This window comes from Cryptomeria japonica, chromosome 11 (assembly GCF_030272615.1).
Source record: "Cryptomeria japonica chromosome 11, Sugi_1.0, whole genome shotgun sequence".
NCBI classification, from domain to species: domain Eukaryota; kingdom Viridiplantae; phylum Streptophyta; class Pinopsida; order Cupressales; family Cupressaceae; genus Cryptomeria; species Cryptomeria japonica.
The window spans coordinates 589,667,764-589,811,942 of record NC_081415.1 but is presented as its reverse complement, the minus strand read 5'-3'; the positions used below and the strand labels follow the sequence as shown (position 1 = coordinate 589,811,942).

The 144,179-nt window shown below is 36.7% G+C and overlaps 1 protein-coding gene across 2 annotated transcripts; it reads right to left on the bottom strand.

Moving 5' to 3' along the window:
• Window positions 1-29,677: 29,677 nt before the first annotated feature.
• Window positions 29,678-109,865, bottom strand: LOC131040026 (1-acyl-sn-glycerol-3-phosphate acyltransferase LPAT1, chloroplastic). 2 transcript variants are annotated; one of them, XM_057972899.2, is made up of 6 exons: window positions 109,464-109,865; window positions 109,179-109,379; window positions 62,482-62,888; window positions 62,180-62,281; window positions 61,702-62,016; window positions 29,678-30,065 (listed from the first exon to the last, which is right to left on the bottom strand). In XM_057972899.2, exons 1-5 carry the CDS (start codon window positions 109,627-109,629, stop codon window positions 61,789-61,791), a joined length of 1,104 nt encoding a protein of 367 aa, XP_057828882.2. In that variant the 5' UTR covers window positions 109,630-109,865; the 3' UTR covers window positions 29,678-30,065; window positions 61,702-61,788. The 2 variants fall into 2 exon arrangements, with proteins under 2 accessions (XP_057828882.2, XP_057828883.1); XM_057972900.2 differs by having other exon boundaries at window positions 109,179-109,350; window positions 109,464-109,596.
• Between the last annotated feature and the right edge of the window lie 34,314 nt (window positions 109,866-144,179).

Genomic DNA, 144,179 nt, shown 5'->3' with positions numbered 1-144,179 from the left:
TTTGTATTTATTTCTATTAAGGAAGATGATCCGGTACCAATGAATTCTACAAGCTACATTGTTGAGAAGAAAGATTTGGTTGCTAAGATTGACGAGAAAGATGAATGGGTAATAGACAACGGATGTTCACATCATATGACAGGTGATAAAAAATTGTGAATATGGAGAGGTATGATGGTGTTATAGTGAGATTTGGAGATGATAAAGCTTGTGTGATTTGTGGTAGAGGTTCTATATCTTTTAATGGTAAGCATAACATTGATGATGTCTTTATGTTGAAGGTTTAAAGCATAATCTTTTGAGTGTTGGGCAGATGGTTGGCAAGGGATATGATTCGCAATTCAAGAATGGTAAATTTAATATTCTAAATGCCTCTAGTATAGAGATTGTGTCAGGGACTAAGACTAAAGGTAATATCTTTCACTTGAATGCTGGTGAGAAAATTTGTTTGATTTCTTAGATAGATGAAAGTTGTTTGTGGCATAGGAGGATGTGTCTTGTTAATTTTGACTGCATGATAAGGATAAGTTCTACTCAAGTTGTTACAGACTTGCCTAAAATTATGAAAGCATCTAATCTGGTATGTAAAGAATGTCAGTTGGCAATAACTTCATTTAAGAGTAAGCTATATACATATAATGAATTATTAGATCTTGTGCATACTGACTTATGTGGTCCTACAAGAGTGAGAATCATGCAAGGTGACAGGAACTTCATGTTGTTGATTGATGACTACTCTAGACTGATGTGGGTTACCTTTCTAAGGGAGAAATCAAAAGCATTGGATAAATTCAAGATATCCAAAGCTAAGGTGGAGAATGAGACATGATTGAAGCTGAAGTGTTTGAGATCTAACAGAGGAGGAGAATTCACATTTGGTGATTTTGACACATTTTGTGAAAAGAGTGGAATTAGAAGACAGTTATCTTCTCCTAGAACCCCTCAGCAGAATGGAGTTGTTGAAAGAAAGAACATAACTATTTTGGATGCTGCTAGAACTATGTTGATTGAAGGAAGTGTTGTGAAAAACTTTTGGAAAGAAGTTGTTAGCACTATTGTTTACACATTCAATTGGGTGCATATAAAAGGTGATTCCTGTAAGACTCCTTGTGAGCTATGGTTTGGTCATGTTCCTACAACTAGATAATTCAGAGTTTTTTGAAGTAAATGTTATATCAAAAGAGATGAGGATATAGGAAATTTTGATGCAAGATGTGATGAAGGAATCTTGTTGGATTATTCTACTAAGATCAAGGCCTACCAGTGTTACAATAAGAGATTGAAGAAGATAGTGGAAAGTGCAAATGTAAAGATCGATGAATGTCATGGAAAGCATATCAGAGCATGCAGATATGAGTTTGATGATCAAGATGTTATTGTAAAGCTTGTGCAGACTGAGATCCTAAAGCAAAATGATCCGATCAAGACAGTTAATCTAGATATTGTTGTTTTCAGTGAAGAAGTTCAAGAGCCTGAGAATCATAACAATCTGAAGACTTTGAGCTATGTGAGATTGAATCATTCAGAAAAATAGATTATTGGTGATAAGAATAAGGGTGTGATGACTAGGAGAAGACTTGTTGCTGAAGAGATATGCTTGCTTTCCAAGATTGAAACTAAAGATGGTGTGGAAGCATGTAAGGATGAGAATTGGATAAAATCTATAGAAGAAGAGTTGAATCAGATTGAGAAGAATAACACATGGGAGCTTGTTCTGAGACCTAAGGAAAAGAATGTGATTGGTACTAAATGGGTGTTCTGGAAAAAACTGAATGAAGCAAGTGAAGTGGTGAGAAACAAAACAAGATTGGTATGTAAAGGATGCTCTCAAATGGAAGGTATTGATTATGAGGAGACTTTTTCTCTTGTAGCTATAATTGAAACTATTAGATTGTTGCTTGCATATGCTACTTACAAGAATTTTAAGATTTACCAGATGGATGTCAAGTCAACCTTTTTGAATTGAGATTTGGAAGAGGAAGTCTACATTGAGCATGTGGATGGATTTTCATTATCATATGAAAGAGACATGGTATGCAAATTGAAAAAAGCATTGTATGAACTGAAGCAAGTCCCTAGAACCTAGTATGGTAGACTAGATAAGTATTTGATGAAGTTGGGATTTTATAAAGGTACTACTGACAGTAACTTATACTTTAAGGTTGATAAAGATAACATTTTGATTGTTGAAGTGTTTGCTGATGATATCATTTTTGGAGGTGATGATGATTTGAGTATGAAGTTTGTTGATGATATGGAAAAGGAGTTTGAGATGTCTATGATAGGTAAGATGCAATTCTTCTTAGGATTGCAGTTACTCATACTGGTAAAGGTATTTTCATTTCTCAATCTAAGTATGTGAAAGAATTATTGAAAATTTTTGGGTTAGATGATTCTAAACCTATTGGAACTCCTATGGTGACTGGATGCAAGTTGTCTAAGAATGATGAATCTCATAAAGTTAATCAGACTTTGTATCGATCTATGGTTGGTAAATTGATGTACTTAACTCATTCTGGACCAGATATTATGCATGTTATTTGTCTTTGTGCTATATTTCAAGCTGATCCTAAAGAGACTCATGTTACTACCATGAAGAGGATTTTTCAAATACTTGAAGGGGACTTTTAACAATGAGTTATGATATCCGAAGAATGATGATCTCATGTTATGTGCCTATACAAATGTTGATTGGGTAGGTGATGTATATGACCAGAGTAGCACTACCGGTGGAGCTTTCTTTTGGGGGAAGAAATTGATTTCATGGGCAAGTAAGAAACAAGATGCTATATATCTATCTATTAATGAATTTGAATACATTGTTGTTGCTAGAAACTATACTCAGGTAGTTTGGATGAAGCAGATGTTGAAGGATATCATAGTTGTGTATGATGAGCCTACTGATATTTATTGTGACAATCCAATTGCTATTAATATTTCCAAGAATCTGGTATTGCATTCTAAAGCAAAGCATATATCAATTAAGTATCACTTTTTGAGGGAGAAGGTCAGTGATGAAGTAAAACTGGAGTATGTATCTACAAAGGATCAGATTGCAAATATTTTAACTAAGCCTTTGCCTACAGATACATTTATCTATTTGAGAGACAAGTTAGGGGTCTTTGCCCCTCCTGATGAGAACTAGGTGCATGGAGATGCATCAATTCGGTGGACTTCATAGGCTTATCTTCTTATTCGGGTTGATGAGTTGGTGCTACTACTCACCCGAAGTAGTCAGTGTATGGTTGAGATGTTCATTTGTGATTTTATCCTAAGAGGGAGAGATTACTTGGTTTTGGGAGAGTAGCATGATCTATATTTTGTCTTTGGCATTGTTGTGAAAGGGGGAGAGAAGCATGTGAAAACTTGCCTTATCTTTGGAGCTTTATGGGCATGAACTTAGGGGGAGTTTATTGATGGTGATTTATTCCTTTGCATTTATTGTTTTTCACATCCATAAGATGTCATCAATGCCAAAGGGGGAGATTGTTGGGCATTGTTGCTGCTAGGATATGTTGTTGTCATTGATGTCAACATATTCCTATGTTTTGGTGTTGCGGAGAATTGTTTTGGTGATCTGATGTATGCAATAAGTTGATTTGGTTGGTTTATCTATTTGGGATGTTGAATCAACTAGAGATACTTCATTATTTATTGATTTCATGATGCTATGTGATGATTTGATTGAGTTGAGGATTCTCGTATGGAGATTGGTTTTCAATGTTGCATTCTTCTGGTGTTTGATCTATTGTGCTCTGGTATGATTATATCTTGTGTTGTGGATTTGGGAGAGTTTTTTGGATGTTCGTGTGTATCTTCATTTCATATGGTTCATGATTTGACGCTTTGCAAGCTATCTTTCATGTTCGAGTTGTTGTTGATAAGTGTTTTTGAGTGTTAGCGTATTGATCAATGAAGATTTGAATAAGTGGTGTTGGTGCAGCTATTGCAGATGGTTATGATGTGCTTGTTGGTTTTCCTAATCGTGTCCTATTTGTTTTGGTGGTCCACATTGATCCTTGTGTTGTTTATTGAAGACCTTTTGGGTCCGTTGATAGTCTTCGTGTTATGTGGTATTCTTGGTGGTGTAACATGTTGCGGTTAATCTTGGTGAGATTTCTAGTGGTGTTGTGTGTTGTGAGAATTTATTTAGGTCCATTCTATGTTGTCTATGGCATTGTATTGGTTCGGTGGTTAATTTATGTATCGTGTAATGTAATTTTCTAATTAGGTGTTGAGGGTATTGGTCGACCTTGTAGTCAAGGTTGATGATTTTTATAAATAGGTGTTGTATTTGTGGTTCGGTGATGGATGGGTGTTAAGTCTGTATTATCAGATAGTGTTGTATGTGTGAATAAGTGAATTCATCTTTCGGTGTGGTGTATTGAGTAGGATTGTTGCAAAGCAGACAAATGTGCGTAGTCAAAACTGTCATCAGGCATTAGCAAATGTTAGCTTTGCAGTTTATTTCAACTGGATTTTAGTCCGAATATTTTTGTAAGGTACTAGTCAACCTTCCCTGAGGGTTGTAGCCTTCTGGTTCATTGTAATTTGAGTAGTGAGCTCTAAGTAGTGTTCCTGAATGCATGTGCATTCCCCATTGTAATATTTTCAAATACTACTGCAAAGTATCATCTTATTGTGGGTAGGTTCCCACCATGGTTTTTTCCTTAACTGAGTTTTCCACGTCAAAAATATTGGTGTTATGTGTGTTGGTATTATTGTGTCTATCTTTGTTCTTGTTTTAGTTGATCAGATCTGAGATTGTGCTTAAACTATTTAATCTGGTGAAAACTTATTCACCCCCCCTCTCAATTTTCCTTCCTTGTTTTTGCCAACACTTGGAACTATATTTCAGTCACTTGAAGACTTTGATTGGTACTTGTTGGAAACTATTCCTAATCTACCTCTACATTGGACCCAAGAATGACTAATTTGGCTTCCAATAAGAGGTATTTTAATGATATAATATTTCATAGATGCAATGCTTAATGTCAAGGAATTTGTTAATGCAAGATAAAGAAATTATAAAGAATCCATTTTCAGTTGTGCACTTTATTAAATTTGATTTCATTTTATTGAATGAGATTGTTATAAATGGTGAACTAGTTGATTAAATGCACTTTGATTCTATCTTATTTGCAACCATTATGTTCTATATATGTTCTTCATTGTAAATGAAATTTGAAATCAAACAATTAACAAACCATTTCACATTTATTCCAAACTTGCAAACACATGTTTCAAAAAAAAAACCAAGGGTGGTCATTATAATGGTATTAGAGCAAATTTTTCCTACTAGCTTGTGTGTTGTGATTCAAAATTGGGACTTGATGAATATTGTTGATAAGTCTATTTTTTAGTTGATGCAAGGACTCTCCAAACTTATAAATGACCCAGACATCATGAAAATAAGTTGTTAGAACCAATACCGACCAAAAAAAAGTTGTTAAAACCAAAGATAAATGAGGGACATTGTGCTTTGACACATGACTTTGTAACAAAGGTTCATGATGACTCTTTGATCATGCATGCAACTACCATGGTTGAGGTTTTGCATGAAGAAAAGAACAAAACAACAACCTTGGTTTTGAGTTTAGATATTACCAGTGATGATGGTCCAGATGGATATCGATCGGATGACATAAGTGCTAGTGAGTTTAGGGGTGACTCTTTCACAGATTCTAGCACTCACGAGGAGTTGGGTAATTAGATTTCTTTTGAACAAGGTGATCAACTCCTTGATACTTAGGATTCAAGTCTGTTAGCTCCTAAATATGACGAGGCTCCTATATTGGATGAATTTCCTTTTAATGAAGATCTTGAAATAAAATATGTTTTCTCTTTGCATGGAGCTAACTTTGAGTAGAAGTTTAGGGACTTTGAAAAAAATTATCCACAGCATACTACTGAAAATGATAATGAGGGATCACATGACATTTGGGACAACTATGAAATCATTAATAGTTTTTATTTTGGTATTCATCACATCAATAGTTCACTTTCTTTGCAAAATTAGTTTATGTTATCCATTGATAACCCATTGTTTGAGATGGGTGTTGAGAAGATAATTGACAATCCTCTTTTTGAGTTGGATGTTGGAACAACTCTTGGTTATAGCACTGCACTTGGTGAAGTTAGCAAAGTATGGGATCTAGAAGAAGATTCAAAACTTGAGTGAGAGTGTGATTTCCAATTTGGTGTTCATTTTGGTTCACATTATGAGGATGAAAAATACCCTCCTACAAGACCACCAGATATGAAAAGTGAAAATGAAAAAGTAAAAAAAGACTACATTTGGAGTAATATAAAATCCAAAGGCATCATCATTCCTAACTACATGAGGCTTGTAAAGGTAACTTGAGTAGGCAAAGTAATTATTTCAGTTGAGAATCATTTTCTTGTTAATATTCACTTTGAGTTGCTTCATTCTTTCATGAGGTTTGGTCTTCAATTTTGGAGTTGGCCATCAAGTCCATTTCATACATTGTTTCAGTTGATCAATAGTAATACATACCTTACAAATTTAGTTGGTGTTGTAGATTTTTATGGGATGAATTGATTCACGGAGACTTCTACACTTCAAATTTTGAAAGGTTTCCAAAAAAATTTCTTAAGCTTGCTAGAATTGTCTAAACAACAGCAAGGAGAGGTAGTTTCTAGCTTGTTTCTTATGTAGATTTGGAGAAATAAGGGCATATATGGCATCTACATACTTGACACTCCATCCTCTAGATTAATTGATTTTATATACTATACTAATCTTTAATTGGGATTGGTTTTGAAGACAATAATTGCTCCTTGCACTTCAGTTGTAGATTCTTTTATGGATGGGCTACAAGAAATGAACAAAGAAGTCACAAAATTCCATGATCTGTATTCTGATTTGGATGGTACTTGGATTTATGTTGTGCACCTTTCTAGGAATGTTGGAAAGCATTCTTGGTTGGGTATTCATGCTTTGGATTCTCAACAAGGATCGATGGATTTAATTGGGGATGGTTGGAGTTGTTTTTAAAGGGATAATGATCTAAATTTCAAAATTGATATTACTAATCTATTCCTTACCAACCATTTTGTGATTTCATTTGTTCATTTACAAATGGATTGGACAGAGATTTTCTATAAAATATTGGAGCATTGATAGTATGGTCACTCTTTGGAGTATTCCTTGGCAAATAATAGATTAGTTTTTTAGTTTGGAGCTTGTTGTTTGTTTGCAGATTAGTCTGTTCATTTTATGGTTTTCTCTCATTCAAGGGAGTTGGCATAATTTCTTTTATCAAGGAAATAATGGTTCTTAGTTGGAGATTTCTTAGAGGTGCTTTCCAACCACTTTCAATTTCTTTTTTTAGCATTGCAACACTCAACTTTCATTCTTATTCTTGGAGATTCCATAAGTGTGGCTATTGTCCTCCATGTAGAACACTTAAATCATATTGCACTTCACTAATTACAGTCATGTACATTAGTAGTTATTGTTTATTTCAAACCCACCAAACTCAAGGAGTTATGAAGGGTCTAGTGTTGTAAGCTTTGACAATTTACCTTCAAATTTGGTTTAGGAAAATAAACTTTTCAATGCTATGGTTCATCTTTTAGAGGTCCTTGGAGTTGAAATAATGAGCGTTGCCGGTACTATCTACTTTTCGATCAGCTTATACATGAGATTAATTCATGATATGCAAATGTGTTGGGTGTCTTCTTTAAATCCATAGATGAGTTCTTTATGGTTGAAGTTGGTTGGTAGAGATGACTTGATCATAGGAGATGAATTTTTAGCGACTTTCATACTCGTGACTCCTATGTATTCAATGAGATTTTAAATTATCTAATGTTGTCCTATTTTTCTCATTGTTTATGATGACCTCGGTCTTTGGGCAAATAGATTTTCAGTTCTTGCATGCTCCATGTAGCCAGTTGAGGGAGATCATCAGAGTATAGTTCAATTATTTTCCACTTCTAGTTGGGAAAGTAATTGTCAATGTAGTTGTTTCATGGTGTTTGTATGAATGCCTCCATATGATGATTGGTTGGTCATAGTGTGTTGGCTTAGAGGGAGTACTTGGGTTTCTTCCCTTGACACTTGAATATTGTGTTAGTGATTTGATTTCAGATGACAGCCACAAAGATACTATAAAGTAAGTTGATTTCAGGGTTAGTTATGCAAACACCTTCCTTACTAGTCCCTTGATAGTGATAGATCTGTTTCTTGTTTGGGACTTAATGAGGAGATATACAGAGGATTATAGCTTTGGGATGAGAAGATATTTCTTTGAGTATCCCAAGATCATGCTAGTTATTATGATTGCAATTATGGATCTTACTAGGTTACCACAATAGGAGATGTTTCATATTGTGACTAGAGTGGTGCAACATCAACATGGTAGTTCCTTTCTGAGATTGATTTAGAGCCTTGAGATCACTTGTGTTTGTAGTTCAACAATTGAAAATGATGAAGCCAATGTTGGCTTACATGGGTTTACTCATAGGGTGGTCCAAGTTCGTTCTTTTAGAGAGCAGGAGTTGGTGCAGTATTTGATTGCTCTACTTACTGGTGCTTATCAAGAGGTCTCTTGTAATGGCATTCAGTAGGATAGTGCTTTGGTTGGTGCTACAGATCTCTTGGTTTACTTGGGTCCCTTGAATCATTTATGGTTATAGGTTGGTTTAGTTTGGTGATTGTGGAATTACTTTAGCATTGCTTGATGACAAGCAATCTTTGGGTAGGTGTCAATAGGATTAAAGGGGGTTTTTTATGTTGCCAATGTGTTCAGACAAATTAATGGAGATGAACGACAATTTCTAGAGTGATTTTGGACTTGTCTAAGACTTACTATTTTTAGTAAGTCACTATTTATAGTAGTGGCCATCTTAAGCACTTACTATTTATAGTGAGTCTCATTATATCTCAATTTGGGCCAATTTGGTGTTTGGACACACTATTTTTAGTAGATGCTATTTTTAATAAGTGTCTTTTTTTAATTGTTAAGCCAATCTCTGCTTCTTCAACAATGTAAAATTTCATATTTGGATGTTGGGTGAAGTTTTATTATGTTAAAAAAATTATATTTTAATTTTAATCACCCAAATCTCTTATATTGTCACTTTATGACTTAAGTGACTTGTACCCATTGGCCTAGTTGCACAATATTGTTTTAAAAGGGGGTCCTTTTATGTCTCAATGGGACGCCATGAATTAATAAATTTATCTTTTTCAATGGTTAAATCTTAGCCTCCAAAAGTGGATGCCTAGGAAGGGAGGTATATGAAATTAAAATAAATTAAAAAGTCTCATGAATTGGTGTGGGGTTTCTTGGAGGGAAAATAAATTTCAAATTTGTTACCCTAATTTCCTTCCCTCTCCTATATAATCACCTCTTGGGCTCTAATTTGGGGATCTTTCTTTAGACAACATAGCAAGATGTTGTTGGATTGCTTCCGAGGTTTATTTTATGCTAGTTGAAAACAAAAAACCTCATCTTTTCTTGTTGGTTTCGGTAGTGAGAGATCCACCCTAACCAAAAGGAGTGATTCTACTTCAAGGATCACATTGTTATTCATAGAATTCCTAATTTCTATAATTTTGGTGAAGTTAGATTGAAGATATTAACAATATTTTGATGTGGGTATTATGGTTTTGGTGTGTGGTGTGTCTTTTGAAGTGTTGTTCATGATTGGTAGAGTTTTTTGTGATTTTGTTGAGTGTTAGTGTGCTTTTTCAAATATATTCATATTTTTGCTCATAACTTTGAGGGGATGAAAGTTCAATTTGTGTTTTAAATTTAGAATATATGGAGGTCTAAAAATATACTATTTGTGGTTTCTAGTGTGGGTGAAGAAGTAACAGGAGTTTGGAGGTATTTGGTGGTGATTAGAGAGAGTTTGGAGGTGTTATGAAGCTAGTTGCCCAAGGAAAAGTGTAGCAAATTGCTACAACAGAGAATATTGTAGGTTATCTAGTTGTTGACATTCATAACAAGAGTATTTCTTGTTGCTATTCATTTCTAAGTGGTTTCATAGACCTAGTTGTAAGTTTAGTGGGTGATATTGGCATCATAGCAGCCACCTAGAACTGCATTTCAATCACTTGAAGACGTTGCTTAGTCCTTGTTGGTAACTGTTCCAAATTTGCCTCTATATCACACCCAATATTGACTAATTTGGCTTCCAATAAGAGGTATTTTAATGATGTAATGTTTCATAGATACAATAATTAATATCAAGGAGTTTATTAATGCAAGCTAAAATAAATTTCAAAGAATCCATTTTTAGGTCTACACTTTATTAAATTTTATTTCAGTTTATCTTGAGATTGATAAAAGTGGTGAACTAGTTGATTAAATGTACTTTGCTTCTATCTTATTTGCAACCATTATGTTTTATGTATGTTCTTCATTGTGAATGAAATTTGAAAGCACATAATCAACAAATCATTTCACAGTGGTTCCAAACTTGCAAACACATATTTCAAAAAAAAAATCAGGGGTGGTCATTACACCCCCTCAACTTCTCTCACCTCTATCTCTCTCCCCAGATCTCTCATCTCAAGAAAGTGATAAGCCCAAGTGAGAGAGAGAGGGAGAGAGAGAGGGAAAGAAAGGGAGACACTTGAGAGAGAGAGAGAGAGAGAGAGAAGAGGAGGAAGGGTTGGAAAGATAGGGAGGGAAAGAGAGTGGGAGAGAGAGGGGGGGCATTGATGGAAAGACAAGGAGAGAACAAATAGAGAGGGGGGGTTGAGGGAAAGAGAGAGAGAGAGACCAAAGAGATAATGTTGATACGAACATGTTGATTACTAAAATTTGACTAAGTTTGAAATTTATATGATATTATGAAAACTATGATCTACATTATAACTCATAGGGATCTTAAACCACTCTCAAACATCTTGCCAATATATACATAAAATATAACATAAAGTATAAGCCATATTTTTATATGTCATTTTCTTTTATATAATTTAAATGTTATATTTTATCTATATATTGTCCTGATGAAGAGAGAGAGAGAGAGAGAGAGAGAGAGAGAGAGAGAGAGAGAGAGAGAGAGAGAGAGAGAGAGAGAGAGAGAGAGAGAGAGAGAGAGAGAGAGAGAGATGTGGATAAATTTTTACTGCAATACATTTGGTGTGCACCATATTTGGTGCTTGCCAAAGTTTTTTAAAAATGTATTTTTTAAACTTAGCTTAAAAAATGCATTTTATGAATTTGGTGCATTCCGAATTTGGCATGCGTCAAAGTATCCACCTTGGGAAACACCAATTCTTAGGCTTGGATTTGCCTTGGGCATCCAATCCAAAGGCCTGGACAACCTTCTTAGGTCTAAGACATGTTTTTTTTTAAACACGCATAAATTTCTCATATTTTTGTTCATGCTCTCCATCAAGTTTGCACATGTTTTAATGAAAACAAAAATAAAAACCATGACAACGTTAATTAATCTCTCTCTTAGCTATCCAACCATATAATTTTTTCACATTTTGATTATATTAAGCTTTTCATCTCTAATTTATTTTTTTAGTGTGTTTTTTTTTTTTTCAAAACCAACATGTCATATTTTGGGCATATATTTTTACTCGTTTATCGAATTTTGAAAAAAAACTACCATTTTAGAAATTATACTCCATTCTACACAACTATTTTTTAAAAAAAAGATTTTCAATTAGTTTTCACAAATTTTAGTGGGGAGCATGCTCAAAAAAAATTCATAATGTGTCCACTTCAAAAATTAGTAAAAGATCATATATTTATTAAACAATTAGCTGAAAAATCTGGCACAAACTATATGGTGTTAGCTAATTTCTCACCAAAGCAATTTTAGAAATTCCAAAACAAAGTTGACATTTTAGGGGGAACACACCAAGTGCTATGTTGTGTTTCTCTAGAAAAAAACAAGATTGTTTTGTGTGCTCCCCCTTTTTGAAACTCTTAGTCTCTACCATTTTCATAAAAAATAACAATTTAGAAAGTAGACTCAGAGCACAACAACTCTTGTTCTTGTTGCATCTTCACATTTTGAGTGTAATTGTCTTCATTTTCTCATTGAATTTGAGACTTGGTTGATTTCAGAAGAAAAAAAAGTGACAATGTAAGACCCTTTTTTGGTCCCCCATCTTGGTGCATGTACCCCACTCTCTATGCATATCTCTATATCTCTCCCTCTTCCTCTTCCTCTCTATAAATTGAGATATCTCTCCTCTCCCCCCTCTCCCTCTCCCATTGTCTGTCTATCTCTCTGTCTAAATCTCCCCCCATCTTCCTATGTTCATATTAGAATAGTTAAATAAGTTTATAAATGTGTTTGCATTATAAAATGCACATTTATTGGAATACCAAAAAATGGTAAAAAGGCATGGGGATCCCATGATTCGGGAGCCACGTGCTCTATTTTTTTTATAAATTGTCTTCTTGATTCTAGGCATTTCATTCAAAGAAGAGCCTTCGTGACTTGAATCCTTAATCAAGAGATCCTTAGCCCTTGCATGCAAAGAAGAGGAAGGATCCACCCTCCCTAGGGCTTCACAAAATGACAAATTTGGGGTAGCTCCTCACCCGCCCAACAAATTAAAAAACCCAACCCCACAACACAATAAATCTGCAAATCTCAACCCTGCATCCATTAAGGCAAAACACCCTTACTTAGGGTCCAACAAACAAAACAACTCTCCTTATTGCCCAGGAAGAGCTCAGGAAAATTCATGCAGCCAAATAATTATAGTGCCAAGAAGAATCCACACACATGGCAAAATAGTAAAATAGATTAAAAATTTGAAAAATATATGTGCACTAGGTATTGATGTTCTTATTTTTTTTTTAAAAGTTAATTTAGATGAATACAAAAAATGTTATGCGTTATCAAACTAATCAATGTTTGAATTATAGTTAATCTCACTTCATAAAGGTATTAAAAAAATTATGAAAAATATCTATACACTAGATATTAGTGCTACAAATCTATGTTTAAAAATTTATAATTTTATTCTTTGCACAAATAAAATTATGCTTTATAAAAATAACATCATTTTTAAAGAAAGTGTTAACTATAAAAAATAAATTATTAAAATCACATTTTTTTAAAGTAGATTTATAATCTTTAAACAAAGCTCAAATATCACTAGTTCACATCATCTTCAAATTCTTAATACTTTGGTTGCTATAAGTGTGAGAACATAAAAATTTGGTGAAAAATGTTTATCTCAATTTCTCACTTTGACCAAAAAGTGGGATCACACATCACTAATAAAAAGGATGATACCAAGTAGGTGGTTTTTTTAAAATTCTACTACTCTTTGAAATGTACTATTGTGTAACAAGCTATACATCAATTTTTAAGCCTAGAACGATTTATTTTGAACAATTTGGATAGCTTGGGCATTCAAGAAGAAAATAGTGGAAAGAGAAATCTTGTATGATGTGGATGTAAAGAGTTAATAAGAATATTGGTAGATGCATAAAACTATGTGATAGATGCACAAAGATTATGTATAAATATCACAACTAATAGAATATAGAATACAAAATATCAAATAAGTGGATATGAAGGATAAGGCATTCATAGCTCAACACTTATTAGCAAGCATGTATTATTTTGTAGTAGCTCAACATCAAGAATATCGACAGCCTTTGTAGCCATTGAAATAGTATATAATCTAATGCAGTCATGATAGAGATGTTATCACACAACCCCATCATCCAGCCAACAAAACAACAAACGCACAAAAATGATTCTTTAAATTCATTTAAATGTCCACAATCACAACAAGCTTCTATTTATTAGTAACATGAGTACAATTATTTAATTAATATGAGCAACATGGACCTTTAACCACATGAGCATTTTAGTCTATGGGCAATATGGACAACAATTATTTAATTAATATGGGCAACATGGGCCTTCAACTTTTCTACAAACTAATTCTTCATGCACATCCTTTTTGACACTTTTCCTTTTGGCAAACCAAATGATTCGTGAATTTAGAAACTTGCCAAAATAGGAAGAAACCAAACTTGGCTTTCAACGATTTTATGTTTCAGTAAAAATGAACTTTGGACAAACTCAACTCACTTTTTGACAAACAGAGGAGTTCGCGAACTTAAGAATTTTTTGAAATAGAAGACTCAAAGAGTTTTGGAAGTGCCATCGACGAACCAAGACATTGTTGAACCAAGCCATCAATGAACTTAGCCATCAATGAACCAAGTAGTTCGCAAACCTATGAAACCATTGAAACTCCATAACTCAGTTGATACTAAGCCAATTTTCATTAAATTTAAACCTCTTATACCCTTTAAGATATTTTTTAAAAAAGGCATCTTCACTTTGGCCAAATTAATCCTAGAAATGCCTCTTAAAGAAAACACACAAAAACCAACTTAAACACAACAAAATTGAACCAGTAAAGAAAATTCAACCTAATTTATTTTTTTTGTTGATATTGATTGCTCATGCACCTAGATACATGTCGAGTAAGAATTTTGTGAGCTTGAGTTGTAGTACTACTCTTTTAAGTTATTAAAAACCTATAGCAAACCACAATATTGATTTATGTGCATCAAGAGTCTTCTTCCTTCATCTTTTCCAACATCTAGCTAGGACACAAAATGTCCACCAAGCTTGTTCTTTCTTCCTCTTCCCTCTTGTGGGCCCATGTCCATTATAATCCAACCTCCTCTAAATGTTGCTTCACTCAACACTCATCATCTTACCACTTCTCATTCCTCTTCTCTTCTTTATAGAATTTAAGCCACCCAAGTTTGACCACCTTCATCATTCTCCTCAATACTCGTCATATCATATCATATACCTCCCTAGCATCTTCCATTGTAATATGTTCTTTCTTCTTGTCCTCCAAAAGATATTTCATATCTTTATCCTTATTCCACTCTACATCTACTGTCACAAATGCAACCTCTTTCTATTCTTCTTCTATGCCTTCCCAAAGACATCTCCATAATGACCTCACTCACCACACTCTCCACATCTTCGCATAGACATGTTGCTACAATTTCACCTCTTGCTACAACCTTTACTCTTCTACTACATGCACAAGTTCATCAACAACCCAACCTATGTCCTCTTTTTCCCTCTTCTCCATTGCTGCTTTAGTCTCTCTCAAACCTCTCAGCATCTTCATCATATCAATAATTCCGACTTTGTACATCCTTTCTCTTCAAGGATCAAAATTCTCAAAAGTGTTCCAACAACCAACTTCAAACTCTTCCTCTTTTCATCTTTACACACACACAACCAATCTCTCAATCTACAACCTTTGCAACCTACACTCAAACTTCCAACAGTTACGGGCCCTCTTTCATACCTACAATAAACTCACAATCAACTCTCTTTCAACGGCTTGTCCCTCTCAACTCTCAATTGTTCAGAACTCTTTGCGCACCTGCAACAATTCTTGAGTCCTTCAGACAACTCTACCACTTCAAACTCTACCCATAGACCCTAGTGTCAAGCGACCTCATACACTCAAGAATTCTAACTCTTAGATACCATTTGACACAATTATGACAAGAGTTATTATTACACAGCCCCATCATGCAGCCAACACAAGAATAAACTCGCAAAAATGATCTATTAAATTCATTCAAATATCCACGACCACAACAAACTTCTATTTATCAACAAAGAGTACAATGATTTAACTAATATGGACAACATAGGCCCTCAACCACATGAGCATTACAAGCTCTTACAATAACATGGCAAACATGCCCATTAGAGCAAGCTCTTCTTACAGCAACGCAGACTCTCATTGCAATATGGGCGTTACAGCCCTCACAGCGAACTCACACTAGTTCAGCCAGAACTCATCTTCACTACGATTCCTTTTCTTCAAATTTTTGAACCCCTCAACAAATAAAATCAACCCCATTTATACTTTACATCGTAGAAACTAAACAGTTGTTAATCTCTTCAGTTAGAAAACTGAACAAAGCTAGCTATGGAAGTTGAAGGGTCCACCAAGAATCGACAGTAAAATGAACTATAATAAGCACAGCTATATTTTGTATTTTCTTCATCGCTTGCACTTCCCACGGGCTCTACTTATCTCTTCTCATGTCACCATATCATACAAATAGTCACTAAATCGCCATTTAATATTGACGACGGAGAATTTTAACAGCCTATAGTTATTTCAGTTGTTCCCTGAAATGTTTTATCCTCCATGCACAAGGAATTACGAGCACCATCGATATTTCATATTCTTCTTTGTTTGGCAAAATTGATTTTGCACGAACCTTTTCTATGTCGAGACAAGTTTGCGAACTAGTGAAAGTGTTGATATAGTCTTCTTTTGGCAAAAATGACTTGACAAACTCGCTCTTTCACAAACTACTTCTTCTTACACATCTTTTTTACGCTTTGTCTTTGGCCAAACAAAAAAGTTCATGAACTGAGAAACTTGTTGAAATAGGAAGAGACCAAATGACTTAATGAAAATGATCTTAGGTGAACTTGGCTTTCAGTGAATTTGTGTTTCAACAGAAATGAACTTCAGCAAACACGCTTTTTGGTGAATCGACGAGTTTGTGAACTTAACAATTTGTCAAAATAGGAGAAGCCAAGAGTTTCGAAAGTGCTATCGGAGAACCAAGGTCCCGATGAACCAAGTGGTTTGCAAACTGTCAAAACTCCATAATTTCGTTGATACTAGATCAATTTTCACCAAATTTAAATCTCGGATACCCATTAAGCCTTTTGATAGGGAGGCATCTTCACTTTGGTCAAATTAATCCCAAAAATGCCTCCTAAAGCAAACACACTAAAACCCAATTAAACACACCAAAATTGAACTTACAATTTTTTTTGGTTGATGTTGATTGCTTGTGCAGCTGCTCTTGCATCATGCTCCAAGAGATACCTTACCTCATTCTACAATCACATGAATAGAATATAGAATATCAATATCACATGGAATAGGATATAGAATATCAAATAAGTGACAATAAAGGATAAGGTCTTCCTAACTCTCCACTTATTACTAGAAATTCATCATTTTGTAGTAGCTTAGCTACAAGAATATCACTTGCCATTGTAGTCATTGAAATAATGTATTCCAAGGAGTTTCCTTGCTTAAGTATACAACCACATGAAATGTATTTAAAGCATCCTTCATGTTGGGCGAGACCTTGATGGTTTAAGGAACAAGGAGTTGCTTGCCTTTGAGACGAGAAATTCTTGCTTCTTTTCTTCATCCCATTCATAATATATATCTATTGTTAACTTTTTTGTAATGGTGTCCAACGTTTTAAAAAATTTACAAAATTCTTAGTGCAAGTCAAGTTTCATCAATATCATTCTAACAATTGCCACTCGTCAAATAAGATCTGCAAGGAAACCCTTAGCTTATTGCCCCTCCATTTAGAATTAGATATGTGACATATTGAGGAATTGCGCTATTTCAAATTCTAGTAAGATTATAAAATCAACAAGGAAAGTGATCAAAATCATGTTAGTTGTGGAGATGACCCCACAACGCAGCGGTTAGCTGTGAGTCTCCTTCATGGGAGGTGTTGGGTTCAAGTCTACTCGACTTGTTCTTAGCTCCAGGAAAAAGAGAAAAAATACTGCTTCAATTGTGACTTATCAAAAAAAAAAGTCGTGTTAGTTGTGTTTAGGTTGATCTTAAAGGTGGCTAATGCTAAATACAACATGAAGACTTTACACAATGGTGGGTGGAGAATTATCATGTATGTATGAAACTATCTATAAATTTCATGAAAATAGAGACAAATAGGTGAACAAAAGAAGTGACACTAATTCAATCCAAATCTTCTAGTCTATGTTTCACAATATCATATGTTTACCAAAAAAAAATGTTGGTATCCTCCAAAAACATATTTAAATAATGAATTTTGGTGCCTTTGAATTGGTTTTATCCCTTGTGTAAACCCATTGAAATTGGAACACGTCTCTTTACATAATAGATAGATCTACATTTCTAGAAAGTGTATTCCATTGCATTGGATATAAGAGAAATAAGTTGTGGTGAAAATATACAAAATAAAATTGAAATGTTGTTTGATGGACCTCTCTCAACCAAACAACTTTGTTTCATTTTTTTATTGTTAAAAAATAATAAATAGAATCAATAAAAATATTTTTGAAATAGAAAATATTAGCTCTTGATGCAAAATGAGGATAAATCCCTTCATAGATAATAATTTTATGTTTTATTTAGCTACTAAAACTCTTAACAAAGATTTTTTTGTTACTCTATAGGAATGACTTTTACCTAACTATGAAAATCTCATTTAATATGGAGATCAATAAGACCTATTATAGGCATTTTGATATATGAAATCGTAACAAACTCTAGGTGATGTTAGTAGCACTTTGGTGCTTATGGTTCATTCCTAAGAAAAAGAGTTTTAAGGTGTTCAAAGTAAATTGGATGTGTCCTTCCATGATTTTGACAAAGATAAACACATAGTTGTTGATAATGATGCTGATCCTCTTGAGTGACCTTTCTCAACCAATAATGTCCAATGAAAATAAATGTTTTACTTGATGTCTCCACAACAATAAATTTATAGAGCATCACTACTATATAGGGTAACAGGGTAACAAGTTGACCAAACTATATGTAACAACATAACTTGATGTCTCCACAAAAATAAATTTATAAGGCATCACTACCATATAGGGTAACAAGGTAACACTTTGAACAAACTATATGCAACATATGTTGTTATTGTAAAAACCCACTCCTAAAGACAACTATTTTTGGTACATTTGATACATTATGGATTAGCCATTTGTCTCATTTATAAAGAGAAAAGAGAACAATGAATTAATTTTAAAATAATGAAAAATGAATTGAATGTCATTAACAACATATATTTCACAATAAATGTATTCAAGAATAGTATCTCCTATAAGAATGATTAGCTCAACCTAGTTTTCTCTAATACCATGTTAGAAATTAGAATCTTATTATACTAATGATTACAAATAAAATTAGAATTATATAACATAGATTTAACACATTACATAACATATACATGTGAAACTCCTTTTGAATAAAAATCTCCATAATGAATCATCCTATTGCAAAACAAATCCAAAATTGTGTATAGAATTATAGTCAAGCTAAGAATATCACTTCTTCGCACTTTCATATAGTCCATTATACCTCTTGCGCTTAGTGATAAAATTATACATATTTTCAATAATCTCTTTGAATACAAGAGAAGGTGTGACAAAACAATTGAAGGGATATTTGATAAACCTATTGAAAACTACCATTTATAAATAACTCATAGTCCAATATTTTACTATTTATTAATTTTTAAATGACATATGCTTTATAAGACATCTAATAATCATAAATTTTTACAACTTTATATTAAAACAATATATAAATGTTATAAGGGTATGATCTTTATTAGTACTTGCCATCACTTTTTGTTAACTTCTTATTATTCAATCGTTTCATGAATCTACTATCTAAATGCAATTTTTTAGTTTGCAATATTTTGTACTTTATTATAATACTTTGTTTAGGAAGGATTAACTTTAATATAAATATTTTCAAACTATATATATATATATAGAGAGAGAGAGAGAGAGAGAGGTGAAACTGAGATCAACTTCTATACCACCTTCCCTAAATACATAACAATCAAAAGTGGGCCAAAAGATATGGAAAGGTCCTAATACAAAGACCCTTTATTTCTTCCCCTCAACTATACCCTCCTGCCAGCCTATATATATATATATATATATATATATATATATATATATATATATATATATATATATATATATAGAGAGAGAGAGAGAGAGAGAGAGAGAGAGAGAGAGAGAGAGAGAGAGAGAGAGAGAGAGAGAGAGAGAGAGAGAGAGAGAGAGAGAGAGAGAGAGAGAGAGAGAGAGAGAGAGAGAGAGTTATCTCATGCAATTTAAAAATATAAAAAATTGATAATAAAATAATATTATTAATATAATAATTAAAATAATATAATATTTAGAATACCAATATTTTAGTTATTATAATATTAAAATTATTTATTTTAGTTAGAATAAGATTATCCTCATGTAATTCAATAATATAAAAATTTGATGATAAAATGATTATTAAAATAATAAAAATAATATAATACATAAAATGACAATTTTTTTGTTATTATTATATTAAAATACTAATATTACTAATAATGTCATAGTATGAATAATTCAATAGCAACAATTATATAATACCAATGTTTTTCATAATATATTAATAATAAACAACATAATAATAAATATATATAAATTTATACTATAATTATAATATATTAATGATATAATAATAATAATTTAAAATAATATTGAAAGGTAATTATGTCTATGAGGGGTGCGCTTCTTCTCAAGCCCGTGGATAGTCTTTCTTGGTTGCTAAAGGGGTTTTTGCTGCTTCAATCTAGTTTGTGTGCCTTGTGCCATGTTGTAGGTGGTGTGCGGTGATTTGGGGTTTGAGGGAATCTCATCCCTCTTCATATTCTCTTATCTGGTGCTTTTGCCTTGAGTCCATTGAAAATAGAGGAATATCCTCTTCTTAGGTGATCTTCGAAGATTTGTAAATGGGTGATCCATCTCATTCGTTGCATGCATGTGTGAAGGAGCACAAAGGTAAACCCCAATCGGGGGAAGGAGTTTCTTCTTTGAAAGAGCCTTTTCAAATGAAAAAGGTGAATGATTGTTTGGAGAGGTCCCAAGATCGCCATGTTTTGGTTATTCAACCAGAGCAAGTTTCGAAGGATGTTGAATATTGGAGTAATCATGCTCTCATATGCAAATTCATGGGTCTTCGCCTCTCTTTACGTATTTTAGAATCTTGGGCGCATCGAGTCTGGAATATCAAAGGAGATATGGAGTTACTTCTAGCAGCCAATAACTATTTTCTAGTAATGTTTTACAACTTGTCATATAAGAATAGGGCTTTTAAGGGTGGCCCTTATTTCTTCAATTAGGTGGGGCTCTGTATCAAACCTTGGCATATCAGCTTCAACTCTACTGAGGAGCTCCCCTCTCGAATGTCTGTGTGGGTTCAACTGTTGAGGCTTCCGTTGGAATTTGGAGGGAAGATATTCTTCACTCAATCTCGTTGCTTCTTGGAAAACCTATGGACTCGGCTACACAAAATCAGGACCAAAAGGTAATTTCATATGTTCTCATTTGTGTAGAAGTTGATTTAAATAAACCTTTACTAGACTCTATCGAAATCTGTTTGGGAACATCTTCTTGGATCCAACAACTGGACTATGAGACCCTGGCATTTAGGTGCAGAATATGTCATGAATATGGTCATTTACAGCAAAGATGTCCTAGAAATAAGTCTTATTCCTTGGAAGCTTCTGATCCTCCTCACTATGTTCTTGGGGAGGATAAGGGGAAGACCTCCATGCCTGGTGGTCCTATAGATAAGGAAGGATTCATTCTTGTTCAGCTTCGAAATAAAGGCAAAGGAAAGAAGAGAACCTGGTTGGACACGCAGAATGATGTCACTCTAAACAGGTTTGAAATTCTAGATGCTTTGGTCCAAGAGGAAGGAATTCCAATTGAAATGTCTTCGGGTGCCCTAGTTCAGCATGAGACACAGGATGCGACCTCAATAAAAGGGGGTTGGGCTTTATCTTTGGGGGACCAATGGGATGGACAGATGGTTTCGGACCTGCCCTTTCAAGTTCAGGATAGCAATGATCTCAGTGGGTCACAAGTTCCAGAGCGTGCAGTTGTCATGGCTTCTACTCCCCCTTCCCCTAAGGTGGCCTCAGATTCTGTGAAGAGTAATAAATCCTCGCCTGCTTTAGGCTTGCAGTATAACCCCCTTAAAAAGGGTTCTTTAAACAAACCTTTACGGAGTGGCCGAAAAACAAACCAGGAAAAGGTTAAGCTTATTGGTGATACTTTGGTTGAGTCGGGATTTGTGAGGCCCATTGATTCTCACTTCTCTCAACCTCATAAATGATAGTGATCTCATGGAATGTAAAGGGGTTGAATAACATCCCTAGACAAAAGGTTGTTCACAGATTAATTGAATCTTGAAGTCTATTAATTTTGTTTTTAATTCAAAAAACCAAGCTTTCAATGCATGGTTTGGCCAATTGTGCTTTGTGTGTCTGGCCACAAGGCAATTGGAAAGGAGTGGGTGATCATGGCATTTCAAGGGGGGCTACTTTCTTCTGGAACTCGAGGAACGTCTCCCCCTTGTGGTGCATTTCTAGCAAGTCATCCATTTCTTTTGTTGCTTCTAGCTTTGAGTCGGGAGAAAGGTGCCTTTTTTCTAATATTTATGCTCCTTTGGATCTTTTGGGTAAGACATATCTTTGGACCCATATCAATTTTGTTTGTTCCCAAGATCCTTTTCTCTCTTGGATTTTGGCTGGATATTTTAATGTTGTTACTAGTTTTGATGAAAAGCGAGGGGGATTACTCAGGCTTGATCCTTCTTCAAGTTTGCTCAGGGATAAAATTGGTTTTTTGAATCTCATTGATGTGAATCCAACTAATGGTGTCTTTACATGAAATAATAGGAGTGGTGTTGAGGCTATTTCAAAAAGGCTTGATAGATTTTTGGTATTCTGCTATTGGGTGAATGACAGGTTATCCACCAGTTCAGAAATTCTTGATTGGAGGGGCTATGATCACTAACCTATCAAGTTTTTTGCCACCTCTTTTAGAGTCCAAAAAAAATCATTCCTTCAAATTCCAATTGATGTGGTTGTGTGATCAATCTTTAAAGGATCTTATGGTTGACTGACGGTATGAAGGGATGCCTTCCCATGGGCGGGCTATGTATACTTTTGGGAAGAGATTACAACATGTGAAATATAGGCTGAAGAGTGAAATAAACAATGTTTGGGAAATTGCATGCGCAGAAGATGTTAGCTTAGCCCAAGCTGGATGATGTCACATGTCAGATTAGGGATCAAGGGATGACTACTAAACTTAGTAAAGTTGAGGTCCTAGCTCTTAAGGACTTAGAAGAGTGGGAGTTGTGTGAGGAGATTTTTTGGAAGAAGTATCGAGTTGATCGGATCCAGGAAGGTGATAGAAACATAGTTTTTTTCCATAACTATGTTAAGGCTTGGAGGTTTGGTAATTTTATTTCTTCTCTCCTATCTTTTGAAGGGACCCATCTCTCCTCTTATTAAGAAATTTCAAGGGAAGCTATCAAGTATTTTTCAAAATTGTTTACCAAAGAGGATCCTGAAGCTATGGTGGAAGAGAGGGCCATCTTGAACTGTATTCCACCTTTGGTCTCTGTTGAAATGAATGATGCCCTCTTACACCCCATTTTGTTACCTAAACTAGAGGAAGTTGTGTTTCATATGAAAAAAGGTAAGGCTCCTGGCCCTGATGGGTTTCCTATTGAGTTTTTTCAGAAATTTTGGGAGATTATAAAATATGATCTTCTAGATGTGGTTCGGGAATCTCATAGGAATAAGAAAATGCTTAAGTCTATGAATTCTACCTTCTTGGTTCCCCTTCCTAAGAAGGAGGGGGTTAATAGTTTGGATCAGTTTAGGCCTATAGCACTATGTAATGTGGTCTACAAGATAATCACTAAATTGATTGCTAAAAGACTCAAACCTTTCCTTTGTACTTTGATCTCTAAGGAGCAAGGTGGTTTCATTGATGGAAGAGATTCTGGATGGTGTTGTGATAGCAATGGAGACTATTCACTCAATGGAAAACTCTAAGGAGAAAGAGATGTTTATTAAACTTGACATGGCCAAAGCCTATGATAGGATGAGCTGGGATTTCTTACAAAAAATTATTTTGGCCTTTGGTTTTGGGGAAGAGTGGGAGAATTGGGTTCTTAGTTGTGTGACTTCTACCTCCTTCTCAGTTCTTATTAATGGGGAGACTTCGGATTTGTTCAGTGCTTCTCGTGGACTTCGGTAAGGGGACCCTTTATCCCCCTATTTATACATTATCATGGCTGAGGGTCTTGACGGATTGATTACATCTTAGGTGATATAGGGTCTTATTCAAGGATGGAGTTGGAGCGATGATCTACCTCCCTATTCTCATCTTCAGTTTGTGGACAACACAGGTTTGAAGGGTAGGGCCAGAGTCAATGAGGCAGTGAATTTTAGGAGAGCCTTGGACTTCTACTTGAAAGCCTCGGGTCATAAAATAAATGAGGATAAATCTTCCATATATTTCTTTAATACTCCTCGGCTTATTCAAAATAGGATGCCAAGATCCTCAGATTTCATATTAGTTCTCTTCCTTTAATGTACCTCAGGATTCCTTTGGACTTGGGGTATCAGCGTAGAGATTTTTGGCAGGGAATTTTGGACAAATTTCGAAGAAAGGTTAGTCATTGGACTTACAGGTGGTTATCATCTATTGGGAGAGTGACTCTTTTGAAGACGATGGCGCAGGCTCTTCCCATAGATAGATGTTTTGTGCAGACTCCCCCTTCCAACTTTGTGAGAGAGTTTGATGATCTTTCTCGTCAATTTCTTTGGTCTGCCAATTTTCTTTCTTCTAAGTGGAGTTTAGTTGAATGGGAGTCTGTCTGTAGACCGAAGCATGTTGGGGGCCTTGGTCTTCGGTCTATGGCTCTGGTTAGCAAGGCCTTAGTGGCTAAGTTGTATTGGAGGTTGTGTACCAGTCAAGATCAGGACTGGGCCAAGATTTTAACCCACAAGTATCTCCCTGGTGTTGTTTGCCAAGAGGTGCCATGTCTTGGTTTGTTGGGTAGGGGAACTTGTATCTGGGACACTCTTAAAAAGGGTGCTCAACTTATTAAAGATGGTCTTTTTTGGATTTGTAATAGAAGTTCTAAAGCTCTTTTTTGGCAGGACTCTTGGGATGGTCACCTTCCTATTCTTTCTAGTTATCTGCAGCTTCAATCTCTTTGCAACATTTTCACTGATGTTGGATGGATTAAGGTGGAGAATTTTAAAAGGGTTAGGCATACAGGTCAGGTGGAGGTGACTTGCTAGAAGGATCCCCTTGAGTGGCCCTTGGGTGGTTCTGATGAGGACCGTACTGTGTTGGCTAAAATCTTGGAGGGTAGGTTATGTAGCTCCCTCAAAGAGAGAGATATTTTGGCTTGGGTCCCAACCCAAAAGGAAAATTTACTATTGATGAAGGTTATGCCAAGTTAGACAGGCAATTGCATGGTCTGACAGATGTACCCTAGTGGAAGAAGGTACGGAACGACTCTTCTTGGCTTAAATGTATTTTTTTCCTATGGTTGGTGGCTCAGAGGAAATGTCTCACATGGGAGAATCTTCGTAAGAGAGGTTTCCAGGGACCCTCTATCTGTTCTTTGTATGCACAGTGAGGAGTGTTGCTCCCACTTGTTTTTTCTATTCCCTTTCTCTAGAGAAATTTGGCACAGGTGGTGGGAGGTTTGGCAACATGCCTCTATTCATGCTACCTCCTATTGATTTTTGGGAGAGTTTGGGAAGACCTTCAGCGAAGACATATTTTCTTCAAGTAGCTTGGGCTATTGGGCCTACCCTTATTATTTGGAACCTATGGTTGGAAAGGAACCGTAGGGTCTTTTGTGATTCATAACTATGGAGCTTCCAGTTGTGGTAGAAGATAGTCAACATGCTCCAGGAGACTCTCTCTGCAAAGTGTGATATGCCTGAAAATGTTGATCCTAGTGATTATGCTATTGTAAGGAATCTGCAACTGGGGAACATTCAAGTGGGTTGTGCTACTCGCAAAAGATCCCGACATGCTAAGCAACAGATCAGTAGAGAAGGAAAGTGGATACCTCCTCTTATGGGGATCTTAAAAATTAACACAGATGGCTCTTCTCGTGGGAATCCAGGGCATGCAGGTATTGGAGGTATTGGTAGAGGTGATGATGGTTGTGCTACTTTTTTCTTCTCTATTTATAAAAGAAAACACTCTAACAATTTGATGGAGGCTCTTGCTATTAAGACTGTTGTTGAGAGAGGTTTCTCTTTAGGATGGAGGAGGATTATCTGTGAGTCCGATTCTCATATTGTTGTGGATATGTTGAACAAACAGAGCTTGGAGGACATTAGTTGGCAATTAGCTTCTATGGTTGGACAGATTTTGTTTCCTTTTGTCATATAACCAGAGAGTGGAATAGAGTGGTTGACTGCTTGGCGAAGTGGGCCTCCAAGAATGTTGAGGGGTTGGGATATTGGAGGGAAGGATGGTTTACCTTCTTATTATCTTGAGATCTTAGATAGGTTAGTGTTGGAGGATAGGAATATGTAGTAGCTTTGTTGGTGTTGTTTTTTGGGTGCTCAGTTGTCTTCTTTTCTTGGTGGGCATGAGACCTCTACTTTGTATCATTGCTTTGATTGAATAAATCTACCCTTTTTTCAAAAAAAAATATAATATAATATAATAATTAAAATACAATAATATAAAAATACTAATGTTTACCTATATTACATCAACCCTAACCTAAGCTTAAATCTAACCATATTTCTAATTGAACTTGCCATAACCATAAACTAAAGAATTAACCTAAACCTAACTTAACACCAACTATAACCATAACCCTAACTTAATCATAATCCTCTCTCTAATTGAACTCTAAACTTAATTATAATAATATATTAAATAAATTTAATCTAAATCGTTTAAAACTTTATATATAATATTATATTACATTTAGAATTATAACATTTAAATTATTATTTATTTAAGTTAGGTTAGGGTAATTTAATACTCTATACTTAAATAGAATAGAATTAGATAATATTACAATATATCTTAATATTTCTAATCCAACCTTACTTTCCACAATCAAAATTAAAATCAAATTTCAATACACATAATTAATGCCCAAAGACATTCTAAAATGGCAATGGAGTGATGGCATTAGCGTGTTAATGTTAACTTTTACATTTTAACTTAAATTTGACAACCATTCACATGTCAAAATATTAATATTAATGGGATTCACCTCGCAGCGTGATGGGTGTCACGAGCCCTGTTGATAGGGTAGTCCCGTGTTTGAATCTCGTCCTTGACAGCTTTCGGTGGTTGCAAGTTCTCTCGTGTTTCAATGGTGGTGTGTGGTCTTTCAATCAGCAGTTGTTGATGGTGGTGTTTATACCAACTGTTTGGTGTTGACTCAATGTGTGCTATTCGAATGGTTCGATGGTGTTTATACCCTGGTTAGTTGGTGGCAGGTTGTGTTTGACTCGCACATGGTCGGTGGTGACGCTCGGGAGCTTACACGTTGGAAGGTGATGGCCTGATGAACAAGGTAGAGAAAAGTAGAACACGTGGAGTGATAAGGAGAAAAATGGAGAGACAAGGTGAGGTTGAAGTGATAAGGAGAGGAAAAATTGGAGAGATAAGGAAGCTAGCAGAGTAATAAGGTGCACTTTCAGAGATAAGTCAAAGATGATAGGATTGATGCTTAGAGTTGTGCATACCTCAGATATGTATTCGAGGATGAGGCCCCCCAATTTGTGGTCTCACCTGGCAATTGGACCAAGCTAAAAATCCATGTCACCGATCAATAAAAAAATATATATATTGATATTAATTATAAACATAATATTTTCAAAATAAACACCACATAAAACAAAATATACCATCATCAAAATTATAACTTGTAGATAGGCATATAGATATAAAATTAAAATTAAAATACTTTTAAAATAACTACTATTTCATAATTGTCATATATATTAAATATTCTTTTTTAAATTATGAGTGGAGAATAATTGATTCAATTAAAAAATATATTTTATAATCTTTTACTTTTAATTATTTTTTCAATAATAATAAGTTTTGAATTTATATATAAAAATTAGACACCAATTATTAAATAAAAAATGATATTAGAAAAAAAGATAAACAATATAGATACACTTTAATTTAAGGCATTTGCATGTAATAAATATAATTTAAATTAAAACAAAAGAATTTTAAGGGAAATAAAATAGTTTCAATTGATTTCTGTATATCTATGCTAGTTTTAAGTTACAATTATAAATCAAATCATATTGACTATTTATATTTCTAAATTATATAACTTCAACTTTATGATTTCACTTTTATAAATATTTACTAATAATAAACTCGTAATCAACTAATCCAAACGACCATTCTTATTCTTAACATTAAAAAATAATAATAGTGACAAATATTGAAATCCTAGATATCTTATTACAATAAATACTTTTATTACAATACTAAAAAGTACTCCCTACTACATGAAACTTGTTCACGGTATGTTTTAACAAAAAACTTGTGACAACCAAACCCTGGCTCACTTGAATTGAATTCCTCCCAACAAAGTAATCATTAGAATATTGTTTCTTTCTTGTAATCTGGCCTTGATCACCTCACATACAAAAACTGAACAAAGAGAGTAAGAATCTTCTGATTCCTCTACTGTGAGCGTGTTGGGATCCATCAAAAAATAGTACTCTAGTACCATGATCCAAATTCCAAGTTGTATCGAGAGGACCAGATATCTGCAGTGTCAATATATTATAGCACTGTTAATATGTCATCACGATGTGCAGAGGCATGCAGAGTGAACTTATTATGAGACAGTTTTCAACCACTGATCCAAAGTAGAAATTAAACACTAGTCAGGACAAAATGCACTACGTAAAAGATAGGACCACAGGAAATTGAGATTTGTTAAGATCTTTCTAAAGAGATGCTCAAAACTTTCAAACTACATGGATATTCAATACAATAATTACAGATCAAGAAATGGGACAGTTGATTGACATGGTTTGACTGCCAATTGTTACAAAGATTGTCAACTACCATTTTGTCGGTATTTAGCAGCATGTCAGGAAATTAAGATTTGCATTTTATAAATTAGTTGTCATGTTAGTTGGGTGGAAGTTATTCCATAACGGGAAAATAAGGCAATTAAAGCCAATGCAAATCAATGCAAGATAATCCAAATGAATCAAAGAATTTCAAATTTATCTTTATCTGCAGCAATCATTTTATCTATGTTGGCTCTACCATTTTTAACAGGGTTGCAGATAACAAAATGTTGGACCTTTGTGTAAAATGGTACTAGAGGCGTGAAAGTGAAACTGAATAAGGGTAGTTTTCACACATATTAATTGGCATTGCATGGGTGGTTTGACTATTTGCAATGAACACTATTGATAAAATTGACATAGGCACAAATGTTGAAGTATGCAGATGAAAGGTTGGCATCCTGAACTTACCACTGCCACGGTTGGCATTAAGAGTGGTTCTTGGTGTAAGTACAAATCTTCATACAAGGTGCACAAAGCTGAAAATTGGTGCACTGAACTCACGGGTGAAAATGACGCTAAGTGTGTAGAAAGGGTCACCAAAGATAGGCACAAAGTGAAAATATTTAAGACATATTGTCATGAGGATTGACAAAAGTGAGTGGCACGCCAAATGTGGTCCAGAAATGGGGAATCCTGAGATGTGAGATTTGGCAAAAATCCTGCACTCGAGTCCCAATCATTTATGTGCTCAGCCTGTGGCATTGTGGGCTTAATCATCCCCATGTTGGCTCTCATCAAACAAAATCCTCACAAGTTAGTTTTGAATCATAAAATATGACATAAAACTACAAAATACAAGCTTGGGCAGCATCAGAAATCAGAAATAAATTATCATTAAAAAGTATTGTATTGTTGACAAGAAGTGCATTTCATGTCAATTGAGCTGGGAAAAGAAAACTAAAACCCTCCATTTATAGCAGTTTAATGCTCAAGAAAGTGCCAATTTCATTATTGTGGATATTGCAATGCAAAATATAATATACCGACATTTTAGAAAGCATCACAGCTTCCAGCTTGAGAAGCAGTGAAACATCAACATAAATTAGAGTTACATGCGAATAAAATGCCAATACAACATGGAAACTCATCCACAAAAGTCATGTGCATTGTATTTTTTAGAAGTTATCACAGCAGAGCTAATGCACATTTTTATTTAGTTTCCAGCAGTATCCGAAAAAAATACATTCCTCGCAGCTTTATTGTCTAGTCTCCATGGTAAAAAGTTTGACGAGCCATAATGACATCATGGAAGAATGTATCATCTCCAATCCGGTATAGGGTGTTTCCCTTCCATGCATTAGTTCATTTCTGTCACAAATATCAAGGTACATTCAAATCAGTCTGTACAAAAGCATGCCATATTGGTCAAGCTTCCCAAAAAAATCAATGCTAATCTGATCATCACATTTTTCAACTTTCAAATATAACCTAAATATGACCCAACATACCATGAATATGTTCTTTCTAAACAAGATATTCCTTTAAAACCATTTGGAAAGGATATAAATTATTACCAAATAACTTTTCTATAGGTGAGAGAAATATCGGAATACATGAATCCTTATACAAGAATAAAACACCTTGAATAATTTGATAAGGTTTAAGTATATTTTGCTAGAACAGGCACACTAATGTCTTATGAAAATGATTAGGACGAGATAAATGAATTTCCAAATTTCCAAAGCTTCCCCTAACTGAAGCATGAACACCATAAATTTGATCTCCAAAAAGTATATATATAGGTGCAAAAATATCCATAAAAAATTAACTATTGTTACACAGGAAGAGCCCACCTCTCTAGGTAATGGAAGTCAGACTATTTTACCCGCGGTCATGAGATTTGGATTCAACGAAGACCCAACAAGCTGAATTTTACTCGAACTCGGACTTGGCAAAAAACCTTGGTAATTATTTGAAAATATGTAATATATTAAGAAAAAAATTAATGCCATTTTAAAAAGAAAATTCTGTTTTTTGGGAAGACTCGGCTAGTTACTGCCATGATTCATAACTAAAATCTTTACCATATGGTACTCACTACACCCAATAAATAGGAGAGAATGCCAACTCAAACCATAATTGTCATTAGATTGAAAATCAATATTGGTATTGTAGTTTGGAAAATTTCAAAATCAGAATAGAAATACACTTTTTGTGTCAAATAAAGTGTGCAACTAATCTACTATATAATTACAATATTTAGACATGAAGAATTGAAATTGAAAATTGGATCAGAAGATACACTGAATTTCAAAAAAGCAAGGAACTTCAACAAAATCATTTCCAAGATGCTCTCATATGCAAAATGCTTCAAGCCTTCAAATAATTGTATTTGCTACAAAACAAATTCAGGTATTTTGTATAATGCAACCATCCTCCAGCTGATCAACAGAAGAAAAGTAAAATGGAGACAAATGATGACACAAAACCAGGAATACAGAAAATATGGAACACTGGATAGGATATAGCATGCAAACATCCATAGATGATACTATTACACGCACGCACACACAACACATATATGTATGTATGTTGCACTGAGTTTCTGAGATGGGGATGGCAGGAAATGATGTGGCATGTTTCCATGACGGTAGTGTTGTGATGTTTTCACACATCGCCCCATTCCAAATGGGCCCCCCCTACTTTTTAGGCCCACTCAATCTTTAGGTTTTGTTGTTGGGTCTTTTCGCAGCAGTCTCTTCGGTCTCCTCAATTTGCAAGTGTTTTGGGGTTAAGTTGATCGAGTTTGCAGCTCATTTGAGCAAATTTGGCTAAGTCTGGAGTTTGTTTTGTCCGTTTTAGGGTTTCATCCTTCAGACTTGGATTTGAGGCCTTTCCTTTAGGGTTTTAGAAATTGAGCATTCCTATTTTTTAGGGATTTCATTGCCTCCCGGATTGGTCTAATTTTGCCAAAAATCAAACTTACTATTTTTAGCCATTTCCATTTTTAGTAAGTGCTTTTATGGCATGTTTTGTCATAATCCTAACATTTTGAAACACTTACTATTTTGGGTAAGTCTATTTGTGGCAGGTTCTTTGCAGACAAACACTGAATACTGAGCATTCCTGAACATTGCTAAATACGGAAAGTTCGAAAAAACAGGCCAATTGATCAAAAAATGGCCAAGGATAGACGCCTATTCCAAAAGTAAAAACCATTTCAAATCCCAATATGGCATCCTAATCCAAGAATGGGCAAAAATTGACCAAGTATGGATGAAAAATCAAGCTAGAATTCCTAAGGCAGAGAAATCCATCCAAAGATGGGTGGGTGCCAAAATATGGCCATTTTCCTCCATGACAAGGTGAAATTAGTGCTCATTCATGAGAGAGGGCACCAAATTGGTGTTGTGGAGTAATTACAACACATTTTCCTCCACCTACATGAAATAGCACCCAAGTGCAAGGTAGAGCACTCAAGTTGGGGTGTGGAGGAATTTTCCTCCACACCAAGTTTTCTTGCGCCATGCCATTCTAGCACCCAAGTCAGGTGATGGGTGCCAAAACCAAGGTTCCAAGGAAAGTCAAGCCCAGTCAAAGTTCCTCCTCAAGCATGAAATTCAGCCCAAGTCAAGTGATAGGCGCTAAAATGAAGAGGTCATGGAAAAACAAGAAAATTGATTAAAAATTTCTCCGAGACATCAAATTCATGCCCAGGTCAAGGAAAGAAAGTTGAATCCCAAGGCACCATGGAAAGGTCAAAAAAGGTCAAATTCCTTCGCCATATGATTTCCATGCCAAAGCGTTGAGTGGAAGGCAGGAAGGGAAAGCAAGAAAAGAAAATTTCTCCATATAGTCATTCTAACACACAAGATTGGAGTTCCAAGCAAGGAAGAAATCACGCCCAAGGAAGAAATTGAAAGAAGGAAAATCCCCTCAGGGAAGAATTCAAAATTCTCCTCCCAAGCATGGAAATTCTCCAAAGAAAAAAGAAATTTCAAGACGAGAAGAAAAATTGGCCAAGTAAAGAGAAGTTTTCTCTAAACTGAATCCCGCAGCTAAAAATGGAAAAATTCCTAAAAAAAATAGGAAAGGTGAAAAATTGACCAAGTGTTGGAAATTTCTTCCTTCAGGACAGAATTCCACGAAAGGTGAAAATTTGACTAAGTGTTGGAAATTCCTTCCTTCAGGATAGAATTATTGGAAAAGGTGAAAATTTGGCAAAGTGTTGGAAATTTCTTCCTTCAAGACAGAATTCCAAGAAAGGTGAAAAATTGACTACTTCAGGACAGAATTTCAAGAAAGGTTAAAAATTGACTAAGTGTTGAAAATTCCTTCCTTCAAGACGAAATTCCAAGCAAGGAAGAAATCACACCCAAGGATGAATTGAAGATAAAATTTCTAAGGCAAGGAAGGAATCAAGGATGAACTGAACAAGAAATTTCTCCCTGGGAAAAATTTTGAAAAATTCATTTTCAGGCATCAAAAATCATCCGAATTTCAAAATGATGATAGATTTGGATTCGTGATATAATTTTCTCTCTCTTGGACCCTGAACCCTAATTTGAAAATTTTCCTAAAAAATAGGAAATGTGCAAAATTGATGAAAAAGCTTCCCTGGAACAAGGCAAATTCAAAATCTCAAGAAAATTCTTCCTGGATTAAATTTTATCTCTATAAATTTTCTCTCTCCAAGGGTTTCTCGCCAAGTGGCAATTGGGTCAACGCATGTTCAATTAATGGAGCCTCTTTTTGCATGTAGCCGCCACATTTATAACATTATGGCAGATTCTTTTGCATGTTGTCATCGCATGTGGAGATGATGGTGCATTTATGGCATCATGGGTGATTTCGCATGGAGGAATATTCATTACATGTTGGGCGAATTTGAAAGTAGTGGTGCATTCAATGCATAATGGACGCCATTTTTGGCAGGAATGTAATTAATTGCATGGGCATAATGAGCATTTATTGTTGATTCCCACGTTGTTGCATCATGTGTGGGGAATCTTTCAAGGAAAACCCTAATTAGGGTTTGCATGTAATCGAGGTTGGAAGCCTATATAAGGGGGTGACCCCTTCATTTGTAAAGGGAGGGAGATTTGTATGAAAATGTTGTGATATGTTTTGAGATAATAACAATGACACATTGATCTCTGATGGTGTCCACCTAAGTTATTTTTCAAAACTTGCATGGTTTCACCTTCCTCACTTAGAGTAGTAGTATAGTGCTTTGACTTCAAAGGAGAATGTAATGGTGTTTGATGAATTTTCATGGTTCATACTTTTTGCATCTTGTTGATTATAAGTTGCTGTGTAAAGTTAGCTTTAGCCACCAAATTTGTGCTAAGTTTTATTGTGAATAGTCGTTTGGATTGTGTCGTGTTGGGTATTCAAATGCACTTTCTCAATGTGAAAATCCTTCAACATCCTTAGAAGATTGGACCAGTTCTTGTGAAGTTGTAGTTAAACTTGGCGAAGCAGAGCTTGGTTTATTTGGAATTTGTCCACTAAAGCAAATTATCTATTGATATCACTACCCTTAGAAGTAGATTTAGATCCTTCTAACCCTTTCCCCTTCATTTTCAATTCATTTCAGTTTAGTTCATCCGAAGCAAAAGCATCACAGAATTGCTATATCCGATGATGAAGTTCCAGCCACAACAAAGAAGTGAAAGCACGATCCAAACGTAAGTCCCCTTGGATTACCAGCATATCACATCAAGCCAACTGAGTCACAACCATTGCAGATAGGAACCTTGGAGTCAATTGTTTGAACTTATTGTAATCTTAGCATACAATCGTACTTTGATCAAGAGAGTTAAGTGACCATTAGGCAACTTTATTATGTGTTCGACGCTGTCATAAAAAACACATCAACAGGTAGGAGAGACTTTTTTAAGAAAGGCAGCAATTAACAATAGGGAAAAAAAAATTAAATATGGAAATTTCAATTATTCACATGACGTATTCATCATAACAATAAAAGAACCATAATATGAAACATTAGAGCCGAATTCAAAACTTACATGAGTCAATATACAAATTAACAAACTTTCAGTATCTAATCATTTCAGTTTCAGATTTCATTACCAATGTAGATATATCTAATACAACAAAATGAAAAAGCCAAATGGTCAATGGGCCCTTGGTCCACTGGTGAAGTTGAATGGCTCCAAATGAGCCCACCAAGGATCAAGTCTTGCTAAGTGCGCGCAGCTCCAACATCATAAGGGATGACGCTGAGATCGTGCCCTTGCCAAATTTAGCAGAATGGATACCCCTCAGTCCTTGGCTTTTAGCCAAAGAGCTTTCAGCCTATAGGCTCGTGCCCCCATATCGGGTGGCAAAATCTACTTTGTGAAGGCCCTCACTGGGCTGGTGTGCTCAAGGGCTTCGTGCCCTTGCTGGACTGCCATGCTCGCAGGTCTGGACCAACATAAAAAAAAAACAGACCAAATGGCTATAAATACAGAATGAAAATGTAGACAATCTAAGATCTACTACCACTATGCCTCTGCCTCATCCTTGCCTATATCAAAATCAGACTCTGAACCTGATTTACTACCAATATTAGATTACCTCTGCCTCATCCTTGCCAATATTCTAAATGGATGTACAGAGGTGCTGTGATAAGCTGTCTTGGTAATCTGAAAAAAGCTCTTTGAGGATGGGTAAAATCCTCCCAAATTGTCTTATGTCTCCTTGAGTAACTATGTTGATCTTGCGCAACAGCAGTTCAAAGGTACAATTCGGTTTAAGATTCAACTTAGTTAAATCTGAACTTGCCAAATAATTAAATCTAAGCTCCTTACAACATGACTGAATTATGAGATATTATCAAGCTTTTGTCTTTTTACCATACGCCTGCTTGTTGATTCACTGTGCATTTATTATTTTGCAGTTGACACAAGTAAATGATCCATACACATTAGATCTGACAATATTTTAAAATTGCAAGCTGCTGAATTTCGTCAGTGCTTAAAAACAATTTATTTTTCTTATGGATAACGTGCAATGTTTTGATGAGCATTTTGCTATTGAAATTATCTCCAGTTGTGTGATTTGCACCAGGCCTTGAGAGAATTTTTATTCTTTGAAAGCCAATGGCTTAATGATTAATTTATCTAAGTGAAGATGAAGTTATTTTTGACTGAATTCTAGTTGATATGGGTAATTAACCTGAGTTTCTTGTAGTTGGATTCTACGCATACGCAAAAAATTTATAAACTAGATAAATTAAGAGTTTATATCATGTACATACTATAAGAGACAATAAATGTTCTTACAGAGAACCTCCAGTATTTAACACAGTTTATTAAAATCATTAATCAACTATGAAAATATTCCATACCATATGAATCATATCCATCATGAGCTATAGAACAGATAAATAGCGCAGGAATCAACTAAACCAAGAGAATAAAATAAGCCTCTTTCTCTAAAAGCATTCCTGATGAGCCATTTCCAAGGACATTTTTGTGAGACAATAAACATTTCTGCTTCTCTTTCTGTTGATCCAAACTTACTTAAAAAGAAAAGAACTACTATCTTTTTTTGCATATGCTGATAAATTTTGACCATACTTACAAGGAAACTCCATTATAGGAATGTGAACCACATTTCCATCCATGTACCCACAATTTCAGTTGACTGTGTTTATATATGATATAACTTTATCCTTATTCATTCACTTGTGTACTCTAATTTGACTGAAGAACCATTTTTTAAAAATTAACCCATTAAAGACTAAAAATTGTATGCGTGGCCCAAATATTCTATCTTGTACGTATCCCTTAAGGTCTTTCAAAGACATCGCACTATCACTAAAATAATCACATGAACTTATTGGCATAGCAACAAAAATCTTTTGGGGAAAAAATCAGCAGACCAAAAGTATAAAATGTTTTTTAAAATTTGAAATTTAGGGGAAAAAATCAAATTTAAAAAAAAAAACAGATAAAAAAATGTAGAATAACGGACAAAAACTTGTTTGTTTTTTCAAATTTGAAGGCATTTCAATGGCATAGAGATATAGAAAGCAAATAAAATTGAGAGTTTAGCCCATCAATTGTGAAATATAGATTTTCGACATTTATGTTCATATCGCTGATCACATTGCATTGCATAATGCATACTTCATAGTGCATAAATGATAACTAGATGCTAATAGTTCTTAAAATTTCAAATCCTCTTGTCAATCTGTATATGTTCTTTGTTCAATGTCCAGAAACAAGATGAGATACATTGGCAGTGAACGTTGCCAAAGTGATTCAACCAAAGTAACCAAGTTTGGGTGTGAATTAAATAAGTTGGAAGTACTTTGAAATTCTCCAAACCATTATAAATGTCCTTAAAATCAATACCGTTAAATCATTAGAGACCAAGAATAGATAGACACCAACATAAGAGATGGCTCTTAGCCTTGTAGCAAATAACAAATTGAGACTAATTGCCTGACACTTATGTTTTGCCTGGAATAGGTTATATCTTAACAAAATTCAGGCAGGCTTTAGTTATTTTTTTGGTCAGAAATAATTGACCAGTGTTAGACATACAAAGCAAAATGCTAGGGTGTTGGTTGCAAGGAAACATTGCAGCATCAATGCAACTCTTCAAATTCAATCTCCAGGATGATAGAAGTTTAGAACTACATTCTTGGAGCAACTGGAAGAGTTGCTGCTTATTGTGCAAGCAGCAAGGTTTTATTGGAGAAGAAATGATTATGTGTGTAGGGAAAGGGGACTAACGAGAAAAGAATACTAGAAATAAGATTGCTCTATTTAAAATGGTGAAGCTGCTGCAGTGTTTGATAGCCACTAAAATAAATTAGGGTACAGGGCAGAAAAAAGTATCTTATATCTTACATAAGCCAATACGAAGTTGAACTCCAGTGGAGCAAAATGGTGAACCCGAAAAATGAATTTACAAAGTGAAATTGAGAAATGAGAGCATTTTCACTGTTCACTACAATTAATGATTTTGGATGTTAGAAGAGATGAACCTTTTATAGGCCAACACCCTCTCCTCTATGACAAACACCTTTTGTAACCCAAGGAAATCTAAAAAGGTAGTTTCAAAACTTCAAGTGTGACCTATGTGTCGCAGTAACAATTTCACATAAATGAAGCTTCCTAACATAAAGTTGACAAAATAAAACATATACTAGGAAAATTTAAAACACCAAATTCATGTACTTGTCAAATACTACAGTTATAGACCTGCAGTCACCATTTCATTTATAAACCAGAAACTTCTGGTTATCCATTTCAATATCAAACTGCAAACTTATATATGAAACACTTTTTTGTTTTATGCCACTGATAATGTTAAATAAAAAAGGGGACAAAAAGAAACCATCACTGGCAAATAAAAAATGCCCTCCCATCACATCATGCGAAGTCAATGTACCGGATTGTGTGAATATTTCAAACGTAAACCATACCGTGCATGGTTAAATATAGTGCACACAAAAAAACTATTTAAGTTGGTTTTAATTGTGTGAAAATTGGGAAAAATTAGGTCAAATAATGACAATCAATGATTTTTTAGAGATATGTGATTTTAACAAGGAAAAAATCAGAATCCCTACGGATTTGTGATTAATTGCATATAATCACATTTTTTTCGCATTATTTGCTTCTTTGCTCATTGGTTTTCCTCACCAATCTGATCCATTCAAAATACAATGAACTCCAAGATTTCGACTCAATTTCAAGTTGCCTTGTAATGCTCTAGAGGAGCAAGACATTCCTGCTAGATAGACTGATGTGAAAATGGTATAATGAATACTTGTAAGAAAAAAGTGAGCATGACAATTCACCCATGTTGAAGTTATCTGATCTTCACCTTCTTCTGCCAACATGGCACACACTTGTCTTTGGGGCTTCAACTCATAAAAAATATTAAAATAAAATTTGCTTAAGGTTTGTAACACGTGCCTTATACTTTTTCATGCCTGCCCAACCTCCAGAACTACTTAGGGCACAAGTGTGTGCATGAAGTACATCAAAAGTGTACACATTTGCTGCTAAGTAATATACCAGCTGAAAAATTAACTTCATATTCTGAAAGCAAAGCACATCACAAAATATGTGCCATCAAATGGCATGGTCCCTGCAATCTTGAGCACCCCTCTAGCTGAGAGATTATAAAACTTGCAACCACAAACTGAACCATGTCTTGAAACTAAATCAGATAAATCAAAATGATATAACTGACATCACAAAACTGATTATACCTACTACTTTAAAGCTAAGGACTCACTCATCCAAAAAAAAAAATTTGTTCTTCTGAAAGTTCATACTCCAACTTAATACTTATGCTTTTCACAAAATAATCATACCATGAAACAAACTCAAATAAATGGTATACCTAACATCACAAAACTGATTATACCTACTAGTTTCAAGCTAGGGACTCAACCATCCAAAAAAGTGTTCTTTAAAAATTCATACTCCAACTCTATAATACTACTTTTCTCCATGTATAAAATTGGATAAATTTGATATATCAGAGTTAATTTTATATGGCAGCAGATTTATTGGTCTTATTATTTAAGTTATAATATTATATAGTATTTCTATAATTTAGATGCAAATGCACAAAATGCTTATTTATCAATGTTAACTGTTAATTTGAGGTATACAAATTCTGAGAATATTATTTCTTTTCTTCAATACACAATATATTTATAATATAATTATATTATCACATAATAATATAATTATATTATCTCATAATAGGGGAAGAGAAGATAACATAGTTCCAATAAACGACACCTTATTGTCATGTTGACCCCCCAATAGCCATCATAGAGAAAACACCATTAACAAATTTGTTTTGTACCAATAGCCCATCATTTTTTGTAATTTTTTGTTCATAATTGGCCCCATTTGTGCACCACTATTGGGACATTTGTCAACAAGTACTAGCGATTTTGAGTTGACAGTTACTGGAACATTTTTAGTTAGGTATCAGGCGACACTTTGAAATGTGTACTTTTTGACCTTTGTGCGCATAACTGATTCCACAGCGTGCATCGTTACTACCCAGAAGCCAGATCAATAGCTATAAGCAATTAAGTCGCATACGAAGACAACTTAAAAAAAACATCAAAATCCGATGTACCGTTTAGGATCTGTGGGTGCGCAAAGTTAGCTATGACGGCTACGGGTGCTCTTCCCCTAATAATATAATAATTATATAATATAATTATATTATCTCTCAATAATAATATTATCACAATAAATATAATATAATTATATTATATTATATTATCACAACTTTATGTTGTCGATGTCGGCCTGAAGGAATCCGACCATAGCATCAACACTCCCTCTTAGTCATTTAGGCTGATTAGGCCACTTACATATTTGTCTTCCTCGGGTTGGAAGTGATGACCGACGCTGCCAATCTTCAACACTCCCTCTCAGCTAGGGAGGATACTTCTAGCTGCACAAGACATATCACCTCATCGAGATGACCAACACAGACTATACTCATGAGCAAGCAAGAGGCTTATCACCTTATTGTGATATCACATCACCTTATTGTGACATTTGACCACAATGGCTACATACATATGTGGAAAGGAAATATATATCACCTCACGTGATATCAACCATTATGGTTCATCCATAGATATCACCTCACGTGATATCCACCATAGAGATCCCTTAAATAATATCCGCCATTATGGCTTATCCATAGATATCACTTCACATGATACCCACCATTATGGCATATCCATAGATATCACTACATGGCATGTCCACAGATTTCACGTCACATGAAATCCACCATGAATATCTCTTTATGTAATATCCACCATTATGGCTTATCCATGGATATCAGGTCACATGATATCCACCATTATGGCATATCCATAGATATTACTACTAGAGATATAAGCCATTATGACATATCCATAGATATCACGTCCCATGATATCCATCATAATGGTATGATCAATCAATATCGTAAGATCATCACCTTACGATAATGATCAGATGTACAAGTGTTCACTATTGAGAGATCGTCACCTCACAATAATGTTCACAGGGGCTCATCAAGCACTGAACCAAAATTGTCATGGAGTCACACACATGAAATCCACCATGAACCATATCAGAGGGTGTAGATAAGGGCTTTCTCCTTAAGTCTCTCTCAAAGAGAAATACAATCACAAGAGTTTACACTTTAAAACATCTTTTGAAAAGGAGAATACATTAGTGAATAGCATACCTTTCCACCATGTCTCAAACATAGTGATACTTGATCTCCACATGCTTTGACCTAGAAGTCAGCATAAAGGCCTTCCAACCTTACATAAATAGGACTCCATCTCATGAATCATAGTCCTTTGACTGATCACTAGAGAAACCATCTTGACATGGTCCACTCCCTCTAAAGTCTAAACCATGATTCTCTAGCTGCTCCCTCTGTCACGAAAGCATACTTTGCTCACAAGGTTCCAATCATGGAAGATACCTCGCCCAAGGTTGTTTCTGATGGATTTTCAGACTCCCTCTGAATGCCGATTCCTCCTCTTTAAGTTAACGATCCCAGCCACAAACTTAGTCTCATGGTGGCAAGCATCAAGTTGCAATCTCTCATGCTTCTTGGTCCATCCATATTATTGTGAAGTCGCTTCATAAGAAAATTGAATTTTTATTAACAAATCTTCTTTGAACTTTCTTCTACGTAGGATTCATTGTCTATTGTTTCAGTTTAGATCACACTAAATGTGAAACACTTCACATATCATTTCGGATCACCACACCCGCTCATGAAGACATGAAGGTCATCGTCACCAAACAGAATGTTGCTGTCACAGAGCAAATCTCTATCTTATTCAACCATGAAGATCACAACACATTTAGGTTGTCAATCTGTTCACTTCAATCATCATCGGCTGTCACTAAATCATGATATATTAATTTACCATTGGATATAGTCGATATCAATGTCTGTTCATAAAACCACCACCACAGTCTTGAGTCAAAATAATCACAAAAAATCTTGGTGATTATTTTAATTTATATCCCAACACTTGTACGTTGTCTTTATGAGAGATCATTGCATATACGTATCATCGCTTTGACAAAAATATAAATTATCAACAATGAATGCACTTGTTGTCTTTCCAATAACAAACTAAATGTTGATGTTGATTGAACCTTTAGCCTCTCAATGAGTTTGCCTTGAGGACAATCTAAGTCTCCTATGATCAAAACAAGGTTTACTGGATCAAAATCAAAATCGGCTTCTTATGCATTTATCATAACCTTATTTACAAATGGCATTCATCACTGTTAATATCAGAATGCACATCACTGCCTGTCATGAATTCTCTGCTAAAGACAAGATCCCAGTGCGATTCGGTTTTGAATTGAACAAAATATGATATGTAGGTGAAATCAAAATCACCACTCATGAATTTGTTGAAATCACTTTTCTTGGATTCGTAAATACTGTCAATAGTTGATCAGAAGTTTTGAAATGATCATCTCGCCTCTTGTAAAATCGCAGGCTCAAAGCAGACTGAAGTCACAGTGTGTTGTGTCTTGAATATAATTATTACAAGTGGAAGATGAATTGTTGAGCCTGGTGATATCAATCAGTTTCATCTTGAATCTCGCCTTTGCCTTAGATTGAAATCGCTGGATCAGAATTTCGAAATTAATATGTCAAAATGTAATCACTTTTTGTGAAGATGTATTTGCTGTCAAACATGAATCTCAATCACTAAACCCAAGCTTGAGGGTTTGCCATTATCACTTTGCCAATGTCAAAATCGATGTTGTCCAAGACAGATTTGCAATGTGAATCGTACTGAGGTAATCGCTAATAAGAAATCAGAGATCGATATCCTCTTAAGTGCAACCGATGTGATGAATTTGCCTCACTTTGAAAGTCGTTGCCACAAAGTTGATCAAAGCAAAATCACTATTAAAATAATTCACTAATAACTGTATTGAAAATCAAATAACTTAAGGCAATATTGATTTTAGATTGATCAAATGAAATGATCAATCTTAAGGCTATAGTTGCTCAAGATCAAAATCGCTGAGTATCGCCTCAACCTGATGGTGTAATGGAACGGCTTGGAAGATTCACTTGCATGCAAGCAATATCGGTTTCTTTATATAATCGCTGCTTCCTTTAAGATCATGCAGGTCGCTGTCATGTAAGTCAGATACACACCAACAAACACATCTTCCACTCCCATGTCTTTTATTTTCTCAGGGACAATGACTACACCAGTCTCTGTTACTCAGATTGCTGTATAGTAATTTGTCATAGTGCCTTTTAGGATCTTCCTTTAAGCTGTAAGGCTCTCTCCAAAGGAACCTGCTCTGATACCATGTTAATTTGAGGTATACAAATTCTGAGTATATTATTTCTTTTCTTCAATACCTTTAGAGAGGAAGATTTATTCTTCCTTTATACCTATCGGTGGTGCCCCTTCACCAAGGGTCACCACTCTTTCAAGTTGGTCTCCAATAATCATATTATTAATAATAATATAATTATTATTATATTATCATATAATATAATAATTATAAAATATATTTATAATATAATTATATTATCATATAATAATATAATTATATTATCTCATAATAATAATTTAATAATTATATAATATAATTTTAATATAATTATATTATCATATAATAATATAATAAAATTATCTCTCAATAATAATATTATCACAATAAATATAATTATATTATATTATCACAATATTATCACAACCTTTATGTTGTCGATGTCAGCTTGAAGGAATCCGACCATAGCATCAACACTCCCTCTTTGTCAATTAAGCTGATTAGGCCACTTACATATTTGTCCTCCTCAGGTTGGAAGTGATGACCGACATTGCCAATCTTCAACATTAACTAGCTTAAAACTTAAGCAAATTTTTATCACCATCATCAATATATATAAATTGCCATCCAATAATATGAATATGATAAAAAGGGAACAAATACAATCTTCAGAGAATCTAATTAAATCAATTCCATCTCATTTATTTCTAATTGTAAATATGAATATGATAAAAAGGGAACAAATACAATCTTCAGAGAATTTAATTAAATCAATTCCATCTCATTTATTTCTAATTGTAAATGTCTTTGAATAATAATAAGTTCAACACTTGTCTGAATCAATGCACTTGGATAGGCCACTCTCATTGTAGGAAGATTTCAATGGTCTTGGCCCTCATAGCTATGGAAAACTCTAGAGAACCTGTATAGAAACACAGCATGTGCCTACTCACACTAAAGCCCTGGCCAAGACAATCCCAAGTGTATTTTGTATCCTGAGTTGGACACATCCTATTTGTCCCCTTCTCCAATGCCCATCGCCCACCAATTTACCACCTTCCTTGAGTGATCTCCATGTCCCTTTTCAAGTCTCACATAAATGCTTTATATAAACCTTTAAGGGTGGTTTTCAAATCATCACACCCTTTCGCATAGTTGTCTTTAATAGTTATTTAATAAATACATTTATACCTACCCTTTCTAAAAGAGTATCTAAATACGTATTATTAAATGCCCATTTTAACCAAAGAAGCATAATATCCTTTATTCTACTATCTCCCTTTTAATTTTAAAGGGTCATTTCATGGAAAAATAGCTTTCTTTCACTTTGGGGAAAAAGTTTCACAACAAACTCAATATTTACATTTTTCGCAAAAAAGTTAACTCAGAATATGAAACTTTATAGTACTAAGCAGATTTTCTATAGCTTGTAAATGACCTCTCCAAGCCCTTTATAATAATTAGCATACAAATATAGTATTTAAATACATAAGGTATTTTACATTATTTAATGTAATTTTTTTAAATAGATCATAATATAAAAGCCAATATAAATATTTAAATATCCTCTATATTTCATTACAATTTATTAATTTGACTAGTAAATAGCCATCATATTTATGTTAAGTAGTTTTGTGAACACACTCACACCATTACAACCCACCCCTTTACTACAATTATAGTTACACGTCACATCAAAAAAGTGGGAGGTGGTCTGAAACATTAATTCAAAAAAAGGGGAAGTGGTCTGAAACATTGATTCAGAAAATTGTACACATTTTTTCCAAAAGCATTTTTTATTTTTCTAAGTTGAGAAAAACAAATGGCCACAACCCTTTCCATAACAGTTATTTACATCTCAAACTTTCAAGACTTCAAAAATTTTAAAACATATCACCAAAACCTTGTAACAACCAAAACTTTATATACTCATATGAAGTAGCCTGAAGTCCAATGCACGTGACAACATCATCATCTTCAATTTCAACTTTGATTTTCTTCTTTAGTTGAATGCCTAATACAAATCTAAAACAAGGTCAAGAGCATTTAAAGGATTTAGCAAAAGCTTGGTGGGGAAGTAGACTCGGTGGATTTGGAAATAACAATCAAACTCAAAGCTTGAATGTATTATTGAGCCTTATTAACTTCATGTATATGAGGATTAGGATACTGTTGTGACCTTTACACACATCGCCCCATTGCAAACGGGAACCCCCTCTCTCCTGTTTTCTGTGTTGTGTTAGTTTAGGGTTTTTGGCAGTCAGGGGCAAATTTTGAACTTTCAAAAGCCTAAGTCTCAATTTTGAAACGATCATGCCTAAGGTGCAATTAGGGTTTTGAATTTTGAATAGGATCAAGCATGTAAAAATGTCAAAATTGTTAGAGTGATCCTAAAATTTTGAAGTCTAGAAGTTGCAATAAGTGTGATTTGAGCGTTAACATGCCTAAGTATGTCTACGTCGGTGATATTTTTGTGCCTAAGCATCAAGAGAACCTTTAGAAGTTGTTTTTCCAATCCTGGTAGGTAAATTAAGTCAAAATTGCAAATTTTCTCGATGGATCCCAATTTTCTTGCTCAAAATCTAGTTAAAATGGTGAATGTCCTAATATACAACGATCAAATTTGACATGTTTGGATACTTAGTGATGTGAAAATCATCAAAATCTTGATGGAAAACATGAAATTAAAGTCTAAAATGAGATTTTTCTGATGAAGGACATTTTTTCTTGAGTTTTAAGGCATAAAGGGACTTTTTCCCGATTGGTCATGATTTTCCCCACTCATTTTCCAGATGAAGGGTGTTTTTCCCCAAGTATCTTGAGATTTGTCCTAATAGATCATGTTTTTCCACTGGGAGGCCCAAGATTAAACTGAGGTGCAAATTTCCCCAGGAATGAATGATGAACTTAAATGCGGACAAAATTCTTTGTCCCGATGGGGGTCGTTTTTCCCCAAAACCAATTTGTAAATAAATTCAAGGAAATGAATGCAAATGATTGTCAAAATGGGGATCGATTTTCCCCAAAATGAGATATGTGGACAAAAGTAACGAAATGAACAAGACTTGGGTATCCAGATGACCCACGTTTTTCCCCAAGGTAAGTTTTCTGAACAAAACGAAGAAAATGATGAATTTTAAGTGTCCAAATGGGGGTTGATTGTCCCCAAAGTGGATTTGGGGGACTTAGTAAATGAAATGAAGTGAGTTAATGCTTCCTGATGGGGATTGATTTTCCCCAAATGGTTATTGGTGATGAGTTATGGCGAATTTTAATGCAAAGTGTGTCAAAACAAGGAACGAATTTCCCCAGCTGCCTTAAATTTAATGCAAAGTGGATGATTTAAATGCTAAGTGTGCCTTGTTACAATTATTTAATGCCTGGCAACAATTATCTAATGATAATTTTTTTATCCCAAGGCAAATTGATTTTCCCAAAGTGGCTATAAGGGCAACTTTTTTTCCCACATTGCTTGTGTGGTGAAGTTTCAAGGTAAAAGTATGAATAAAGGGACCCAGCCAGCAATATAATATTATTATATCTTGCTGATGTGACTGATTGAAGACACCATTGGAGGCTGATTGGAGTTCCCAGCTGAGAGATTTTTGCCCAAGTGTCAATTTGACACCATTCTTGAAGAGGAATTGCAGACTTAAAGGGGTGATTTTTGGGGCATTTCTTGGTCACCTTGCTTGGTGCCATGACTGGGAATCATGATAATTTTGTTTTAAGTGTTTTCTGGCAGCCATTAACTGAGAGGTTTCGGCACCATTTTTGGCCAACATTGCTGGTCTATTGCTGGAACTTCATATTTTCAGACTTGATTTTCATTTCTAGTCATCCTCACACTTAGGCGATATTTTTTGGACACCAAATTTATAGAGTTTTGGGACACTGTGTGTAAAAGCCATTGCTGTTACAGTCTGAAACTTCATTTTTCTAAGTTGTCTTCAGACCAATTTTTCACTTCCAGCTGCATAGTCTTGCCCAAACGTAGCGATTTTTGACCTTGGAGAGGTAAAACCATTCAAATGCAAGCATACTTCATGGCTGTGACTACTTCCAGTCACTAATTCTTGTGATTTGCAAGGTGTCTTCAGACTTTTTGGAGTCAAATTTTAACCTTGGAAGGTGTATTCAGACTTTGGAATTGAAAATCAGACTTACACACCTTTTTTCCGAGTGTATTCAGACTTCTGGTATACTCTTTTGACCTCATTTCTACATTTTCTGAGTATACCAGCTTGTCTTCAGACTTTGCTTTTATGATCAGACCCTATGCAAGTCTGAAAATGGAGATTTATGAGGGTTTTAGACCCTATTTTTTATCAAATCTTATGTTGTTTCCATAATTCGTGATAAACAGTGTTAGAATTTCTCATTTTAGGTCAAAATCATTAAAAATCAGAACTTGGATAATTCTGGAAACACATTGTTGAAACCTTTAACACATTGTTTTAAGTGTTTGTCCAATTAGTTACAATGGGCATAATCTTTGAAGTTTGAACACTCAAAGGAAAGTAGTTAAAGGTTTCCTGGCACAAAAACTAGGAGGAGCTATATCTTTACTTGGATTAATACTAGAATACTCTAGTAGTTAAAACAAAACCTTTCTCCAAAAGAGATGATATTGACTTCGAGTTTCATACAGGTGCCATGTCTAAGGCAGGGATTGCTGAGAGGAAGGAACAATTAAGGATAGTGCAAAACAGTTTCTATCCAGATTCACAGTTGTCATCCCGATGGAAGAAAATTACGGATACAAACATGGAATTCCTGGATATGGAGCAAATGCGGCGAAGGATGTTCGGAGTGAAGAATCAACTTCCTTCCACACTTTCCGCCAATATCATGAAGAGTGGCATATACCAAGCGGCTGGCTTTCCTCCATCCATAATTTCCATACAATGCAGTGAGCTAATTGTGGAGTGTGCAAAGCACTACAACTCGATGACCCAAATGATCAGATCACCTAAAGGTGTCGTGCTTGCATACCTTGCTGAAGATGTGATCATGGAAGTGTTTGGATCCCCAGGAGTGCGGATATGCGAGAGAAAACCAAGGATGAATATGAAGCCAAGCTCCTGAAGAAGGCGGAAGCATGCATGACATGTGTGAATAAAGAATCGATAATCGAGCCTAGGCCTCACTATTCTAAGGTTCCCAAGAGGCTCTTATGTATGGACTTCAAAGATGAATATAGTGACCTGATATTTTTGCTCAATCGAGTGATGGGGATGCCTCAGGGTGCCTTATTTGAGGGCTGGATGTTCTACTTTATCCAAGATTGTAGAAGAGGAATAGTGGTCAATTGGTCCTTGTTGTCAAAAGTAATGCCATTGAATAACTCCACCCTCTTCATAACAAATGGGATAAAATTGCTGTAATAATTTTCATAAAATTTTCCCTATTTGAAGATTTGATAAGTTGAGCCTAACTCTCATAAGACATTTTGATAAGTTGAGCCTAGCAAACGAAATTTGTTGATGAGGAGTAAGCTTACAAAGGCTACAATACACCTCCATTTGAGATATCCACTGATCCAATTTCTCAACACAAATATCTGACATATGGCTAAATGTCAATCTCAGCTTCAACCTTAAACACACTCCATAGTGATGACTCTCCTTGCTCCAGTTCAATTTTCACTAATCGTTCTTCTTCTTCCTCAGGCTTAAGCATTACCATTTTCTCAGCCAAGGCTGCAATGAACCTCCAAAACACTCCATTTTTTTATGACAAGCTTGCTTACAAAGACTGCAATACACCTCCATTTGAGATATCCATTGATCCAATTTCTCAGCACAAATCTCTCATATGGCTATATTTCAATCTCAGCTTCAACCTTAAACACACTTCATGCTGATGACTCTCCTTGCTCTAGTTCAATTTCCACTAATCATTTTTCTTCCTCAGGCTTACGTATCCCCATTTTTTCAGACAAAGCTTGCATGAAACTCTCTATCCAGTCTAGCTTCCCCACTAAACTAGAGATCCTAGCCACATCTTCTTCAAGTCTTCTAAACCAGACTTCGCCTTCCTCCTCTCCTTCTCTTGCCATTTCTCTTCCATCCCTGCTCCAGTACCTTGCTCCAATCCCATGTTTGTAAAAAACTAAATTCTCATTGCCTCCTTACCTTGTGGATGGCATAAACTGTCCAAACCTTAATCATCCAATCAGAAACTTAAGGCTGTAATACCAATTGATCCAAAGATCATTGGATTCTTAACTGTACTGATTCACCAGCTATAGATTTTTAGATTAACTCTTCTTACAACACTCAGCAAATTATTCTTATGAAGATTAAACACCTACAGCAATATTAGACTAAGGTGGAAAAACATGGAACATATTAAGACTAGTATTGCAAAGGTTGAGAGAGGAAAAATTATTGATCAATGTGAAGAAGCATAGTTTCATTAAAATAAAAACGGTATACTTGGGATTTCAGCTGAAGATTTGAACATGTATCCAGCAAAACTCGAGGCAATTGTTGAGTGACCTACAATCGTAATTGTTGGGGAGATCAAATCTTTCCATGGCTTGGCAAGTTATTTTAGAAATTTCATCAGAAAATCCAGTGGTGTTTGTGCATTGTTAATTGAGACAATGGGAGGAGATAGAAAGAATTTAGATGGACATCAAGAGCAAATAGAAGCTTTAAGGTATTGAAGGAGATCACAAAATTACTACTGTTAGCTTTACAAGATCTTAGAAAGGTATTTCAAGTTGACTATGATGCAATTGGAAGTTCAATAGGAGCAAGTTGAGCCAAGAGGACAAACCAGTTGCTTATTTCAATGAGAAGTTGAATGATGCAAGGAAGAGATATTCAATCTATGACGAGTTTTAGGCCATGATCCAAGCATTGAACAAGTAGAAACATTACTTGTTGCCAAAAGATTTTGTGTTGAACACTGATCACTAGGCATTGTAGTATTTGAACAACCAAAGTAACTTGAATTGGAGACATATGAGCTGGATCGAATTTATACAGAGATATACTTTTGTGTTGAAGCATAGGATTGGGAAATCAAACAAGGTTGTTGATGCATTAAAATGGTGACAAAGTTTGGTTATGAAAATGAGGGTAAAGGCAATTAGATTTGAAAAGTTGAAGCATTTGTATGAAGATGATCTCAATTTTGTGGAAGCATGGAGAGCATGTAAAGAACCAATAAGTGTGGACAAAAGTAAGTGGCTTGATTATTTGATTTAGAATGGTAAGTTGTTCAAAAGTAATCAATTGTGTATGCCAAAAACTCAATGAAGGAGAATTTGATCAAAGAACAGCATAGTGGTAGTTGCAAGCCATTTTGAAATAGATAAGACAATTGCATTGGTGACTAAAAGCTATTTTTGGCTAAAAATATATTCAAGACTGCAGAACTCATCAAGTTGCAAAAGGAAAAGCCCAAATATTGGTTTATACCAGCCATTACTAGTTCCACAGAAACCTTGGGAAGACATAGGTATGGATTTTGTATTGGATTGTCTTGAACACAAAGAGAGCATGATTCTATATTTGTAGTTATGGATAGATTTTCTAAGATGGCATGCTCCATTCCATGAAAAAAGAACAATGATGTGATACATGTAGCTAATCTATTTTTAAGGAAAGTAGTGTGATTGCATGGTTTGCCAAGAAGTATCGTTTTAGATAGGTACACTAAGTTTGTTGGTTGCTTTTGGAAGACATCATGGAAGAAATGAAAACAGATTTGAGATTCAATTCAGCACACAGCCCACAAATTAATGGACAGAAAAAAGTGGTGAATAGGAGTTTGGCCAATCTGTTGAAATGTTTAGTTAAAGAGAAGACAATAAATTGGGACATGGTCGTAGCACAAGCAAAGTTTGCAAAAAACAATTCAATAAATAGAAGTACAAGGAAAATGCCATTTGTGATTGCTTATTGCAATAGTCCAAGCAACATATCAAAATTGAGAGATAAGCAATGAAGAAAAGAGGAGTACAAAAGCAGAATACTTTGCAGAACATATGAAGGAAGACCATACTAAAGTAGAGACTCATTTCGTGAAGATGAATGAAAAAAAGACAGATGAGGAAAGAAGATATAAGGAGTTTGCAATACGAGAAGAAGTGACGCTATATCTTATAAAAGAAAGATTTCCAATTGGGGCATACAATAAGCTGAAAATGAAGAAATTGGCCCTTGCGAAATAGTCAAAGACTCAAAAGGTTCAATTCAAGAAATGCATATGAGGTGGAGATTTCCAATTGGGGCATACAACAAGCTGAAAAATGAAGAATTATCAAAAAGGTTCAATTCAGGAAGCGCATATGAGGTGGAGTTATCAAGAAATTTGGGTATATCACTCGTATGCAAATCTATATCACTATCAGGAAGGAGACTTTACATATAGTGGCACAAAAATAGAATGGAAGGATCAAATACCACCACAACAAGAGGAATAGATTGGAGAAATTTTGGATAGTAGAATTGACAAAAGTACTAGGAATAGGTAATATGAGGAGTATTTGGTCAAATGGAAAGGAAGGCCTAAAGAAGATTCATCTTGGATTCCTAAGGTTGAAATAGACTGTATAGGTTTTCCTCTAGCCACCACAAAGTGAGGGAATGTGCACATTTTAGCTTTCACTCGGGAACACAAATTCTACATTGTGCCTACAACATCATATTCAGTTCCAAAATATTTGGATCACTGCAAAAGTGTAATTCACTTCTAGGCTACTGCCAAGTCTAACAAAATAACAATTTGTTCCACTGTATGATGCATAAGGCACCTTTCCGAGGAGGCAACAAAGGAACAAATTTAAATGTTCACTAGACCCAAGAGATTTTATGGTATGAACCACATTAATATTTATTGGTCCATCATTACTACATATATTCCAAAAGTTTCTCACATTTTTGGCCAAATAAAGAACAAGTTGTAATTCTGTTATGGCTGTGAATGAGTAAAAAACATATTGTTGTTTTGTTGTTTCATTAAGTTCTGTTGTGTGTTTGCTCATTTGGCTTCATGGTTGGATAATCCTTCATTAAACCCTCTGACCATTATTGCATCAAGATCAAACCAGTAATCTAGAGTATCTAGGTTTATATTGCCTTCAAAAATAGGGAGTCTAGATTGACTTGCACCTTGTACATTGTGGAACTAGCAAAAGGTTTGTAGGAGGTAGACCTCTTTAGGGGATGTTGCATGCACTCAAGAAATTAGGCAAAGAGTTTGACAATGCTTGCTATATCATGTGTGTATTGTTGTTCCATTTTTTCTTGCTATCATCATAATGCATCTTCTATAATTCTTTGGAGCATGTCTATAGTTGGTATCTCTAGAGCTGTCTACCATCTCTAGTCATTGAATAGTAAGGTATGTGTAAGGATCTTCTCCCATCACGAGTCTTGAAGATTAGCCTTTGAAGGCCAAGGATTTGGGTGTTAAGCTTCCATTGGCTTCACCTAAAGGGAAAGATTCTGACAATTCCAAACTTGTGGAATCTCCTAGGCACAATCCTATTCCAGCAGATTTCCCTCAAGACAACCTAGATCAGCATCCAAATGATTTCATTCCAGTCAACCCAAGTCATAATCGTTGTCCTAATTTGGAAGAAGATGGTTCTAATCTACAGCCTAAGTGGTGGGAAAAGCTCATCAGCAATGTTCGATATAATGAGCTTGTTGAGGGTAGATCATCCAGAGGCAAGAGCAAGAAGAGTATAGTTAACTTTACTCTTATGGCTAACATTCAAAGTGTTTATTAGCCTTAGGATTAGTCAGAGGTGAAAGGTAAACTTGAATGGGAGAAGGCTATGGAAGCTAAGCATCATAGTGTTTTGAAGAACAACACAAGTTTTGTCAAATCTTCCACCAAGGGAGAAACCCGTTGGCTTCAAATGGGTCTACAAAGTGAAATACAAAGTTGATGGAACTCTTGATAAATACAAAGCTCAAGTGTTGGCTAAGGGGTTCTTGCAGAGAGAAGGCATTGACTATGAGGAGGCCTTTGCTCCTATAACAAAGATGAGCACCATCCAGCTAGTTCTAACCATTGTAGCACGTGGCTGGACAGTCTATAAAATGGATGTAAAGAGTGTCTTCCTCAATGGTGATTTGGAGGAAGAGGTCTACATGGCACAGCCTCAAGATTTAAAGGTTGGAGGAAAAGATCACCACATATGCTGACTAGTAAAGGCTCTTTATGGCCTAAAGAAAACCCCCAGGGCGTGGTACATCAAGATTGATAAATATTTGGTTGCACAGGGGTTTCAGAGAAGCCCTTAGGATCCCAACTTGTATGTCAAGAACACTAGTAATGCCATCATTTTTTTTGCTATCTATATGGATGATATTATCATTACTGGTAGTGGGGAACATTTGCTTGAACAGATCAAACTGAATTTGTGTTAGGCTTTTGATATGACAGATTTGGGTCTTTTGCATTATTGTCTTCGTTTAGAGGTTTGGAAGACAAGTGGCAACATTTTCATTTCTCAGTCGAAGTATGCAAGGATTTCGCTGGACAAGTTCAAGATGACAGATTGCAAACCTTCATCTACACCTATGGAGAAAGGGCCGAAACTATTAGCCATCACCAATGGTGAATGAGTCAACATTCTGACAACTAGTTGGCAGTTTGATCTATCTTACAGCCACTACACCTGATCTAAGTTATGTTGTGAGCTACATCTCTCGCTTCATGACAATCCCTAAGGCAGAACATTGTATTGCAGCGAAGTGTGTACTGAGATATGTCAAAGGGACACTGTTGACGTGTTTTTTATGACAGCGTCGAACACAGAATAAAGTTGCCTAACGGTCACTTCGCTCTCTCTTGATCAAAGTGCGATTGTATGCTAAGATTGCAAGAAGTTCAAACAATCGACTCCAAGGTTCCTTCAATGCGTGGACGTGACTCAGTTGGCTGATATGTTTGCTGGTAATCCAAGGGGCTTTACGTTTGCATCATTCTTTCACTTCTTTGTTGTGGCTGGAACTCCATCATTGGATATAGCAATTCTGCGATGCTGCTGCTTCAAACGGACTAAAATGAACTGAAAGAAAAGGGAAAGGGTTCAGAAGGATCTAAATCTACTCCTAAGGGTAGTGATAACAATGAATAGTGCTCTAGTGGACAAATTTCAAATAAACCAAGCTCTGCTTCGCCAAGTTCAACTACAACTCCGCAAGAACCGGTGCAATCTTCTGAGGATATTGAAGGATTTTCAAATTGAGAAAGTGCATTTGAATACCCAAAACGGCGCAATCCAAACAACTGTCCACAACTGAACTTAGCACAAGTTTAGTGGCTCAGGCTAACTTTACACTGCAACTTACAATCAGCAAGATACAAAAAGTATGAACCATGGAAATTCATCAGACACCATTACATTCTCCATTGAAATCAAAGCACTTTACTACTTCTAATCTAAGTGAGGAAGGTGAAACCATGCAAGTTTTGAAAAAATAACTCAAGTGGACACCATCAGAGAACAATGTTTCACTATTATTTTCTCAAAAACTTATTGCAACAATTTCATACAAAGCTCCCTCTCCTTACAAATGAGGGGGGTCACCCCTTATATAGGCTTCAAGCCCTGGCTACATGCAAAACCCTAATTAGGGTTTTCCCTAAAAGATTCTCCACTCAAGATGCAACAAGGTGGGAATCTCCAATTAATAACCCATCATGCCCATATACAATTAATTCAAAAGTACCCAAAATAGCATCCATTGCGCATTAAATGCACCACCTCCTTCAAATTCGCCCAACATGCGTTGAATATTCATCCATGCAAAAATCACCCCATTATGTCTTAAATGCTCCATCATTTCCACATGCGGCGACTGCATGCAAAAGGAATCTGCCATAAATTCAACATGCAATGACCAGGTTGCCATTTGGTCAAATATTCCGGCAATGAATGCGCCACCATACTGCCATGCGTTCAATAGATCCTCGCCATGCAAATGGACTCTGCCGTCGTATATCCCCTCCTACACATCGGGAATTGTTGGAGAGGGAAAATTCGATTCAGGAAGAATTTTCTTGAAGTCTCTTCAACTTTCCTTGCTCAGAGAAGGTTTTTCATCAATTCTGCACATTTCCTATTTTTTAGGAAAATTTCCAAATTAGGGTTTCGCAGTCCAGGAGAGAGAAAATTCTCCTACGAATCCAAATCTGTAAAACTTCTGAAATTTGGATGTGATTTGATGCCCAAGCATGGATTTTTCCAATTTTTCCCTGGAGGGGAAATTTCTTGTTCAGTTCATCCCTGATTCCTTCCTTGCCTTAGAAATTTTATGTTCGATTCATCCTTGGGTGTATTTCTTCCTTGCTTGGAATTTTGTCCCGAAGGAAGGAATTTCCAATACTTAGCCAAACTTTCATCTTTCCTGGAATTCCGTCCTGAAGGAAGGAATTTCCAACACTTAGCCAAATTTTCACATTTCCAAGAATTCCGTCATGAAGGAAGGAATTTCCAACACTTAGCCAAATTTTCACCTTTTTCAGGAACTCTGTCATGAAGGAAGGAATTTCCAATACTTAGTCAAATTTTCATCTTTCCTGGAATTCTGTCCTAAAGGAAGGAATTTCCATTACTTTGTGAATTGTCCATCCCTCTTTTTCAACATCCCTATTTTTTAGGGATCCTCCTAGAATTTAGGAGCCAGGTTCGTTGGATGAAGAATTTCACCCCGATTCTGAATCTATAAAAAATTTCCATATTTGGTCGGGATTTGATGTCTAAAAATAGCATAACTGAAAATTCGCCCAAGGGGAATTCTGCTTTTATTCCTCCTTGACTCCTTGGATTCCGTGCCTTAGGCAAAATTTCAATTTTTTTTGCTTGAGTGAAATTTTTTAACTACACCAAGGATTCATGAATTTTCCCTTTGTGAATGCATTTCTGGTTTTGGCGCCTCAACCTTGACCTGGGCGCATTTTGGAGATGTCCATGGAGAGGTGGAAAATTCCACTTGTGAATGCATTTCTCATTTTGGCGCCCCAACCCTGACCTGGGCGCATTTTGGAGATGTCCATGGAGAGGTGGAAAATTCCACTTGTGAATTCATTCTAGGTTTTAGCGCCCCAGCCCTGACTTGGGCGCATTTTGGCCATGTCCATGGAGAGGTGGATTTTTGCACTTGTGAATGACTTCATGAATTCAGCGCCCTAGCCCATACCTGGGCGCATTTTGGCCATGTCCATGGAGAGCTGGATTTTTGCACGTGTGAATGACTTCATGAATTCAGCGCCCTAGCCCATACCTGGGCGCATTTTGGCCATGTCCATGGAGAGGTGGATTTTTGCACTATTTCAGGCTCTTCGTCAGGATATATATATGAAATATAACATTTAAGTATAAGTGGTATCTTCAATATGTCATTTTCCTTTCTTATACTTTATTTCATATATATTGTGAGGATGTTTGAGAGTGGTTTCAGGTCCATAGGAATCATAATGCAAATTCTAGATTTTGGAAGATCTTCCAAATTTCTAGACTTAATCAAATTTCAGGCCATTTTCGGATCAGGATGACATTGGTGGATTGATGTGAATTTCTAGACTTGGATGATTTTGCATGCTTTCCTCTTCTGGAATAAGAGTTCCAAAGTTAACCATTTTTTATCCAACTTGTCTGCCTTCTGAATTTTCCGGATTTAGAAATCGTCTTCAAGAACGTTCAGTCTTCAGCGTCTTCGGAGATATTCAGCTTTCAGTGTTTTCCTATGAAGATCCTGCCAAAAATAGATTTTCCCAAATAGTAAGTGTTTCAAAATGTCAAGGTTTGGGCAAAATAGGTCAGAAGAGCACTTACTAAAAAAAAAACTTACTAAAAATAGAACCTACTAAAAATAGTAAGTTTAATTTTTGGCAAAATTAGACCAATCCGGGACTCTGTAAATTCCCTAAAAATAGGAACTTTCTAAAAATAGAAAGTTGCTCCGTTTCAACTCAAATTTTACTGGGAGGTTCCTTGAAGGGTCCTAATTCCAGTTGTATGTTCATTTTTTCCAAAACCCTAACAGAAACCCCTAAAATCTAGGACAGAAGGCAAAAACCCTAAAATTCACAAAACGAGTCCTAGACTTAGCCAAATTTGCTCAAACAAAAAGCAGATTTAATCAATATGACCCCCAAACACTTACAAAGCAAAGAGATTGACAAGACCGCTGCGAAAAGACCACAAAAATGCAAGCCAAAAAACCAGGAGGGCCTAAAAAGAAGGGGGTTCCCATTTGCAATGGGGCGATGTGTGAAAACGTCACAACAAACACCTGACTTTAGCATTCTGTACATGAGAAGCAAAGATCCTCGGCTGATTGATTTTATAGACACAAATTGGGCAAGTTTTGTTAATGACAGGAAGTCTACTTATGGGTATCTATTCAATCTTGGTATGGGTGCAATCACATAAACCAATAAGAAGCAACAAGCAGTAGCTCTTTCCTCGACAGAAGCAAAGTATTGAGGAACTGTTAAAGCCGCATGTGAGGCAGTATGGCTACGGAGGATGCTTTCTAACATGAAAATGTCTCAAGCAGGGCCTTCACCCTTGTTTTGTGATAATCAAGGGATGCTAAAGAAGGCCAAGAATCTAGTCTTCCACGAATGAACAAAACATGTAGAGCTCCATTGCCATTTCATCCGACACATTGTTGAGGATAGAACTGTGATCTTGCAGTATGTTCCAACTAAGGATCAAATTGCAGATATTCTAACCAAGTCTTTGACCCTAAAAAAGTTTGAAAATTTAAGGGGCAACATGGTGTAGTTAGTAGAATGATCATTAAGGGAGGGTATTAAAGTAATATAGTGATATTTCTATAATGGTCATTTAGTTAGTTAAGGTAATTTCCTTTTCGTAGTTAGTTTTTGTTTTGGGAACTTTGTTCTGTAAATCTCTATTTAAGAAGTTTTATCTCCTTTGTAATCAATCAATTTACCATTACAATGCCTTTCACAAGAGTCATCATAGCTACAATTCGTTAAATCAAACTATAGTCTAGAACAAGTTTTAAATATAGACCAATTGCCCAAGTAGTATTTAACAAATGGCATGCAACCAACCAAAATATTAAATGGCATTTGCATCACCCAAAGATGTCCCTACCAGATACACAAAAGGGACATCCCCTAGTGGGGTGTTACAAACATACTTCTACATGCACTTGAACCAAGGTTTCTCATCTATCTCACCTAAAGCATCACCTAAGGCATCACACTCCCACTATATCTCACTCCAAGTTGAAGGTATCTTATTCAAGTGCATATCACCAGTTCCTTTGCCACCTCCAGCATTATCTTAGATGGTGGAGGATCATCGGACTTAAATGTTAGGAGAGCTTCAGACATAGTTCTAAGGTGATGCTAGTTGCACTGCATGGAATCATCTAACCTGGATCTCTCAGCCTGGGCCTTTCTATGGTGAACATCATCAGTACCTTCACGGTTACCAGCAAGTATGTCTCTTCTTCTGGTGATACAGATTGGATCTAATTTGCCCATTCCAAAATTCTAGTGTCTTTAACGCCATTTAATATGGTAATGAGTCCTTTCTCCTGTTCATTTGCGCTACTTATAGACTATTTTTAGTAATCTTTGTGATCTCATTGGTTCTTTCCTTTCTAAAAGGACTGAGGTTTCCATGCCATGAGTTGCCCCCCTTCTTTCATATTTGTCAGAATGCCTTTCAGATTTTGTTCAGTCTTTAGTTATATTTTAGTTTGTAGCTTCCAAGGTGACTCTTTTATCTCCATCTTGCTATTTTCACTAGACATACTTTCAAGTCCCATTGAACTATTTTGTTCACATGTGAACATTAACATAAATTTTTTCTTTCCTTACAATTACTCATTAATGAAAATGACTTGAGAAGGCTCCATGACTTTGTAATGGTAATTGTATAATATAATATTTACAATAGAGATGAAAGGCTCTATTTAAAAACAAATTACAAGACAATGTTTCTATATGAAACAATCGTGAACTGAAGCCAAAAATAGAAACTAAGTAAGATAACCATTAAAGAAACATTACATTATTTTAATACCCTCCCTTAATGGTCATCATCCTAACAAACCTACAAAAGACAATCTACAGGTCTTTTGATCACAAACACAATGAAGGCTGCCCCTTCTCTTCATAACACTCTACTGCTGCTGAGACCCTCCCTGGATATGCAGAATGTTATTGATCAAGAGAACCAGAATCTGTCCAACCTGATGTTGGGAAACAAAACTATCCCTCGCTAGAGATACCAAGAACTACTTCTCAAACTAAAACCACGATTTTGAGGAAAATTTGGCAAACCCTCCAAACAGCAACAGACACAATTTTAGCAAAAACTTTTGCAAAATGAGCACTGAGCATTGTTCGCCCTAGCAACTCCAAAACAGACTGCAAAAAATCACGATTTTTGTGGAAAAAATCGTCAAACCCTGAAAACTCCATTTTACAAATCATTGTTTTTTTGGAGAAAATGGTAAAAACCCTAAAACAGGAACATCCGTCATAGTTTTTGAGGAAAAAATTATAAACCCTTACAGATAATTTTTTTGAGGACAAAAAATTAGAAAAACCCATCAAATAATTTTTTCCTAAAAAACCAGGAGTAACAAAATCCCACGTGAACAAGCAACTTCGCGAATTACAAATGAAACGCGATTTTTGAGGAGAACAATCGATCAAAACCCAAAATAATTTTTTAAGAAAAAATTATAAATCCCAGACATAATTTTTGAGGAAAAATTATAAAAAACCCAAAAATAATTTATTTTTTTAGGACAAAAAAATAATAAAAAACCCATTATAAAAACCCACATAATTTTTTTAAGGACAAAAATTAATAAAAAAACCCACAAATAATTTTTTTAAGGACAAAAAATTATAAAATACCCAAAATGATTTTTTCCAACCCTCCATGAGAAACCCTAGCCGAACAAAAAAACCCACAATTTTTCTGAAAAACCTTTTTTCTTGGGCACAGATCACACCCAGATTTTGCAAAAAAAACATCACATCTAACAACCTGAAATCACGAAAAAAACACCCAGTCGCGGAAAAACCAAACACAAAACAATGAATGCGGGTTTTGGCGACCAAAAACGTGGCTCAAAAACCTATGAAATCCTACCATCGTAGATGAAAAACGGTGTTCAAAAGGGAAATGCGTCCAAAAAACCAGACAGCTACGCAAGCCAAAAGCAAACCAAGACTCCACGCATGGAAGACAAACGGCGCCCAACAACCAAAGAAAGGTCATGCAGTACTCCAACGGCACACAAGAACAAGGAATACCCTTGATTCTTAGTCTAGGCGCGGGGTGCAAAAAACATCTAAATCCCCTGCGGAAAAAAAAATGTGCCATCTAGCATAGACAAGAAAAATGCTGAAATCAGAACCCTACCAAAATTCCACCAAAAAATAATCTTCACAAAAACCTTCAACCCTGGAAAAAAAAAAAAAAATTGAAAATTCACACGCGATTGCGAATTACTGAACCCTTCCAAAATCTTGGGCCCCTCGTGAGGGAGTCAAACCCAAACCAGCTCCCACTCTAATACCATGCAATGGTAATTGCATAAACTGATATTTACAAAAGAGACGGAAGGCTCTATTTATAACAAATTACAAGACGAGTATAGCAGTGAGGGTTCGCCTATATGTGTGACTGACTAAGACCAAACAATTTAGTATACATCTAATCTTGGATGGGAATGTCATAGATCGGAACATGTGCATAATGATAATAGTCAGCATGATAATCAATTTTTTTGGGAAGCTGTCAGTGTATTGTCAACAAGAGGCATTCAAACACAAGGGTATATGAATATGCTTCATGGATATTGAATCGGCTCTCCATTTAATGCAGCCAACAGTTATTTAACATAATGTGCAGTGTGCACCACTATCTGCACCCATACAATCATAACCAAAATACAAGTTGGAGATTGCAATAAAGGGCTACGCAGAAAGATTTAGGTGAAAAAATCCGGTTTAGTCCGATGTGCCAATAACAAATTACCTGGAATACATGTTTATCATATAAATAGGAGCAGAAGCAAAGATAAGCCCAATGATACCAACTTCCAAGGTTTGTTGCACCAGGCCCAAGGACAGCCATCGATGATTGGGATGAAGCATCTAACATAGAGCTAGCCATCCCCCACAACAAGAAAGTTGCTGGACGCATTTGCAATGGTGGTTGCTGAAATAAGTAAAATCGTTGGCACTAATGGTTGTGGCAATCCCATACAAACCAGAGCCTACTTTCTAATGTTTATACTGCTAGGCTATAATGGCCCTTTTTATGTTTTTGTTCTAAAGTTTTGTAAATCGTATATAATAATATATTGTTGATTCTATAAGATGTTAAGATTAACTTTTCCTAATTTGTATGATGGACATACAAGCAGATAAGGATTACTACTTTTACTTTTATGATAAACTTTTTCTAATTTATACGATGCACATACAAGTGGATAGGGACTTCTATTTTCATGATATGCCTCGCAGATATATTTTCAATCTACTGAAAATCGTCTTTTAGAAAATAAGATTTGCAAACAGAAACTGTATATCATAAATGAAGGATGAGAAAAATTACACCTTGCATTTTAATATTTAGAAAACAACAGGAGATCAAAATGCAAGGGCATGTTTGAAAATCAAACCTTGTGCTCTTCAGCAACCTTTGCAATTCTTAGGCACGAATGCTGACAAACCATCCAATTCAATCATCATTACTAATCTAAATGCATTCAATGCACTCCATTGCCATGCATTACAAGTTGTTGTGCTATCACAGATCTTGCTTTGTTACTCAGTTCATCTGCATTTGTGCCTTCAATTGGTTGATTTACAATAATTTTTATAGAACCTGGTCTCAAAGTACCTTCCATTCCATTTGGCATAATTTCACCTGTCCCAATAAGAGTAATTGGAACAACAGGTACTCTAGCCTTTGCTGCCATACTAAATGCGCCTTTCTGAGACATATCAACAAGAAAGTTAGGATTTAGTTCATTCACTTTCAATGCATATTAATAACAAAACCAAATGAGAATCTTGCTTTTAACTCACAACTTTTTAAAATAAATCCATATGTGATTGATTTAACATCACTGCCAGATCACAAAGGATCTATCTCACCTTAAAAGTAGATAATTTTCCATCTTTTGGGCGAGTTCCCTCAGGAAAGAAATGAACTGAAGCTCCATGTTTTAGAACATTCAGGCACCGTTTAAGGCATTCCTGTATTGAAGATTATACAAGACTATTAGTAGCATAACACAAGTGACAAAACATCCACATCAGCATGTGATAATATTGTTATTCAAGACACGGTATTGGAGTTCATGTTTGGTAATCAAAACCTTCAATGACAATTCAACCATACAAATATTGAAATATACTTCAAAGAAAGCAGTTATGCCTGAGAAATATGAAAATACCATCTGGCTTTTATTGTCCATCCGGCGCAGAGGGATGTGACCAGTCATAAACATTGCCCATCCAATAATAGGAATGAGAAATATGCTGGTCTTGCTTATGAACTTGAAACTCCTTCCAAGCAACAACAAAACATATACATCTAAGTAGCTCTGATGATTAGAAACATACACAGCCGGCGCATCGGGTGGTGGTAAGTTTTGCAACCCTTCAATATCCACTTTATAAAGGAGTAAAAGTGAGAGACTTGCCCATGCCTTGTTAATAAGGTGATGAATCTTCCTTCTGTATTTATCAAACAAAAGAACAAAGGGATGGGCTGCTAGCATCACGACAAACAGAGGAATAGCCACAATGCAGTTTACAATGTAGAAGACTATCGCCCTCAGTTTTGGACCCAATGATGCATCTGTTTACAAATGAATCATACTATCAAATGATATACAAGAAAACAACAAAATTTTAAAATTTTAAAAATAGAAATGTCATTTCAAATATCACTAAGTAAAGCATATGATCAAATGATGCAAGGAAATCACTAGATTCTAAATTACTGGTAATTTGAGTACAACTTTAGACATTTTTAACTTCTATGTAATGGATATCGTATTAATAAATGCGGAGTTTGATGGAGAAAAGTTGAAGCAAACTATCAAAATGATATGTAAAAAAATTACAAGATTCAAAAACTGTAAATGTTATTCAATTTTCAATTCAAGATGCAAGTTATATTCAAGGTTATCTTTTCTTTCAAGTATGTGTTATTTCTTAATATAATAAATCTGATTATTGTCTGGTATGTTGCAGATGGAGAAAGAGCATTTATCAATTTCAATGTCCTTCTCACAATCACCGATTGATATATATATGTCTACAAGGAGGATCAAGCAATACCTTGACCGGTCATGTCTATTAGACATGACCGATCAAGATATTACTTGATCGCACCTTTTCAATCATAATCGCATTTACCAATCGGTGTATATATATAAAACTTAACAAGTTACCCGATACCAATCGGTGTGTATATCATAAACAAGTCAACCGATATTAATCGGTATGTATGCTGTTATAAACTAAACCCGATAACAATCGGTGTTACACAGTTAACATGTTTGACCGATACTAATCGGTGTGCATACGATTAACAATGTAAACCGACACCAATCGGTATTCTATGCTTTATGATTTACAACCGATAATTATCGGTAGTTAAGCATTGGTTAAGAATCCGATGTTGATCGGAATTTGCAAGTAAGGTTGTATATATATAAGTCGAAGAATAATCATCAAATGAAGGAATGATAACTGAAGTCTTTATTATAGTCTATCGATAAGATAGATGATTGAATGAGAGACTTCATTTATCTCTCATTCAATCATTTATCTTACCGAGGCTATCATGCATCAACAAAAACGAAGATGACCAGCAAGTCATTTCACACATTTAAAGTAGTTGGCATCCTATTAATAGAAGCAGATGAGAGAGCAGATACTGAAGTATGCTATCAAATGATATTCAAGAAAATTACAAGATTCAACATTACAGAAAATCTGAATGCCATTTCACATATTTTAAGCAATGAATTTCCTACTAATATATGCAGAATTCAGTGTTGAAAATATTGAATTATTCTATCAAACGATATACAAGAAAATTACAAGATTCTCAATTACAGGAAAAATGAAAGACATTTCACACATAAAAGCAGCAGCTTTCCTATTAATAGATGCAGAATTTGATGAAGAAAGCATTGAAGCATACTATCAAACAATATGCAAAAAAATAATAAGAAGCTTCTAGATTACAGAAAAACCAAATGCATTTTCAAATATTTTTATGTAATGTCCCCTATTGCAGATGTACTCTGTTGGGTATGTACCCTATTTTTGCCCAAATATAACAATTCCAATAATATAATTTATATTCAAAGAGTACTTTTTAACTAAATTACATAATAGCAATTGAACTTAGAAAAATAATCAATTAACATCAAACAAAATGATCATAATAATTCCTATGCATTTGGATCCATACTAGTTTGTTTTTGTTTTTTTCCAAAAGCCATATTAGGAATTTAATTGGAAAGCATGATAGGGCGCTCGAAGACTATTCTCCACAAGTAAGCTCAAGCGTGCAGAACATCCATCCAAGACAATGCGACCCCTTGGCTCAAAAGCAAACGAACTTGGGGTGGTTTACTTAATTGAGGGAACCAGTACTACTGCATCTCCCCACCACGTTTCCTTATTAACCCCAAATATGATTACTTGTAGGAAAATCAATTGAATAATTATTAATCATAAAATTCTTGATGGATTGGCAAGTTAAATAAATAATTAAATTATGTTCCTAAACAGATTCACCAATTAATAAATATTAGATTCAGCAAGTGGCATACCAATCACTTCAGAAATATAACAGTCTGCTGCAACTCACTGCATTATTAATTTCTTACTGTTATAACTCAGATTCTGTAATGTCTTATTATTTCAATCAGATTCTATCGTTGCACACACACCCCTCTTTCAGGGGACCCCCTCACCCTTGTTCTGCAATCTACTGGAAACCCTTCCAACCCCGAAAATGCCCACACAGTGATGAAGTCGCTAAGTGGAACAAAAACGAAGTTTGGCAAAATCAAGCCAGGTCAAAACAAAATTCACACAATGTCTCTCAAAATCCCGAAATTACTAAAGGGAGTGTAAGGCGTTTGAAAACTCTTGCATTTCGGATTGGGGGCCGAATTTCGTCCCTTAATCAGGTCGCGATGAAGGGTGAAGGAAGGCAAAGTCTGCATTTTGTCCAAAATACCCGAAGTTGCAAACCAAACTAAACCCTAAACTTCGCGCAAGGCAACCAGTAAGCCCGAGAATCACTAAAATAAAATGAAGAAATAGAAATCGCACCTTTCAGGGAAAATAAACAAGGAGTCTGACATCACGCAAAGTCACCAAGAATGCCGAAAATCAAAAACGTCAAGTTTGCGCGATATCATCTCTTAGCCAAAAACTATAAAGGTTCCAAATCGCACAAATTCGGCCCCCAAGCCGAAAATGATAAAGGGGAATCAAGTCGTGCCTTAAGGCTCAACAAGCCGAAAAGGAAAAAAGACGCCAAGTTCACCAAAATCGGCTCAAAAGCTAGAATCGTGAAAGGACATAAAGCTCACAAATCATCTTTTAGGCCGAAAACTCAAGAAATAAAATCTTGCATTTTAACTTTAAAAGACCGAAAACTTAAATAAGCCAAAATGCCGAAAATGATAGGAACTTGTAAAAATCGTGCGAAGTCCTCATTTTAGCCAAAAATGATGAAAAGAACAAAATCACACCTCTTTGTCCAATTGGCCGAAAGTCTACCAAAGGGGGGGAGGAGTTATTAAATTAAGTCACAAATATAATGTTCTCTTCTTTTCACCAAAATGCCCAATTTTTAGTGCAAAGGAAGAGGGAGTTTAAAGGGGTTAATCGCTCATTTTGAACAAAGAACCTGTATTTTGCAACTGAAGAGGGAAAAGTGCTAAGTCAATGAGAAATCTCGCAAAAAGGTCAATTCACCCGAAATTCGGCCAAGGAGACATTTAGCATGAAAAAAGAAACATCTCTCAAAGAGGCTTCTCAGGCCCAAAAAACTAAAAAGAGAGGTACTGCAACTTGAAAGGTCATCTCCAATTTTAATTTAGAAGTCCGAATTTGGCAAACAAAGGCATTTTAAACTTAAAACGAAATCTCTCAAATTTGCCAAAAATGTTCGAATTTGCCAAAAATGTTCGAATTTGCCAAACATAGGATTATAACTTGAAAAAGTAAACCTCTCAAAACCTCCAGTATACACGAAATTCCAAGACTTGGGTGATTAAACAGTTAAATCACGCATTTTGATCCAAGGGTACGAATTTCATAAGTGAAAGGTGGTTTTAAAATGGAAAGCCAAAATCGCTCAAAACATGTAGAAGGCCCGAATTTCATATTGGAGAAGAGGGGCACTTAAAGATAAAATTTAATATGATTGTTAAATTAATTTATTTAATTTTTCAAAATGATTATTAAAAGTGGAATTCATTGTTTGCAGGACAACATCAAGAAGAGCCAAAGCGAAAACCTAAATGCAAATTGAAGACCTGATCACGATTAAAGCTGGGAACGAGGAGCATGGGATCAAAATGACAAAGCCAGGTGCTACTAATGAAGAGCGCATTGCAGAGGATCAAAACCAAGCATGGGGAAGCGCGCCACCACCTGGACCACAAAGTTGAAGTCCATCCTCAAGACCAAAGATGAAAGAACACTCAAAATGTGCAAAGTCAGAAATGCACTGCTGGAAGTAATTCCAAAAAATCAATTTAAAAACTAAAATACTTTATTGTACAAGACTACCTATGGGCTTCGTTCAAGATATTTTAAAACAAAGGAACACAAGACAGTTATTTCCAACTACCATATTGACCCGAATTGATGTCAAATAGTGGTCAATAGTTGAGAAGGTGGTTGCGGGGATAACTGAGGATTAAATGGGCATGGGTTAAAGCTGCTAGGCTTCTAGAAGGTAGATCAGGGTCCTTGGATGCAGCCAATCCTGGCCTTTGATTCAAATTGTAAAATCTATAAAAGGCAGAGGCCTTTCTCTTGTAAAAGGTTAGATTTTCATAGTCAAACAGTTAGAACAGGTTAGAGTTTTTGTATAAGGTTAGAATTTAGTAGTTAGGAATAGAGTAGAACTGCTATAGAAATTGTTGTAATGACAGCCAAAATCAATATATGAACATTGAAGTATGGTGTTTGTTATCTTGGTTTTCTTTTGTTTGAATGGTTTCCTTCAGCAGGTTTAGATAGATCCTTTCTGGTGTGCAAGTATTTGATGGATTCGGGTTCATACCATTGGGGATATGTTGATTGTGTATCCTTGTGTATGGTTAGTCTAAGACTTTAAAATCATGCTTAGTTCAATTGCAGGTATCCGTCTGAGCTGCACCAGAATTGAGTGTTTAGGAATGCACCTGTAGTATGAAAATCTTCTAAGTCTCCCTTGAAGATTGCACCGCTCTTGTGGGGTTGTGAGTTATTCTGGCCAAGCAAGGATTGGTTATGTCGAATCCGTCTACTTGCATACCAATCTTGTTAATTTTTAGGTCTCTTAACCCTACCCTTTTGCATTTATTTTTCCTACATCATCTTAAGATGCAGACCAGCTTGTTGCAAACGTAAGTCCCCTTGTGCTCCTAGCAAAACACATCAAACAACTGAGTTATCCTGTAGTCATGAACTGACAGTTGGAACCTTGAGGTCTCCCCGTTGATCAATTAAAAATAGCATTAGGGATTTCCTTATACAAGAGAGGATAGGATACTCAGCGAGAAAATTCTATTCTGCGTTGGCTGGAGAGAGTTGTAGCAGTACGATTTTAGCCACGTCAACACTATCCATCAATGAACTTACTATTTCCAAGCTGATGATAATTATTAAACTAATATTGTAATATTGATATAACGGTCATCTTAGTCATTTAGTTAGTATTTAGAAACTTCCTTTCATGTCTTTTGTATTTGGTTAGTGTTGTCATTTTATGACACCCTCGGTCCATCAGTGAGAACCGATCAGAGATATGTTCCATGGACCAACGTTGCCCAGTTGATCAAGGAGAAAAGCAGTGAAATCATGGTTTGAAGTGTTGTCTTGTCAGAAGTTCCTTGGCCCTCTCTTTCTCTAGCCCGGAACTTCGTAACCCCGAGGTTCCAAGTTTCTTTGCCTTAGCTTCTTTCTTTCCTGCTCCGGAACTCCAAGTTTCCAAAGTTCCCTTCCTTCCCTTAGCTTTTCTTCTGTTTTGCTCCCCAAATCTCCGGAACCCCCAGGTTCTGAAGTTCCTTGCCCAACTACGAAGACACCGGTCTCCAAAGTTCCTTGCCCAACTACAGAGACCCCAGTCTCTGAAGTTCCCCAACTACAAAGACCCCGGTCTCCGAAGTTCCTTAGTCTTCTACCCCGGAACTCTGGAACCCCCAGGTTCCGAAGTTCCTTGCCCAACTACGGAGACCCTGGTCTCCAAAGTTCCTTGCCCAACTACGAAGACCCCAGTCTCTGAAGTTCCCCAACTACGGAGACCCTGGTCTCTAAAGTTCCCAAGTTCCTTAGTCTTCTACCCCGGAACTCCGGGACCCCCAAGTTCTGAAGTTCCTTAGTCTTCAATCCCCGGAACTCCGGAACCCCTAGGTTCTAAAGTTCCTTGCCCAACTACGAAGACCCAGATCCCCGAAGTTCCCCAACTACGGTGACCCTGGTCTTCAAAGTTTTCCAAACTACTTCCGACTTGCAACACTTCTGAATGGCGTGATCGACACTCAAGGCTTTAAATGCTCCGACAGTTTTGGTGACTTGTGCACTTTTTTTGTGGAGCCACATGGATGCATTTAATGTTTTTGGCAGGATTTCCATCAAGGGAGGTACGGGGCCATGCTGAGTGACTTATGTCATGTCTGACTTTGGAAGGTCAGTCAATCCACCATCTCAGGGTTTCCCTTTGAAGGTATAGCTAGGTTGCTTGCATGTACAAGCCAAGTGCATGCACTTCCCTGCACTTCCAAACTGACATGCAAGGGTCATGATCACCCTTGTGACCATTTTCTATATAATGGCTTTTATGCCTCATTGTAAAGGGTTCTCTTCCTGCTGCCTTGAGCTTTCTTATGCTCTTCTCTTCTCTTGAAGACTTGTAAATTTTTGCATTTCTGCAACTGTAAGATTGGCTTTTGGCCTTCTGATTAATTGAAAATCACCATTCTTGCCTCTTTTCAACTTATGTATGTTGTGTATGCTTTCTTACCTCCATCATAGGTGTATGTCTTGTGGTTTTTTTTCTCTTCATACATGCTGTGTTAACTGGTTTTTCTGAGTGTGACTTGTGGGAATCCTTCTCCCCTCTTGGCATTCAGTGAATTCTAACCTTCATATATGCATTGGGGTCACTCATAAACTAAAAAGTTGTGCACCTTTAGGGTGTTTCAATTAATTACTTGTGTCATTTCGGTAGGGAGAGAAACAATCACTTCTTGGTGTATCACCTCCTTTTATTTCAAGCAATTCCCTCTTCCTTTTGCCTCTGCAAGTTGTTAGGATAGGCTTAGTAGTAAGTTTTGAAGTGTTGAGTTGGTTCAACACCTGCACCTGGGATGAAAAGGAAGTCGGCCTTCTCCGGAGATTCAACCCCCTTGCGCAAGGTCCCACACTTTGAGGTTGTTTCCATGTTTCACAAGGTTACTGAGTTGATAGCTTAGCAAGGGTGCAAGCTTTTGTGATAACAATTTTTGGCATGCCCAGTGGGACTTATTCAATTCACATGCTAAGGATTTAGTGCTATTCTTAGTGTTTTGGCCTTTAGAGGCAGTCATCTCTCAAGCACTTGGCGACTCCGCTCAAGGACCAGTTCGTGCTCACACAAGGTTCATAACTCTGGGACCCCGGAACCCCAGGTTCCCAAGTCATCATAGCTCTGCTTACCCCGGAACCCCCAGGTTCCGAAGTCAGTGAAGCCATCTTACTTCCGAATCCCGGAGCCCCCAGGTTCCGAGGTGCTTAGGTCCGGAATCCCGGAACCCCCAGGTTCCAAACTCCCGAACTTCCTCACCCCGAATATCCGAGCTCCCGAGGTGCCAAAGTGGTCACACTCTGCAACTCCGAACCTCCGAGCTCCCGAGGGCAATTGCAGATTTCATGCCCAAAATTCATACAAGGGCACCTTTTGGGGGCAGTTTCTAATTCATAGAGCTTCCATCTGCAGGCTCTAGAAGGAGGAGAGGTAGACCTTCATTATAACCAATTAGGGGTGACGAGGTTGTAAACACTCCATCTCCCAGGTCTCGTTCTACTCCTCCATTTACAAGACCTTTTCTATCAAGGGCTCCCACCACTCATATCAATAGACCATTGTTTCACATGGCAAGAAATCAAGTCTTTGTTACCTTCAATGGGGGGAGTCTCCTTGTTTTGACTCAATGGAATGACATACCAGTGGCTGCGTTGAAGAGTATACCATACTTCACTGGCGAAATAGCTACTACACCCATTGAGCACATTCAAGACATTGCAAACATCTACTTCGTCCATAACGTCACTCAAGATGATGTTGCTGTCAAACTCTTGGCCACATCTTTGAAAGGCAAAGCCTTGCAGTGGTATAGAGGGTTGTTGTCTAGCTCCATCCACAATTGGGATGAATTGGGGGAAAAATTGTGCAACCATTTTGAAGACAAAAGTGATCACCTATCACTTGTGGAGCAGTTAACTACGATCAAGAAGGCACCCCACGAGTTCATGGGAGACTTCAACTTCAGATTCCATAAGACATGGAATAGGATTCCTGCTCTAGTCAAGCCATCCCCAAATCATGCCTTCTTGTATTATCTTAGAGCTCTCAACAGCGATATAGCTGTCATGATACAATGGATGGGTGGAGCCTCTCTACCGGGTGCATATGACATATCCATAAGAGCAGAAAATTGTTTGATCCAGGCTAGGAAGATAGCTCCAAGGCCTCCAATGCCTCTCTTCCCAGAAGCTCCTACTCAACAACCAACCTTGGCTCCTATTCCCATGGCACCTTCAAGTCAACCATCCACGCCATCTACGTCCTCTAATGAGCTCCATGAGGTCAAGGCTCTATTACAAAACTTTGGCAATGAATTGGTGGCACTAAAAAGACAACAAACTCAATATAACAGAACTTACCAAGCACAAGGTCAGAATTACCAACAAAACAGGCCACCCTTTCAAGGGCAAAACCAATGGAGCAATGCGAGGCCTTTGAATAGTGTGAATCCCACAACCGCAAGCAACTCAAAGGCGATAGTTCCAATGCAAAATAACCTTGCCCAAGAGCAAGATTGGTGTCAACCATGTAATCAACCACACAACCAAGGTGTATGCCAAAGTGGAGGGTTTGTCCAGACTTTAGTAGTGCAAGATGAGCCAACCACTTTTGGCCAGCAATATGACCCAAACCAGCCTAGTGTCGGTCCCTAGGCTCACTTGCAAGGGGATTCTACCTTTGTCAATTGGCAGGAGGCAGAATTCTGTGGTTTGAACCAAACAAATGGTGAATCCATGTTGCAATATGCGAGGTCAAAGAAGAGAGCCATGGAAGCTACCTCACCTTCAACATCAGTCCAAGCTCCAACACCCAATATAGCTGTCCATGATACAAACCAAAGTACCATACAAGGGAACAAGAGGCAGGAAGAGGCCCAAGTCGTCCAAAGAGCAAAAGTAGACCTTGTAGCCTCAAAGGGTCCTCTAAAATCAGCTAGTGTCCCTTTCAACATAGTTGATCAGATGAAGAAGGCCAACCTCAACGTCACTATGTGGGAGGCCCTTTCAATCCCATCTCAAAGGGATTTGCTTAAGGAGGCACTGAAGGACGTCGATCAGTCAGGTGGTGAGGCAGCAGTCAAGGGAAAGGCAATATCCACCAGTTTGGTGCAACCCAAGGAGAAAGATTCGAGCAAGATCAGCAAGCCTCCCCCTTTCTATCTCTCCTTAATCATAGGAGATAACTTGGTTCACAACTGCATGATAGATTCAGGAGCTAGTAGCTCAGTCATGCGTAAGAAGGTAGCTGATCTTCTTGGCATAGAATACGAACCTGTGACCAAAGGGGTGGTCCAATTAGATGGCACTTCTATAAAGACAGTAGGGGTGGTAAAAAATCTGAAGTTAACCTTGCATGCATGCCCTGATTGCACTGTCTTGCAAGATGTATCGATCATCGACCTCCCTGCCTTCTTTGCCATCTACCTGTCTAGAGACTTCACAGCCAAGATAGGTGGGTACCTGTCTTCTGACTGGTCCCATATGTTATTTCGAACAAGGTATGGTACCAAGGTCACCATAAGGGCAGAACCCATTGCCCAAAATCACATTGAGCCCTACACCCCTAGCCCTATAAACATGAATTGCACTTTGCATGAAGAGGGGGAGGAGTGTGTTGTCCGTGAGCCTGCTACTCTCTTGCAAGTGGTTCCTGATTGCTTGCTGGACGAATGGGCCAATGCTTTTCAGTTTGATCCATTAGCTAAGACTGAAGAGATTGGGCTTGGCACCTATTGTATCCATGAAGAGGATACTCCTAACCTCATCAAGATGCAAGGAGATTCAGAGGGGTTATGTAACATGTTTTTTGATGGTTCAAGAAACAAGAATGGTGCAGGCGCCGAGGTAATGCTTGTTTCTCCTGAGTAGGAGAAATATTTCTTCTCTTTTAGGCTTCAATTTGGTTGCACTAACAATGTCGCCAAGTATGAAGCCTTGATCCAAGGTCTCCAACTTGCACAAAGCAGAAAGATCAGATCTTTGCAAGTATTTGGAGATAGTGAGTTGGTTGTTAATCACATCTGAGCCCAAAGCATAGCAAAGAACAACCTACTCAAATCATACAAACACGGGGTTTGGGATTTGATTGAAGGATTTGAGGCCCTCAATATCCAGAGCATTCCTAGAGGTCAGAACAAGCATGCTGATAGGCTTGCAGCAGTTGGTGCTCAGTTCGACATACTAGCACATGTTGCACGAGAGAAAGAGCAACACATCAGACTTGTTGTGAGGCCTGCTGTCCCGATCAATCAAGTGAATTGGCAAGTGTTCGAAAGCGATCAACAGATCGTCAATTTCTTGCAAAATGAAGCAGAGTTTTCTGCCAAAAATCAATCTAGGCTGCAAGACCAATATGGAGACCAAATCGTGCAGCTCAACTCCAACAAGTTGCCTAAAGGTCTAGTTACCTTGGAGGGCATTTTCAACTCAGATGATCAGTTGAAGAAGAGGATGAAGTTGGCTGCAAAGAGGGGTGATTACAAGCCAGTTGTTGTTGCTGAGGGTAGGTCCTTGAACTTGGGCAAGGTGTGTTCCTCAACCGAGCAAGAGGTTTTTGTTGAGCTTTGCCAACAATATGATGACATAGTTGCTTGGACCTATGAAGACTTGAAGGGTTTTGATCCTAGCTTAGCCCAGCATACCATAGAGCTAAACCCGGATGCAAAGTCGATAAGACAGAAACAAAGGCCAATAAACCCCAAGATTGAGACATTGATGAGGAAGGAGTTGACCAAGCTAATAGAAGCCAATATCATCTTCCCTATCAAGCACTCCTCCTGGGTGGCCAACCTTGTCCCTGTAAGGAAGAAGAATGGAGAAATCAGACTATGTGTAGACTTTAGGGATCTCAGTAGAGCCTCCCTCAAGGATCACTATCCCCTTCCCTCTATGGAGCAGATTTTCCAAAAGGTCAGTGGCTCAGAAAGATTTTTATTCTTGGATGGGTATTCAGGCTACAATCAAATCTTGGTCCAGGAATCAAACCAATATAAGACTGCATTTACTACTAAGTGGGGCACCTATGCTTATTGTAAAATGCCCTTTGGGCTAACCAATTCAGGTGCCACGTTCCAAAGAGCAATGGACATGGCCTTCAAGGGTGTATTAGCAAGGTTTGTACTTATATAGCTTGATGACATAACTGTTTATTCGAAGCATGCAGCTGACCATCTTGGTCATCTTGAGCAAGTGTTCATGAAATACAGGGAGTATGGCGTATCCTTGAACCCTAGCAAGTGTGTATTTGCTACTGATCAAGGAAGATTGCTAGGACACATCGTATCCAAGGAGGGTTTGGCCATTGATCCAGAGCGAGTGGAGGCTATTCTTTCTCTTCCACTCCCCAATCACAAGAAAGGATTGCAAAGTTTCCTTGGTAGGATCAACTTTGTGAGGAGGTTCATTCCCAACCTTGCCACCATGGTAAAACCCCTCACTTCCATGTTGAAGAAAAACTTGGTTTTCAGTTGGACCAAGGAAGGAAGGGCCAGTTTCGAAGAGATCAAACAAGCAATTGCTCAGGCCCCTACCCTCGTCAATCCTAATTATGAAAGGGATTTTATCCTCTATACCTTCGGAGGAGAATCCAGCATTTCAACTGTCCTAACACAGTTGAACGATGACAAGTTGGAGCAACCTATTGCTTTCTTTAGTGAGGGGCTAAGGGACTATGAACTTAGATATAGCTATGTAGAGAAGCAAGTCCTCAATGTTGTAAGGGCATTAAAAAAGTTCAGGCACATGTTGTCCAACAACAGGATCCAGCTCTTAGTTCCGCATGCAAGTGTCAAGGATTTCCTTCTAAACAAGGATATCAGTGAGAAGAGGGTTGGGTGGATAACCAAGGTCATGGAGTATGACATCAACATCAAGATCACCAAGCTTGTAAGAGGCAGGGGCCTATGTGAACAACTTGTCTCGTCTTCTGAGACTACTTCAGAGGTCACCCTTGTGTTACAAGAGGATCAACCAACTGACAACAACACTCAATTCAGTTGGATAAGTGACATGACCACCTTCTTAATGGAAGGTAGATACCCCCAAGGTCTGGACCAGACCAAAAGAAGACATTTCAAGTTGCAGTCCATTCCCTATGTCTTAGTGAATGGCACTCTTTTTCGAAAAGACTCCAATGGAGTCTTACTAAGATGCATTGAGCAAAACCAAGTTAGCAGATTGTTAGAGGAATTTCATGATGGCTCTTCGGGGGGCCACTTCTCTGCAAAGACTACGGCTATCAAAATAATGAGGGCCGGTTATTACTAGCCATTCTTATTCAGTGACTCACATAGATGGGTGAAGAATTACAAGAAATGTGCTCTCTTCTCTGGGAAGCAAAGACTAGCTGCCCTACCCCTTCATCCCATCCAAGCAGATCAACCATTCACCCAATGGGGTTTAGACTTCATTGCAATGATAAACCCACCTTCTAGTGCTGGCCATAAGTGGATCTTGGCCGCAACAGATTACTTCACTAGGTGGATAGAGGCAGTTGCATTGAGGGATGCTACTAAGGCCTCAGTGTTAGAATTCCTTGAGGGAATTGTGACAAGATTTGGTGTCCCCTCCACCATCATATCAGACAATGCCAGGGCATTTGTTGGAACCCAAATCAGTTATTGGGCAACTAAGCATGGTGTATACTTGAAGACATCATCCAACTATTACCCTCAGGGTAATGGCTTAGTTGAATCTTCCAACAAGAACCTCATCAAGATCATTAAAAGGACAATTGAAGACAATCAGAGGGCATGGTACACTAAGTTGAGGACAGCCTTTTGGGCTGATAGGATCACACCCAAGAGGGCGATTGGCAACTCCCCTTTCATGCTAGTATATGGGAAAGAAGCAAGACTCCCAACTTCCCTAGAGTAGCTGAGCTGATGGAGCTGGAGGAGGTTAGAAGTCAGTCTATGCATACACTTAAGACTCATCAAGAGCAGGTTAAGAAGGTTTTTGACAAAAAGGCTACTAATAAGGTCTTCAAAGAGGGAGATCTACTTCTCAAGTGGGATGCAGTCAAAGCCAAAGCTGGGCGACACTCCAAATTTGATGCTATCTGGAGTGGTCCATATGCCATTACTAGCTGCAAGGAGGCCAATGCATTTCATCTCTCCAAGCTTGATGGCGAAGTTGTTCCAATTCCATTGAATGGGATTCATCTCAAGCCTTGCTTCTAAAGAGGGTGTTGATGACTATGTAAATATTAGACTAGAGGTTGTTTTGTTTTCATAAGTGCTTATGCACATGCCGCATTCTCCTTAAGAGGGTGTATGCTCTAGTTTTCAGTTTTCCTCCAAGTGATGGCACACACATGTTTGGGTCTTCCATGACTCAATGCCTAATGGATGCTTAAGGCTTCTAGACTTCATGCTTAGCAAGCAAGCATCCCGCAGAAATCGCCAAAAATGTTGTCATTTTATGACACCCTCGGTCCATCAGTGAGAACCAATCAGAGATATGTTCCATGGACTGGCGCTGCCCAGTTGATCAAGGAGAAAAGCAGTGAAATCATGGTTTGAAGTGTTGTCTTGTCGGAAGTTCCTTGGCCCTCTCTTTCTCTTTCCTGCTCCGAAACTCCAAGTTTCCAAAGTTCCCTTCCTTCTCTTAGCTTTTCTTCTGTTCTCCTCCCCAGAACTCCGGAACCCCCAGGTTCCGAAGTTCCTTGCCCAACTACGGAGACCCCGGTCTCCGAAGTTCCTTGCCCAACTATGGAGACCCCAGTCTCCGAAGTTCCCCAACTAAGGAGACCCTGATCTCCGAAGTTCCCCAAGTCCTTAGTCTTCTACCCCGGAACTCCAGAAACCCCAAGTTCCGAATTTCCTTAGTCTTCAACCCCGGAACTCCGAAACCCCCAGGTTCCGAAGTTCCTTGCCCAACTACGGAGACCCCGATCTCCGAAGTTCCTTGCCCAACTACGGAGACCCCAGTCTCCGAAGTTCCCCAAGTTCCTTAGTCTTCTACCTCAGAACTCCGAAACCCCCAGGTTCCGAAGTTCCTTGCCCAACTACGGAGACCCCGGTCCCCGAAGTTCCCCAACTACGGTGACCCCGGTCTCCGAAGTTTTCCAAACTACTTCCAACTTGCAACACTTCTGGATGGCGTGATCGACACTCAAGGCTTTAAATGCTCCAACAGTTTTGGTGACTTATGCACTTTTTTTGTGGAGCCACAGGGGTGCATTTAATGTTTTTGGCAGGATTTCCATCAAGGGAGGTACGGGGCCCCATGCTGGGTGACTTATGTCATGTCTGACTTTGGAAAGTCAGTCAATCCACCATCTCAGGGTTTCCCTTTGAAGGTATAGCTAGGTTGCTTGCATGTACAAGCCAAGTGCATGCACTTCCCTGCACTTCCAGACTGACATGCAAGGGTCATGATCACCCTTGTGACCATTTTCTATATAATGGCTTTTATGCCTCATTGTAAAGGGTTCTCTTCCTGCTGCCTTGAGCTTTCTTATGCTCTTCTCTTCTCTTGAAGACTTGTAAATTTTTGCATTTCTGCAATAGTAAGATTGGCTTTTGGCCTTATGATTAATTGAAAATCACCATTCTTGCCTCTTTTCAAGTTATGTATGTTGTGTATGCTTTCTTACCTCCATCGTAGGTGTATGTCTTGTGGTTTTTTTTCTCTTCATATATGTTGTGTTAACTGGTTTTTCTGAGTGTGACTTGTGGGAATCCTTCTCCCCTCTTGGCATTCAATGAATTCTAACCTTCATATATGCATTGGGGTCACTCATAAAACTGAAAAGTTGTGCACCTTTAGGGTGTTTTAGTTAATTACTTGTGTCATTTCGGTAGGGAGAGAAACAATCTCTTCTTGGTGCATCACCTCCTTTTATTTCAAGCAATTCCCTCTTGCTTTTGCCTCTGCAAGTTGTTAGGATAAGCTTAGTAGTAAGTTTTGAAGTGTTGAGTTGGTTCAACACCTGCACCTGGAATGAGAAGGAAGCCGGCCTTCTCCGGAGATTCAACCCCTTTGCGCAAGGTCCCACACTTCGGGGTTGTTTCCATGTTTCACAAGGTTGCTTTCATAGCTTAGCAAGGGTGCAAGCTTTTGTGATAACAGTTAGTTTTAGGAAGTTTCCTTTATGTCTTTCATGTTTCTATTCTCCATTATTTCTGTCATGGAAAGATCCTCTTGTAATCTCTATTTAAGGAGCTTTCATCTCCTTTTGTAATTATCTGTTGAAACTTAGTAGCTTCGGTAAGATAAATGGTTGAATGAGAGACTTCATTTATCTCTCATTCAATCATCTACCTTATTGATATAACTACAATATAAATGTAGACCTCATGATTAAATAAATGAACTTGCTATAATCATCTTATATGCATAATCGATCATATTACTCATACTGTGATCAAACCAGACTTATAACTATCATAGCTATCATATGATAGCATCGATTGATGCTATCATATGATAACTATAATAGTTATCATCCTAATCGCACATTAATACCGATCGGCTGGCTGACAATTATATTTGACTTAACCCGATCATTTATCAGATGACTATATTAATTGACGTGCCCCAATTATTAATCGGTTTAACATGTTAAATGACGTGACCGATAGTTATCGGTATAACACACGATAATATGGCAATCTTAAGTGAAGCGGTGCCTATGCACCGATCAAGACATGTCTTGATCGGGCATGTCAAAAGACATGACCGGTGTATGCCTTGATCGGGGAGCATAGACTATAAGCATATGTCAATGAAGTGTTGTAGATGCATCGAAATAATTAATGTTATCTTCAGCAACCTGTGGCATAAGAAGGAACAGAAAACATCAGTAAAAGAATAATAATAATATATATAACTTCAGACTTGAACATAAATTTGAATATCTTTTACATTATCGAATATCAATCAATTATCATTTCATGGTATCAAAGCAGGGAAAGATTTTTTGACTGATTTTTTTATAAAAAAATTACATTCTGCGTTGGCTGGAGAGAGTTGTAGCAATACGATTTTAGCCACATCAACACTATCCATCAATGAACTTACTAATTCGAAGCTGATGATAATTATTAAACTAATATTGTAATATTGATATAACGGTCATCTTAGTCATTTAGTTAGTATTTAGAAAAATTTCCTTTCGTGTCTTTTGTATTTGATTAGTTTTAGGAAGTTTCCTTTATGTCTTTCATGTTTCTATTCTCCATTATTTCTGTCATGGAAAGATCCTCTTGTAATCTCTATTTAAGGAGCTTTCATCTCCTTTTGTAATTATCGAATATCAATCAATTATCATTTCATGGTATCAAAGCAGGGAAAGATTTTTTGACTGAAAAAATCGTAGTTACCTGGAATTTATTTCCAAAAGTTTTTTAGTGGTGGTGTTGTTACCTGAGTTTTTTCAAAAGTTTTGACAATTTTTTAAATAAAATCATGGTTTTTCCTTGAATTTTTCATGAGAAGTTTTCAAAAGGGTTTTTTGATCGTTTTTTTCAGGAAAAAAAAATTGAGGGTTTTATTGAAGATTTTTGAAAGAGTTTCCTCGAGGGTTTTTGGTTGTCTTTCTATTCGTGGGTTCTATCTCTGCTGGAGGGTTTTTTTATTTTTGCCACAAAAAATCATGAAGGGTGTTGCTATTTTCTAGGTTTTCTGAATTTTTTATGGGTTTTTTGTGCAAGTTTTGAGAAGCTGATCTTGGTGTTTCTGGATAAAGGGAGGGATGGTTTTGTTACCCAACATCATGTTGGAAGGATTGTGATAGAAGGAATATGGTAAACTTGATCATATCCAGAAGTTCTGCAGAACTAGGGAGGGTCTCAATAGCAGGCTAATGTCGCAGAGCATTCAGAGGAGAAGGGGGCAGCCTTCTTTGCATTCGTGGTCAAATGACCTGCAGATTAAGTCAAATCTTCAGTAAGGTAGTTAGTAGGATGACCATTAAGGGAGGGTATTAAAATAATATTGATATAATGGTCATCTTAGTCATTTAGTTAATATTTAGAAACTTCCTTTCATGTCTTTTGTCTTTAGTTAGTTTTAGGAAGTTTCATTTCTGTCTTTCATGTTTCTATTCTCAATCATTTCTGTCATGGAAAGATCCTCTTGCAATCTCCATTTAAGGAGCTTCCGTCTCCTTTTGTAATTATCAAATATCAATTATCATTTCAATAATAAATCAGATTTCTGCTTTTTATTTGGCCATTTCCTAACTTTAGATCAATGCTCATTTCATTGATGCACTTCCAAATGAGGCTTCCACTTCCTTTATAGCCCTTCATATTGGGAAGGGTCATATCCCTTCACTTTAAGGAGCACCCGTTGCCTTTTCACCATTACTTGCTGCCTTTTTAAAAACCCCCCGCTGCCCTTGTTACAAATGAAAATCCACATCTAAGGGATGTGCTGACCCCTTATTTATTATTTCTGCTTTGGTCAGCCTCCTATATCCAAGTCGCTTAATATTAATGTTTTAGACCTTGGTCGGCCCTTTTTAGTTAAATATTATTTCTTGCCTGATTTTTACTTATATATGATGGAACAGGCAATTGATTCCTTTGCTGGGAGTAAGAGTTTAAAAAGGCTGCAACCTGGGTCTATGACAGGGCATGACAGTCCACCCTTCCCAAGATTGCTTGTCCTCAAGCAAATTTTTAAATTGGGATGATTAAGTTGCTTTCTCAATAGGAAAATGGCTTGATCTGTGCAACTTTCAGCCTTTTTGAGAGTCTAATTTATAATCCATTGTTCACTGCACTACTCTGATATTATCACAAGTTGCAGATTTGAACTAAGACATATACGTTTTTACCTTTAATTCGAATGTGAGTTATAACCAATAATTGGAATTTAGCAAGGTTTGTAATTTAAGAAAAGTTTTCTCTCATCTTTCTGAGAGAAGGAACAAGACCATCTTTTAATACCGCCAATTGCATTTGCAAGAACTGATTTGGTTGGTCCTATGTTTGCACATTGGATATCTTTGTGAGTCGAAGCAAGGGTGAGGTTTCCACATATTAAGATGAGGATTAGAAGCATGACACACATTTAGGCAATGTTCTTTGTCAAGAAGGTTTTGGGAGCTGTTTTTTTTTCTTTTGTTTCCAATCTTGCTCGTTTTGTGTGACTAAATTGGATTGACAAGCAGTGTGATAGTTCTTTTATTATGTTAGATTGGTCATGTTACCATGGTAGGCTAATCTCAACTAAAACTTCTCATTAATTTGGAAAATCCAAAGTTCATAACCTAAGTACAAATTTCATCACCTAGTTACATAATTCTGATTTGGTTTGGCGTTTGTACTTCCAACTCGTTTGACTTCTAAGAGAGTTTTCCTTTATTTGTTGGAAGAGGAGCTAGAGTCCAAGTGGACACCTTTCAGAATTTGATGTTAAGATCAGCCTTATTGATTGGATAGAGTTTTCCTAGACCTCAAGGTATTCGAACTTTATATCATTGAGTTTTGCAGGAGCCATCAGATACAAATTTTGGGGATATTGAAAGATATGCTTGTATATTCAACATATCAGTTTAGAGATAGATTTGACTACTTGTTTTGTAAGCATATATGTTTCATGCATCTTCACAAGATCTAAGTGATTGAGTCCAGAAGTCTGCATGTGCCTTTTTGGCAGGTCCAATGTCATGTCCCCTCCTTGATCGTTATATATATATAACCTAAATAAAGTAATTATTATTAATCAATATGATAAATACCAACAAAAGATTATTTCAAATTATTAATATTTATTTATTAAATATTAATTTCCAATTAATATTATTATTAATGTAATGAACCTTATAGTGTATTTCTATCTTATAATATTACATCTTAATGTTTTCTAGTATTGGTAGCTGTGCCCGCCCCATCCGGCCCGGTGAGAAGGAAGTAATTCTGGGCGGCTAACTCCCTGGCTATATTGGATTGATGATATTTAAAATTTAATTCATAAACACAATTTATTATAATCTAATTCTCACAATCCTCACAATAAATTCTTGAAGAATACATTATGTGCAAGTAAGGAAGACTGTGAGAGAAAAGACAGATTGAACAAAATAAATCTTGGAACAGGTCAAATAGAGCAGGTCCCACAAGACAAAATAATAATCATTAGTGCCACGATTTGATAAAATGGTAAATCTGGTCTTAGATAATTTAGTCAATATATTATTATCACCTTTAAGTGATAGTTTAATCAGTTTAAGACACCGCATTTAGTTAACAATAAAACAAATTGTTTGAATAACACATCTATTTGGAAAGTCACATACTCAAAAAGAGAAACGGCTTCCAAGGTAAACTTCATGTATTAACTAAAGCTATGATTCATTTTCGGTTGTGATTAGAAATAAGATTGAATACACTAAGGCAGAGATTATTATCATTAAGGAAGAAAATGTAATTATGAAAAGTCACAATCGGTTGTTATGAGAAGATACAAATCTTCTTGAATAGGCACAGAAAAGTTCACGGCAGATTATAAGAAGGCTCTGATTCAGATTATAGAGGGGAATATATTTTTTTTGGTTTCTTTATTCCAGTTTGGAAGAGCTGGAAGGGAAGGGAACAGCTCAGATCAGAACTGTTATTAATTTGCAGGCAGTAACATCCTTATTCTTGGTGTTAGGCATAGGGGATTTGTTTAATACGTAGGCTTAATATATGAACCCTGATAATGTCTATATGCAGAATTTAATAGTAATATTATTATAGGTTGCAATACGTATGAATCATATTTCATTTTATATATAATGGCAGACCAGATCTGATGCATGTCAGATCTGTCACCAGATCTGATGCATGTCAGATCTGTCTGCCTTACAATCACTATTATACTAACAACAAATGTTATTAGGCAGCCAACAAAGATAGGAAAAGCTCAGTGACAGGTACGTATGGAAAGGATTTCAGATTTGATGGAAAATAACAGCCAATAATCTATATATTAAATCCTATATGAACTTAATTAAATTAGTGGCATTAAAATGGTATAAAAGGTAATCAAATTCAGTTTGCACAAATTGTTGTAATACTGTAAACTCATATAGTGCTAATAATATAAGGAATATAAGTATAGTTAGATGCTCAGTAAGGGGAGGAATATTATCAAAGAAGTTTGAATTACATCATTGGCAGTCAACTACTGTTACTGCAGATCAGTAATTGGTGTCAGCATCCTATGAGAGTAGATTCCCCTTCCCTCATTAGGATTAGGAAATAAGCTAAGATAGAACTTAATGTAATGAAGGTTAAATGTGTTACAATACTAATTCATGTAATAATTTAAGGAAATATGAATCGAAGCATAAGAATGTATAATAATATATGTTAATTATTAGTAATTGGCAGCCCTCCTAGAATCCCTGACAGTAACTTAGAAAGCATTTGTAGTGATTAGGCTATTCATGGGATTCTTCATGTTGGTATATAGCATAATTCCACAGATTTACTAATGGGGGGACGTGGGGACGAGTTTCGGGGACGGGGGACCAAGGGCCTAAATTTGGGGACAGCGAGGGGGCAGTGGGGGAGTGGCAGTCAATGGTTAGTGTTGATATACAAATTGAGGTGAATTGAAATCCTCAAGGCAAAATCTGCAATATAACATCTCTATGAGTGCCCCATGAAAGGCAAATTAGTTTTCACAAAGTTAAAGGTTGCAATCGGTATGTAATGACATGTGCCATATAGCAAGTGACCCGGCGGAGGTGGCAAAGTTGGTGGTGCTGGTTGGGGGGGGGGGGGCGCGTTTCCCCCAAGTCTCGGAAACGTCCCCATATAGGGGACAGGTTTTTTTTAGGGGAGAACGTCTCCATGGACACTGGTATATAGTAATGTTTGATACTTATTGGTAGATGATTGGAGAGTGTATCTAACTTCTCTAGTGTTTGGCCATGATGGGGTTTTTGGATTCCCTGTCTGTTGACGTGTTTTTTATGACAGCGCCTCACAGAATAAAGTTACCAAGGGTCACCTTACTCTCTCTTAATCAAAGTGCAATTGTAGGCTAAGATTGCAGAAAGTTCAGACAATCGACTCCAAGGTTCCTATATGCAATGGACGTGACTCAGTGGGTTGATGTGATATACTGGTAATCCAAGGGGCCTTACGCACACTCAAAGAAGATTAGATGATATTGCAACTTCAAGGAATTTAATTCGCAAATGGTTTATCGATGGGAGCTCTTTTTAGGATTTTTTGGGTTTAAGATATGCAAAAAGTAAATGGGAAGCATTTAGAAATGCTATTCTAATCTAATCTAAATCTAAGAACAAGGAGACAAGGATTGCTCAAGTGAAACCAACCCATACTTCTCTTTGCCACTAGAAGACAACTACACAAAGGCGGTGCAATCTTCAAAGGTTGCAGTAGTTTTTCACACCAATAATGGACACCATCATAGAACAATATCCACCCAATGATTGAAGTTAAGTTCACACATATAAAAGGCTCAGACTAACCTTACAAAGTTAGTAACAATCAGCTACTAACAAAAGGTATGAGCAAGGGTTTGCACTATAAACAATATCATCAAATCCCGTTCATCTAACAACTTGAAAGCAAGTCTATTCTAAGTGAAGAGAGCAAGACCATGCACGCAACCAAAAAAAAACAAGTAATACACCATCAAATTGAACAATGTATTAAGTTACTGCTTCAACACCTTATCACAACAATCTCAAAATCAATCTCTCTTCCCTTACAAATGAGGAGGTTCACCACTTTATATAGGCTTCATGCCTTGGCTACATGCAAACCCTAATTAGGGTTTTCCCAAAAAGATTCCCCACACATGATGCAACAAGGTGGGAATCTACAATAAATACCCATGATGCCCATATACAATTAATTCCAGCTTATTACAATTTGCATCAAAATGCATTAAATGCACCATTATCTACTAAATTTGCCTAACATCCAATGAATGTTCCCTCATGCAAAATCGCCCATAATGCTTTAAATGCTCCACCATCTTCACACGCGATGGCTACATGCAAAAGGAATCTGCCATAATGCCTTAAATGTGGCAATTGCATACAAAAGATGCTCCATTAATTTTTCATGTGTTGACTCAGCTGCCACTTGGTCAAAATATTCTAGCAATAAGTACGCCACTATGTCACTCAGTCAAAAGATCCTCGTCCAAAAATGGACAACCATTATCTCATGCATTAATGGCATATGCAATGAAGTTAGCGATGACGGCCTCTAATTCTCCTACGGAGACACTTGGCACACTTTCTATCCGGAACTCCACCAAAGCAATTTCTTCTTCACTCTTGGATAGAAAACTTTCCCATTTTGTTACCATTCCTCATGTCCTCTACATAGTGTTGGAAAAGGAAGAAACATTTTCAAAGTGGGCCTTGGAAAACGATCCCACAAAGAAGAACTCATGCAATTGAGTCCTTAGGAAATTCACAGTCACTCTGCCCTCATCCAGCCTCTTTGCAAACAAGGCCTCAACTACGTTGATGATTTCCTCTTGTACCATCCTGATTGAGTCTTTCAAAGCACTCCATGTTAAATCTCTCAAAGGCATCCCTTCTAGTACAGACAGAACAAAACCATCGTGGGAAGTCATAAACTTTGTTCTCCTGGATCACCTTCCCATCAATCAGTGTCTGCTTCGGGACTTTCATCAAGGCTCTAAGTCGTGGAATGGTCTAGTCCTAATAAATGTGAATATCCTCCCATGCACCATCCGCAACATCTAGCCGGTTCAAGAGGGCAACAGGTCTAGAATGAAGGCCAACCAAGTCTTCAATGATTTTCCCGGTTGCAGTGAAAACATCCTCAATCCACTCCTTAGAATACTGGGCAATTTCCCTAACCTCTTCGGCATCATTAATGGACTCCTTAGGAAGAGAAGAGGGAAGAATAAAAGACGGATCCTCTTCCCTGAGTGGGTGTTTGAAACTTTTAATATACTCGCATAAGGCCCTATTTTCACTTTTCAGCCTTTTGCACTTTGTCTTCATCTTTTGCATCTTTTCTTTCATGGCCAGAATGACCCTTCAAAGTCTTCCATTACTTGAACCGTGGAAGCACGACCTAAATCAACTTCTCTAATTACATAGTCATCTAGCGTGATCTCATTTATATCCTTATCCGCTGCAGGCTCAGCTATAAGCAAAGTTCTAGATCCAGATTCATCTCTTGTGACATTGGAGAACTTCAGAGCAGCCTTCTTCTCTACTAGTTTATCCATTCTCTTCAAAAGTTCTTTCAACTCCTATGCTAGATCTAATTCCCTCTCTGGTTCTTTCCTTAATCTGTCTATCAGCCAACCTGGAGCAGTTGTCAACTGATCCTGAATTTCCATATGTTCTTGCTCCTGTGAAGCCTCTTCCATCTCTCCAAGAATTACTTCCACGAAACTATCTTGGCATGGCTCTTCTGGATGGGGAGGGAATTCTTGCCTTTGATCTCCTAGCTAAGTAGGCATATGCGCAGCGCTGATGCTAAGAACATCTTGTGCAAGTGCATTAGCTTGAGGCTGATTTCTTGAAGTCCCTTGTGCAAACATTTCCACTTCTCGTACACTATAAATTGGCTGGGGATTGAGCTCCTTCCACCCTTGCTCTTTTCCGTTGTGGTTCTTCCTGGTGGACTTCCTGTTGAACATCCGGCTGAATTTCCAATTGGACATTTGGCTGAGCTTCCTTCCTTTTCTTTGTCTTTTCTTTGTCCTCTTTCCTTCACTAGGCCCAGCCTTTCCTTGCTGAATTTCTCCTTCTTCAGCTTGGGCCTATGACGATCCTTGTATGGCCTCACTGTGGGAATCCAAATTTCCCATTAACTAGTAGCTCAAGCTGACATTATTTTCCTTCAGCGCTTGCACATGCCAATCAACCCATTGCCTAGTGAGCTTTTATAACTGGCCTGGCTAAAATGTCTAAGTCATCAACCTCGGGATCTGACCAATATGGCAATTGGATGGGCTGGTCCTTGATCTTCCCAAACTTCGATTGCACCATGTTTGTATCTTCTTTCACCTGATCCAAGACTTGCACTATTTCATCGATCTGATCATGTTGAGGGGTAGTCTGCAAAACATTTTCTTTCTGACCTCAAGGTCGTCCCCAGCACAAGCCCAAAAATCTTCCAGGTGAAACTTGTGCAAAAACTTTACTCCAGCAACTTTCTTGATTTTACGATATGGATCGTAGCAAGACCTAGATGTGTAGAATGGTAAATGGTAGAATGCCAATTCCTCTACTGCCTTTTTAGCTGCTACCAGGTTGGGACACAATTTTGCATAGTTGCCAAGGACAACAGGGAATTCGATGGACAGCTTTCTTTTCTTTTTTTGCATTTGATCGTAGGCTGTCAATTGTCGCATAAGTTCCAACAACACCAGCTTATCTGATGGATATCTTGGCAACTTATATGGCTGGTAGGAAAATCTTTGTGTCCTGATATAACTAAACTTTGGAAACTACAGGAACGCGGCTCCAAACTTTTGCACCAATGCCCTGTCTACATGTGACACTCTTGTATGAAGCTGATTTTGCATCAACCTGGTTAAATACATGGTAAAAGTATCATTCACCAACTTGAATGAACTAATGTTGGATAGGTGTAGCTGGGGATAACATTCATGGACCTTCAACTGCGTCGATCCCCATCCCATGGGCCCACTCCCTGGCAAACCATCAAAGCCACCCATCCTTGCAAGTGAATAAATTACATAAGAGCTCATATAGAAGGATTGGGTCTTCTTTTCCTTCAGATTTTTAAGTTGTCTGTGCACATAGTGACTGATTAACCTGGCCCAATCCACTAATCAACATTCAGGTCTCAAAATTGATGGTATGTGAACACCCCATAATTCTACCCAACATCATCAAGTCCACATACTCTTGCTTGAATTCAAAAATGGTGAGTTATTTGGGCATTTTGGAGATATGAGGCCTCGGCTTCTACAACCAGCTCTTGTTGATGATTTTGGCACATCTATCAGGACTTGCATCGTATATTGCCTTAGCTCTCTCCATAGTCCTATAAGTCATGGAATGATGTGACAAAACCCCAAATGTTTCACCAATAGTTTCCGGAGTCAAGTTGGCCAAAAGCTTGCCATTCTCTATTGAAATAGTTCTTCCCTCCGGGTTGTAGTGTTTCGCGCATTCCAAGATCAACTCCACACATTGAATAGGAGGGAAACCTACTACTGCAACAATTCCCCTTTTAACAATCTTGGCAATAATAGGTGATGGATTATGTCCAACTATCCAAAACATCTTGATCCGGAAAGCAGCCAAGTTGAAAGTCCTAGATTTGCGTCGCTTATTTCCTTCCACCTAGACACCATTTTGGATTCTGAAAGGAATCCTTTCATCTCAGCCTTGATCTGTGCCTGTCTGGAAATAGCCGCTGCCTTAGTTGACTCTGCCATTCCTCCGCGATCAACTTCTGAAAAAGGAATAAGAAATTCCTCAAGCCTGACTCTTGCCACTTCTCTCCAACTTTAACTTTTCTCCAAATTCACACGTGAGAAATGATTTGCATTTGCACGTTTATATAGAATTCCTCCAACATGCTACTAAGTTGACAAAGGTCAAATTTGGCAATTGTTTTAATTATGCGTCGTGCGTTCCTCTTCAACACGCCATGCAAATGGGTCCTGCCTTTGTAGTTGAGTTCCAAAATGAAAATTTCCTTTAATGCTTTGTTAGTTTTTAGTAATCAGATAAGCATTAAGGAACAGAAAATCAAGATGCAAGATAAACAATCACAAAATCAACACATGACACACATATACCCTGGGAAAACCTCCCTCTTGGAGGAAAAACCCAGCAACAATGTTCAGATCTTATTTATTAATATCAGCAGTTGATCAAATACAATTCTCCCTCCTAGGGCAAAGGCAAGACTGACTTATCTGACTTGTAACTTCTGATCTGAACTTGCTAATATCCTTCAATCACCAGTAGAGCAGATTCGGCAGATAAAACACACTCAGAACTTGATACTATGAGCAGAGATGATGTTAGCTGAGACTCAGATGAAGATCGCAGGCCTCCAAGGTGTGATCGCTGGTCTCTAATGTGTGTTCGCTAATGTCCAAAACAAGTTCGCTGATGCCTAAGGCAAGTTTGCTGATATTGCAGAGATATTCATTGAAGAAGAGATTATTGCTTGTGTGTTTATAACAAGGCATCACTATCTTGTATTTATACATGGTTACATTGCCTTATAGGCTAGGTCGGCTAAATACACTTACCGCCAAAAATACAAATAATATTTATTACACATTATATGTTGTTTGCTCAACCGCCCAATTTGGGTCCTGCCCTAGAGCACGTTACACATTGCTTATACGCCCAAATAGTGCCAGCCTTATGAGTTTAAACACATGAATAATGATCAAACTTTAATTGCTTTTAGCAACATTAAAGTTTGATAATCTAGGCTAGTATAATCCGAGCTAGCTACCAATTTCAATAGAGTTATGCATCATAATTTGGAATATTCTTCCTTTCTCATGTTGCCAACTCGCCAACATTCCATTTTTTGGATTTTGGAGGGGTATTTGAAATATTGACTTGAAATTCTTATTATCCATCCACTTGGCGAAAACACCAGGAGAGAAAACTTTTGATTTATGAAGAATTTTCTTGAAACTTCGAATTTTCCTTGCTTTGGAGGAGATTTTTTACTAATTTTACACTTCTCCTATTTTTTAGGAACTTTCCAAAATTAGGGTCCCAGGGTCCAGGAGAGAAAATTTTCTCACGAATCCAAATCTAAAAAAAAATTGAAATTTGGATAAATTTTGATGCCCTAAAATGGATTTTTCAAAAATTTTCCTAAGGGGGAATTTTTCTTCCAGTTCATCATCCTTGACTTCCATTTTCCTTGCCTTAGAAAATTTCATCCTTTTGAACTTGGGCGTGGAAATCATGCTATGGAGGAGATTTCAACTTTTGTTTGGTTTTCATGCTATCTTGGTTGTGGCACCCAATTCCACACTTGAGCGCAAATTTGCCATTGAAGAGGAAATTTGGAACTTTTGAAATTTCCATGGCTATCTCCATTTGGCGCCCAACACTCTCCTTGGGTGCTAAATCACCTTAGGCAAGGAATTTTATGTCTTGCTTGATTTTCCATGGCCTTGCCATTTTGACGCCCTGTCCAGGACTTGGGTGCTGAAACACTTAGGTGATGGAATTTGCCTTGTGATGAGATTTCCTTGACTCTTCTCTCCTAGCACCCTGACCCTTGCTTGGGCACCAAATCACCATTGAGGAGGAATTTTGACTTTTTCAAGTTTTCCTTGACCCTCCCATTTTGGTGCCCCCAACTGGACTTGGGCACCAAAACACCTTGACGAAGGAATTTGCACATTTTTCGATTTTCCATGGCACACTTAATTTGGCGCCCTCAACCTGACTTGGGTGCCATTTCACCTATGTGGTGAAATTTTGAGATTTTCAAGGTTTCCCTGGTGCCTCTTCTCCAATGCCCATACCTGACTGTAATGTCCCCTTTTTTAAGGATATAATAATAATAATAATAATAGAAGTGGTCAAAAGGCTATGAAATAGAGATTTTTGAATTTGACATATTCAGATTTATCAGGACTGTTGTGTGGAGTTGCTTCTGCAGATATAATATTATATCCCATGAATATTCCATTATATCTTCTAGTGATTTATTTGAGAACATTATATCGTAAGACATCGCTGCAGTTTAACTATTAATGTAAGTGATCAAATGAATGAGTGGTATTTTATATTGCCAGCCGTAGACCTCTGAAACGGAAAGAGGGGACAACTTCTGATAATATTTGACACAAACTTGTTTGTCTGATGTAATACCCTACATAAATACTTATTCGAATTAATAATGTTCTTATATTAATGATAAATTGTATTATATATGTGCCAATCATATAATTAGTCATTACCATTAAAAATAATGAAAGTAATCACTGCCGTCAAAATCATACAACTAAACATTACTATTAGAATACAAGGGCACCATTTTATGATGAAAAGGCATCGTTCCAACAGCAAATCGAAGAATTATGTAAAGGCACTTAAACAATGATTAGTTCGAGTTATAAAGAAACATTACAATTGTGGTGAAAGGGTGTGACCCCCTCTGAAGGGATAGCCACATCTAAAGTATTGTCTCTCCTCAAAAGGGACATAAAAGGTATAAAGTAGAGAAGAGAGATTACCAGGCAGGGAGAAGAGTTTAAAAAAGATCGATAATTTTCAGAACCGTTATTAAGTTTACAGACAGCAACATCCTTATCCTTGGTGGAATGCACGGAGATGCGTTCAAATGTATGCTTAATATATGAAGCCCAATAATATTCTAATGCGGAATTTTAATAATTATATACATTAATAATAATATAATAATTATAATTATTATAATAATTTGGGGAAACTGCTCTGCAGTTATATATAATAAACCATATAATAGGTAATTAATAAATAGGTAACTAATAAACATATAAATGATTTATAATATAATATAATTCATTTATTTGTTTATTTATATGTTCAAATCAGAATAAGGATAATATATTTATATATATAATAATGATGTAATATAAATAAGATTATACACATACACATATACATACATACATACATACATACATACATATATATATTAATTTGAATGAACATGGAGGGCTGAAATTATAAATCAGATTGGATTATCAATCCAATATCAGAAAGAAGATTATGTTATCACTGATTGGATTCATGTCAAGATAGTTTTGTCTCCTAAATCAACTTAGTTTAAGTCATAAATATGCTGAGATGGATTAATTATGATTAAGACAGGCCAAAAGTTAGTAAGGGACATTACACTGACCTTGGGTGCCAAAATCACTATGTCAAGGAATTTGACTTCTTTCTCTCCAGACTTGGTCAATTTTGAACATCTTCCATGATCAGGATGCCATTTTGGGAATTGGAGTGATTTCCATGCGCCAGACTTAGAAAGTTTTCCCATGTTTTCCACTTCTAGAATGGGCATTCATACTTAGCCATTTTATGATCCATATTGCCTGCTTTTTGAAGCTTCCGGATTTAGAAATGTTCAAGAATGATCTGTCTTCAGTTCTGCCTGCAAAGAACCTGCAACAAATAGACTTTCCCAAAATAGAAAGTGTTTCACAATGTTAGGATTAGGGCAAATACGGGACGCAGGGACATTTACTAAAAATAGTAAGTTTGATTTTTGGCAAAATAGGCCCATCCGGGAGGAAAAGAAATCACTAAAAAATAGGAAGTTCCTTAAAGGGTCCTGATTCCAATGCAACATTCAGTTTTTCCAAAACCCTAAAAGAAATGCCTCAAATTCAAATCTGAAGGGCAAAACCCTAAAAAGAAAAAACCAAGCCCCACACTTGGCCAAATTTACGCAAACGAGATACAGACTTGATCAAACTAACACCCAAACACTTGCAAACTGAGAGGACTGACGAGACTACCGCGAAAAGACCAAAATACCAAAACCAAAAGACCGAGAAGGCGTAAAAGGTAGGGGGTCCCCATTTGGAATGGGGTGATGTGTGATTAGATCACAACACTTGTCGATATCTAGGACATGACTGGGTTACTATCTGACTTAGAGACTGAGATGTCTTACTAGGAAGAAGAGGTCCAGATTGCATTATGAATCTCGTGCTACAAGAATTTGGTAATGCCCAATATCTTCTCTATAGTAGATGCAAGTATTAATGCATGATGCCTTATATAATAAATAAGTAATTGTTTCCGGCATATGTAATGTCCCCTATTTATACATTGTCAATTACCAAATGCAACATCTATGTTACTACCTTCTATTGCTAATAATTGAGCATAACTAAATAGTTCTTCGTAATATAACTTATGATGCCATTAAAAAACCATGCCTAAACCCAAACCAATCTAACCCTATTCCCAGAAGAAGGTTTGGCTGCCTGGGGCGCATGACACCACCTCCTTAATGCAACCCAAATTACCAGAACTGAGTCCATTCACCCTTGGGGCCTGCAGCCCAGATTTCAGGAGGAGCCCTTTCACCCTTGGGGCTTTCTATTTGAAGTGGTTTTACTCTGCCCTTCCCTAGCAACACCCATCTCCCTTGGGGATTAGAAGAATCGGAATCGATTTAAGACTTACGACCAGGTTATGGACATATCACTTGCATTATAGTTATTATAAATAGTCTTGATATTCTGAATTATATTACTGTCTATCTTATTATCCTATTCTTACTATATAATTCTATAAAATATAAGATATAGGATCAAATGAAACACATTGCATTATAGGCTATGTATATGCCTTAATTCCTAACTGAATTTCCATTATATTATGACTGTACAAGTAAGCATAATTAGACAAAGCATACTGATCTGTTGTCTCAGAAATAATTACAATAATTTGACCGTATAATCTGTTGAGGATCCGATCTTTCCAGTTTTTATATTATTTATCCCTCCCTTTCTTTCTACCATGCTGGCATCGCCTCTTGTAGTCTTCTACACACAATGTAAAGGTGTGACCATTCCAAGGGTTGCAACGGTTTAGGGAGACGTGTCTATTGTAAGCAGAGATCGGAACGATCAACGGTGATTTAGCTTTTTTAATGACAGCGATCTGTTTTATTAATGTCTCATTTATATTTGTGAGTGCTAGCTATAACCGATCAGGTATTTGTTAATGATAGCTATAATTGATCAGGTATTAATTCTTATTTATTCTTTCCAAATATTTAATGAATAAATAATCATCAATAAGCAAAAGTAAATTAAAGATTATCATCAATCAAGACATTTAAATATTATTTATTAATCAAGTATTACTGATATGGAAATATGACTAATCCTAAACGCAGCTTTTCTCATCTCTTTTATGTTGAAATATAGCTAGGTCATATCCCTTGATTGGGCCGACCTAGCTTGGTAGATGTTTGATGGGCCTTCTTATGTGATTATATTATGAAGCTTGTGAATGTTAAAGGGCAGGCCCTATTTGGGCGCTCAACTTGTGTAACTTGTAATTGGATCTGGCCCTAAATGGGCATCGTAACTTGTGATTCATGCTAGGCCCTAAATGGGTGATACAATGTAACTTGTTGATGTGATAGGGCTGACCCTATAATATGTAACTTGTAATTATTATAGGTCAGACCCTATTTTGGGCGCCAACTTTAATACATTTGATTTATGCTAGCCGACTTGAAGAATTAAAGGTCAAGGCACCTATAAGTACAAAGTACTTATCATTGTTCACATCATCTTTTAGTGAAACTATCTCTGAAATATACAGCGAACTCCATCCAAAGGGCAGCGAACCTTCACTTCTGACAGCAGTCTTCACTTGAAGGTCAGCGAACTGTCATTGAAGGCTGTGGACATCATCAGCGAACTTCATCTTTGTGACAGCAACATCTGCAGATAAGTTCACTATGTTTAGTTTGTTGATAGCTTCAAGTGTTGAAGCTCAACTGTAAAGAAACAATTGGTTATTGTATAATAAAGATCTGAGATATTGTAGCTGGGTTTTTCACCTCCAAGAGGGAGGTTTTCCCAAGGTATAAGTGTGTTATGTGTGTGCTTTATTTTAGTTTGGTTTTTTGTTCTATACTGTTAATCTGATCACTAAAAACTAACATTTTATACATGTATTAGTGATTAATTGTTTGCACAAGCAAACAGGTCAAATATGGTCTGCAACTATGTGTTTGCTCCATTCCTTAGCAAATATAATCGGCGACCTTCCTCCTAACATAATTACTGAGTCTTTTTTTTTTTCTTATTTTCTATGTCATTTAGAGGCTTGATAGGAAAATTGTGAAGTCTTATGAAATAATGCAAGAACCTACCAAGGGTTCTCAACTCAGACAACGGAGGTTTAGTTGAACCTGTTGCGTTTTATGTTTTGTATTTTGCAATTTCTAACAACAAGGCTAGTTTTGAACAAATAGTATGCAAAAAGCAACATTGGAAAGAGCTGGAAATTAATTGAACTTCATAAAATTAGGATTATCAAACCCTTATTACATCCAATTTGCATAAACACCTTCAATAAAGAAATCAGACAAGACCAAGAAGATTTATTGTCAATTACCTCAAATTTATGAAACCCCTTATTTATCCTTGCTGCTGTACAGCAGCAAATAATGACAGCAAAATTATTTATCAGTCCAAACTACCCAGAATGGTGAGTTTAGCAGCTCAAACTGAACAGCAGCAAATAATGACAGCAAAATTATTTATCAGTCCAAACTACCCAGAATGGTGAGTTTAGCAGCTCAAACTGAAGCTACCAGCTAGGCGTCTCCTTTACGATTTATTTCAGCATTTTTGGACTCCTCCTTCAACAAAATCGTACCCTTCCAAGGAAGAAAGGTACGGCAGATCTGCAGGCTGTACATGCACAAAAAACCCCAGCTGTAAACACACTTACTCCTGCCTCTGTTCTGACTCTGTGGCTGCAATCAATCCTTTGCATAAAATGAATAAAACCCTTTCTAATCTGCCCAATCTTGGTTTCTGGATAAAACCAACTGAAAGCAAAATCAACTGATATTTCACAGCCCCTAATGCTGATGCACAGAAATCCACCGTTTTCCTGTACCGATACTTTCAAATCATCTGTAGGAAGAAACCCCTGCTGAAACCCTCAAGCCAAAGTCTCCTCAGAGCAAACTCAATATCAAATCTTCACACATGAAAAGAAGACCTAAAAACTTATTTTATCTCTTCCCTTTAGGGTTTGGCATGATTCCCAAGAAAAGTACGATTTGGCATTAAATGATTTTGACTTTTTATATTTATTTTTGACTATTGAAGCTTCAAAAATAAATCTCTTTTCAGTTTAATATAAAAGTGCTCCCATCTGATGAGAAATAGACCCTCACTTAAGTTATAACTTAAAGTGACTTTAAAAAATATTAAAACATTAAAGTTCGCCATTTAATATTTAATTAAAGTAATTAAATATTAATATCTCTCTAAGTATCCATCAGATTTGCCTACCGTCAAAACTGGAGACTGCCAAGCCATACTCTGCCACTGCCCAACCCACTGGCTAAAAATAGCAGGACTGCTAAAAATAGAAAGTGTCTCAAACGGAGTCTTGGAGACCTCAAATAAAAGCCAGTCCTGTAATGCTCACTCTGAAGATGAAGAATCAATCTCCGGGAGACCCTCTAACCAACCTCATCAACCTACGAGGGTCAGTGATAGGCTAATCTACTCAGCAGACAAATGTCAACTAGAAGGGGACATCACAGTCTGCCCCTCCTAAAATTGCTTGTCCTCAAGCAATCTCAACTCCGGATGCTGTAAAATCTCCTCGCTCTCCCAAGTAGCATCCTCTACCGACAAATCCTTCCATTTCACCAAGTACTCTGTGACAGTACATCTTCTAAAATTCCTCTCCCTGAACTCAATGATAGCCTCAGGTACAAGTATCAACTTCCCTCATCATCCAAGGGTAGTAAAACTGTAGAAGGAACAATACGGTGTCCCAACGCCTTTTTGAGACGTGACACGTGAAACACATTGTGTACTTTGCTATCTGCCGGTAAATCCAACTCATAAGCCACCTCACCTATACGCCTGGTCACTTTGAAAGGGCCATAATATCGTGGCTTGAGCTTCTCTGCTCCACTCCTCCTGAAAGTAGAGTGTCGATATGGCTGCAACATCAAATACACCATGTCTCCTACCTCAAATGACCTCTCTGTCCTCTTTTGATCAGCATGTTGCTTTTGCTGATTCTGTGCCTTGGCTATGTTCTCCTTAAGAGTCTTCACAATGTCCTGGCTCTCCTGTAGCATGTCTCCTACACTAGGCACCCTACTGTCACTCAGCAATAAGTCAATGAAACTAGGAGGCTCATACCCATACAGTGTTGTAAATGGTGTCATCTGAATGGACATGTGGTGAATGGTATTGTAACAATACTCACAGAGGTTAATTTACTTCACCCACGCCTTTTGCTGCCCTGAAATATAGTTCCTGAGGTATCCCTTCACCCATTTATTAACTATCTCAGCCTGACAATCAGTCTGAGGGTGGTAATTGGTGCTCGGTGTAAGCTCGGTCCCACAGAGTCTGAAAAGCTCCTGCCAAAAGTGGCTCAAAAACCGAGTATCCCTATCACTAACAATAGTCTGAGGCAAGCCATGTAATCTGAATACCTCTCTGAAGAACAACTCTGCTACCTGAATAGTTGAATAAGTGGTGGTAATCGGATAGAAGTGGGCATACTTCGTCAAACGATCCAAAACCACAAATATGCAATCACGTCCCTGTGCTCTCGGCAACCCTGTGATGAAATCCATAGATAAACATTCCCACTTCCTGTCAAGAATTGGAAGTGGCTAAAGTATACCAGCAAGGTATGTATGCTCCTGTTTATTCTGCTGACAAACACGGCACTCTCTAGCATACTGTAGAACATCCGCCTTGAGCCCTTTCCAAGTGAAGCGCTCATGAACCTATCTGTAGGTTTTGAAAAACCCGAGATGTCCTGCCATCGGTTCATCATGAAAGAACCACAATACCCTACTCCTCAACTATGATCCTGGGATCGAGTACACTCTCCCCTTGTAAATGATCAAGTCATTTACAACTGTATACTTGTTGTCCACTACTGATCCCTCTATCACACCTGCAGCCCAGCTATCTTTGGCATACTTTGCCAATATAATATGCTGCCAATCCTCTACTATCTGGACCATAGAACTCAGGTGGGGACGACGTGACAAGGCATCTGCAACTACATTCTGTGTGCCTTCCATATAGGAAATATCAAAGTTATAAGCCTGAAGTTTGCTGACCCACTTTTGTTGCCTGTCATTTAAGTCACGCTGCCCAAGGAAATGTCTCAAACTACTGTGGTCAGTCTTAATGCAGAACTTGCTGCCCACTAAGTACTGTCTAAACTTGGCCAGTGCATGCATTATGGCCAACATTTCCTTATCATAAATGTTGTAAATCCTCTCAGGTCCACGAAGTTTCCTACTCTCATATGCAATAGGGTGCTTTTCCTGCATAAGCACCGCCCCAATGCCCTCACCAGAGGCATCACATTGTAACTCAAATGACTTTGAGAAGTCAGGTGTAGCAAAAACTGGACATGAAGTCATGAGCTCCTTGAACCTATCAAAACACTCCTCGGCCTCAAGAGTCCATAAGAAGGCACCCTTCTTCATCAAATATGTCAAAGGTGTTGCATGGCGTGAATAACCATTAACAAAACGGCGATAGAAACCACATAGGCCCAAGAACCCACACAACTGAATAAGGTTCACTAGAGTAGGCCAATCTACAATAGCACAGATCTTCTATGGATCCATCTGCACTCCCTCTGCACTGATAATATAGCCCAAGTACAATAACTCAGTCATTCCAAGGTCACTTGGATTCCTTGGCATACAAGGACTCCCTACCCAAAATGCTCAAAACTGTATCTAAGTGACTGAGGTGTTCCTCCCAAGTACGACTGTAAACCAGTATATCATCAAAGAACACCAATACTAATGTCTAAAGACTTTGTTCATTGTGGACTGGAAAGTAGCAGGTGCATTGGTTAGCCCAAATGGCATAACCACAAACTCAAAATGCCCATAATGACAACGAAAAGCAGTCTTCTCAATATCCTACTCATGGACACTAATCTGCTCAATCTTGGTTTCTGGATAAAACCAACTGAAAGCAAAATCAACTGATATTTCACAGCTTCTAATGCCGATGCACAGAAATCCACCGTTTTCCTATACCGATACTTTCAAGTCATCTGTAGGAAGAAACCCCTACTGAAACCCTCAAGCCAAAGTCTCCTCAAAGAAAACTCAATATCAAATCTTCACACATGAAAAGAAGACCTAAAAACTTCTTTTATCTCTTCCCTTTAGGGTTTGGCGCGGTTCCCAAGAAAAGTATGATTTGGCATTAAATGATTTTAACTTTTAATATTTATTTTTGACTATTGAAGCTTCAAAAATAAATCTCTTTTCAGTTTAATATAAAAGTGGCCCCATCCGATGAGAAATAGACCCTCACTTAAGTTATAACTTAAAGTGACTTAAAAAAATATTAAAACATTAAAGTTCGCCATTTAATATTTAATTAAAGTAATTAAATATTAATATCTCTCTAAGTATCCATCAGAATAGCCTACTGTCAAAACTGGAGACTGCCAAGCCATACTCTGCCACTGCCCAACCCACTGGCTAAAAATAGCAGGACTGCTAAAAATAGAAAGTGTCTCAAATGGAGTCCTGGAGACCTCAAATAAAAGCCAGTCCTGTAATGCTCACTCTAAAGATGAAGAATCAATCTCCGGGAGACCCTCTAACCAACCTCATCAGCCTACGAGGGTCAGTGATAGGCTAATCTACTCAGCTGACAGATGTCAACTAGAAGGGGACATCACAAATAAGATGATTTTCCACAATGTCTCTATGCTATGATTGTTATAAATATATAGTTAACTATTAGTACTATGTACAATTGTTGATCGGATTATTGGGTTAAGGATGGGGACATGACAGCATAAGCTTGCAAAGCTATGTATTTGAATTTTGGGCAGTATGGAATTATTAGGCTGGATTCTTGTGCATTATAATTCATATGAGCACCTTGTAATCATGTTTGCATGACATGCTACCTCTGATGTGGTACCCTCACAATGATGTCATGCATTCCAAAGGCTGATTAAAACTAAGGGTTGCACTTAAGATATAAATGGTTGCAAAGAAATATGTGTTCAGGCATATGTCCTCCCTATTGTTGGAACCTGAAGATTTATATGTGGGGAAAGGCACTTATCCGGCCTCAATGTAATCTATTAGACTCTTATAATGCCTCTTTCACTTCAGTAGGGGAATTCCCATCGTGCATGGTAGCCACATTTTCTAAACTGTCAGAAGTACCTTTGTTATAAATAGCCATGGCCTTTATAAACAATCTTTGCTTAGTTATCCAGGTTGATTTATCATTTCTTCTAGATGAAGGACCTGGACCTGCCCAGTTATCGATTAAGACTATAAGCAAATAAATCGAGGGTAGAATTTAGGGAATATGGAAGCTTCATACCTAAATACTATTGATAAGGCTTAAAAGGGTTTTCAATTTATCCACACATTTTCTTTACAACAATAATTTCTTGTTTGATTCAACTCCACCAAGAATGGTATAAATTTCAACCCTAGGTTGATCCAGCTCCATCAGTAACCATCTTTTGCTTCAAGAAGTCTGCAGAATCCAAAAACTATTGCCAACACTTGTTCAACTCATCTCCTTGAGTAAATATCTATTGCTGATTGTTGATACCACTAGGTATCAGTCCAGCAGCTCCACTCCCCTTTTTATAGTTATGGACCATGGTGTAATCGTGTGACACTTCATTGTTTAGATATATATGTCAGCTGTGTAGCCATTTTGTGACAGAGCATGCAAGAGGCACCAAAACCTGGTCAACCAACAAATGGCAAGCTATAGTTTTTAAGTTCAATACTACAAATTTTGGCAGTTACCAAAGTTCAGTATAGAATGATCTGTCAACCAAAGACCAAGAAGCTTATTGTATATGGGAATTGCTACATACTGACTGGGATGCTCTTACATGACTCCGGTTTCATGGCATACACATGTTTGTTTTGTGTACATGCGACCATAATTAAACAGATAAAGTGTTTCATCTTATGCAAGGGTCTAGAATGGGATTGTACTAAGTTTTGCCATTCCATGAAACCTAGGTTGAATAATGTTATATTTTCAGATTGTGTGTTTCCATAGGGAGAATTTTTCACAAAATCATAATCATCTGTATGAGGTTCCACCCTAACTAGCTCATAAGTTGGTTGGCTTAGATATTAAATATGCACCTTATTTTAATTTGGATGCAAGAAGAAATGGGAAAACTACCAGGAAGTGGCATTTTCATAACGGTTAAGCATAAAGTGATCATAAACACACATGGAGCAATGCTAAAACACATCAGGCACGAGGCATGCACAGATATACACTTAAGGCACAAAGCATACACTCAAATACACATAAGATACAAACTACAAAGCATACACATAAGACACGAAGCATACACGGAAGATACAAAGCATACATGAGAAAGCCGCACACACATAGAAGTGCAATGTTGGCCTAATTGAATAGCGGTTTAAAGTAGGTTTGCCCTGCAAGCTGGCAGGATTAATGCTCTGATACCAATTGTAATGTCCCCTGTTGGAAATGTACATGATTTTTGCCCAAAAACTAACAATTCCAATAATATAATTTATATTCAAAGAGTATTTTTTAACTAAATTACATAATAGCAATTGAACTTAGATAAATAATCAATTAACATTAAACAAAATGATCAAAATGATTCTGCATTTGGATCCTTATTATAGTTTTTTTTTCCAACAGCCAACCATAGTAGGAATTTAATGGGAAAGCATGATAGGGTGCTCGAATACTCTGCTCCACAACTAAGCCCCAGGGTAAAGAACATCCATCCAAGACAATTTGACCCTTTGACCCACAAGCAAACCAACTTGGGGTGGTCTACTTAATTGAGGGAGCCAGTACTACTGCATCTCCCCACCATGTTTCCTTACTAATCCCATATATGATTGCTTGTAGGAAAATCAATTGAATAATTATTAATCCTAAGATTCTTGATGGATTGACAAGTTAAATAAATAAATAAATTCTGTTCCTAAACAGATTCACCAATTAATAAATAGTAGATTCAGCATGTTGCATACCAATCACTTCATCAATATAACAGTCTGCTGCAACTCACTGCTTTATTAATTTCTTACTGTTATAACTCAAATACTGTAATGTCTTATTATTTCAATCAGATCTCTATCCATCGATGTACTTACTAATTCCAAGCTGATGATAATAAATCAGATTTCTGCTTTGGCTATTTCCTGATTTCAGACCAATGCTCATTTCATTGATGCACTTCCAAATAAGGCTTCCACTTCCTTTATACCCCTTCATATTGGGAACAGTCACATCCCTTCACTTTAAGGAGCACCTGCTGCCTTTTCAATAACCCCCAGCTGCCCTTGTTACAAATGATAATCCAAATCTAAGAGAAGTGCCGACCCCTTATTTATCATTTCTACTTTGGTCAGCCTCCTCAATCCAAGTTGCTTAATATTAATGTTTTAGACCTTGGTCAGCCCTCAGTGTGGGTCGGCCCTTTTTAGGTTAATATTATTACTTGCCTGAGTTTTACTTATATATGACGGAACAGGGCATTGCTTCCTTCACTGGGAGTAAGGTTTAAAAATGGCTGCAACCTGGGTCTATGGTGGGGCATGACATTTTAGCAATGGGTTTCCAAGTGAAAACAATATTCTATATCTCATAATTATCATCTTCGCTTCTTGGTTAAGATTTGGAGAGTGCATGTGCCTCTATTTGGGTTGAGAGTGTATCAGATCTGATTTGCAATATGTGTCGATAATCTTTGGGTTTGGATCCAAGTTAGGGAATGGAAGGGAGAGACACTTTGTCCTAATCTATTCATTTCATCAAGACCTTGCTAACAGAAACCCTCTCTCTTCAAACAAGATTATGCCAGCAATGATTGAGGTAACATAAAAGCAAAAGGCTAATGCTGATCAAAAGGTCAAATGTGTTTTTGGAGGCACTCAAGGAGAGTCCAATCTTGGATTTAAATCTAGAAAAATTGAAAGACAATATATAAACAGTAAACCTTATCTACTCAAGGGATTCCTGCAGATTCCTTAGTACCCAGCCATCCCTTAACATTGAACAATCATCAAGATATGTGGGCCAGAAATGGTTGCGAATTCCAAGGTGAATATGAGATTCAATCTGCTCCACAGGGCAGTTTTTGCAAAAAAATAGAATAGAGGAAAGATCTTTTAAGGTGGTCCTTGGGCACTAGCTTTAAGCCCACAGAAGACATGCCAGTAAAGCACATGTTTAAATTAGGATTTTTTCCATGCCGTGTGTATTTTTACCTTTGGATTAAATACGTGTTCAAAAGGTTTTGAAATATCATCAGGCAACTGCCATGCATTTCTAAGGTAACAGTCATTCATGGTCTTTTCACCTATGCCTATTCATGGTCTTTCCACCTATGCCAAGATATGCAGGATAGGGTGGAATCATACTCCTCTGTGAAGGTTTGAAATGGCTACAAGTAACAGTTTATGATTATAAATTTTTTACTTGTAGGCTATGTCATGAATATGATCAGATTGTTAATTGTTAAAAAATGTCCTTCACATCTAATCAAAGGGTCATGAATGTGATTATCTTGTTGAAGAATGTCCTCTCACCTCAAATCAAAGGGTTGATTTGAAGTCTAAATCAGATAGCATCACAGAAACATAAGGCTTCCAAAATCCAGAGAAGAAATTAACTACAAATCCCATTAGAAAAATGGAGAACCCTAAGCAAACAAAGTTAGATCCACAAGGAAGGAATTCCTTTGCAGCTCTAGAGGAAGAGTTTCGTTGTGAAAGTCAGCATGAACGAGAAAAGGATATGAGGATACTTTTATGAAAAGGTATTATCTAGATCTAACACTCAAGAATGGTTCAGGTATAAGCATGAAGAGGAGAAAGAGAAAAGTAGGCTCCACAACCAGTAGAGAATAAGCGACCATGGCATATCATTGAGGGTTAACATGAGTAACACAAGCCAGAAATTCGGAGATCCCTCTTTTAGGGCAAATAAAAGAAAAATCTACCCAAAGAATGGGAGAAAATTCCTAAACAAGTTGTAGTGTGAAAGGAACAATATTCATGACAAAATTCAAAAAACACTAGGATGGAGTACATTTCTCGCTCTCAATCCCAACTGGAAGATGTTATTGGTTTGATCAAAAAGCTTGGTCAGTTCCAAATTGGGGAAGAACAAAGAAGGAAACTGCAAGCCTTTTCTCAGCTGAGACAAGAAAACTGAATGATTAAGTTTCGTGTTTTTCCTCTTTCAATGTTTCAAATGAAAATGTCAGCAGGACTTATATGTGAGAAGGCACAATATGCTCAATAATAGCATGTGCATGCATATGGAAAAGAAAAGTGAAATTTGAATGCATACCAGAAGGCAAGGACTATGAACTATAGATGCATACAAGCATAAAGACTGTTGTTACATTCACTAGAAAAGTATACATGGATAGGTATATATATAAACATACCTACCCATGTATGCTTTTCTAGAAAAGCATCCTATCCAAGTGTGTGTGTGTATAATTATTTTTCTACTTCTTTTTGTAAGAAGATACATACGATGGTGAATTTTGGTTATAATTTTTTGTAATTTTTCTAGGTTACCGGGCTCGCCTCTAGGCCCCCCTAGTACGGGTCCTGGTTCGACCGGTTCCATGGTACGGGTCCGGTTCGAACTGGGTTCGACCAGGGTTCGAAAAACCCAGAGGTGGTTCGACCCTAGTCGAACCCGGGCGGCTGGGGGGCCTGTAAAGTCCAAAAATAATGCAAATTTAAATTTTTTTTTCAATTCCGCCTTGTAAAAAGTGAAAGCTATAACCTAAAAGTGACTTCTAAAACATTTTATTCACTCATTTCACCTCATTTGTGTTGCAAACAAAAGTTTTATGAGAGCAGGTTGAAGAAAGGGTGAACAAAATTTGGCTTCCAAGATCAAAGAGGAGGAATTGAAGACTAATTTTTGAAGCTTCAACAAGTGTTGCAGCATCATTTCCATACATTTTCAAGCTTCCAATGGCTGCAAGAGGTAGGTTTTTAAACATTTTTTTCCAACTATTTTTGTTTTACAAATTGTCAAACATGAAACTTGAATTTTTTTTCATTATTTAGTTTTTGTTTTTGAATATGTTTATATTATTTCTTGTCATAGGAACTAGAATGACATCTACATCTTCCTCCATTGGCAATGAAAAAATAATTGCAAAACAAAGAAATGATCCAAATTCTTCCTTATGGAAATATGTGGACATTATAAAACAACTTCCGGGAGGTGGGGGATTCCGTTGGAAATGCCATGGATGTGATATTGAACGTAATAGTTCATATTATCAGGTGGTAGGCCATTTGTGTGGAATAAAAGGAAGAGGCATCAAAAAATGCCCTGGAAAAAATGGTAAACCTATACCAGATGAAACAGTGATGAAATATGTTAGGGAGCATGAGGCGGCAGAAGAGAGGGAAGCCCATAGATTGAACCAAACCGCATCAAAGAAAACAAAGGGAATGCAAGGCCCTTCTAATCCCAGTATTGTAGTAGAAGACCACCCCTTCTTTGCCACAAATGAACCTCAAAGTGAACCACCCTTGACACGTAAAAGAACAAAGGAGCCTTTAGAAACCGCATTCCAAAATGAGAGTAGAGACAATGCTGACAAAGATATAATAAGGTGCATTTATGCAAATGGGTTGTCATTCAATGTTGTTCGCTCCCCATATTGGAAGCAAATGATAAAAAGTGTTAATGAGGCTCCAAGAGGGTATAAGGGCCCCAGCTATGAGAAGGTACGTGGAACATTATTGGAGAAAGAGGTGAAGAGGGTTGAAGATGCATTGAAACCCATAAGGGATTCCTGGGTTGAGACAGGTGTAACGCTTGTTTCAAATGGGTGGAAAGATGTTAAAAACCGTCCCTTGATCAATGTCATAGCGGTGTCCCCTAAAGGGACAATGTTTTTGAGAGCTGTGGATTGTGAGGGCCAAATAAAAGATGGCCAATTTATTGCAGAAATTCTCATCTTTGCCATTGAGTCTGTGGGACCCCGCAATGTTGTCCAAGTCATAACGGACAATGCAAAAAATTGTAGAGCTGCTGGTTTGTTGGTTGAGCAACACTATGATCACATCTTTTGGACACCTTGTGTGGTACATTCACTCAATCTTATGCTACAAAGGATTGGGCAAAAAATAAAATGGATCAGAGATGTGTATGCAGAGGCTGAGGACATCCAGATGTTCATCACAAATCACCACATGTCTCAAGGGATTTTTAGAACCTATTTGAATTTGGAGCTATTGAAGGTAAGTGAAATAGTAATTTAATTTTACATTTTCTGATTTTTTTTAATTTTCAATGTTCATAATATCATTGTGTAAGCTATATTGCGTATTCTTCTTTAAAGTTTGGCTTTATTTTTTAATCATTTGGCATTAATTTGTGTTATAGGTTGCTGAGACCCGTTTTGCATCAAACACAATCGTCTTAAGACGACTTGTGAAAGTTAGAGTGGCACTATGCAATATGGTGATCAGCACCAATTGGACTGTATGGAAGCAGAGTAGCACTGAGAGGGCAGAAAAACTTAGGGATAGAATATTGAATGAGAAATGGTGGGATCTTGTTACACATCTCCTAAGTATCACTGAGCCCATCATGAGCATGATTCGCTATACAGACATGGATAGGCCTTGCATAGGTGAGATTTATGATGGCATTGACTCAATGCTTGAAAAAATAAAGGTCACTATAAATGAAAAAGAGAATGATCCCCAGGAGAAATTCTTCAAAGAACTGGAAGTAATTATTGTAGAAAGGTGGAATAAGATGACCACTCCTTTGCACCTTCTTGCCTATGCCTTCACACCTAAGTACCATAGCAATCAGTTTCTTGATAAACCAAGAAGGATTCCACCATGGAGAGATCTAGAAGTATCTGATGGGTACAAGGCGGCATTTCTTAGACTATATCCCGATGATCATTTGCGAGATGTTGTTACAAATGAGTTCATAGAATTCGCAAATGGGAATGGTCTAAGTGTTGATGCACTTCGTCATAGATCGAAAAAGGATGCTCATAGTTGGTGGTACTTCCATGGCACATGCTTCCAACACCTACAACCCCTCGCTATAAAAGTTTTATCACAAGTAAGTTTAATTAATTAAAATTTTAAATTTACAAGTTTTGGTTTATTTATAGTTTACTTTGTCTTCATAGGTTGCTAGTAATTTTATTTTTATTAATGTATAGCTTTAATTGTTTACTTTGTCTTCATAGGTTGCTAGTTCATCTGCTTCAAAAAAAAATTGGAGCACATACTCTTTCATCCACTCAGTAAAGCGCAATAGGTTGCTATCAAAAAGAGCGGAGAATTTAGTATATGTGCATTCCAACCTACGTCTTCTTTCACACAAACAACATGACTACACACAATGGGAAACGAAGATGTGGGATATAGAGCCAGAGCATACTGATTTGGATGCTCCTGCTTCTCAGCTTCTTGCATTGACACTTGATGACTCAAAAATTGAGCCAACTTATAGTGCAAGTGCAAGTGGCATTGGCTCATCCAATGTCAATGTCAATGAGGAGGAGGAGGATGAATTAGATGAGCCATTTGATGATTAAACTTCAACTTTATATTGTTGAAAGTTGAAACAATGATACTTGAATATTTTGTCATTTTGATATTAAACTTGATGTATATGATGCTATTATGGTATGATCATGATGCTATGATTACAAGTTTATGTTTGTTTTGTTGTTTATATGATGCTATGTGACATGCAAATTTTAATTCATGCTTATAGGCTTCACAAATATCAAAATATATATATATATATATATATATATAAAATTACATGTTTTTGTACTAACGAACCCAAACCCCTTTTCAAAATGTTGTCGTACCGGTGTACCGAGTTCTTCGAACCCAAACCAGCAACCTAGTAATTTTTTAATAAAAAAATTTATCAAAATTTTATTGGTCTTAATTTATGCTTTTGAAAACCCCTCATGTATGAGAAACATAATTTGAGTTTAACCAATTGTAAAACATTTTTTTTCATCTTGTAGAGAATGATATCTAGATTGGTTAGGCAATATTTATTTTTTCAAAATATTTTAAAAGTTAAAAGGTATAATAATAATAATATATGTCATTTCAAGTTTATGGGCTATTTTGCTTAGAAAGTTATTAATAAAAATAAAATTATATCTAACAATAAAAAATATTACATATTTGAAACATAGACTTCATCTATAATGGGTTTTAATTTGGTCCATTTTTTTTAAAAAGTCATCACCTATATTACTAGAATCATTTTTTCTCTTGTTAACATGACATTGTACTTCCAAGTCCAAGGTTGAGTGTTGAGTATATATATATGAAAAGTAGCCCCTGCATTTGTTAATTGAAAAGGCATCCTCACATACACATAAGTTCCCCATAGAGTAGTAAAAGTTGTCTTATATTGCTCAGATTCATTGACCTTAACCTGTTTGTATCCTAAAAATTCATCCATCATAAACAACAACTCACATCTTGTTACTTTCAGCAACATAGCCTCCATGTTGGGCAATGGATAATTATCTTTCTAAAGAGGAGACATTCAGGTTTCTGAAATCAACACATAGTCTAATGTCTCCTTTCTTTTTCCTGACTAGAACTTAGATACCCAAGTTGAGTGTCTTACAAGATTAATAATTCTTCCATCTCTAAGATTTGTTAATTCTTCTTGCATTTTTGGGGCTAATGTAGGATTTGTTGGTCTTTGTTTTTGACTGAATCATTTGGCATTAGGTTTTAGAGGAATCTCATGTTGAAAAAGGTCCTCTCTAAAAGCTTTCAAGTCATCATAAGACCATGCGAAGACATGTTTATACTTTCTCAATAAGGCAACAAGCTTGGACCTGATTTCTACATTTAATTTCTTACCAATAAATACCTTTCTTGGGGAGATGTCGGTACCTAAATTGACTTCCTCTAAGATTTCATCCTTAGTTGATGCATTCTTCATTATGTTCCTATCATTTCCATCAAATATCCTTTCTAATGCAGCCAATCCTCTAGGAATTTTGTTAGTTCTCTCTCACTCACACACACACACATATATATATGAGAGAGAGAGAGAGAGAAGCATGTATGTTCAAGTGCATTATCAGTTATGTATATGTATATATGTGTGTGTGTGTATACATGTGGAGGGAGGGGATTGTGCCCTTTTTCTTGATATATAATATATTTGCTTTTTACAAAAATAGTTGGTTTCCTCATCAAGATGCAGAATTTGAGTGTGAGAATACTGAAGCATACCGCCAGATCATATACAAAGAGATCACAACAGTAGATTCAGAAAATCTGGGTGCAATTTGTCAAATTTCTGATTAAGAGGTGTAAATTAAAAGATGAAAATTTTAGGGAGAAATTATTGAAGCACTATTAAATGATACGTACAAAATTTTGAAGACCTTAAATTATATGCTGCAACACGGAACTTGCAAGAGATAAGGTTTCTTTAATGAGGAATATATTACAACGTGTTATCAAATGAGTATAGGTTGTTGAAAAAATGAATGTCATTTCACAAATGTTTAAGAAATGGGTATCCTTCTAATAGACAACGAAATTGGATTGAAAAGGTATTGAAGCATACATACCATAAACCGTGGAAGATGGTAGGCCGGGGTTCGCTCCTCCTGCCACATGACACAATGCAATCCTATGCGTCCCTTGTTTTTCCTTTATTACTGATGTGTATTGTCTGAATCCAAATAACCCATTTTTTCTCTGCAGCAAAATTTGAGACCCGCCTAAACAATTCATGTGGCACTGAATTCCCAACGCAATTTTTGCAGTCCCTGGCAGAGCCCAAAATGAATAAATAGTATTTTATCGCCAAACTGAATATGGGTTTGCAGAATGATCGTTAGTGGGTATCTTACCATTCAAAGGAACGTTGTGAAAAAAATTGAAATTAAAGGGGATTGTGATGGAAGTAGCAGCGGCAGCAATCTGACGGGGAGCGGCACCCAGATATGAATGCTGAACAGGAGTTGCACCGACATTTGAAAGCTGAATAGGATGAAATCTCAAGGCCAATCCCATCATTGAAAAGAGAGTATTTTTGCTTTTCCAATTTGCCGAAGTTGAGATTCCAAACCTACAGTAAGGACTTGGGCTCTGCACTTCTCCCTCGGGATTTATCTTCAGGCAGAAAACTCTGTACCACTTGATGTGTTGCCTATTGCTCCGTTAATTAGGAACTTCCGATCATGACGACATTACATAAACCTCGCTAATTCATTCTTCCTTAAGTAGGCCAATTAAATGAGTACACATCCATAAATATAGATCAGCTCAGATTGGAATATACAACAAAGAAATAATTTCAATACTTTATAGATTATATTTATTGGTGGTAAAAAAGATTGAGTGGAGCACATTTATCTTTAAAGATATATGTAAAGTATGTGGAGTTTTTTGTTTTTTTTTCTAAAGTGAAATATAGCATTTTTAAATTATAAATGTTATTGAACATTTAATTTAAGATATTGGTTGTTTATTATTTATTAAATATAGATAAAATCTACATTTTTACTAGTTTATGCTGGGGACATTGACAAAAACTTGTAAAAATTTAGTTCAAAGTAGATCTAGAGTTATGCAGAGATGATGGAGTGAGTAGAGATGACAAAACCGAAAATCCATTTTTTCGATATTTTTCTATGTTTTAATAATTTGCAATTTTGGAGGCCTCTAGAGTGTAATTTGGGGTCAAGATTGTTGTCGGTCCTTTAATTCTATGGTCGAAGGCATAGTGTTAAGGGATTGAAATTAGATCTTTCGGAGACCTTTCCAACAATGTAAACGGTTTCAGATTTTGAGCACCAAGTGGAAAGTTATGATCCCACCAAGTTGACACCAATTAGTTGCTGCTAGCGGAGAGGAGATACAAGGGTGCCATGTGTTAGCATGGTGCGGATTTTAGCAAGTCTACGGCTTCTTATTCTCCCAGAGGCACGCGAGAGTGTCATGTGTCGACATTGCGAGGTTTTCAAAGGCAAAAGGGAAAGAAGGCTTTAAAGGTTCCGCCATCATGCCACGTGTCGACGAGGTGTGGGCCTAGGGATGTTTTGAGCCCAGGGAGTTTTCAAAAGTGTTCCATTATTTCGTTTAAGGGCAGAAGGCCATGGGAGGCGTCGTGTGGTGAAAGAAAAGGGTGTGAATGCAAACAAAATGAGAAATATGTGTTATCAAGCAATTGCAACAACAAAAAAGGGAACCACCGCACGCAAAGGAATGGAAATGATTAAGCTCACGATAGTTGCAAGAACCTCCATGATGACGGTGGACACGTTGTGGGTATGCAAAAGCTTGTTCTATTGCGGTCACCGTTCCATATTAAAGAGATTTTCTTCTATATAAACCTGTGGGGGCATCGTAAAAAGGGGGTTCCCAATTGTTTACCAAATTTTGAAGAAGAACGCTTAGAAAAAAGCTATGAATTCAATTCAGGCCTTAGCATTGTATTCAATCAATTGAAAGAAGAAAAACATATTAGATTGTACCTCGATTGCCTTTGATGTATGTTTATTTATGTTTTATGGATGAATTTACAGCTCTATGTCATTTTGAATGAATGTAGCTATTAATTGTTACGATTTCAGGATTTTATAATTTCATCACATATGCACGGGTTGTTGAATCATGTTTTACTCTTTCAATCATCTATGATAATTTGTGATTCGAGGTTATACTATGCCATTTGATAAGCAAAATTCATATGGAATAATTGTTTTAGCAAGATAATAAGAACATCCTCTGCAAGCCTTAGTGAGTGATTTTCATCGAAAGATCTAAATATTTTGCCCTATGTTTGTGTCACTTTGTGCATTTTGTTCTCTTTCCACCAATGAAGAGTTTGTGGCGTTTTGTGCTCAATCTGTTGCGATCACATTTCCATGTTTTTTCTAAAGGGGATTTAAAGTGTTGTAAAAGCTTTGGCACGTCACCTTAGATTAGAGAACTACTTATGTTTATCTCCTCTTTCCCTTTTCCCAAAAACCAAGAACGAAGAGCCAGTTTCTAAAATCCCAAAGGTTGTTTTGTGAAGTGTCATTTGTCCCCATTCACAGAACTTCCCATAAGGCTATTTCCTTGAGGTGTTAACTTTAAGGATCAGCATTAAATAAATAAAATATTTATTTTATAATTTTTATGTTGGGATTAAGTTGTCTCGAGTTTTGAGAGTTCTAGTATTAATTATTGGATTATATTTGATGTATATTTCGTAATATCTTAAGTTGGTAACATAATAGGTTGTCACGACACTTTGTGGGATATGTATGAGAGGATATTCCTACACTCATAGTGAGGAAAGCATGATAGAGTGTCACTTGTCACTTGGGCGCTCATTTGGAGAGAGGATATTGGTAAAATATCTTGAAGGTGTGCTTTGGTGACATCTGTCTTGGCATTTGTGAGTTAACTAAGACAAGATCCTATTTTGTAGGAAGTTGTCGCACACTTGTAAGAATCAAATTTGGAAGTTGCTATTGTGAGTTGAGTTATGAATGGATGTGGTTTATATTTCCTTGTTGAGTCTACGTGGAATGTGGATGCCTTTGGAGGTGCAGTTAGTTTTGGCAAGTGGTAATTGCATGTGTAGTTGCATGTGGTGCCTTACATGTGGCATCTTCATGATTGGGTGTTGTATTTGGAAATTGTTTCCTTGTGCATTGTAAGCTCTTTATATAGAAGTGATTACTAAAGAAGCTTAGGGAGATGATTGATTCACACAAGGGTTAGGTTGTTAGATTTCTTCTAGGAATGGAATGGGATGTAAATCTCCATGTAAAGGCCCAGAGCTTGAAAATGTATTGTGATAGTAATTGTTGTTGAATAATGTGTTGGCTTTATGTTTTGGAGTGTGTGGTTTCCTAATTAAAATAGTTTTCCCCATGTAAATATATGTGTTGTATTACATCTCTTCCTTGTTGTTTATGATTTTGTAGTGTTGAATTTGTATGTCGTAATCATATTGAATCTTGTTTGATCTATAAATTGTAACCTCTTTCCTTTAAGGATTTAATTGTAGGAGATAAACTATGTCTAATTCTACTTTATGGCATAGTAGTATGTATCTGTATAAGCATGTTGTAATCTATTTTGTAAAGAAACATAAGATTTTGGATGTGCATATTGATCTCAAATGGCTTTCTAGGATGCTTGGTATCAGAGCTCGTGTTTGTGGTTTGCATGTGCATGTATGTGATTTGCATGTACTTGTATTAACTTTCATGTTTGCTTGCATGTACTAGCATTTCATTTCTTGTGAAGATCCATGGTGTTTAAGGTTTTGGGTATTTATTCTATTGTGATTTCTTAGCATGAAAAGCTTGAAGAAATATGCTCTGAAAGAATTGACCGATGATTAATCCTTTGATGAGAGGAAGACTTGCAACTAGATTTCAAGAGGCAATGGGCATTTTAAAGGATGGAGAAGACAAAGTATTTTGGAGATGATCATATTAAAATTATTTTGATCTGGAGCTCCTGCTTGACAATGGAATAACCCTGATGCATGGTGGTGTTGTTACATTGTGTGGTTGTGTGCAACAAATTTTTCATATTGGATGTCTATTTGAAGCTCCTTGGGATTATGGAGAAACTTGGGGTGTCTCAACTATGGCGTGATGTGCTTTTATTGGGTGTTTGTTTTAATCCCTGATAATGGAAGGCATTGTTTTATTATCCCCAAATGCATGGAAGCTATGGAGTTGATCATTGGATGATTTGGAAGCTTCAGGAATAGCCTATCTCCCTTATATGCAATGTACATTATGGTGGTTGTGGAGTTGGGCTACAAATGGGCCTGGAGGTTCTAAACCTCTTCTTCCTTATGGATGGTAGTATCTTGCATGCATTAAATACATGTTTCTTGAATTTGAGGGTTTTATAGATTTTTTGTTCAAAGTCTATGGTTATGCTCATCTATGTTACTCCATTATCTTGGTTTAACTAGTCTAGTGCTTTTCAAACATTTGAGTCTTCTACACGATAAATGGATATGGATGTGCATTTGTGTTCTTGAGCACAGTGGTTTGTAGGTTTTACATGATGATCAAAACTTGTGGTTTTGTAGATATATGAATGAGCTATTTTCTAGATCATGGTTCTTTTGGGGTGATTCTAGATGAGATAGTTGCATCTATGCATGTATGCTTTGCGAATTTTTTTGAGGAGGTATGTGATCTTCTCTCTATGGTTGTTTTGGTATGTGATTAGTCACTCAACATCTCTATGGTGTTTTGCTTGATGGGTTCCTAGACTATGGTTTTTGATGTGGACATGCTTGGCAAATTAGATCTATGTTTGATCTAGTGTTTGAATCATGTTGTCTACGTGATTATTCTCTTTTTGATCTCATATTTGTAGTTATTGATGCAATAATGAGTTTCCATGTTTCAATGATTGGATCTACAAGTTATGCACTTGTGTGGGTTGATCACCTATTCAATTGCAGTGGGATAACTCGGATGTGGACTATCTATATCCACTAATTTTGATTTAGTGTTGATGCAGACTTGTTTGTTGGCCTTGTCTGTGGTCACTTATGCATTGGTGTGGTTGCTTCTAGATGAGAGGGTGGATGGTGTGTGAGTACCTAGATAATCGGTTATAGGGACATATGGCTTGTGTATCACAATGTCACAAATAGCTTAGATACACAATTTTGTGTGAGCTTTTGATAGTCATGGTTTATTTCCTTGGCCTAGAGATCTTGGTTCCACTTGGTGTTATCAACATGTTACAGTTGCATGTGTGTAGACCAAGATTATTTTTAGATTAGGAGTGATTTTTAGATGAAGATTTTTTTCATGATGCTTGGAGAGCTCAGTATCATGGTTTAGTGGGAACTTTACTAGTGACAATGGATTCATCACTTGGTGATGGATGATCTTCTTTAGTGTTGTAGATGTTTTGGAGGGACGCTTAGATCCTATTGATGCAAAAGAATTCTTTCACATTTGTATGTCCACTATTAGAGGATGGTGATATTCATATGTTTGGATATGTTTGACATCTTAGAGCCATTTAGGACTCTTGGATTCTTTGGTTGAGGTGTTGGTAGTGCTTGTCAGATGATTTTGGTTTAGAGTATGTTTGTTATTATGTCATGGTATACACTTGATTTTAGATTTATAGTTTTTTCATGATACATTATTCTTGAGACCATGATATGTTCACTTGGATCATATGATCTCCTAGGAGAGAGTGGTTAGATCATGGTGTCATGATGGGTTTCTAATTCAACCGATTGGAACTTTGATAGTGGTCTGGGTTGTTCTCTTTGTATTGAGTATATTGATCATGTGCTTGAGAGTTTCATGAGAGTGCAATCTTTCATGTGGATCTTATCATGGATTGGTTAATTGTTGGTTATGATGGATACATGGAGACTTAGGTGAGGCTTCTATTCTCTCGAGATGAGGGACATGTTGTTGATATGGTTACTCTTGATGAGATCTCAATATGAAGCCTCAAGAGCCTACACCTTTGTTGGATATGAGTTCAACAAAGACCTATGAGGAGATTACACTTGGACGAGTCATGATAAATTGGATATCTTGGAGGAGCATTCTCATTCCCCACTCATGGTCTACTCAACGGTTTATCACTTGAGAGGTATTTCCCATTGTTTCTTTTAGGTGCTTTATGTTGTGTCTTCACATGGAGATGGATCTTGAACTATGGTTGGATGGTTCTAAAGGATTCACAATAGAGATGCATAGCATGTTTATCTCCTTGGGAAAATATTTTTACTTACGAGGATCATAAGAGATGGTATTGGGTTGATTTCTTGATATAAGAAATGGATTTAGTTTGATCTTCTTTAGTTTAAGAGGCTTACATCCATGTTGAATACATGATACATATGTTGTGTTTGATCCTTTGATATTAAATGCATTGGGTGTTGTTGAGGCTTTTCTCTTGGGGTTGTGAATGAGATCATACTTGACACAATTATCATTTAGAGGTGTATGTAGAAGGACATTATACATGCTTATGATTTGTGGTTTTATCTCTTTGGTTTTCACTTGGTTGTCTTCCTTGATTTTTTGAATTCGCATGACATTGGATGTGAGGTCTGGTGTGGAGTTGAGATGATCACTAATTTTTGATTATGTGTTTTCAATTGGTTCTTGGGTGATGACATGGCAGTCCTTATATCTTCTTCCTTTGATGGATGTGGATAACTTGGGAGAGGTTTGGAGACTTGTTGAGAAAGATGCTTCTTATAGCAGTTTTGTTTGCAGTATTTGCATATCTTTGTGGATATTCCTTGGTACTACATGGTTACACTTTCTATGTATTGATTATTGGTAGACTTGATATGCCTTGGTATTTTCCAATTTGACATTACCCATGCAATGGGAGTTCTTGGATATGCATGTCATTAATAGTTTTGGCACATGGAGCTAGTGATTGCAATTTATGGGTTAGATATATTGTTGGCATGATTTTATTGACGTTGCTTATACCTTTGAGGTATGGATGATTGCATGGATTAACCTTTTTTATGGGTGTTATTTTCAATTGTGTGGGTTTATCAATTGGGTGGGAGCAATTAGTTTTGGTTATTCTAGTTGAAGTTTGATCTTGTTTTTGTTGAACACACCATAAGATTGAGATGTGGGGTGAATTAGTCTTGACCAAATCCTTAAAATTCTTTAATCATGAGCATTTATCAATTATTATTAACCAACTAACCATCAATGCGAGATGAAACAACAAACACCAAACACATGAACACATAAATTTTATATAAAAAACCCAATGTGGGATAAACCACGATAAGAACTGTCTCACTATATGAAGAAAAATTACAAATTTATAGGCTCAAGGAAAAGGAAGCTCATTTCTCTTGATCTGAACTTGCAGGAAAAGGCACACAACCTTAGGGCAAGATACAATGGACTTGCATTACTACAACTCACTACTCTAGGGCAAGATATAGATCTGCACAAGCTGCTAAAATGATTCATTATCTTCTGGTGGGCACAAAGAAATGATGAATTGAAATGAATAAGATCTCTTGATCATGAAACTTTCCTTGAACCTTTGTGTCAAGTGAACAATATCATGGCAAACACAACACACTCATTCATTTTCTCAAAACTCTGTCACACTAAAAGATATGATCAATAAAGTTCATCACAAATTGATATTTGCACTTTGATTTCCACATATTCTTTTACATCATTCACAGTCAATCCACACTCTAATTCACACATCCATGCATCAATTTATATCAACTTGTTCATTGAAATTCTCAATTAGATCGACCATAGACAAAATAAGCATAAATTATATAAAGTCAGCCACCATGATCAACTGCATTAAATGCAGTGCACTCTAGGAGATAAAGGGGACCCAAATACATTACAACATGTCTTCATAAGTTGACTCCAATGAAATGCGCTCACTGATACATCATCCAAAGTTGACATCAAATGTAACGTGTTGATAAACAATAAAGCACATTAACCAGTCAACCCCAAAACATTATCCAATGCAAATAACTCAATGTGGATCTTCACATGCCATCATAAGACCCATAACAATTATTTAACTCAACCTCCAATGCATATCTGAACCAAAATATTATGATCCAAAAAGATAAACCAATTAAGTCAACTAGAGAGCAACACAATAGATAACGTTGAACAATATATCAACATATCTCAATTTGTGAAGCAAACCAACACATGAATTTTGAATTGGAACATTGCATGAGCAATATGAACATGTTCTCCAAGCCACAACACTTGAACCAACATAGTAGAGAAATGCAGAGCATTCTCCAGACCAGTCCTAACAGACAGTCTCACTATCAACAAATTGCAACAACCAACTTCAACACTTGAACAACTAAGAACTTGAAAACATAATAATACAACATCCACAAAACACAGACATTAAAATTAGAACCACAAACCATAATATTACAAAACTAGAGGAATGTGAAGCATTCTCCCATGAGGACTTCAAATACTCTTTCTTGCATATTGTAACTTCCAATACTATCACCTTTTGAAAACACCACATACTCTCTCAATATCACCACCAGACATCAAAACAACATTTTAAACACTTCTTTCTAGACCATACACATCAGGCAATAAATAGCTAGACAATATCGAGCATAGTTGCACTGAAAACACAACTAAACAATTGCAATGTCAATGGCAACATCAACAATCTTCTACAACAAGTTTGACATCAATGACAACAAAAACAAACTCATGTTTCCAACGTTCTCCCACTTTGTCATTGATGGCAACACTTGTGTCGCCAATCAACAATAGACTCTTCAATTGTAACTCTATTCCAACATCAATATATCTCTCCCCCTTTGACATCAAGGACACATGATACAACACTTTAAGCCATAATTTAACTCTCTCTCCTCCTTTTCAAATCTTCAATTAGATCTCCCCCTTTCGAGTAGATATCTCTTCTACACATATTTTCCTACAACCAAGAAACCACAAACTTTACTGCTCCCCATAAGAGCATCAACCACATCAATCTAGGAGACACAAGATAGATTCTCAATCTCTCGATAAAAAGATGCACCACTTCTATGCATCTAGTTTGAAGTGGGAGGGGTAATAACCCCTAACTTATATCACAGATACTCAAAGGTATCTTTTAACAATGCCTTGGTGAAAATATCTACAATCTGATCATTTGTAGGCACATATTCTAATCTGATTTCCTTCTTTGCAATGTTCTCTCTTAATAAATGATACTAGATAGAAATGTGTTTAGTCCTTAAATGCATCACTAGATTTTTTGAAATGTTAATTGCACTTGTATTATCACACATAATCAAAATTTCCTCATCATACACCACTTTGATATCTTTAAGAGTTTGCTTCAACCATATAACTTAAGTGCAACAAGATGTTGTTGCAATATACTCTGCTTCAATTGTAGTAGATAATGACATCAAATCTCACTTCTTGCTTGGTCAAGAGACCAGTCTTTCTGCTAAGAAAAATGCACCACCACTTGTATTTCTTCTGTCATCAACACATCCAACCCAATCAACATCTGTGTAAGATAGATCAAAGAGAAATCATCATTCTTCTTATACCACAAACTAAAATTCAAAGTTCCTTTCTAATATTTCAATATCCTTTTCACTATTGAATCATGAGATTGCTTTGGATTAGCTTGATATCTAGCAACCAAACAAACAACATGCATAATATTTGGTCTTGAAGTAATCAAATAAAATAGTCCACCAATCATAGATCTATATAGAAAGATTTTGATCCACTTCTGAAGATTCATCATCCTTTCTTAAATGACAACCAATTACCTTAGGAGTTCCAACTGCCTTACAATTTTCCATACCAAATTTATTTAGCATTTCCTTGGTATACTTGGCCTAAGAAATGAAAATACCATCTTCTGACCTTGTTACTTGAAGACCAAGGAAAAATGACAACTCACAAATTATTGACATCTCAAATTCTTTCTGCATCTCTTCTACAAACTTCTTGCAAACATCTTCATCTCTGCCATAAATGATTTCATCAACATATACAACCACTATCAATAGTTTCCCCTTTTCAATTTTGAAATAGAGATTACTATCTGATGTACCTTTCTTGAAGTTCTACTACAACTAGTATTTTTCCAACCTTACATACCAAGCTCTTGGAGCTTGTTTGAGTCCATCTAGTGCCTTCTTGATTCTACAGACCATATCTAGATCTTTTGACAACTTGAAACCCATCTGGTTGTTCAATATACACCTCTTCTTCAAGTTCGCCATTCAAGAATGTTGAATTGACATCCATCTGATATACGTTAAAATTCTTGTAAGCAACAAAGGAAATAAATTTTCATATAGCTTCCATCCTAGCAACTAGATCAAAAGTCTCATCAAAGTCTATACCTTCAACTTGTGAATAGCCTTTGCAAACTAGTATTGTCTTATTTCTTGACTTCTCCATCTTTATTTAGCTTGTTATAGAACACCCACTTTGTTATTATCACATTCTTGTCCACCAGTCTAGGTACAAATTCCCATGTCTGATTATTTTCTATCTGATTCAACTCTTCTTCCATTTCCTTCATCCATCAATCATCTTTGCTAGCCTCTGCAAAATTCATTGGCTCTACCTTAGATAAGAAATAGAAATTTGCTTGTTCATTGACCTTAGAAAGTCTTCTTCTAGTCTGAACTCCTTTATTTTTGTCTCCAATGATTTGAGCTTTTGAATGATTCTTCTCTACATACTTTGCAGGTGTCTTAGGTGCTTGTTTTATGGGGCCTATACTACTTGTGTTGTTGAAAAATTAGCGTTTTCACCATAGATGTATGAAAACTGCTATTTTTTTCTTAAGTCCAATCACATTTAGGGAAATATATGAATTAGATAGATCCAAACCTAGGAGGTTTGAATGTTGATCTAATTCTAGGGGGTCTTGGATGAGCCTCTTATTTCCCTTGAGTTGAATTGAATTATTGAATTTGCTGAAATTAGGGTAAATGTACTAAAATTAAGGTAAAAACGCATAAATAGTAAGCTGCAATCGTTGGATTGAGCCACAAAACCTGGATCTAAGGATTGTAAGTGGATTCAAATTTATTCCCCAAAGGAGCTCCTAATTTGTCAAGACTAGTGTGACAGTCACTCTGGTTCTCCCAACTTTTCGCACTGTAATGGGGGATTGATTTGTCTCTATAAATAAATCTTATCTCGAAGATCATAGCTTTGTATCTATTCCTATGCACACTAGAGAAGGGAAATAGGTTGGGAATAGTGGTTTGCCTCCCGATTTTGGAATTAACCATGAAATAGAAATGAAATCTGATTGAATTGTAGTAATGGAAATATTCTCCTTTTGAGAGAGATGTTGAATAATGACTGAAACACAAATGTTATACCTCCTTGTGAAGTTTTGTTTGTCTCCACATGGAATTAGGGTTTCATGAATTCTTCAATAACATAGAACATGAATGTCAACTCCAATGCTTGAATCTTGACTTTATCTCTACTTTAATGCTTGAAAGAAGGTTGATTGCTTGCTTGCTTGATTGCTTGAATTGATTGATCAATATGACCGCTAGATCGAATTGTATATCGAAACGAGAGGGGTAGACCTCTTTTTATACTTGCTCTTTGAAAAACAACTTCATTTTCTGACATGAGCCAACACAAAGCTGGAATTCCCGCTCAAACTTTATGACCGTTAAGGGGCCCAAATTTGGGTCCTAAGGTCCTAAGGGAACTAGGGCGCCATTCCCTCCTGCCCAATCAAGCACCAAAATTAGGAGGTAGGATGATGCGTATATGATAATGATGATAAACAAGATCATAATCAGGTCGTATTCAAGCTTCAAAAAATGAACGCCAAGGTGAGGGCCCAAATGTGAACAAAATTGTAAAGGAGTACAATTTAGGACGCTACATTTAGTCCCCACTTTAGAAGGAGTATGATACTAAGCATACTCTCGGTAAAGTACGAAGGTTCACATTGAGAGGCTTTCATCAAGAGGCAAAGGAGGAAAGACATACCAATCCCCCAATGGACTTTAGGTATCTTACAACTTCCAAAATCAAGATAAAAGGGACATCATAAAGAGAACCATGACTACTAGCCTAGTAAGATTTACTTACTATGAGTCATGAAAAGAAAAAATACAAAAATTACTGAGAAAAAGGCTAAGTTCCTTAAGTAACTTGAGTATCAAGATACACAAAGAGAGAAACATTGAGCGGAGTGTATGCCCCCATGCTAAAGCGGTTCCGCATGCCATCATGGGAGCAATTGCTTTAAGGTAGTATACATTTATCCAAAAGAGAAGCATGTTATCACTATGATGTGCCCCCAAGAAGTATACATTAAAGGATAATGATCACAAAACATAAAACACATAAGGGTTCTACTTAACTTTGGGGTCAATGTGCTCCTTATAATAAATATTGTATATCATGTATATGTTTGCATTGAATTGTCCTCATCCCCCAAAGAAAGTAGAACCACTATGGAAGAAGGGCACATGTGTCTTTTGGGTCAACATAGGAGAGACCAAAAAGATCTCAACGCTTTGCATCATCCTCAAGTAGACAACACTAGGGACAACAAATAGAAGAATTGAGAAACAAATAGAAGAAGGTTATGAGAGAGAGAGAGAGAGAGAGAGAGAGAGAGAGAGAGAGAGAGAGAGAATCTATGGCACAAATGAAGCTAATCAAGCAAGTCGTCCGCCTCCCAATCTTGCTCAACATTGTTTTAGGAAGTTGGACAATATGCAAGAGCAGAAAATTCAAGCATGGTAGATGGAGCTACCACAAGTTCCAAACAAGGACCATGCTCTAATGATGGATCACTTTTTCTGTTACTAGGAGCTAAGATTAATGCTTGTGAAAATTGTTTAGATAAATCATTGTCAACATCAACATATTTATATTCATCACATGAATCAACATTATTAACATAAACATTATTTTCATCCATTTGTTCATCAGGATTAATAAAAATAGGATCTTTAATAGGAATAGAACATGAACCATCATTTTTCTTAAGTGTTTTACATCTTGGAGATTTAGTTTGAACTTCCTCCCTAGAGTTAGGCGAAGGCTAGACAATTGGGATAGTGTCAACATTTGGAGTATTCGAGGAGGAAATGGGTTGAGAATGTTGGCATTTTTGATGATTGATGTTGTGATTGTCATTGATGGACACACACTTGATTTGAGATCACTTTTTGTATGTATGAGTTACAGCTCAACCGGTATTTGTTCCAACCGGTATGATGTATTATAGTCTTTAGACTATCGGTGTTTTGCAGAAAGTGTTTACCGATCTCAAGCGGTACAAAGGAACGAAGTGGCACAACTCATATTTCCCAGTCTTCATTTTGTCAAACCAGCAACCGGTATTTTACTTAAACCGGTATTTTGTATGAACCGGTAATACTCTGTGATGAGTTACCAACCGACATTTTGTGATGAGTTACCATCCACCGATTGTTTTGCGGTGCCGACACTCTGGCGGTGCTTTTTGTGTCATCTTACCAAATATGTCCAGATGCATTGAACCTAGGAAATTGTATTGTAATCCTATTGGACCAACATGAAATCAGATTCCTTTATAAGGACATCATGTCTAGGGTCTTAGGTTGTTGCTAGGGTTTAAGATGGTTGATGAGTTTTTGTAAGTGTGAATATAGAAGAGAAGTTCAGGTCTGTGAGAAAAGTAGAGTGTGAATGTGTTGAAGACTGAAGTAATGCTGGAATGCATTAGGAACGAGCTATCAAGGATCTAACCAAGAAATCTGTGCTATTTGCTAGATCACTCACTTTTTGATTGCTCACATCTTCGACAAGTCTGAAGCCCTTAACCGGGTAGGCCCAAAAAGCCTTTTGTAAATCCTCTAACAAGGTGGTTCACATCTGTGGATCTAAAATCCTCTAGCAAGGTAGTCTTTAATTGGACTTATCTCCTAATAGAGATTGAGATTCCTAACAAGATATGTTCTGGTAAAGAACATTGTATAACCTTAATTGGTCTGGTTCCTATCATGTAGATAGTTACTTGTGAGTTTCATCTCACCGTGGTTTTTCCCAGTTGGGTTTCCACGTCAAAATCTCTTGTGTTATGGTGATTGTGCTTCTATGGGTGAATGCATTATTTGCTATTTGGTTTGCATGTGTGCTAACCGGATTGTTTGCTAAACTATTTTACCAATTTACTGCTAGACTAGTAAAGTGTTTAAGTACAGTGATTTTTGGCATACTAATTCACCCCTCCCTCTTAGTATTCATCAATTGGTATCAAAGCCAACCATTCTATAAGTCTAACCACTTGGAAAGAGATATGGGGGAATACACTGTGAGGGAACTTACTCATCGTCTCACTCAGTCTGAGCAAGCCTATGATGAACTTATGGTCAAATATAAGGCCTCTCAGGCAAAAAGGAGAGAACATGCTGAAAAACTGATGGAGCTATCTGAAAATAGTTTTTCTGATGAAGCAGACATGGAAGCCCTAATTCAAGAAGTAGAAAAGATGAATGAATCCAATTCCAACCCGAGAAAAGAGTTGGAAGGACTGACTATTCGAATGTGCCAAGAGCTTGAGAACAAGAGGAAAGCTGAAGATCTGGCAAAAGACAAAGATCATGAAATCTCCAAACTGAAGCAAGAGATCAGTGCACTTACCACTCACCTCCATGAAAGCAAAATGGAAAAGGAAGACATGCAAGGAGAATAGAACATAGCCATCTCTAAGAATGCAAACTTGATGGAAACAAATGCTGCTATTTCCAAAGAACTCTCTGAGTCAAAGGAAATACTTGCTACGTTCAACAAGAGTACTGTTAAGCTAGAGCAAAAGTTTGAATTGGCCAAAGCTGTCAAGAATACTGATGGACTTGGTTACTCCAGTCATGAGGAAGGTGAGACCTCTGGTGCAAATGTTGAAGCATCGAAGAAGCAACCGACATTCAAAGGTAAAGGTAAGCAAAATTTCAAACCTGTTTGCTTTAATTGTCTTAAAGAAGGACATACTGCTAATGTGTGTAGGAGCAAAGCCTACAACAATTTTCCTTACTTTATAAACAATGTACCTAGATCCAATAAGTTCAATGGTAATTGTTATGCATGCAACAAGTTTGGGCATAAAGCATATGAATGCAGGTCTGTTATGAACAACACTGGAAGATATCCTCAGAGGACTCAAAGAGTTGGTTCGGAACCTTTTGTGAACTGGAATCCCAACCGGTTTAATACCTTTAGTCATCAGTCAGGAAGCAATGGCTATTAAGCAGCAACCGGATGGAGAGAAATCTGTGTGATTTGTCATGGTCATGGTCACACTGCTGCAACATGCAGAAGGAAGAATGGAAACTTGAATAATGGACATTGGAGAGCACTTGGAATGGTTTGCTATCACTGCAACAAACCGGGTCATACATCAAGATTCTGCAGAACAAGAAAGAACATATCGGATGACATACTGGTCACTCCGGAAGGAGAGATTGATATTGAAACTGTTCAAGCAGATATGAATAAAACCTGGAAAAAGAAACCAACAGTGTTGCATGAAGAACCAGTTTCTGCACCTAGTGCGGAAATCACAAAATTGGCAAACTAAGCATTAGAAAAGCTTAGGGGGAGCAAACGGTGAAATATCGCGAACCCCCAATTGACACCGGTAAAAGACCTTAACCGGTATGAGATACTTGTCAATCGGCAAAAGACCAGAAATGGTAAAAGGCAAATTAGGGTTTACGCCTAATAGTGGAACATTTATTATGGTAGGTGGAGAACCTGTTTAAAAGGAATTTTCAAATCATTTCTCACTTATCATTTTTCAAGTGAAGAAGTTTTTCAAGTGCAAAGCGAAGAAAAGTGATTTACACAGCGACTCAAAGAATTTATCAAATTCCTGAAGAAGAATCTGAAGCAAACATCTATTGGAGGAGTGTAGATCGCAAAGCGGTATCTCTGCAACCGAAGGAGTGTGTGGCGAAGTTCAAACTATGAAGCCCTAAAATTTGATCTACGGAGGTATTTTTCATAATTCTCCATTTATCATGGCTTTTGCATCACATGATAGCTCTAGTGCACCCATTGATTCTATGGACTTCATTCAACGAAAGTCGAAATATAATCCTATCTCAAGTAACTGTTGGTTTTATAGTAGAAGAAGGCATTTCTGATTACATAGACTACAAAATCGAAGACCTAGGGTCTCTTGTGATCCATTCCTAGTTAAGTTTGTTCTATGGAAAATATAAGAAGATTAAACTGGAATTCAACATTCTGGAAAAGAAGAAACTTCACAATGCAGTTTATTTTCTTGAAATTTTTTTGGATGATCACATTCACATTATTCTAAGCAGGGTACACGGTGATAAGATGTACTTGGAATGGACACATGATATCACACCGGAAGTGATTCATGCCATCACCAGTTTTTGTAACACAGGGGAAGTGCCAGCCCTAAGGAAGGTCAACAAGATTGTAATGTCCAAGCTCACCGGTTCAGTGAGCGACTCATGTGGAATGATCGTCAACTCAATCAAGGATGATCTGGTCAAGTATGCCTGCATGGTGATAGGTTACCAAATGTTCTCTGCTAGTAGAATTAATTATGTCTCTGCTACAGCGGTAAATGTCGCTTACAGGATGATCAAGGAAGATACATCATTTGATCTGTGCACTTGTATGCAAAGACAACTTTTGTTGAATCTTAATTCGATCAAACATGACAATACATTGAGATTTAAGTTTGAACAACTACTGGTTGGGTTGTTCTTTTAATTTCAAGGCTACTTTCTAGGAGTAGGTGATATTCAGTGGTCTGTTGACCAATTGGTGACAAAACAAATCAAGGAAAGCCTACAAGCGGTTGGAACCGACTATCCAGAAGTGTTGAACAAATACTTTGATGTGTTCAGATGCAAGATGAGCCAAAGGATAAGACTATCTGATGATACAGTCAAAAAGTATGAGGAAGACATCTGCTTCACCATCAAAGTGGATGAATGCATAATGGAGGCTGTTGAGCCCAGACAGGAAGAAGTGGAGCCTATGGGCTATGAGGTAATGAATGATATGTTGGACCGGTATGCTTCTACCCTAATCGCCTCACCCCTTGATCCTAAGGCAAAGATAACCGACACCTATTTGGAAAGGGTTACACCAGTTGTAGAATCCTCATAAAAGAAAGGAAAGGTAGTGCCTTCAACATCGGCACCGGTTATTGCAACCAGTCCCAAAGTGACCAAGCGGTCACTAGCTAAGAAGAAACCGAAAGCGGCACCTGCTAAAGTCTTTGAGAGGAAGCGGAAGACAAAAAGCAATACACCGGACTCAGAAGAAACTGTGTCAGAAGAACTGCCTAAGAAGATCAGGCAAACAAGGAAAAAGACAAAGAATGAACCAACAACATCTGCACAGGTAAATATTGATATTTCTTCTTACAAACCTTTAACACATTGTCAAAGAACTATAAAGAATATTAGGAGAAAATTGCAGAATGATTTAATTGATTGTTTTGATGACTTCAATGATGATGAAAAGGAAGAAGTTGAATAGGAAATCATTAAGTAATTGTGTGTTAATGACCGGTTGCCTTCAGAAATTAGATCTGAGACACCAGATTCTTTGTATAATTCTTTCGATAATAAATGGCACATTGCCATAGAAAAGGAACAAGAAATGAGGGAGGAAATATTTGCTCAATGTTTTCCTGATGTATCAAATTCAGAACTTTTTGAAGTTATGAATAAATACAAAGGCCTCTTCTTCATGAGAAGAAGAAGACTCCTATTACTAGAAGGAAAGGTTTATGAAGTGATCAAAGATACACATACTCATGCTCAAGAAGCTCTAAAGATGCATCAAGTGGCTGAAGCCAACAGGAAAGCTGAGCGAGAACCAAAAACTGACAAACCAGATGAGGTGTATAACAGTGAAGGAGAACTGGTCACAGAACAAATGGACCCCATTGATGTTGATGCCTTAGATGGTGAAAATGTTACTCAGGGTACACCATCAGAAGGAATGGGACAAGAGAAGCAGGTAGAAGAAGAAAAGAAGCAACCGGAAGTAGAAAAGAAGAAACAGGCAGATGAAGAGGATAAGAGAAAAGAAGAGGAAAAGAGGAAAGAGGAAGAGGATAAGAGAATAGAGGAGAAAAAGAAGAAAGAGGAAGAGGATAAGAGAAAGGAGGAGGAAAAGAGGAAAAAGGAAGAGGATAAGAGAAAAGAAGAGGAGAAGAAGAGAAGAGAAGAGGAAAATAAGAAACAAGAGGAATAGAAGAAGAAGAAGGAAGAGGAAAAGAAAGAAGAGGAGAAGCGGAAAGAGGAAGAGAAGAAACAGGAAGAGGAGAAGAGGAAGAAGGAAGAGGAGAAGAAGAAGGAAGAAGAAGAGACGAAGTGAAAAGATGAAGAGAAGAGACAAGAAGAAGAGAAAAGAAAGAAAGAAGAAGAGAAGCATAAGCAAAAAGCCAAGGACAAGGAAGCAGCGGTAAAGAGCACATAGGTGGAGACCCCAATGGCAACCGAGAGTCAGGCTAAACTAGCTGACATTACTAGTCCCATTGACCTCCAGTCCGCAAATGAATCAGAGTTGCTGCAGAGCATTAAGGTTGCTCAAGAACGCCTGGAAGTGATAAGGAGGAAAAAGGAGCAAGATGTGATCCAAGTTGTGGTGGACACTCTTACCGGTTTGATACCCTGTACGAACCTTCCCAGTACCGATTCCTCACTTGCACAATTGAAGCTCCTATGCACAGTTTTAGAAGATCAAGTGCAAAGCCTGGAAGAGGTTGCAGAAGCAAATGCCAAGAAGGAGCATCAAAAGGCTCTGGACACTGCCTTGGTGAGAAAGTTAATAGAGCTCCAGTCTGATCTTTAGAAGGCACAGAAGGACATTAGAGATGCAATGGATGAGGGAAATCTACTAATCAGCAAGATTTGTCAACCTCATTTATTCTGTGATGATGTGCTCACTCAGAAGGACAAACTGCAAACTGATATGCAGTCATTTATTAGCACCTTCAAGATGCCATATGACTCCTTCTCCACATATGGCCAAATTGCTCAGTGATTTCAACTTCAGTCTGCAAGATTAGAGGTAGAGATAAGCAACCGGACACGAAATTTGCAGGAACTTCAACTGGTCCTTCTTCCAAGACTGCAAATTCTCTAGAAATGCTATCTAAATCTTGATGCCCTAACGGTCACTCAAGAGATGGGCATGATAGATGCCATGGAAGAACAGGTCTCCTAGATGTAGACAGAGAAAGAGGTGGCTACCTCTCTACTTGACTCGTGGTCCTTATCCATGAAGCAATTTTTGCAGGACTTTAAATCAGTTTTTGACAAATTTTACTCTTTACTGTCATAAACACTTATTATTTTAAGACTAATGAAATAGGGGTTAATCTGCAATATTTTTGTCATTGTTGGCAAAGGGGGAGACGTATATAAATTTTGATGTTTTCATGTATACTTTCATGTTATTTCTGTTAAGGAGTAGTATACATTGTATTTTCTACAAAAGGGATAGTGTATATGCTTAGGGGGAGTAATTTTGATTATGGCATATTTTTGTTGTAAAACACTTAGATGTCAAATTTTTCCTAAGTGTTACCATCAATGCCAAAGGGGGAGATTGTTGGCATTTTTTATGATTGATGCTATGATTTTCATTGATGGACACACACTTGATTAGAGATCACTTTTTGTATGTATGAGTTAAAGCTCAACCGGTATTTGTTCCAACTAGTATGATGTATTATAGTCTTTAGACTATCGGTGTTTTGCAGAAAGTGTTTACTGATCTCAAGCGGTACGAAGGAACAAAGTGGCACAACTCATATTTCCCAGTCTTCATTTTGTCAAACCGGCAATCGGTATTTTTCTTAAACCGATATTTTGTATGAACCAGTAATACTCTGTGATGAGTTACCATCCACTGATTGTTTTGCGGTGCCGACACTCTGGCGGTGCTTTTTGTGTTGTCTTACCAAATATGTCTAGATGCATTGAACCTAGGAAATTGTATTGTAATCCTATTGGACCGACATGAAATCAGATTCCTTTATAAGGACATCATGTCTAGGGTTTTAGGTTGTTGCTAGGGTTTAAGATGGTTGATGGGTTTTTGTAAGTGTGAATATAGAAGAGAAGTTCATGTCAGTGAGAAAAGTAGAGTGTGAATGTGTTGAAGACTAAAGTAATGCTAGAATGCATTAGGAACAAGCTATCAAGGATCTAACCAAGCAATCTGTGCTATTTGCTAGATCACTCACTTGTTGATTACTCACATCTTTGACAAGTCTGAAGCCCTTAACTGGGTAGGCCCAAAAAGCCTTTTGTAAATCCTCTAACAAGGTGGTTCACATATGTGGATCTAAAATCCTCTAGCAAGGTAGTCTTTAATCGGAATTATCCTAACAAAGATTGAGATTCCTAACAGGATATGTTTTGGTAAAGAACATTGTATGACCTTAACCGGTCTGGTTCCTATCTTGCAGATAGTTACTTGTGAGTTTCATCTCACCGTGGTTTTTCCCAGTTGGGTTTCCACGTCAAAATCTCTTGTGTTATGGTGATTGTGCTTCTATGGGTGAATGCATTATTTTCTATTTGGTTTGCATGTGTGCTAACCGGTTTGTTTGCTAAACTGTTTTACCGGTTTACTGCTAGACTAGTAAAGTGTTTAAGTACAGTGATTTTTGGCATACTAATTCACCCCCCCTCTTAGTATTCATCAGAGAATAAAGTTAACGAGCTCTAGCACGACATATTTGTAGGTGTTCTCTCACACAATGGTTTCTTTTAGTTTTAGATGAAGGTTGTGAAGGTTTAGGATCAATAGGAATAGGCTTCTTTTCTTCCTTTAAAGAAGGATGCATAGGAGAATTTTTTTAGGGTGAAACATAGGAGATGCCAGACACTTTCCTTTGTAAGATGTAGGAGGCAAAACCCCATCATATAAAGGAGGGATAGAAGGTGTAGGAAGAAGACCAAGTCCATCACGAGGACAAGGGATAGGTCTATCATGAATAAGAGGAATGGGATTGGGATTTCTAGGTTTTATGAAGGATAAGATCATCTCATTCTTCCATCTTTGATAAGATTGAAATAGAGCATCACTTCTAGGTTTAAGAGGTTCAATCAAGATTAACATATCCACACTTCATCATGGGTTGTTACATGCTATGATTAATTGTTATGATTTTGTCGTCAAGAGGGAATTTCAAACACTTATGAACAATAGAAGCAATCACTTTCATGGAAGAGAGCCAAGGATGTCCCAACTTCACACAAAATTGCTCGGATGTAGGAATATTAGCGAAATTTACATCTAAAGATTTAGTACCAATCTCAATGGGAAGAGTAATAGAGCCAATAGCAAGACAAGAGAAACCATCAATTATTTTAATCACCACATCAAATTTATAATATGTCACTTGATGGAATCGTAAGGTATAAAGATATTCTTCAGTTATCACATTTACCATACACACGGGATCTATGAGCACACCTCAAGAGAGCATGTCTTTAATCCTCGCAGTGATGTATAGTGGGTCATCAGGTGCTTCAATAGTCTCACTAGGATAAAAGGTAATGCATGGGTCCTTAGGAGGTGTAGGTTTATAAATAAGATTCACCACATTATTAGATTCAAGGCCAAGATCATTAGGAGAAAAGGCAAGATGCTCAGACTCAATCACATTAGTAGAATGAGAAGGCAAAGGATTGGTAAAGGTTTGAAGGTTTTGGTCAGGAGGAACTACGGATTTTTTTCCTTTGTCATTCACACTAGCTACAGAAATGGTATTGTTATCAATAAGGTCTTGAGTTTTACTCTTTAAGAAATAACACTTTTCAGTTTCATGACTGGGTTGATGATGGTATTGGCAAAAAGATTTGGCATCATAATGAGGTGCCAAAGGCTTGATTATGTCAATTGGTTTGATGGAAGCAAGTTTCAACACATCCTTATTGTCATAATGCTATGCAAAGATTCAAAAAGAGGAGTAAATTCTTTTCTAAAATACTTGGATAAAGGAGGTACACCTCTTGTCACGACTGCTACCTGAGTATTTTTGTTGTCATTGAACTTGATGAATCCATTGTTCAATTTAAACTTCGTAAAAGGTTGTTGAGCACTTTCATTCTTAAAAATCAAAGCCATTAAAGAAGATGATTCAAATTGATTCACTTGAAGCTGATAGTTATGAAGTACTGCACACAACTACGTAAAGGAAGTAAACTCGGAAAAGAGAAGCTTATCCCTAATGTCTTTTTGTTAATTATAAATAAAAATTCTTTGAACATCTTGATCAGGCATAGGATAAGAAATTTGAGAATACAAATCTGCCAATAAAATCAGTCACTTAAATTTCTTTAACACCTTGCTCACAATGCATTAAATCAGTCAAAGTAATCTTAGGACCAATATCATCATTTTCACATTAGTCATAGGATCACCTTTTTCATTATAAAGCTCCAATTGAAGGACTTCTACATGTTTAGAGGGGACGACATGAATAATATCATTAGATAATGGGATCACAACATCAAATGTGGGTGCATTATACTTTGATTGGTTCATGGAAGCTATTTGTTGTTGCAAGGATGACACGATTTGAGCCAAGCTATTAATGGTTGCTTCAGTGGATGGGTTGAAATTAGACATATTTGATTGGGATGGAGGAGTTACATTGTTAAAGGAAGGAGAGGGTTGAGAATAAGGACGTGGGACACTATGATAGGTAGGCATGGGACATGACTGGGTATCAAATGGAAGACTCGTGGAAGGAGGTATGAAAGAGTTGTGATTAGCAGTGTTGTCCCCTTGACTATCATGTGTAGGAACAACATTTTGAGTGGAAGTAGCCATGATATTGGATATAAAAGTAGGCACACTAGTGATAGAGGTAGTCATAGGAATAAAATGATTAACAAACATTAAGTTTCCACAATCCATGAGATATAAATTTGCTATTTCTGGATTAGATTGTGTGTGAATTTTTTGCATCAACGTTTCAGATCACGCTTCATGATCCATCATTAGGATGAAAATAGAGAGCATGCAGAAGTGAAAAATATCCAAGAAGCATACCATGGATGCTAAAAATAGGGAGGAGGAGGCACAAAGATCAAGGAAGGCTGATAAGACCAATAAAAAAGAGGAGAAACTAAAGAATATAACAAGAAAAGAAACTAAAAAATTAAATTAAATTGTTTGAAAATATATAAAGGAAAACCAAGGAGGAGCCAATAGACAATCCAAAAGAAAAAGAAAAAATAAAAGAATATATATATATACTCTCTTGATTGGTTTTGTTTTATTTTTGTTTGTTGTTGTTATACGTATATGTGTATACATATAACAATCACAACCAAAAAATAAAAACAAGTTAACTAAGAGTATATATATATATATATATATATATATATATATATATAATGGTGGGAAAATGGTGAATGATAAATCAAGAAGGAAACTACTCTTTCCCTCAAAGAGAGAAGAGAGTTTCGCTATTGATTACCAATCAAGAACTTTTCACCATTGCATTAGAAAGAGGAGAGGATAATTCACTAGATTCAATCTCTCCACACAGAGATGGTAGATTGAATTCTGAATGAATGGGGAATGCTAAGTTGATCCCCTCTTTCTTGTTTGAAATAGAAAGGAAATTGATTGAATTATGTAATGCAAAAGTGATAAAGAATTTATTATAACTTGAGATCAGAATATGAGATGAATTTGTGCACCTGGATTTGGCTATAAATGTCGAGTCAAAGTCGCCCTACGAACGGTCCTCCAAAAAATCCACGAAATGAAAAGGGTTTTTTCGCCTCTGCAAATGAAGCCCGAATCTGAAAGTACAGCTGCACACCTGCAACCTACACACATAAAAGAGAGGAAAATGGGTTGGGATTGGGGGTTTGTCTTTAGGTCAAACCCCAGTTTTGGAATTAACCAAGTAATGAAAGAAAGTACTTGCAAGTAGATGTAAATGAAAGATTGAATTGTAAATCACCTCAAGGGAGGTTGTAATAGCAATGTTGATAGAAGTGCTTGTGTGGAATTGACTGTTGAAATCAATCTCCTCTTCAATGGTTGAATCATTGAATTGAATGCAACACCTAGCCTTGAAGGGAGACTTGAGAATGCTCAATGCTGGAAAAAATGCTTGAATGCTTGAATGCTCTTGAATTCTCTATCGCTTGTACATACTCCAATCTTTTCCAACTTCCACCTCTTGAACTTATGCAAATGAGAGAGTGAATTCCCCCTTAAATACGTGTTGGTGGACTTGAATTTCGTCACGGACCAACATCGGGGGAGTTTTCTCTCCCGAGGCACAACCAACAATGCAACCCTAGGAAGGGTCCCGCCCCAAAGTAGGGCAGGGACATGGGTGCCAGGCCCTTGTCCTGGGAGGAAAAGGGCGCCACGCCCCTATCCAAGGGGAGATAGTGCCACCATGCCCCTATCCTACCCCTTTCTCCAGGGCAAAGTGCAGACAGGGTGATACAGAGGCCAAGGAAGAAGTTGTTTCTGCAAGCTGAGCAATCTTCGGTCTCCAATCAGGCTAGAGGATTCGAGTTCGCATGCGTGAGGACCCTAATGCAGTCAAAAATTGCTAGGGTCGCAATTTTATGACACTACATTTAGACCCCACATTAGTAGGAGTATAAGTGTACGCCAATACTGTCGGTAAAGTAGAAGGAAACAAGATTGAAAGACTTTTACCATGTCAAGGAGGCAAGATGCGCCAAGCCCCCAATGGACTTAGAATCTTACGACTTTGATTGACAAAGTAAAAGGGAAGATCGAGAAGGGGAAAACCATGACTCAAAGTAGAAAAGTTCCCTACACTATGAGTCATGAAAGAAAGGATACCAAAGATTACAAAGCAAAACAAAGTTCACTAAGTAATTCTAAGTATCAAAGAAGGAATATATGAGCGGAGTGTATGCCCCCACATTAAAGTGATCGCACACGCCTTATCAAGAGAGATTGCTTTAAGGTAGGATACACCCAAGAGGGAGAAGGAAGGGAGCATGTTATCACAAGGATTTAGCCCCCAATCAAGGTATAAACCCAAGGATAATGAACACAAAACATGAGGTAGTGTCGCTTTCCTCGGGGTCAGTATGCTATATGATAACTCATGTATATCATGTATGTATATGCATATAATAATCTCCATTCCCCAAAGAAGGACACTACCTTAGAAGAAAGGGAAGAGAGGATGTTTTTTTAGTCAACATGAAAGAGACCAGGAAAAGATCTCAATGCTTTAGATCATCCCCAAGTAGACATTAAGGGAACAATAAAAGAACATGGATACACATAAAAGAATACTCACAAAAGAGAAAGAAAGGAGAGAGAGAGAAGATCTACAGTGCTAGTATCGCTAATCTAGCACAACATCCGCTTCTTGATCTTGTTGATCACTATTTCAGGAAGGAGAGAAACACGCCAGAGGAGCAATATCGAGCACAACAGATGGAGCTATCACAAGATCCAAACAAGGACTATTCTCATGTTGTAAGTCACTTTGTTTGATTCGAGGAGCTAGGATTAGGGTTTGTGAAAACTCATCCGATAAATGTTTGTCCACATCAACATACTCATACTCACTATCAGAAGCATTAGGAGCTGTATTACCATTGTGAATAACATTTTCACCCATTTCTTCATCAAAGTTTAAAGAAAGAGGAGCAAGAACACAAATAGAAGTAAAACCATCACATGTTTTATGCAACTTACAATTTGGAAATGTTGGTTGAACATCTTGCTTAAGAGAAAAGGAAATCATGTCAACTGTCAGAGTTTGAGGAGATTGAGTATTTTGAGGGATACCTTCATGAGCTTGAACACGATGTCTTCGTTGGCATTCTCTTGCACAACAATTCCGTCGAGTCTTAGTGGAAAGCTGAGAAGGAGGAGGAACACTTGAAAAGTAGGAATATTTCTCTCCTTGATAGTGGAAGTTTTAGGTTGAAGTATTTTTGGTTGACAAATAGGAGAAGCAGGCCTCTTCTCTCAATAAGAGGAAGGAGGTGGAACTGCACCATAGAAAGGAGGAATTTTAGGTGTAGGAAGGAAACCAAGTCCATCATGAGGAGGAGGTATAGGTCTAACCTTAGGAATAATATTGGTGTTCTCCTTAAGAGAAGGTAAAGTCACATCATAGGAGTAGGTGGACAATTTTCCTTAGGAGGGAGATTAGCTCTATCTGAGAGGGGAAGAACCTCATCTTGAAGAATAATAGGAATGTCAAGTGTTGGCGATCTAGGTTGACTTAAGTATAAGATCATATCGTTCTTCCATTTTTTATAAGATTGAAAAAGAGCACCGCTCCTTGATGGAAGATATTGAAATTGTTTAGGCCAAAAGAGATCGATAGGAACACCGAGGCTTTTTTCGAATGGACAAAATAAGCTATGGTTCACGGTTATGATTTCTCCATTGTGAGGAAATTTAAGACACTTATGGATTGGAGAAGAAATATCCTTCATGGAAGATAGCCAAGGATAACCCAACTTCACACGGAATTGCTCAGAAGAAGGTATCATAACAAAGTCAACATCCATGGATTTAGCATGAACTTCAATAGGAAGAGTGATATAACCAATGGTAGGACAAGAGAAGCCATCAAATAACTTCACAACCACATGAGAATAATCATATAGTGGTTTATGCAATCATAAAGTGAAAATACACTCTTCAGTTATGACATTAACCATGTAAGAGGGATCAATCAGAGCACCACGGCAAGGGATATCAAAAACCTTCGCAACTATGTATAAAGGGCCATTGGGTTCTCTAATGGTCTGGCTAGGGTCAAATGTAATTCAAGGATCCTTAGGAGTATCTTGTTTTTCTACCATATTAACCAAGTTTGGAGCCATAGAGGTGAATTCTTTAGAAGTGAGAGAATTAGGCACAATCTCAATAATGTTAAAGGTGTGAGATGGCAATGGATCAGTGAAAATTTTAAAATTTTGATTAGGAGGAGCAACTGATTTATTCCCTTTATCATTCACACCTGCCACAAATATAGTATTATTATCAATTAAGTCTTGAACCTTATTTTTTAATGCAAAACATTTCTCAGTATCATGACCAGGTTGACGATGAAATTGGCAAAAGGATTTGTTATCAAAATAAGGGGATAGAAGTTTGGAAGGATCAATTTATTTTATAGGAGGAAGTTTGATAACATTTATGTGCAACAACAACTGAGACATAATACTATGTAAAGATTCATTCAAAGGAGTAAACTATCTTTCTCTTAATTTAGAAATATAAGGCACACCTATTGTAGCATTCACATGGTTGTTGTTGATTGGATCATTAAACTTGATGAAGCTTTTTGTTGGTTTGAACTTCACAAATGGTTGTTGAACACTCTCCCCATTATCACTCGGAGCCATAGGAGTGGATTGCTTCATTTGACTCATAGCTAGTTGATAATTATGGAGTGTTACACACAACTGTGGAAAAGAAGTAAACTCAGACAAAAGAAGCTTTTCCTTGATATCTTTTTGCAAATTAGAAATGAATTTTTTTTTAATATCATTATCAAGTACATGAAAAGAAATTTGAGCACAAAAATGCTTATATATACCAATGAAATCAGTCACTTTTTCTTTAACACCTTGTTTACAATGCATTAAATCAGTCAAAGTGATTTTAGGACCAATGTTGTTTTGAAATTGTTGGATGAAAGCATTTGCCAATTATTGAAAGGAAGTGATAGAATAAGAAGGCAGAGAGCAATACCATTGTAAGGCCTTATCTCTTAGTGTTCGCGTAAATAGTTTTGCAAGCAATCTTTGATCATAAGCAAAATTGGTACACAAGGTTTGGAATGTTTTGACATGCGTAAGAGGATCACCTTTTCCATTATAGAGTTCCAATTGAGGGATCTCCACATTTTTAGGTGGCACGACTTTAACAATATCAAGAGAAAGTGGGTTCACAACATCAAAGGTGGGCACTCTAAACTTGGATTGACTCATGGAAGCAATTTGTTGGTGTAAGGAAGACACAGTTTGAGCAAGATTGTTGATTGTCATTTTGGTAGAAGAATTGATGTTAGACATAGGTGATTGAGAAGGAGGTGTGATGTTATTGAAAGAAGGCATGGGCTGAGAATAAGGTGGTGGGACATTATGATAAGTAGGCATTGATGATGATTGGGTAGGAAAAGGGACACTTAAAGGAGGAATAAAGTTGCTAAAGGAATTTCTCCCTTGTGTCACACTGATTGGTTGAGGAATAATAGGAACACCCATGGAAGACATGGGTAAAGATGGAGGATTGAACGAAGAAGAAGGAGTGCCCCCATGACCTATGGTTGTAGGAATGACATTTTGAGTTGAAGTAGCCAGGATGTTAGATGTGAAAGTAGGAATACTAGTCATAGGATTAGTCAAAGGAATAGAGGAATTGACTTGTGTTGAAGGTTGTGAGTAACCTAGGGTTTCGGCACAACTCTTGATAGGCATGACGTTAGAATCAATAATATGTGCAATGCCACACAATATATCAATTTCATTCTTATCACTTTGAAGCATGCATTTAACACCTTCAATTAATGGAAGAGCTTCACTATTAGGGTATTCTTGGGACATCCATTGTTGAAAGCTATCAAATTGATTATCCAATGTAGAAAGTTGATCTAAAGAAACCCTAGTTAAAGCTTCTTATTCATCATGGTGTCCATCAATGGGGTGAATAGGCACATGATTAGGATGGGAAGAATTAGCATGATCCTCATTAAAGAAGTCACCCAAATTAGGCTCCATCTCCTCGATAATTAAACCTTGGGAAGCCTTAATCCTAATACTTCATCTAATGGGTATAGGATAGGTAGGACTAATAGTGGTAAAACTCATGCACTAGAGGGAAAATTTGAATTTTGAATTGTGGAACAAAGCTTACAAAATTGGTTAATGCAAAATTTAAGAAAATAATGATTACACAATTTGAACTTTGTTGGAGGAGGAGGATGACACAATTTCCAAAAATGAAAGGAAATTGGAATTTTAAAATTAGGGCCAAGGGAATACCACTTAATTTTAAAATTAGAATTTTTAAAATTAGGGTAGACTATAATTAACCTCTTAATTTTAAATTTTTTCTTGAAAGTTGAAATGTTGAATTTTGAAGGTATTTCTGATTCTAGAGAGATCAAAAATCAATAAAATCAACCAATCTTTAGGATTTAGGCTATTAAATACAGTCATAATAGTCTCCTGAAATTTCAGGAAAAAAGTCGAGGACCACGGCGGGACGCACATAGTCCGACCAACTTTTCTCAAAAAATTTTAGGGATGGATATTACGATGATTTTAAAGCTAACCCCCCCAAATTGGTGAATTTTACGATCTCTAGATGGGCGAAATGAAGGCGCAAATGTGAAAATAGGACCCTATTAGGGTTTTCAAGAAAAAGAGGAATTGAATTGCAATTTTGAAAAGGGTCAAACCTAATGGATAGGGACACCTTGGAAAATGTTTAGAAATCTGAATGTAAATTAAATTGATTTGAAATTCACACAAAATCCAATTAATTTTAAAAATTAGGGTTTGATGACCTAACCACTTAATTTTGAAATTTGAATTTTGGGAAAAGGGGGAAAATTAAAAATTTGAATTGTAGGATTGAAGACAAATATGAGAACAATCATAAATCTGAAAATTGAATGGAAATCCAATTTTTGCACAAGTTCAAGATGATGTTTGAAAATTAGGGTTTTAACAAGTAACCTCTCAATTTTGTAAATTTTATTTGTAAATTGAACAAGACAATGAGGAAATTGAATTTGACAATCAAAACAATTTTCAGATCTAAGATAACCACAAGCAATTTTTACAAATCACAAGTTCAATTTTAATTTTAAAAACTAGGGTTTTTAATGATTTAATCACTAAGTTTGCAGAAAGTAGAAACTTGTAAATGAAAAATATGCAATTTTGTTTCAGGGAGAGCATGCAAGATGTCGGGTTCACCAAAATGTAATGGTGGGAAAATGGTGAATGATAAATCAAGAAGGAAACTACCCTTTCCCTCAAAGAGAGATGAGAGTTTTGCTATCTATTACCATTCAAGAACTTTTCACCATTAGATTAGAAAGAGGAGAGGATAATTCATTAGATTCAATCTCTCCACACAAAGATGGTAGATTGAATTCTGAATGAATGGACAATGCTAAGTTGATCCCCTCTTTCTTGTTTGAAATAGAAAGGAAAATGATTGAATTATGCAGTGCAAAAGTGACAAAGAATTGATTATAACTTGAGATCGGAATATGGGATGAAGTTGTGCACCTGGATCTGGCAGTAAAATGTCGAGTCGAAGTCACCCTGCTAATTTGAGGAAAAGTTGCCCAGACCATGGCGGGAACGTACATGGTCCTTCGAAAAATCCGCAAAACGAAAAGGGTTTTTCTGCCTCTGCAAATGAAGCCTGAATCCGAAAGTATAGCCGCACACCTGCAACCTACGCACACAAAAAGAGAGGAAAATGGGTTGGGATTTGGGGTTTGCCTTTAGGTCAAACCCCAGTTTTGGAATTAACCAAGTAATGAAAGAAAGTACTTGCAAGTAGATGTAAATGAAAGACTGAATTGTAAATCACCTCAAGGGAGGTTGTAATAGCAATGTTGATAGAAGTGATTGTGTGGAATTGAATGTTGAAATCAATATCCTCTTCAATGGTTGAATCCTTGACTTGAATCCAACACCTATCCTTGAAGGGAGACTTGAGAATGCTCAATGTTGGAAAATAATGCTTGAATGCTTGAATGCTCTTGAATGCTTGATCGCTTGTACATACTCCAATCTTGTCCAATTTCCACCTCTTGAACTTATGCAAATGAGAGAGAGAATACCCCCTTAAATACATGTTGGTGGAATTGAATTTTGTCACGCGCTGACATCAGGGGAGTTTTCCCACCCGAGGCACAACCAACAATGCAACCCTAAGAAGGGTCCTACCCCAAAATAGGGCAGGGACAGGGGCGCCACACCCCTGTCCTGGGAGGAAAAGGGTGTCACGTCCATGTCCAAGGGGAGACAGTGGCACCATGCCCATGTCCTACCCCTTTCTCCAGGGTAGAGTGCAGATGGGGTGATGCAGAGGCCAAGGAAGAAGTTATTTCTGCAAGCCGAGCAATCTTCGGTCTCCGATCAGGCTAGAGGATTCGAGTTCACATACGTGAGGACCCTAATGCAGTCAAAAATTGCTAGGGTTGCAATTTTATGACACTACAATATATATATATATATATATATATATATATATATATATATATATATATTCTCTTTGGTGGTTTTGTCTTGTGTTTAGTTGTGGTTAGATATTATACCTATAAACATAAAATGAAAAACAACCAAGATAATATATATATGTATACTATCTTAGTTGGTTTTGTTTTATGTTTATTAGATGATGTTATATCCATGTATGAATACATATAACAAACACAACTAAAAATAAAATAAAATAACTAAGAGAATATACATATAAAAATATAACACCACCAACAACAAAATGATTAAGTTCACTAGGGGGTTGAGTGTAACCAAGGGCTTCAACACAAATTTTCAAAGGCATGATATTAGTGTCAATAATATGAGCAAGACCACACAACAAATCAACACCAACCTTATCACTTTGAACCATTCTTTTTATTCCTTCAATCAATGGGATAGCCTCACCATTTGGGTATTGTTGACTCATCCATTGTTGAATATTTTCAAAGTCATTATCAATATTATCCAATTGGTCGACGAAAACCCTAGTTAGTGATTCACCCTCATCATGAGAATTATGTAAATAATGGGGATAAATGACATCAATTGTTGTAATAGAAGAACTATCCACATTCTCATGAAACAAGTTATCCGCATCAGGCTCCATATCCTTAGTAATTAAACCTTGGGAAGCCTTAATTCTACAACTTATTCTCATGAGAATATTATAGGTAGGAATAATAGTAGTAAAAATCATGCACATAGAAGGGAAATTTGAATTTGAATTTGAAAATTATGATTAAGCAATACAATTTTTGTGAAAAATGTTTGATTAACCAATTAATTAAGCAATTTTCTTTGTGAATTTGAAAAAGAAATGCATCTAGATCATTCATAAAAATCAGATCTGAAAATTAATCTGAGAAATTATGCAACCCACATGGTAAATTTTAGAACTATAAATTAGGGTTTTTGTAAATTCAACCACTAAATTTATGTAATATAATTTGAAAATGAGATCTAGGAGGGAAGATTTGAATTTCAAATTAAACAAATAATCATATCTGAAATGATCAATCCAAATTAGAGAATCCACAAGCTTACTTTTAGAATTAAAAATTAGGGCTTTTGTAAATTCAACCTCTAAATTATTAAAATTCAATGAAAATTTAAACTTGCAAATGTAAATTTGAATTTGAAATGCATAAAAACTCATATCTAAGAACAAAAATAATAATTATAGGTCTACGGAGTCAGATTCATCGAAAATGTGTTGGTGAAAAATTAGGGTTTCCACCATATATGTATGAAAACTGCTAATTTTTGCTTAAGACCAATCACATTTAGGGAAATATAGGAATTAGATAGATCTAAACCCAGGAGGTCTGAATGATGATCTAATTCCATGGGGTCTTGGATGAGTCTCTTCTTTCCCTTGAGTTGAATTGATTTATTGAATTTGTTCAAATTAGGATAAATGCATTAGAATTGATGTAAAATTGCATAAACAATAATCAACAGTCACATGGATCAAGCCACACACTTGGATTTGAGGATTGCAAGAGGATTTGGATATGTTCCTTGAAGGAGCTCTTGATTTATCGAGACCGTTTGGATGGTCGCTCTGGTCCTCCCAACTTTTCGCACTCCAATGGGGGATCGATTCATCTCTATAAATAAAGCTTATCTCAAAGATCGTAGCTTCATACCAGTTCCTGTGCACACTAGAGAAGGGAAATAGGTTGGGAATAGGGGTTTTCCTTAGGTCAAACCTTAGTTTTGGAATTAACCATGAAATATAAATGAAATCTGATTGAATTGTAGTAATGGAAATGTTCTCCTTTTGAGGGAGATGCTAAATAATGACTGAAACAGAAATGTTATACCTCCTTGTGAAGTTTTGTTTTTCTCCACATGGAATTAGGGTTTTATGAAGTCTTCAATAACATAGAACATGAATGTCAACTCCAATGCTTGAATCTTGACTTTATCTCTACTCTAATGCTTGAAAGAAGGTCAATTGCTTTCTTGCTTGAACTTGAATTCTTGATTGCTTGAATTGATTGATCAATATGATTGTTGGATCAAATTGTATATCAAAATGAGAGGGGTAGACCTCTTTTTATACTTGCTCGTTTAAAAATAACTTAATTTTCTGACATGAGCTGACATAAAGCTGGAATTTCCACTCAAACTTTATGGCCGTTAAGGGGCCCAAATTTGGGTCCTAATTGGGAGGACCAAGGAACCATGCCCTGGTTCTACCCAATAAAGCACCAAAATTAAGGGGCAAGATGATGTGCATAATGAAAATGATGATAAATTTGCATAACAAGAGAATAATCAGGTCCTATTTAGGCTTTGGAGCGTGAACGCCAAGGTGAGGGCCCAAATGCGGAGACAATTGTAAGGGAGTACAATTTTGGATGCTACACCGCCACATTTGAGTAGCACATGGTGTCGGATACAATGCAAACCCTAATAAATGACTTTGAGATGCCATATAACTTGGCACCCATAGTCCAAACTTCCTTTACATGCTTGATGGTTTCCCATTATTAAGTGATTAGACATGGGGTTTATGAAAGAGTTATATCTGTGTTTTCGAAAACCTTCCAAGAGAGTCTCCATGGAATTGGCCCTCATAAATTCCTCATAGTTATATGACCCAATGTAGTAATGATTAATAAGTGCATACAATAGTTTTTTGAGGATTTGAATCATGTCCCATTACTTTTCTTACATTAATGGCCTCCACCTAGGGATAAAAAAGAAATCAATGTCCTAAATACTTGGCATGAATATCCGATCAATACATGCTACATCTCAAATGGTTACTGTTGGCTTGATGATGATTGTAATAGATGACAACATGTGTTGTCATTGATGGCACATGTATACACACACATATGATCACATTGTCTTAGTCATCTTAGTTAAGACAAACCGATATTACTCGTAAAAGTTCTTTGTATTGCAATCGGTATTGGATGTTTAGTTTAAGTTGGTTTAGAAGGTGTCAAACTGGTATATGTTGACAACTGGTATATGAAAGAATGGCTTGACATCAGCTTGGAGATTCAACGGAGAGTATCAAATAAGCAAATAAAGGACAATCGGTTTATATGTTGAATATGGTTAACTCTTAACCGGTATCAATGTTCCAACCAATATTCATTGATTATGTGATGAGTTATCATCGGTCGTGAAGAGTTATCCCTAACCGACAGATTTGGCGGCAATCTATGATGAGTTATGTTAGATTGTCTAGATACACTGCACCTAGGAAATTGTGATATGATTCCTGAGCCAACATGAAATCTAATGTCTATATAATGACATTATGATGAACTATTTTTATGATGCAAGATAGAAGTGTTAAGTTGTTGAAGGCATTGCAGAATATGTTGGCGATATAGTTGGTGATGCAACTTTGAGTGAGTAGAAGAGGATCTATTCAAGCAAGTTGTGCTACTTCTAGATCACACCAGCTGTTGTTTTCTAATCACTACAACAGTCAAATCCCTTAACCGGGTAAGCTCTAACAAAATTCAATGTACATATCCTTTAACAAGGTGATCCATTAGTTTGGATTTTGAAATCCTCTATCGAGGTTACTCCTAATAGGGTACTACCTTTAACAAGGTATAGCTCCTAACAGGGCTTTGGGATCTTTAACAAGATTCGCTCCTAGCAGAGCACTTTTGTAGACCTTAATCGATCAGTTACCTATTACTGCAGATAGTTAACTTTTGAGTTCCATCTCACCGTGGTTTTTCCCATTTGGGTTTTCCATGTATAATCACTTGTGTTATGG

Coding starts and splice junctions, on each gene's coding strand:
- LOC131040026 (XM_057972899.2), bottom strand. CDS start 109,629: ATGATGGGATTGGCCTTGAGATTTCATCCTATTCAGCTTTCAAATGTC. Junction 62,889..109,178: donor ACCATCTTCCACGGTTTATG/GTATGTATGCTT, acceptor ATTTGTAAACAG/ATGCATCATTGGGTCCAAAA. Junction 62,282..62,481: donor TGGACAATAAAAGCCAGATG/GTATTTTCATAT, acceptor TCTTCAATACAG/GAATGCCTTAAACGGTGCCT.